This window comes from Pongo abelii, chromosome 11, assembly GCF_028885655.2.
Source record: "Pongo abelii isolate AG06213 chromosome 11, NHGRI_mPonAbe1-v2.0_pri, whole genome shotgun sequence".
Classification (NCBI taxonomy): Eukaryota; Metazoa; Chordata; class Mammalia; order Primates; family Hominidae; genus Pongo; species Pongo abelii.
The window spans coordinates 126,292,353-126,436,531 of record NC_071996.2 but is presented as its reverse complement, the minus strand read 5'-3'; the positions used below and the strand labels follow the sequence as shown (position 1 = coordinate 126,436,531).

General features: G+C 40.3%; 1 protein-coding gene across 6 annotated transcripts; it reads right to left on the bottom strand.

Moving 5' to 3' along the window:
• Positions 1 to 39,327: 39,327 nt before the first annotated feature.
• ACSL3 (acyl-CoA synthetase long chain family member 3) lies at positions 39,328 to 119,602 on the bottom strand. Of its 6 annotated transcripts, XM_009238161.4 has the most exons (18): positions 119,339 to 119,478; positions 90,516 to 90,574; positions 86,114 to 86,150; positions 80,126 to 80,232; positions 71,746 to 72,163; positions 64,462 to 64,639; positions 62,816 to 62,925; positions 61,816 to 61,954; positions 59,585 to 59,735; positions 58,182 to 58,305; positions 57,864 to 57,935; positions 56,410 to 56,549; positions 53,796 to 53,968; positions 52,031 to 52,105; positions 50,115 to 50,306; positions 47,974 to 48,088; positions 46,569 to 46,726; positions 40,180 to 40,906 (listed from the first exon to the last, which is right to left on the bottom strand). In XM_009238161.4, the coding sequence occupies exons 5-18, from the start codon at positions 72,121 to 72,123 to the stop codon at positions 40,749 to 40,751; spliced, it is 2,163 nt and encodes a 720-aa protein (XP_009236436.2). In that variant the 5' UTR covers positions 72,124 to 72,163; positions 80,126 to 80,232; positions 86,114 to 86,150; positions 90,516 to 90,574; positions 119,339 to 119,478; the 3' UTR covers positions 40,180 to 40,748.
• Positions 119,603 to 144,179: the final 24,577 nt, after the last annotated feature.

Here is a 144,179-nt window from a genome sequence, read left to right as displayed (position 1 = left end):
GCTACCTCAGAGATGGAGGAAGGAAGGACAGAGCTGTTGGCCCTGACATTTTCTTGCTTGGGACAAGTAGGAACTAGATTTGGACAACGATGATTCTGTCACTCCCTCAGGTGCACTGGGCATTTGCAGGCTTGAGTGATTTTTATAAATGTAATTAAATCTCACCCTACTTCTATTTTGACTACTAGCTAACATTTTTTGACCATTTACTATTGTCATAAACCACTTTAAATTTATAATAAGTACTGTCTCATAGAATTCTTTTAATGATCCCATGAGTAGCTTCCATTACTACCCTCATTTTGCAGAGGAGGAAACTGAGGCACAGAGCCATTAATTATCTTGCTGAAGATTACACTCTAGTAATCCACAATTCCCTCTAGGCACATTGACTCCAGAGCTCCAGCTCTCATCCTCCACACCAATCCCAATTGCTCTTGCAGGATACAAAGGTGGGTCACATGGTCACAAGCAGAACCTCTATGCATATCTGCATTCAGATGATCAAGCTGTAGAATGGCTAGCCGAAAAACACAATGCTGAAAGTTCAGGGTTGCAGAAAGTCAGAGGCATACATCAGCTTCAAAGAGAAGGCTGTCAATGGAGATGGGAAGTGGAGAAGGAGGGGGTAGCCTTCTCTCTGCCACACAGAAATGGCTCCAAGGCTATGATGTAAGGTGGCCCCAGCTCTGTGAAAAGGCACTTTCACCTTTAAAGCACTTTGCTGAGAGGGAAAATCAATGCTGATGTCCGCCTTGAATAAAGCACTCAGGTCTACTGGGGAGTCCAAAAATAAAAGCATGACATAAGTATTTCTCTACCTGTAGCTACTGCTCACCCTTAAGAGCAGGCGCAAGGTGGAGCTGTTAAGGGAGCAGGTAGAGGGAGAGGCAGGTGGGGGACCGTGGTTGAAACACTAGAAAAGGGCAGCTGGGAAGACTCACAAATGGGAGTGGGGGAAGGGGCAGGCTTCCAGAGGAAGTGGTTTTGGTTGAGGCTGGCTGAGAGCAACAACGAGGCTGGGAACACCGAGGACGCCGTGGGAAGGTGAGTGACCCAGAACTCATCACGTGTGCTTCTCGAAATCAGAAGACATCTACTGACAGTGACATCTTTTAAATTGGAGCCCTGATAGCATAAACAAGGCTTCAAAAGTCTTTAAAAAGTCTTTATTTTGGTCATAATACAACCTGATCCCTTTGCAGGCCATCTTGTCCTGGCTTCAAGACTTTTTCTTCCTCCTAGACTTCAAAGCGCAGATATCAGGTTTCCAAGCCGGCAAGTCTACCTTCAATATTAGAAGGAAATGCAAGAGCAAAAAGAGATGAATGACACAATCCAGTAGGTTGCAAATGGAACTGTTTGTGTGAGGCACTAGAGTTGCATCAGCTCTGCCAGGTCATGTGTGAAAAGCAAAGTGATTACACCCAGAGCAAGAGGCTGAAGTGCCCTCCACTGGCCAAACAGATTCCCCAGTAGCCTCAGTGTCACCGCAGAAATGGCTTAAAAGGACAAGAGTTTTTGGAAGTTGCTCCATCTTAAATCCTGGGGTTCAAAGATGTCTATGATGCAACCAATGGAAGAAACTAGCTGATAGTGTTGCTTCCTTTAATCCAAGCTTTTAATTTTATTTAATATGGGAAATTCTCTTTAATCTTACAACAAAGAGATTTACTTTAAGTCTTTAATATCTGAACCACAGAAGCAGAAACAGAAACATGCTATACTCAAGAAATTATCACAGATTTATCCTTTGTCTTAATGTTGTTTCATTTTTGAACCTCATTCTCCAACTTTTTCCAGGCAATTTTTATTGGTAATCTGGTTAGCAAAAGACTAAAGTGACCTAGTTCTGCAGATGAAGCTGAAAGCAGATTCTATTTCTCCAGCGGGGTTTACCTCGCTCTGTGAACACAAGCTTAGCAGACATGAGTGAAAAACGGACAGGGGCTCTCCGGTGCCTCAAGACAGCTTTAGGCACACATGGAAGAAGGGGAGGGTCTTTGGGCAAGAGAAAAAATGGGCACCTCACTCACCCTTCTAGGCAGAGTCCAGCACAATCTTTGGAGGGCTAGAGGTGTGTTGGAGGTTGTCACAGAAGCCTTTGAACATTGCAGAAGCCACTTGAGGTATTCCCCAAGGATAGCAACATCTCACAGGGACCAGCTTCACTGTTCAGGAAGTAACAGCAGTGGCTTCCTACAGGGACACACGCATGTGCAGTGTCTGGAGAGTGGCTCTGCTGGGCCAGGCTGCCCCACGGAGACAGCCAGCAGGATGTTCTTTTTATTTATTTTTTCCAGCTTTATTGAGGTATAACTGACTGACAAAACTCTATCAGTTTAAGATGTACAATATTAGGATTTGATATACGTATGTATTGTGAAAAAATGATGACCACAATCAACTTTGTTCATACATCCATCACCTCACCTACTTACCAGTGTGTGTGTGTGTGTGTGTTTGTGTGTGGTGTTGAGAAGGAATGAAATCAATAGCTCAAAGAGATAGCTGCACTCCGTTATTCATTGGAGCACTGTTCACAATAACCAAAGTATAACCACCGTAAGTGTCCATTGACATGAACAGATAAAGAAATTGTGAAACACATGTATATGTGTGTGTGTTTGTGTGTGTGTATATATATAATTGTATATTATTTAGCCATAAAGAAGCAAATCTTGCCATTTGCGACAATTTGGATGAACCTGGAAGACATGATGCTAAATAAGTCAGACAGAGAAAGACAAATACGGTATGATCTCGCTTCTGTGTGGAATCTAAAAAAGTCAAACTCGTAGAAAGAGAGTGGAAGAGTGGCCGCCAGAGGCTGGGGATGGGGGAAACGGGGAGAGGTTAGTCAAAAGCTGCTCCTTCTAAAGAGTGAACTGAATGCAGACAAGGTGGCTAAGCAGTTACTGGTTAACCTGTCTGGGCACAAATAACTCTACAAACTTCTCAAATCAAATCACTAAAAAGCAATCACATTATTTTATTACTAACTTGTGCACTATGACAAAATGATATCATCTTGTTTTCAATTTAAGGCCTATAAAATCTTTAGTGATTTGTGGGAGAATTTGGTACACAAGGGAGAAAGCCTAATTAGAAAGACCCAGACATACAAGGAGGGTAGAAGATGGTTCCCAGGAGCCGTTATCTATTCAAAACCTTAGGGTTAAAAATTTAGACCTTCTTGATGGCATGAGACCTGCCTTCCTGTGCAATTTTTCCATTAACTGCTTTGAGACCTTTGTCTAGTCACTTACTCTCCCAGGAGCCCCATCTCCTTGTTTGTTCAACATTCAACGAGCATATTTTGAGCCCTAAACACTTTCTGGGTACAATAAACCGAGATGGTTTCTAACCTTTCTAAGTATAAAAGAACATATCTTAATACCAGAAAATTTCCAAAACGCTTCTACATGAATGTCATCATACTTTTCATTTTGCTTCATTTTTAAAAAAGCTATCTAAAAGGCAGAAAACAATGGAGTCAATGATACAGCTAGTACTTTTATATTTATTAATCAGAAGAGCATCTATGCAGACCACAAAAGTGGCAATAAATACATTTGCAAGATGTAGTATTCATGTAGTCTCAATGCCTGGTGCACTGACATATCCACTCGCTCCTCACAGAAATTTAAAGGTCCCAGGAGCACAAGGTCCCATCTTTGCTCAAAATAGAAAGTACTAGTCTAGGTGTCCAGGTGTTCAACACCAGGGCACTGGACACTGAGATGTGGACATTATCATCTCCCAGGTAAACAACTTCCCCTAACTCTAAAGTACCATTGGTCTCAAAGGGTCATATGGCTGGAAACAGTTCTGGCTTTACTTTAACCACCAAAGACTCATTGCCTGAGACAGTCTCAAAATTCTCAAACTCCCTTGGAATTCTCAAACCGTTATAGTCAGCAGATTTGGTGTTATTTATATTTTTATCTGTAATTTTCCTCTTCCCCCACTGCCTCATGCTCATGAGACAATGCTATCAGTAGGGAGTATCTGAAATCACTTCAAATAAGAAGAATAAGCTACTGACACGTGTGTGAATCTCATAGACATAATGTTCAATGAAACAAATTAAAGACAGAAGAGTACACACAGTATGATTCCATTTATATGAAGTCCAAAAGTAAAAGTAACCTATGATGGTGGAGGTCAGAATCGAGGCTTCGTTGTGGGGTACTGGCTGAAATGGTCATGCAGGAGCATTTCTGGAAGCTGAAAATTCTCTAACCTTGGTTTAACTGGCAGCTACGTAGGTGTACATATAAGTAAAAATTCATCGCGTATATATTTAAGAAGTGTGCACTTTAAGGCAAGTAAGTCATACTTCAATTTTTACATACAAGGGGAAAAGCAATGGGAATTAAACCAGGCAAATGGTTAAAAGGAACAGGTGGGTTCAGAAATAGAAGCAAGGAATCTGGAAGCAAATCCTGGATGACTTCAGCATGTAAGGATGAGTGGGGGTTTTGAGGTGCCCAGCAAAGGAGACTGGGAAAAAGAACTCAGAGAAGGGGGAGGAAATGGTATAGGGAGGGACAAGGAGACAGGAGTAGTTCTCAATGACTTGCACATGTGAAAATAAAATCTAGGCTGTGGGGACTCCAAATTATTTTGAGTTTTAAAGAAACATGACTATAGTGCCTGAGTCATGTGAGAGGCATCTGTAACCTGGGCAGGTATAACTGTTGTTTCTCTCATTATAGATTAGACGTCTTCCTTACTTGCATTGTTTTTTAAAATGTTGTAAATGACTAAAGGGAGGCAGGGAAGACCCCTTCCCTCTTTACAGTTGATGTTCATTATAGATTAACTTCCCTCTTACCTTTCTCACGCAAAGACTTGATGGTTATCACACTTTCTAAAGACGGAATGTTGAATACATTCTTTTAAATTGGAAAGAAAATGAAAACAAGCCCTATGGAAAAGAAAACAAACTATAATGAATTAAATTGTTGTAAATCACCAACAAACCCTGTATAGAAAATGTTATAATCCTATCAAGTTTCTTTGTTTTCTGCCAACATAAGCAGGAAGGTAACTTTTAATTTTGGAGGACTGGACCCATTTTTCTGGAGTTTGTGTCTTCTAAATGGTTATTCCCAGCTTTTCACTTGAATAAACTCTTGAAAACTGGATTCTGATCCTTTTGATTATTTCATGTTGACATAGATAAAGAAGGATGGAGACAGGGTGATAGAGGGGAAAGACCTTCCGGTCTCATTAGTGAAAATAACACACATGAAAAAGCCATATCTTTTCACAAGTTTCAGAAGTATCTGGGTAACTTTAACACTTGCTGGAGAAGCATCACATCTCCATTCAAGGAAACTTGAGTATCATGTCCAGGTACCACTGTCAGAATCCAGAGCAATCTGGGGACCCTCTGGAAGGATGTTCCGAGCCCTTCAGAAATACCCACCCAATGGCCTGCTTCTGCCTGGAGAGGGAACGTTCACCATCTTTAGCTGGACAACAGAGTGACCTTCAGGGGCACCAAGCCAAATGCAGAGAAGAAAGGAACGGAATGAAGCAGAGGCAATACTGGGCAACACCTGCCGTTAAGTGGAACAACCTGGGCTGTTAAACACACATTCACTTGTAGGGAAAAATTAGAATCAGGTTGGTTTAGGCTTAATAGTGTATTTATACTGTGCTGGAGAAGAGTTTTGAAAGCAGGGGGCTTCTGCAATGCATCTGACATGGCTTGTATGAAAATACCATTTTCTTCTCTTAATTTCTATAGCACTTTGGTGAAGATATTTTTTAAGAAATCTGTTACATTTTTTCTTGTACTGTGCTTATTTTATAGACTTTTATTTTCCTCTACGTTAGACTGTAAACACTCTGAAGACAGAAAGCAGGTCTTTTGGCCAGGCACGGTGGCTCACACCTGTAATCCCAGCACTTTGGGAGGCCAAGGTAGGTGGATCACCTGAGGTCAGGAGTTTAAGACCAGCCTGGACAACACGGCAAAACCCTGTCTCTACAAAAAATACAAAAATTAGCTGGGCATTGTGGCACATGTCTGTGGTCCCAGCTATTCAGGTGGCTAAGGTTGGAGGATCGTGTGAGCCCAGGAGGTCCAGGCTGCAGTCAGCCATGTTTACACCACTGCACTCCAGCCTAAGTGACAGAGCAAGACCTTGTCTCAAAAAAAAAAAATGTTCTTTTCATCTTGTGTGCCCCCAGCTCCCCCATGGCTACTCACAGTTGGAGGAATGTAGCAGGTGTGCCCAGCGCCTGGGCCCTGGTGCCTGAGCCACTCCTCTGCTGTGAAGAGGGACCCTGGAGGGTGAGGTTCACCCTGCAGGCAGCCAGCTGTACCCAAATGCATTGTCTTAGAGCCAGAGGCATTGCTGTTTCTCTGAAAAAGGTAAAAATAAAGTGTTTAAAATTCAAGAAGAATTTCAGAGAAATAGGGACTAGGTAAAGACAGCCCTGTGGCAGTAAATAGCAGACAGTGAAGGATGAAGACAAAGTTTCAGAAGGAGGAAGACAAGGTCACCTTGCCCTCTGGTCTCATTAGTGGAAATAACACCTACGGGAAAGTAACATCTTTGAAGACATTTGAAAGTTTCCTGGGTGATCGTGAAATTGCAGGTGGAAGTATGAGGTTTTCAAAATACACAGAGCATGCCCTCTGAGAGAAACTCAATTGGCAATTAGGACATTGCAGGATCATAGAGCTTTTCATCCCTTCTTTAGCTATGAGTCACAAGCTGCCAATTAAGAAATCAGTGACCTGTCAGGAGCTTGATATTACCTAATGGGCTAAAGCCCTCGATGGTGATGACTAATAACATCGGTGCGTTCAGAATTTAATCTTTAACTTGATTTCCTGGGGTGATTAGATGATGAAAAATAAGACGGGTTATTTTATTCTTCAATAGATCCTTTATGTGGGGATCTGGGTGATGCAGTAAAGCAGAAGGAATAAAGAATTGTATCCTCTTGCGTTCTTCCTCCTCCCCCTCCCCAGCAACAGACATGTTAAGGTCAGCAGTCTTGAAGTACAGACAGATGTTCTTGGTAAGATGTGCAGGAATCCACAGTGATCAGAATACATGTGGACCCCATTGTTTTTACTGTGCAACAAATGTGTCAAAAGCTCATACAGGACAGCAAAGCAAAGACGTTTTTAAGAACATGAACTCAGAGTCAAGCAGAACTTGTCTGACTCCTAGATCTGCCCCTTGCCAGTCTCAAGCGAGCTTCTTAACCCCTCTGAGCCTCCACTTTACTCACCTGTAAAACGGTGATAATGACAGTACCCACCTCATATGATTGTTGAGGAAATTAAATGAGATATTGCATGCAAAGGCTTCATGTAGTGCCTGCTTCCTGATGAAGTGCTAACAGACATCAGCTAATATTATCAGTATTTTTACTAGCAGCCTGTGAAAATGTCTTATAACTTAGCCATCTGTCTTTACAAAGTGTAAACCACGTCTCATTACTTCATCCAAGGAGAGAAGAGATTCCTGTTGATAGAGGAAGATACCAAATGAGCTGGTCATATATACAGATTTCAACCTACGTGCTTAGAAGACAGCTCTGTGACCGAGGCTACTGAGGACCTGTCAGGGGGCCATTAAGATTTAAAAAGGACCTCTTTTAAATATCACATGTCGTTGTAGGTTTATGGTTCCAAAGCAAGCCACGATCTTTGAAGAGGGGTCCTCCACTTGTCTTGTTCTTTCCATTGCTAGCATAGAAGGATCTCTTGGATTGGTGCTGGTTTGTTGCCAGAGTATCAGTGGCCATTCTTTGGGAAACTCTTGGCTTTTCCCATCCCTGGTGAATAGGGTTATCCAGCCCTACTTACCAGGGATATTTTGAAGAGGACACTAGGAGAAGTGGGCATTTCTTCAAGAGAGGTCAAAAGAGGGAAGGCATGATGTCACTATCACTTCATATGAATGGCAAACACATATCAGTGTGTATAAACTACTGGCACAAGCAGAGTCTCACTTACTGGCTCTGACCCACACACCAGGGTCATTGGCCAGAGCATCACAGACCAAAGCACAAATAGTGCTGGATGATAGGGTTCACTGCCAAGACGAAAAGGAGGGATGAAAACAGGAAAGGAGAAGTTTGCCACATGCTCAACTCAAGTCTCCTTACAATAAAAAGTCAAAAATGTATTTTCTGAACTACATATCTGCTCAGATCTTACCATCTTCATTTAGCCACCAAATTGTTGACTTAAAAAAAATGGGGGGGCAGGTACAGTGGCTCTCATCTGTAATCCCAGCACTTTGGGAGGCCAAGGCAGGCAGATCACAAGATCAGGAGTTTGAGACCAGCCTGGCCAACATGGTGAAACCCTGTCTCTACTAAAAATACAAAAATTAGCTGGGTGTGTTGGCACATGCATGTAATCCCAGCTACTTGGAAGGCTGAGGCAGGAGAATCACTTGAACCCAGGAGGTGGAGATTGGAGTGAGCCAAGATCGCACCATTGCATTCCAGCCTGGGCAACAGAGTGAGACTCCATCTCAAAAAAAAAAAAAAAAAAGGGAAGTCAGGTTCACAAAGTTACAGAATCTCTTTCTTGGCTAAGACCTGAAGCTCCTTCATTTCTGTTAAAATTAGGCAAATAATTCCCAAATGGCAATGTGGAGTCCAGGACTAGTATGCAGCACCTGGGAAACTTCTACAAATTACAGATGCCTTGAGCTTACCCCACGTGGACAGATCCAGAATTTTTAGGGGAGAGTTCCATCCTTTTGAGCATCCCTGATGATTATGATGAGAGGTCAGTCTTGGGAACCCCTGAAACAGGCCATTTTCATGCCCAGATGTACAGATTCTGCATCTGAATGTCATGTTCATTAATTAACGCATTTCCTTATAACTTGCCATTAGGAAGTTTGCCCAACAAGAAGATAACATAACGCTGATAGACAGTCCCTCCTATTTACCCAGGAGTTTCCCTTCTCCTCTGCTGCAAAAGTCTTTCCCTTCTTCCAAAGTCCTGACACTTTCCACTTAAACTGACCTTGAGTCATATCTTAACCTCCCCCCTCTCAAAGTGAAACCCAATTCACCCCTTCTCACCCTGAATACTTTTTCTGTTGAGATTCTTATATATGCAACATGAGTGCGTCCCCTGGACATATTGGCTAAAGGTCCAGAAAAAGAATTGCTCCAATAAGTGCTCAGTAAAACTCCTAATGAGACCATGGAGTAGATGCTTAAAATAAATTTTTAAAAAACCAAAGTTGTATTTCAGTTCTCTGTGTGTGTGTGTGTGTGTGTGTGCGTGTGTGTGTGTACGTGACTGTGTGTGTTGAAAGGAAGGGAGAGATTTTTAATCAAATTTAAACAAAGCAATAATTTATATTCCAATGATGGAAAGAAACAATTTGGTCTCATATATGGAACCTGAGGGAAAGACAAGCTTCTCATTTATAATTTGGAAAGATGCCAGGGGTAGGAGGTGGGAGAGCTGAGGAGGGCGGGGGTGCAGGTTTTTTTTCTTTTTTTAATAACATTTTTTAAATAGTGTGACATGTATGGTCATGCCTAAATCTCCCTAAATTATATTTTAGAAAAAAAAAATTCATTTAACCTCCTTTCTTTTGTTGGGAAGACAGAGGTCATGGAAACCATGCCTGTGCCTAAAGCAAGAGATGGTAAAAATGATATCGCTATTTCCGTGGCTTCAAAAAGTGATGCTGGTTCTCTGTGCAGGGACATTGTCAAGCATCAGGAACTTTTCCCAGGCTAAGCTGCCTTCCGCACTCAACCCCAGCTACTCTCTGTCAATACGCTACCCAACCTTCAAAGTTCAACTCAAACGTGTCAGCCTCTCCAGTAGCTTCCTCTGACCTGGGTGAGGAGAGAGCTTCCTGTGCTAGAATTTAGTTCTTCACTCTTTGAGTTAGAACAGTGTTCTCAATCAGAGAAGATTTTGTCCTTCGGGGATTTGTGGCAGTCAGTGTCTGGAGACATTTTTGGTTGACACAGTAGGGAGGGAGGTGCTACTGGTATCCAGTGGGAAGAAGACAAAGATGCTAAACATCCTATAATGCACAGGGCAGCCTTTGACAACAAAGGATTATCCAGCCCCAAACATTGGCCGTGCTGACATGTAGACCTCTCCCTCCTCCTTGACCTTTTACCTACTTGGCTTCCAGGACACCACATTCTTCGGGCTTGAGTTTTCTCTGACCTCACTGGTCCACCCTCTTCAGTTACCTCTGCTGGCTCCTCCACACCTCCCCAAACTCTAAACATTGGAGCACACTAGTGCTGGGCTTTATCTCTTGTCTACCCATTGTCACTCCAGTCTATGCCTTTGAATATCATCTTCAGACCTGCTACTCCCAGATTTATATCTGACTGGACCTGCCCCTGAATTCTAGGTTCATAGCTCTGAACATCTCCATTTGGACATCTGAAAGGCATCCCGCACTCAGCATACCCCAAACTGAGCTCCAGATCTTTCCCCTAAAAACCTGCTCTTCCAAATTATCTCAGTTAATTGCCATTCCATCTGCCCAACTGCTCAGGGAAATAACCTCAAAGTCATCCCTGACCCCTCTCTGCCTCTCAAATTTTCATTCAATCTACCACCAACTCTATTAGCTCCAAAGATATCTTAAATCTGACCACTTCTCTTCACTTCCACTCTCATTCCCTTTGGCCCTGGTCACCACCATCTCTCACCCAGACATGGCAGCTGTCTCCTAACTGGTCTTTCGGCTCCTGCCTGTAGGACCTTCTCAGTGCAAGAGCCGGAGTGATCCTTACAAAATGCAAGGCAGATCATGCCACGCCTCTATTCAGAACGCTCAATGGCTTCCAGCGATTTCCAAAGTAAAGTCGAAAGTCCTTATACTATGTTGCAAGGTCTCATGTGATCACTCAGCTTCGAAATCTCCGGCTTTTCCCCCATTAGAATCTCTCTGACTTATGTCCTGCCCTGCCCCTTCACCTGCCCCAGCAGCCACATCAGCCTCCTGGGTCCTGCCTGCCTCCTCCAGGCACCTCCCAACCCCAGGACCATTGCCTTTGCCGTGCCCACTGCCTAGAATGGTCTTTCCCTAAAACCCCCGTGGCTCACACCATCAATCCTTCAGGTCTTATTGAAATGTCACCGGCTCCGAGAGGTCTCCGATGCCACGCTCTTTAAAAGTGAAACCCTGCACCTCCAGTGGTCGGCTGTAATATCTTTCCCGTAGTGCTGACCACCATCTGGCACACTCTTTATTTTTCTGGTGTGAGTTTTTGTCAGATTCAAGCTCTCTGAAGACCGGGACTCTTCCGTATGACTGTCTCCACAGCACGCAGACGAGTGCCATCCACGGTAAATGCCCAGTGTGATGCACAGCTGAACCCCCCGCAGACTTCAAGATTCCCCGGGATCAGGAGGTGCCGTATCACCCACAGCAGCTTGCCCAGGTCTCCTTCCACACCTTCCTATATGACCTCCATCTCTCTTCCAGCCTAAGCCCTGCACAAGGAGCTTTTGTACACATTTGTCATTTCATTTTGTTTACTGGAACCCAATCGATTTTTAATTGAATTTACAATCAGAATCCCGAAAATGTCAAAGGTATCTTCACCGCGGTGAAAGCTTCATGCTGCTATCCAAACCTCAATTTACCAGCAGCCTGGCAGAGGCTGCAAATCACTCTTCAGAGGTGGTGCCCTTGGAGGACAGACTGTGAGCAGGGTTTCTGCACCATCTTGTGGACAGCTTGGGAATGACACCTACTGAAACACGTCTTTTATGTCCCAGCGTGTGTGTGTGTGCGTGTGTGTGTACGCGAGAAAGAAACGTTTACTGATGTCTCCTCCCCACACCAAAATGAATACCTCCTCTACTCACCAGTCCTCAATGCTAAAGGCTTCTTGGTTGTGTTTTAAGCTGGTAATTCCCTTTTTTCAGTTAAAAAAAAAAAATTCCTCCTCCTGGCCCAGTAAGGAGAGAACTGAAGGCTCCATGCGGTTTGGCTTCTCCCAGAGTGTCTTTCCCTTAGCAGCAGCATCTAGTTCACTCTCTGAATCAGGAAACTGTGCAGGTAAGATGAGTCTTCAGTATCTAAAGGGGCTGTCCTAGGAGACATGATTTCAGCAGCACCATGTGAGGCCGGCACACCACCCCCTAGTCCAGTGGGCCCTCTGTAATATGCCTTTTATTCCACTGTCAGAACTCAGGTTTTAGATGTAAACACTCCTGGGAGAGGAGCACTAATGTCCAGTCATACCGGCCCAAATATCCAGTCATACCGACCCAAATGACCAACAGCCAACCTACAGGCAGGAGGTGGAGAATGACGGCAGACAAAGGCCGCTAGTCACCTAGTGGGGAAGGCAGGTCTGGGACAAGAAAGGCCACCTGACCCTCCAAATTCCAATGCACATACCTTACAATTTCCCTCCTACTCGGCCTACCCATGCGTAGTGTGAATTCACTGATTCCATCCTGTGTGTTTGGGATTGAAGAGGGGAAAAAGGCCAGATCCATCTTCATTGTGAAAATTCTACACTCCAAGAGTTTGTACAGCAATTCCACTACCTCAAGACCCTCGAACTATATTAACTACAGCCACCCAAGCTTGCCTGGGGAAAGACGGTGGACAAAGAGCCATAATTTGTAAACAGCGCATGATTTGTTTGAAAGAAGCATGCACTTCTGAGGTGTGAGAAAGTTCTAGAATCATTTTAGCCAGAATCAGGGAAATTGTTTGCTTTCATAATATGTTAAGAAAATGGAAGAAAGAGTGTGGACTCATAAGTAAATTTAAACTTTAGACCAGTATAGAGGAATTAGCATCAGAAAGGGAAGGGAAGAGAATAAAGATTTATTGAAAGCCCATTTATGGAACACACTATCCAGCCACATTACAAACCTAAATTTAATAACCCTCATTAGAGGCCAGGTATGTGATCCTGAGCTAGTAGTTTAACTTCTCTGAACCTCATTTTCCTGATCTGTAGAATGGTGTGCTGATGCTGTGAAAAACAGTTGGGTGTTTCCTCAAAAAGTTAAACATAAAACTACCATATGATCCAGTAATTTCACTTCTGAATATATACTTGAGTGAAAGCACAAACTCCAACAGATATTAGTACACTAATGTTCATAACAGCATATTCACAATAACCCAGAGGTAGAAATAACCCAAATACCAATGGACAGATGAATGAATATACAAAATGTGGTATAAACATACAATGTTTTGTTTTGTTTTGTTTTTGAGACAGGGTCTTGCTCTGTCACCCAGGTGGGACTGCAATGGTACAATCATGGCTCACTGCAGCATCAACTTCCTGGGCTCAAGTGATCCTCCTGCCTCAGCCTCCCGAATAACTGGGACCACAGGAACACACCACTATGCCTGGCTAATTTTCAAAACTTTTTTGTAGAGATGGGATCTCTCTATGTTGACAGACTGATCTCAAACTCTTGGGCTCAAGTGATCCTCCTGCCTTGGCCTCCCAAAGTACTGGGAATATAGGTATGAGCCACAGCACCCAGAAAATATATTATTTTTAGGCCTTAAAGAGGAATGAAATTCTGATGTAAGCTACAACATGGATAAACCTTGAAAATGTGTATGCTAAATGAAATAAGCCAAACACAAAAGGACAAATATTGCATTATTCCACTGAGGTACCTAGAATAGGCAAATTAATAGAGATGAGAAGTAGAATAGAGGCTACTAGGAGCTATGGGGAGGGAGGAATGATGAGTTAGTGTTTAACAGGTGTGGAGTTTCAGTTTGGGGTGATGCTCTTGCATCCGTTCTTGAAATGGATAGTGGCAATGATTGCATAACATTGAGAATGTGTTTACTGCCACTAAACTGTACACTCAAAAAAAGGTTCAAATGGTAAACTTTATGTTATATATATTTACCACAGTGATAGAATAGATGATAAATAGATGATAGCTAGATAGATAGATAGATAGATGATAGATAGATAGAAAACGGTACTGGGTTACTATTCAAAGTCATGTCTTTCTTAGCCCTAAATATATATATATATATATAAAAATTTAAATATTTATTACAATTTATATTTGTAAAAGGAATATATATATATCCCTTCTACTATATTGTCTAATTCTATGTTTATTGCATTGTGTATTTTGCTAAATTTTACTCTGTGCAAAACATGTGTTGAATAGGTGTGAATTAATTAATTATATAGTTTTATTGACTACAGCAGTACAAAAGGAAAAGACGTTACGATAAATTTTCTGAATACACAATACAAACTAAAAGGACTCTTCCAGTCCTCCTAAGCTGGTTCCATCCTGAACCAGGTATCTCTCCCAAGAGGCCCCAGCAGGGCAGGCTCTTCCTCTACAGTTCGATGAGAAAAGTCTCCATGATGTACTCTTCTCGTATTAACAATATGAAGAATGGCTTTTTTTCCCTCTAGTTTTAATTGAGATGGAACATTCCAAGGCCAAGAAAATGTCATGCATTCACTGGTGAGTAAGCTGGACATGACGGGAATGACAGTTACAGGACACAGCTATTTGCCAAAAACATGACCTATGGGACTTAAGAACCATGTCACGCTGCTCTGCTTGATGGTTTCTATTTGGATGACCTGAAATCAGAAACTTGGTTTTCTTTTGAAGAGAAAAATGGCCAGAGTATACTGGGATATGCACGGGGGTGAGGGCACGTGCAAATGTGCACATCCACGTGTTCACAGCCATGGGGAAGGGAGGAAAAATCACCCCTTAACTCAAAGAACTCTGGAAATTACAAGAGGAAACAACCTACTTTCCCTATTGAACAGCAACAAAATGAGAAGCAAGCAATAAGGGATAATAAAATGCCCAAGTTATGTTTTTACATGCAAGGGAAGTGAGTCAAGAGGACTATAACTTTGAAGACAAGTTATGGAATATGAATCTCTCCACATAGGGTACTTACTGTATTTTCTCATTTCTTTCAAATCCTGTAGAAGTGCATAGTCAAGACTGAAAATATAAAAGGCCATAAAAATGGAGATACAAATGGCTCTCCAGATGTTTGAGTTGGTTCTAAGAGAAATCACATTTGTGAGAGCAGACAAAAATGTGAAACAAAAAAAAAATGGTAGAGCTTAAATGTTAAAGCAAACTCAATTGATAGACATTAATTGAGCACCTACCAAGTAAAAGATATTGGGCTAGCCTCCACAAAACAAAAAATAAAGCATTATTTCCTCCCCATTCTAGATTATAATCTAGTTGTGCCTTTTTGAAAAGCCAGTCCCATCAACAGAAAACTATCTTGATTTGAATGGCTCATTAAATAGGACAGAACAGGGGAATTCCAGCTCTAAATGGAAGGCTGTTTAACTCCACCTTCAGCTGGGTTCTCTTTAAAATGACAGCAAGACAATTTAAAAGGATTTAATGCACAACAATAAAGAAAGTAAAAGGAGGGCTGTCACTGAATAAAAATTCAACAAATGACTAGAAGATGGATGAAAACAGATGAAGTAGATCAGAGGAACCGTGGCCTAGAGTCTTCATGGGAAGCGATACGCCCATCTACCCTGCCAGACTCTGACAGGTTTCAGCACTCAGAAACAGAAAGAATAATGAAGGCAGTGAAATGGAGGTGTGGACATGGGCTGCCCTGTCCCACTGCACACTCTCAGCACACTAGAAAGCAGACATCTCCCTGGCCTACCCCACCTTACTCCCCAGTCTAAGCACCAAAGTGTCCTCCTTGAAACAAATCAATAGCCCCACTGGAAACATCTCTGCATTCTGGCATTTAGGATGCCCTCAATCTCCCAGACGCAAAACCATCTACCTGACAGATCCCGTTGACATGCGTGATTTTTCATTGCCTCGCACTTCAACTTAAATGAACAAGGATGAAGACTGTGCAGTTATTTCAGAATAGAGACAAGTTTTTTAAATGACTCCAATCAAAACAAAGTTAAGTTAGGCTATAGAACTCAAAATAAAATCCTCTTATTAGAAATTAGACCCATGAAACAAAAATAAGATGCTATATCAAGAGGAAAAATCAGATACCAAAAAAAGAGCTATTGGAAATGTTTTAATGACTGCAAAAATAGGAAAATTCATTACAAGGGTTGGAGAATAAAATCCAGATGACTTCCCAAAAAACAGATCTCAAAATAAGAGATAAAAAAGATAATAGAAAAAAAATAAGAGACCTAGAAGACCAATCTGTGGATCCAGTATCTGACTAATAGAACTAATACAAAAAAAGAGAAACCAGAAGAGAGAGAGAGAGAGAGAAAGAAATTATCAAAGACATAACAGAAGACAGTAAGAATTGAGAGGATCACTGAGGATTCAGGTAGTCAGAAAAGTCGGCACAGAGGAGGGAAGTTTTCAGCCCAGTCTTGAAGGATGTGCAGGATTCTGACCAGTGGGAAGAAAGAGAGGTCTCAAGGTACAAAGCCCAGCAAGCAAAGAATTCAGACCAGAAAGAGCATGATTTATGCCTACAGAAGCTGCATAGATTCAGATTCAACCACCATTTCCCTAGCATTGGCATCTTTAGACATTGTTCTAAGCCCCTTTAATGCTGCACCCAGTGGAATCCTCACAACCATCTCACAGCTCTCATGTATAGCTCAGGACACTCAGTCTAGGAGACAGAGGCAATGCATTCATGTCACACGGTGGTTGATTCTAGAGTAGAATTCACACCTATGATGACCCCAGGCTCTAAGTCCCTCACTCATAAATCTCACCAGGGATGAGAGTTCTCACAATTAAAAAGAGGACTCTATGACTAGAAAGGTAAGTTGAGGTTAGATTTTCAGGGGCCTAAAATATTAAGTAAAGGAGTTCTTTTTTTTCATATGACACAATCTTGTTTTGTTATTCAGACTGGAGTACAGTGGCAAGATTGTGGCTCACTGCAGCCTCAACCTCTGAGGCTCAGGCAATCCTTCCACCTTAGCCTCCCATGTAGCTGGGACTGCAGGCATGTGCCACCATGCCTGACTAATTTTTTTTTTTTTTTGTAGAAACAGGGGTCTCACTATGTTGCCAAGGGTGGTCTTGAACTCCTGGCCTTGAGGGATCCTCCTGCCTCAGCCTCCCAAAGTGCTGAGATTACATACGTGAGCCACCACACCTGGCCAGGATTTCTAACTGTGTCATTAAAGCAATGAAAAGCCATAGGAGATTTCTGAAAAGAAAATGACACAGTGAAGGTGGTGTTTGAAGAGGATAAAGCTGACAGCAGTTGGAGCAGTCAGGAGGGAAAGAGACTTCTGAAGCTGTGACTATGGCTCCTACACAAAGGAGCTGGACCTGCCCATGGGAGCTGGCAGTGGAATGAAAGAATGAGAATTCAAGCACACTTCAGCAGTGTGCGGGGAATGCACATGAAGTCCTTGGCCTTGACCTTTAACTGTAATTCACACCCTAGCAGGGTAAGGGGATGTTGTCCGTGCTCCTCCCCTCGGGTCCCTTTTTACCATTTTTGTGTTTCCCACCTTGTTCCCTGTGCTCTTGTTTCCTGTGCTTTCGCCAGCACCTGTTGATCTTCTTCAGCAGCCAGGGCTCCTGGGGCAGGTTTGGCCCAGGTGCAGGGAGTGGAAATGGAGAAGCTCTGAGCTGACCACCCGCTCAGGCCCTTGGCCTACAATGGATGGGGACAGGGATGTAACAGCCCACTCCTGGGCCTTGGCTAGAGCATCTCTTCCCCTCCACGGCCCCCTTCAGGATTCAGTGGGAGCTTCCTTTTGTGGACATGGGAGAACCACTCCCACACTTGGCCTCCTGCTGCTCTGCTGCTCCTACCATGCCCTCCTGGGAACCTGGGAGTGCATCCTCCACCTGTCACCCACACGCCCTCATCTTAAGGTCTGCTTCTGATGACCCCAGACTGAGACAGATAGGGGGAAAGTAAGAGCAAGCTTGGAACAGGGGAAGGAGAAGGAATGGGAGGAGATTAGCCCTCAGAGGCTGCTATAGTTTGGCTGTGTCCCCACCCAAATCTCATCCTGAATTGTAGCTCCCATAATTCCCTCATGTTGTGGGAAGGACCTGGTGGGAGATAATTGAATCATGGGGGTGGTTTCCCCCATACTGTTTTTATGGTAGTGAATAAATCCCACGAGATCTGATGGTGTTATAAGGGGTTTCCCCTTTCACTTGGCTCTCATTCTCTCTTACCTGCTGCCATGTAAGACGTGCCTTTCGCCTTCCATTGTGATTGTGAGGCCTCCCCAGCCATGTGGAACTGTGAGTCCATGAAACCTCTTTTTCTTTATAAATTACCCAGTCCCGAGTATGTGGTTTTTTTGTTTTTTGTTTTGTTTTGTTTTTTGACAGAGTTTCGCTCTTGTTGCCCAGGCTGGAGTGCAACAGCACAATCTTGGCTCACCACAACCTCCGCCTCCCAGGTTCAAGTGATTCTCCTGCCTCAGCCTCCCGAGTAGCTGGGATTACAGGCATGTGCCACCACGCCCGGCTAATTTTGTATTTTTAGTAGAGATGGGGTTTCTCCATGTTGGTCAGGCTGGTCTCGAACTCCCGGCCTCAGGTGATCTGCCCATCTTGACCTCCCAAACTGCTGGCATTACAGGTGTGAGCCACCACGCCCAGCACAGGTATGTCTTTATCAGCAGCATGAAAACAGACTGACTCAGAGGCCCATGTGTGATTCAATGAGGAGCCTTACTCCTTAGCGACCATGGTGCTCGGGCACAGGGGCCCCACAGAATGTGCGTCTGGCCTTGTGAAGCAGCTCCAAGACAAGACTCAAGCTGCTCCCAGAGTCTGGAAAGGTTCCTCTGGTCTGCAAGAGATCTTGAGGATGACCCAGGGGCTCCTTTAGGGGTTAGCATTATTGCTCCACAGCCTATCCTGCAGAAATTTCCTGTCCTGGAGTTTAGAGAACTGCAAAAAGGAAGCCTCAGCGTTCAGAAGGCAGCCAGACCTTTGCTCTCAGTGCAGCTAAGTTTATCTCCTTATTCCTTAAAACCCACTGGGGGAATTACAAAGAAGCATCCTCTTTGTAAAATGTTCTTGTTTCATAGTTTAGGGGAAGGGAGGAGACACTCACTTTATATTCTAATTAAATACACTCACTTTATATTCTAATCCCTCTGAGGCACATGCAGGGATTAGACAGGAAGCCAGTGGTGGTGTCCTGTCACAAAACCAAGCTATGAGCTTCTGACCCTAAGAAATACACATCATTTTACCCTAGAGTAATTTAGTTCTGTGGCAGAACTTGGGGTTCCTTGCTCCATGAGAAACAACATTCTCATCCCTGGTGAGTTCACTTTCCAATAAGCCTCCTGAGCTCATCCACTGTTGAGAAGTTACCTACCACCAGTGAAATTTTATTCAGTTGCTGATATGGTCTTTGGATAGGCTGTGCCATTTCTTTGTTGATATCTATGTCATATTTTAACTGAAAAAATTTTAACGCCCAGAGAGAACTTTCCAGACCTACAGTTTAGTGAAGACAGGGGATGAAAAAAAGCCCACTGTGGCCCAACGTCCTGGAGCAAAAAGAGGAAATAGAAATCCATCTGTATTAGTCCGTTTTCATGCTGCTGATAAAGACATACATGCGACCCGGAAGAAACAGAGGTTTAATTGGACTTGCAGTTCCACTTGGCTGGGGAGGGCTCAAAATTCATGACAGGAGGTGAAAGGCACTTCTTACATGGTAAGAGAAAATGAAGAAGCAGCAAAAGTGGAACCCCCTGGTAAATCCACCAGATCTTGTGAAACTTATTCACTATCATGAGAATAGCACTGGAAAGACTGGCCCCCATGATTCAATTACCTCCCCCTGGGTCCTTCCTGCAACATGTGGAAATTCTAGGAGATACAATTCAAGTTGAGATTTGAGTGGGAACACAGCCAAACCATGTCATTCCACCCATGGCCCCTCCAAATCTCATGTTTTCACATTTCAAAACCAATCATGCCTTCTCAGCAGTCCCCCAAAGTCTTAACTCATTTCAGCATTAACCCAAAAGTCCACAGTCCAAAGTCTCACCTGAGACAAGGCAAGTCCCTTCCACCTATGAGCCTGTAAAATCAAAAGTAAGCTAGTTATATCCTGGATACAATGGGGGCACAGGTATTGGGTAAATACAGCCATTCCAAATGAGAGAAATTGGCCAAAACAAGGGGGTTACAGGGCACATGCAAGTCTGAAATTCAGCGGGGCAGTCAAATTTTAAAGCTCCAAAATGATCTCCTTTGACTCCAGGTCTCACATCCAGGTCACGCTGATACAAGAGGTGGGTTCCCATGGTCTTGGGCAGCTCCGCCCCTGTGGCTTTGCAGGGTATAGCCTGCCTCCCAGCTGCTTTCACAAGCTAGCGTTGAGTGTCTGCAGCTTTTCCAGGTGGATGGTGCAAGCTGTCGGTGGATCTATGATTCTGGGGTCTGGAGAATGGTGGCCCTCTTCTCACAGCTCCACTAAGCAGTGCCCCAGTAGGGACTCTGTGCAGCCTATCCAAGGACCACACCAGCAGCAAGGCAGGTGAGGGTCAGACTATATGGAAACTTGGGCACCAAGAAAAAGGAGACTGAATTTATCATAACAGCCATGAAATGCCATTGAAAAGCTTGTAAAAGAATATAATATAATTAGCATATGGTCAAGTAATTCCATTGCTAGGTATATATCTGAGAGAAATGAAAACACATCTACACTCAAAAACTCTTATATGTAAGGCCAGGCACAGTGGCTCATGCCTGTAATCCCAGCACTTTGGAAGGCTGAGGTGGGCAGATCCTTGATATCAGGAGTTTGAGACCAGTCTGGCCAACATGGTAAAACCCCGTCTCTACTAAAAATACAAAAACTAGCCAGGCGTGGTGGCACATACCTGTAATCTCAGCTACTCAAGAGGCTGAGGCACAAGAATTGCTTGAACCCCAGAGGCAGAGGTTGCAGTGAGCTGAGATAGTGCCACTGCACTCTAGCCTGGGCAACAGAGCAAGACTCCATCTCAAAAAAATAATAAAAACTCTTATATGTGAACCTCTCAGAAGCAGAAGCATTATTCAGAACAGCTGAAAAGGAGAAAGAGCCCAAATGTCCATCAAGTGATTAATGGATAAACAAAATGTGATATATCCATGCAATAAAATATTATTCAGCCAAAAAAAATGAAGTACTAATACGTGTTACAACATAGATGAACTTTGAAAACATAGTAAGTGAAAGAATCTAGTCACAAAAGACTATGTATTATATGATTATATTTATGTGAAATGTCCAGAATAGGCAAATCCATAGAGACAGAAAGTAGATTCATGGTTGCCCAGGAATGGGGTGTGGGGGAACAGGAGGTAACTGCTAATGAGTACAGGGTTTCTTTTTGGGATGATGGAAATAGTCTTAAAATTAGATTGTGGTGATCTTTGCACAACTCTGTGAATATATTAAAAAGCATGAATTTTATGCTTTAAATGGATTGTGTGTGGTATGTGAATTATATCTCGGCAAGTTATTTTTTAAGATGTAATTAAGTTTATGTTTTGGAAAGATCAGCCTGGCAGTCATGTGGGAAAAAATTAGAGGAGTGTAGAAATGAATGCAGAAAGGCCAGTGAAGAGGCTATTTTTACCATCAACGTGGTTGTCAATGACAGAAGGGACTACAGTGGTAGTGGAGGTGGTGGTAGAGAAAAGTGACTCACTCAAGAGAGACTCAGAAGGCACAAGACACAGGAGTTGGTGCTTGGTTGGCTACGTGCACGAGGGTGAGGGGGAAGTCAAGCATGACTCCCAGGTTCTAGCCAGATGGAGAAGTGCTATACTCTCACCGCATTACAGCAGAGTGCAAGAGGACCAGCTTGCTTCTGTGGACAGTGTTATTATGAATTTAGCTTGGAGGTACTTTTGAGACATTCAAGCAGAGATGTTTAGCAAATAGAGAAAGTGCTGCAACAGACATGTGTGGGTAACCTTCATGTAGCAATGAAGCTCTGAGATTGGGTGAGACCACCTGGGAAAAGAGGACTGAGCCTAAAGAACTCCCTCTGTTTCAATGGCTGGATAGAAGAGGACAAGCTGAACAAAGGCCACGAAATGTAGGAGAAAGCCAGGGAGGTCACCAGGGAAGACCTGGGCTTCAAGAACCATGGGTCTGTGGCATTGAATGGTGCTGTGAAGTCAAGGAAGACAGAACTAAACTGTGTGCACTGGATTTAGTGACATCGTCTTTGGGCAGCTCTCTGAAAGAGCTGCTTCCTGGAGTGATGGGCCCAGAAGCCAGACTGTGTTGGGCTGGAGAGTGAATAAGAGGGGAGAAGATGGAGATTAGGTGTCTCGGGTTAGGTTTTTCAGATGCAGACTGGGACAAACATTCAAGTGCAAGTGATTGATTAAAATGCCCCAAGAAAATGCCAGTCAGGGGAGGGAAAGGAGAACCAAGAAGAGAAGAGAAGGAAGCCAACCAAGGTGCAATCTCAGGAAACACCAGCAGAGTGTGGCTTCAGACGGATCCCGAATCCCACTGGGGAGCTCTGGCGTGTCAGTTGTTCCAGCCTGAGGTGAGGGAGTGTGGCTTTCAAGCATTGTCCCTGAGTCACCCTGAGTAAATTCTAGGAACTTCTGGAATGTACTGGAATTACCTAGAATATATTCCAAGGCCTTCTGGATCTGTGGAGGGTGGAGGTGAGAGCTGAGTGGTTCTCATAGCCCAAAGGCAGTCCTCATGAAGCCATACTGCTGGGTGTTAGAAGCAAAAGCACGCTGAAGTGGGGCAGGCACTCACACAAAGCAGGGATTCAAAGGTCTGGGTGGACAGCCAACATTGTCTGATACATCAGATAAGAAAACATTATTTTGAAAAGTTTGACTTTGAAGAATAGGAGAAAGACAAAATCATAGCTGGAAGGGACAAGGGACAGTTTTGATTTAATGGGAACAACTCACAAATGTTTAAAATCAACATGAAGAGTCAAGTTGAAAGAGAGAGGTAAGCTATTCAAGAAATGAAAGGATAATTGATCATAAAAGAGTTGAGAAAGAAGAAAGAGAACAGGTGCAAAGCACAGATGAAGTTGTTGGCCTTCCATTGACAACTTACAAAGGCCACTCAAATACAGAGCTCATTCAAACCTCACAAAATCATGGGAGATTTTTTTAATGTGCCTGCTACATGCAGCATTTTTTTACATGAACTAGTTCATTTAATCCTGATAACTCAGTGAAGTAAAATACTATCACTTTATAGATGAAGAAACCAAAACTCCGTTAGAATTTTGATTGGCTGCATGTGACTGGAAACTCCAAGAAATAGTAACATAAACAAGTTAAAAATTTGTTTTTTATCTCATGTAAAAATGTCCAGTGGCAGGCAGTCTTGGCTTGGTATCGGGCTCCTTGATAATTAAGGACACAGGCTCTTTCTGTCTTGCTAATGCAGCCATCCTGATGCATGGCTTCCATTCTCAAAGTCACCTTGTGGCCCAAAATGGCCTCTAGAGGTCCAGCCATTACGTCCCAATTCCAGGTAGTAGCAAAGTGGTGAAGGAGAAGGATCTAAAGTACCATATAATGATTCCACTTATTTCTCTTTTACCAAAATTTAGTCTCATTATCACACCCAGGTAAAGTTACATCTAGATTGCAGTTCTTTAGCTGAACCCACTGCTGACTGAGTAAGTTTGGGGTTCTGTTGCCAAGAAGGAGTGAGAAAGTGGGGTAGGAAATCAGCCCTCTGAAACATTGAGTAATTTGTTGAAAGCTATCTGTACTATCTCCACTACTCTTCAACATGTACTATAATCTTAGACAGTACAGCTAGATAAGACAAACTAAGCAGAATCATACAAATTTGAAAAAAAGTAAAACTATAGCTATTTGCAGATGACATGCAAGAATACCTGGAGAATCTTAGAGAATCGGTGATAAAACTAGCTCAAAAGATTCAAATAAGATAGCAGGATAATAAAGCTAATGTACAGAAATCAATAGTCTTCATATGCATAAGCCATAACCAATTAGAAAGTTTTATGATAAAACCTCATTCACAATAGCAACAAAGAAGGTATAGCAATAAACTTAAGAAATGTGCAAAGTCTACATAAGAAAAAATTTTAAAACAATTCTAAAAGAAAAGTTGACTTGAACGAATGAGACATACTATATTTTTATTTTTTATTTGTTATAAATTTGAAAAATCTTTGTGGGTAGATAGCCATTGTAAATATTTATGGGATACTTGAGACGTTTTGATACAGGCATGCAATGTGAAATAAGCACATCATGGAGAATGGGGTATCCATCTGTCCCCTCAAACATTTATCCTTTGAGTTACAAACAATCCAATTACATTCTTTATTTTCAAAATACAATTATTATTGACTATAGTCGCCCTATTGTGCTATCAAATAGTAGGTCTTATTCATTCTTTCTTTGTTTTTGGTACCTATTAACCACCTTCACCTCCCCCACAATCCCCACTCCCCTTCCCAGCCTCTCATAAACATCCTTCTATTCTCTATGCCCATGAGTTCAATTGATTTTATTTTTGGATCCTACAAATAAGTGAGAACACACCTTGTTTTTAAATAGGAAGAATCAATATCATAATGATATCAGGTATCCTTATTTTATAAATGTAATATCCATTCCAGCAAGTATTTTTATGTAGCTAGAGATATTAATACTGAAATTTATATAGAAAAGCAAACATGCAAGAATGACCATTAAACACTGGAAAAGAAAACATTGAAAATGAAATTCTACAAGGAAGGACTATCCCTACCAGACATTGCAACATACTGTAAAGGTTCCATAATTAAAACAGTGTGGTACTGGTGCATGAATGGATAAACTAATGAAGTGGAATAGAAAGTCCAGAAATAGACCCAAATACATATGGAAATTCAGCATATAACAAAGCAGCATCTCAAATCACTAGGGCAAAATTGACCTTTTAATAAACAGTACTTGCATATCTAATTAGCCATTTAGATTAAGAGAAAATTAAATTTACACTTTAGACCACATACTGAAATAAATTCAAAATGGATTAGGAATCTAAATCTATTAATAGGTCTCCACCCCCAGGCTACACCCATTCTCAGGCCTTCTGACTCTGAATACATCATTGGCTTTCCTGGTTCTCCAGGCTGTAGGTGACACAGTGTAGGATCTCTCAGCCTCCATAAGTGTGAGCCAGTTCCCATAATCAATCATGTATAATCTTCTATTGGTTCTGTTTCTCTGGAGAACCCTGGCTGGTACCATGACTTCCAGGAGGTGAGTAGTAATGAGGGTTAAAGGGTGGGGGTGGGAGCAGGGTGAGGAGTTTAGGGGAAGGATAATTTCCCGAGTGTATACCTTTTGGTATAATTATGTTATAGCATATATATAGAATCACGTTAATGTTTCACATATCCAAATAAAAAGGATGGGTAGATAGACAGAGAGATAGATAATTAAATGAGAAGGAGTAGGAAAATACCCAAAATTGAAAGTAAGCAGAAATAAATTAATTTATTTTCAAGTAAATAATATAAATACACTGAAGGGGGTTGAACACTTACTGTAGTAACTTTTGAATTCAGAATTTTGACCATATACCCTCAAGCTAAAGTCAAAAATGAACTGTAAACAAACACTGAATTCTAGTTCATATCTTCACTTTCCACAGTGGTATGGTTAGCAATTCTGAAATGAATTTCTGGCCAGGCACGGTGGCTCACACCTGTAATCCTAGCACTTTGAGAAGCCCAGGTGGGAGGATCACTTGAGGTCAGGAGTTTGAGACCAGCCTGGACAACATGGTGAAACCCTGTCTCTACTAAAAATACAAAAATTAGCCAGACATGGTAGTGCATGCCTGTAATCCCAGATACTTGGGAGGCTGAGGCAGGAGAATCACTTGAACCTGGGAGGCGGAGGTTGCAATGAGCCGAGATGGCGCCACTGCACTCCAGCCTGGTGACAGAGCAAGACTCCATCTCAAAAAAAAAAAAAAAAAAATGAAATGACTTTCTGTGTGTTCTAAGATTGAGGATTTAAGTGACTCTATTCTGAATAAGGGGAGCCAGGTTTATAACTGTTGAAGAGTGTTACAGACATGGAAAGAAAGAAGGCTAGAATGAACCTTGTGTTGCTGGGTTAGTATTGGAATTACCAGTATGAACTCAAGGTTTTAGGATGGATGGATGGATGGATGGACAGACAGAACAAAGCAAAGAAGAAAGGAAGACAGATACAGATAGTAATATAGGGTGTGTACGTGTCTGTGTGTGTGTGAATACGTATGTGTATTTATTAATGCTGTCCTCTGAGACAGCCTAGAAAGAGTGACCCCCTCCCCAGTAGGAAAGAGTACATCTAGCACCTAAATCTTAATTGAGTCCTGGCCCCCAAGGGGAGGTGGATTTATTTATTTACTTATTTTTTTCTTGCCCTAAAGGACATTAACAGGACAACTAGAAAAATTTGAATAAAATCTATAAATTAGAAAAGAGTACTATGTCATTGTTAACTAACCGATTTAGGTAATTTTGGCCATATAAGATAATGTCATTGTTTTTAGGATATACACTCTAAAATATTTAGGAGTAAAGGAGTATCATGTCTACAACTTACTCTCAAATGGTTCTGAAAAAAATTTGAGAGAATGATAAAGCAAGTATGGTCAAATGTTAACATTTGAAGAATTTGGATGAAGGACATATTGGAATTCTTATACCACTTTTGCAACTTTCCTGTAAGTCTGAAATTATTTTAAAATATAAAATTATTTTAAAGAAGCCAACAAAAAATGTTAGCTCAGGAATTCTAAAGGTGGCACAGAATTGTGGCTGGTTATTAGAGTTCAAACTGTATTAAACACCAGTCCAGGGAGACTGGCGTCCCTTACAGAAAAGGAACTTACAACACAGTAATTACAGTTTCGGGGGGAAGTTGCCAGACTAACACCCCTTTTGCCATTAAACTTTGCTACTTTTCTATTCAAAAAACATAGAATGAAATTCATTCAAGAAAATGTGGGAAATGCTGAAAGCTGTAAACCAGAAGATGATAAGCTAGTTTTCATTATATCTGTGTACACACTTATATGTGCCTTTTCATAAAATTAGGATAGGATCAGATCATGCTTTATACACTTTTATATGCTCCTGGTTTTGGAATATTATAATCATTGCTCTTGCTATTAAAATTTTTTAAAGGTGGAGAGGGTTGAATCAGTCATATTCCCCAGTGAATGACACGTTTGTGTGTGTTATATTTGTACTTAGCAACAGTACTTCTTACCTTCATTCCCTTCATCCCATTCTCCTCATTTGTATGCGCTCCTGTAATGCACATAGCTTTGTGCAATGCATGCATCTTACACAGCTCATGCTGTCCTTAATGTTTTACTCAGCATGCTTGTAAGTTCCCTTTAGTCCACGACTTCTAACTGCTACAGATACTCAAATATTTTTAAACAGGTGAATTTTCACGACTGCATAAAACATCATAGGACTGTACCATCATTTTCATCTCTTTCCCTGCTGTTGGCAAATAGATTGTTGCTGCTTTCTTCTTTGTTCCTTGCTCCTCCCAAGTCAGGAGTAAGACGAGTTTGTGTGTATGTCTGCTGTGTGGCCATGCCAAGTCTCCTTAACATCTCTGAGCCTCAATTTTCCGCAAACCTAGGGTTGAACACGGACTTGTAACACTGATATGCAAAAGACCCAAACAGAAGGAGGAGGGATTACTGTGGACAAAGCACTTGGCGACAGCAGTCTATGTTCTACAGGGCTCAGTTCCAGAAGCCCAGTTCCTGGAGTAAGGATCTCAGTTCACACTACAATGCATAAGAGGCAGATCTGCTTTGACATCTTTTGCAAATTAAAAAAAAAAAAAAAAGTGGGCAGAAAGGAGGGATCTAGGGAGCTTAGCATGTTGACCCTGGACTCATCTCCTGGGGTAGCATGGGAGGGTGCACTTACACCTCCCTAGCAATTTGATAACAGCTGGACCAACCAGCAAGCCACTCCAGAGACACTGGAAAGATGACAGTGCAGCCTCTTGACCCAGGAGAATCCCTGGAAGCAGCACCACTGCGACGGCCGTTTCCCCAGTGCAGAGGTAGGCATGGGCATGGACATGGAGGTGAGGAGGTGTCTGGGCAAACATGGGCCCAGAGAAGGCTGCCAGAGGTAGCTAAGGACATGCCAGAGGTAGCTAAGGGCATGGCAGTATGCTTTTGCTCCCCCAGAACCTCCCCATCAAGGTGAAAGGGACCCAAAGAAAGGCTGGATAGAAACCCTGTTGGGACTGCGGTGGGTGTCATGCTCCCACAGATGCCCCACAGCAGGAGGCTCGGGGGGAAGTCACCAGGTGACAGGCTGCAGGTGTCTGAGTTCACCTGAAGGAGCCAGCATTGAACATCACGAGGGGCTGAGAGAACCAACATCCATTAAAGAAAATGTGGTACTTATACACCATGGAATACTATGCAGCCATAAAAAGGAATGCGATCACGTCCTTTGCAAGGTCATGTATGAAGCTGAAAGCCATCATCCTTTGGAACAGAAAACCAAACACCACATATTCTCAATCATAAGTGGGAGGTGAACAATGAGAACACAGGGACACAGGGAGGGGAACAACACACACCAGAGCCTGTCAGTGTGGCGAGGAGAGGGGGAACATCAGAAAAAGTAGCTAATGCATTGGGAGCTTCATACCTAGGTGACGGATAGGTGCAGCAAACCACCATAGCACGCGTTTACCTATGTAACAAACCTGCACGTCCTGCACATGTATCCCAGAACTTAAATTTTTTTTTTTAAAGAACCAACATCCAGGCTATTAGCAATGATGTCCCACACCAGCTGGAAATGATACCACAGGGAGAGGGAAAAAGGAAAAGCCAGAGGGTCTACAGTGCGAATCCTGCCCCTTCCCTGTGAAGTTATTTAAAAGTCCAGGGCCAGGGGCCAGGAGGGAGCAAATAAAGCCCCCAGAATAACCATAAATGGGCATGAGGCATTGCTTTGAGGTGAGGAACTTGTTCTAAAACTGGGCTATAGTGATGATTGTCCAATTCTATAATTTACCAAAAATCATTGAATTATACACTTTTAAAATGATTGAATTTTATGGTATGTAAATTATACCTCCATAAAGCTATTTTTTTTTTTTTTTTTTTTTTTTTTGAGATGGAGTCTTGCTCTGTCACCCAAGCTGGAGTGCAGTGGCGCGATCTCGGCTCACTGCAAGCTCCGCCTCCCGGGTTCACGCCATTCTACTGCTTCAGCCTCCTGAGTAGCTGGGACTACAGGCGCCTGCCACCATGCCCGGCTAATTTTTTGTATTTTTAGTAGAGACGGGGTTTCACCATGTTAGCCAGGATGGTCTCGATCTCCTGACCTCGTGACCCACTCACCTCAGCCTCCCAAAGTGCTGGGATTACAGGCATGAGCCACCGCGCCTGGCCAAAGCTATTTTAAAAAAGAAAAAATCCTTAGATGGAAAATTTAATCATAAAATGTGGCCTCAATTTTAATATGCAACCCAAACTAGAAATAGCCAGAATGACTGAAGTCTCAAGGACAGAATAATTATGTTGCCTACTCTAAGCCAAAGTTAACAAAACTCCATTCTAAGGATACAGCAGTCTTTATGTTTGCACATATCTAGTGTGTCCATTTATACTTGGTGCTACAAAAGGTACCTGGCACAGTGCCAGGCAGGTGGCAAGCCAGCAGCCAAATGTTGTTTTATTAACTGCTCAGGGCAGATGGTCAGTGCCTTGCTTGGAACTGGAGACCAGGTGGGCAGAATACAGTAAAGCATCATGGGTCAGCAAGGCGCTGGGGTGGGGTTGAGGGGTTTGGAGTCAACAAGCCAAGACCCACAGGATGGCTCAGGAAGGTCTGGCAGCATTAGTCAAAAGGCTGGAGTCTGGGGGACCAGACCACATCAAACTAGTGTGCAGTGAGCTTCAGACAGACAAGGTTCCAACCTAGCTGTCACTTACTCTTTTAACTGTTGTAAGCCCCATCTTCCTCATCTGTAAGACAGCATGAATAAGGACACCTGTTTTTGTGTCACTGTCATGCGGATTTATGGAGGTAACGTATCAAATATTTGGCAAATTCTGAGTTAACTGTTGTGTCTTGTTGTTCTGCTGTTTTGTTTTGTGTTTTGTTTTTTGTTTTTTGTTTTTGGAAACAGGGGTCTCACTCTGTTGCCTAGGCTGGAGTGCAGTGGCACGATCACGGCTCACTGCAGCCTCAACCTCCTGGGCTCAAGCAATCCTCCCACCCCAGCATCCCTAGTGGACCACAGGTGTGCACCATCACATCTGGCTTTTTTTTGTAGAGATGGGGTCTCCCTACGTTGCCCAGGCTGGTCTTGAACTCCTAGGCTGAAGAGATCCTCCTGCATAGCGTCCCGAAGTACTGAGATGACAGGTATGAGCCACCGTGCCCAGCCTGTATAATGTTCCGGAACTCACAAGCATGAGGATTGCTAATGTCTTGCAAGCATAGCTTCTCAACAGGTTTTTCCAATAAAAGTGATCATCTTTCTGTATCCTTAAAAGCAAAGAAAAAGCAGGAAGGACTTGGAGGGGGGAAAAACAGGAGATCCCAATTATAAAATTCAAAAAGCAATTCTTGTTACCAGTACTACAATCAAAAAACTGTCCTTTTTTCACATATCTGTAATCATATCTAATTGTCGGCCTTGACATCACAGACACACAGGTGACTGCTGATCATGGGCGTCTTGCTATGGTGAGTCTGCATTCTTCATCCTCTCTACCTGTGAAAACAGTATTGCCGGGTTTGGGGTGGGGAAAAAATAAGGAAATTTTGTTTTCTGCTGCACCAGATTCCCATCACTGTGTATGAGCAGGGCTCTGTGTCCGTGCCACTTTGGGGAGATGGAAGCTACAGAGCTGGTGAACATCAGCTGCATGGTGGACAGCCCATAGGCTGGTGATTCAAAGAAGAGGAATGGGCGGCAGACGGTCACAGACAGCAACATCTATCACCCACGCAGCCCTGCTGCTTCCTGTAAATGCCGCAGAGGAGAGAAGATGAGATATACAAACGCAAATCTGCCTTCGGATTTTACATCAAATTCCTGCCCATTTTTATTTTACTCATTATTAGCATATTCCCGGAAGGTAGAACAAAACAATTTCTCAAATGACTCAAAAGGCACATGAAATTATTGTTTATTAGCAGGGAGGGAAGGGAGGAAGGAAGGAGGTGGAAGAAAAAGGAGACACATGACCAAAAAAAACCTAACACAGGGCCGGGCGCGGTGGCTCACGCCTGTAATCCAAGCACTTTAGGAGGTGGAGGCGGGAAGATCACTTGAGGCCAGGAGTTTGAAACTAGCCTGGGCAGCATAGTGAGACCCTTTCTCTACAAATAATTAAATTAATTAATTAGTTAATTAATAAATAAGCCAGATGTGGCAGTGTGCTCCTGTAGTCGCAGCTACTTGGGACACTGAGGCAGGAGGATTGCTTGAGCCATGATCACACCACTGCATTCCAGCCTGGGTGACAAAGCAAGACCCTATTTCAAAAAGAAAAAAAAGGGAGAAAAGAAAACTAATACAGCGTCTACAAAGGCTCAGAGGGACGGGACCTGCCTGGGTCACACTACACACCATGTTTCCCCTTCTTTCCTGCATTTTAGCTAAATCGATGATTAAAGGCTAATTGATGAAAAGGCTAAAGTGGCCTAAAACTGGATTACTGGATTATGGTGATGATTTCCCAACTCTATGGTTTACTAAAAATCATTGAATTATACACTTGAAATGAGTGCATTTTATGGTATGTAAATTGTACTTCAATAATGCTATTTTTAAAAGGAAAAAAAATCCTTAGATGGAAAACTTCAGCATGAAATGTGGCCTTCATTTTAATATGCAAACCAAACTAGAAATAGCCAGAATGCCTGAAGTCTCAAGAACAGGAAGATGATATTGCCCTCCCAGGGACAGGATCTGCCTGTGTCACGATACACCATCTTTAGCTAAAATGCACCCACATTTTAGCTAATTGATGATAAAAGGCTAGTTAATGAAAATGATAGTATACCCAACATTCACTCAGAATCTCTTAGAAGAAAACCATATGACACTAGACTTGGAGGATACAAAGAATCACTAAAACACCCATTCCTCAGGAAATTAAATTTATCTGAGAAGTCAGGAGATATATATGTACGTACACACACACGTACACTCAAAACCAAATAACAATTGGATAGTTTACAAAACTGCTAAGGTTTGATCTACCTAGCCATTCCTCTGTTAGAAAGCTGTCCTGTAGATGAACTTCCCCTTAAGCACAAAAATGTGAGTAAAGGCTTTGTGTTGTCACACTGATTCTAATGGTAAAAACTGGAATACCCTAAGTGCCTAACAATGAGAGAATGGTTTACATTATGATACATCCATTCTGTGGAATATTGCCTCACCGTTAACAAGGTTATTTATGAATCAAGTCCATTATATGCGTACTGACATAGGAAGATGTCCAACGTATGCTCACAATAAAAAAGGCAAGTTATAGAATCTAAACCAGGATCTAACTGCGGTCTGTATTAGTGTGCTAGGGCTGCCGTAACAAAATCACAGACTGGGTGGTTTAAGCAACAGAAATTTACTTTCTCACAATTCTGTTGGCTAGAAGGGCAAGATCAAGGTGTCAACAGGGCTGGTATCTTTTGAGACCTCTCTTTTTGGGTTGGCATCCCACACTCTTCACTCTGTGGAGATCTGTGTCCTAATCTCCTTGTGCAAGGACTCTAGTCATATTGGATTAGGGGCCACACTAATGACCTCATATTAACTTAATCACCTTATTCAAGGCCCTATCTCCAAATTTACTGACATTCTGAGGTACTAGAGATGAGGACTTCAACACATACATTTAGGAGGAGAGACAAAATTTAATTCATTATATGTTTTCTAAAAATCCTGTATGTATAGGGAGGATTTCCATTTTTAGTCTATATCTCCAAATTACTAGAAATTTTATAATGAGCATAAATTCACGTTATGCTAAATAAGCAAATCTTTCAAAAACTAATATGGTATTTTTACATCTGTTTGTCTAACATTCCAAATAAGTTTAAAAAAAATCACAGTAGCAGGGAGCCTCAAGCCTGGTCTGTAAAGGACATCTGGTGCAATCATCCACAGGTCTCAGCACTGGCCCTGACGAGGGATCACAGGTCAACACTGACACCAGACCCAGAGCTAGAATCAGCCAATAAAACAACTGAAAGGCAAAGAAGAACTGGGCAATTTTCAGGGAAAAGATAGAAGAAAAGCACTTTTCAAAATTTCCCTTTTCTTATAGGAGCTGTTTTTAAAAATTAGCAAATCATCTCCTCTTTTTAAAATGGATGATCTACAGAAAAATATACAATATGATATTGTATTAGTCCATTTTCACGCTGCTGATAAAGACATACCTGAGACTGGGTAATTTACGAAGAAAAATAAGTTTCATGGACTCTCAGTTCCACATGGCTAGGGAGGCCTCACAATCATGGTGGAAGGCAAAAGGCACGTCTTATATGGTGGCAAGCAAGAGAGAATGAGATCCAAGTGAAAGGGGAAACCTCTTATAAAATCATCAGATCTCGTGAGACTTATTCACTATCACGATAACAGTATGGGGGAACTGCCCCCATGATTCAATGATCTCCCACCATGTCCCTCCCGCAACATGTGGGAATTGCAGGAGATACAATTCAAGATGAGATTTGGGTGGGGACACAACCAAACTATATCAGATATTGATACTAATAAAGTTTTGTATTTAACAGGAGGAGGAGAAAGGGCATAGCAAATCTATTGGACACACAAGAAGAAAATCTTCTTGAAAAGAGCTATTTAGGGGCCAAGGTCCTACATAATTCAGTTACAGAAAAATTAAAATTGAGTCATGAAGCAGTAAATAAGAGAAAAAAGTCAGATTAAGAACATGAAAATAAAGATATGCAGAACATGGGCAGAATTACCAGAAAAAAAATGTACATACAGAAGACAGGCACAGATACCCATATATAATGTTATAAAGATGGAACAAACAGAACAAGATTGATAAACAAGTGTATAGTTGAAGGGAACTTTCAAAAAATATATAAATATAAATGGGATTAGAAAATAGAAGGGTTTCTAATTTCTTCTTCACTAGAACCCTTAAGATAGCTTCAAATATTTTTTCTTAACAATTGATAATTTTCCTAAGATAAAAAATTTTAAAGCTTATGGTCCATATTTTAAGCTAGGCTTCTTTACACAAGCTTGACTTTTTATTGTAGGAGTAAGTAAAGCCAATGTAAAGAACTTTGAAAGTATGAAGAAAAAAATGTCAATTACAATTTTTGGCCAATGTTCACAGATTTCCTTCTAGACTTTATGAAATATACACACAACACACACACACACACACATTATGACATAAAGTGCCTATTAAATTTTGATTCCTACTTTCTGCCCTCCATAAAATTCATAGTATGAAATTCTCACAATATAAAAAGCTGTATAAACATTTTTTGTGCCTCTATGATCAAGTGGATAGTGTATAATATTTAACTGATATCTTACTTTAGTGCACTTAAATTGTTTCCAATTGATGGATTACTATAAACAATTTCACAATGAAGGTCTTCCTGGAAGAAATCTCAACTCGCATCTCTTGAGTATTTTCTAAGGACAGATTCCTAGATGTGCAATTAGTGGGCAAACCATAGGAACCTTTTTCAGCCTCTGGTGCATCTCACTTTCCTACATGAGGTGAGCTGCTGATCTGTTAACAACAGATTTGGATGGCTACCAAACGGCCATCTTTTCTTACACTGTGGAAACGTTTAAAAGAATTCTAAGGCCAGGCATGGTGGCTTACGCCTGTAATCCCAGCACTTTGGGAGGCCAAGGCGGGTGGATCACCTGAGGTCCGGAGTTCGAGACCAGCCTAGCTAACATGGTGAAACCCCGCCTCTACTAAAAATATAACATTAGCTGGGCGTGGTGGCGGGTGCCTGTAATACCAGCTACTCAGGAGGCTGAGGCAGGAGAATCACTTGAACCCGGGAGGTGGAGGTTGTAGTGAGTTGAGATCACACCACTGCACTCCAGCCTGGGCCACAGAGTGAGACACTGTCTCAAAAAGGAAAAAAAAAAAAAAAAAAAGAGAGAAAAGATTCTCAGAGTTCGGCCCCAGTGCTCTCAAGACATCCAAAACATTCAAACCAAGAGAGGACTGGAGTCAGGATGGCATTAGCGCTAAGGCTGAGCAGAGAGGTATCATACAGGGCAGGCAGAGCATCTAGCAGAATAAGGGACTGTGCCCTGGCCACTCATGGAAGTCCTCAGACGGGGTGAGTGACCCACAGCAGGGTTGGGAGCTTCAAGGGCAGCACATTGCTGGGTTGTTAGAGCTGCATGTTTTATATGTGAGCACCTTCCCACACAACACCATTCCTTTCCCGCCAGGCCTGAAGCCCCATCCTTCCAGGCCCCCATTAAAGGCATTCGGACTTTTAAGTCTTCAACATCCTCCTCTTCCCAGATTCCAGACGAGGGCCTTCTGAGCGATAACAGAGCCCAGAATATGGCCATAAGGTTGACAAAGTGGCAGGGCTAGGCAGGGTGTTGGAGCTATAGGCTTTTATACATAAACATTTTGAAAGTTGGGGCATCAAATTATTTGGACAACATATTTACAGGTTTTTCATTTCTATTTTGAGGAAAAGTGTGGAATTTTGTCTTTATCACAGAACAAATCTTGCAAAGCTATGTTCTTCTGACAGCTATGATCTTTATTCTTGGGAGTCAGGGGTGGGGAAGGCATCTATACAGCCCTCCTAATGAACCCTTATCCTGTGCCACTCTCTTATACCTTTTGTATTCTTAATATGATTATGGTCATGAAGAAAAATCAAAGTGAATGATTTACTTCTACATGTTTCATGATAAAATACAAACTCTTTATAAAGAAATATTGATAGATATAAGCCACATAAAACAAACATTCTGGAGTCCTCTGAAATAAATTATTAAGAGGTTCTGAAACCAGAAAGTTTGAGAACTACTGCCTTGATCAACATGAGAAAAATCATACAGGTGAGAAATCCTGTGAACATAAAGTATCTAAAATCTCTAAAGACTGCTCCTCCCTTATTCAACATGTGAGAGTTCATATAAGTTAAAAAACCAAAAACCTATGAATATAAAGAAAGAGGGGAAATCTTAAGCAAAAAGTGTCGTTTAGCAACCAGTAAAGAATTAATACTGGAGAAACTCCACCAATGTGGTAAATGTAGAGTATTTTTCCCTTGTAGCTTGCCTTGATTAAACACGAAAGAACTCACACTGGGAAGAAACCTACAAAGGCAGACGGTGTGGGAAAACCTGTAGCTATAGCTCTTCGCTCTCTCAACATGAGAGGGTACATTCCAGAGAGAAAAACTGTAACTGCACTAACATGGAAAAACTTTCAGCATCAAAACATTCATATGGGAGACAAACCTTGTTTCTATAAAAGTAATCCATGCAGAAAAGTCACTTTTTTATAGAATAACAAAAAACCCACACAGAACCACCTTTCTTCACAAACAAATGAGAATGAATCTAAGAAAAAAATCACCAAATGCAGGAAGTTGCTTTTGAATGAATCCCACCAAAAGCAACATAATTCAAAATCACTAAATAAAGACACTAATGGGGAAGGGTTTGCTGAAAAGCATTTTGAAAAATCCAAACCTGAAATAGGCATGTAACATTAGAGGATACGTATGCACTGTTATAATAATTTCGTTAACATTTTAATTCACTCAAAACCAGTTACCGAACACCTCCTCTGGGGGCCATGCATGCACCATGTTAAGGCATCTGGTTTACAGAGGCGATTCTGAAATGGACAGGACCTTGCAGACTATATGCTTGCATGTGGACCAACTAATTAGGAAGAAATCAGAGGCAGATTTTATCAGATTGAAGATAATGTTATTACATACAATCAGGCTATAGATCTGCATATAACCTGTTTTATGTTATGCCATAAAAACCATTCCATGACACTATAGACCAGCTTCATCCTAAAATCATTTGCATATTTGGTGTGGTAGAAATATTGTTACCAATGTTTAAAAGAATAACCTGAGCAAAGTTAATGAAGAGAAATTAGGCACAACTGTCTAAGTTAACGCAAAACACACAGAAAGATGCCGCCAAATGTTTATGTAAAGAAACTTTTAACTGGTTTTGTTACAGGATTACACACAGAGACAAAAGTATGCTATGATAAAGTTACATACACCCACAAATATTGACTGGCAAAGATGGGATGGGTGAGGGAGGTTAGTTTCTGAAATACAGCATGATACAACTCTTCCTCCCACAATTATTGGATGAAATGTTGGCACAAAGTTTAGATATTTCTGCCACACTGTAGATTCCACCCCATTAATTTTGATGCCAAATTTTAATTTACCATCTCTATTCAAGATTTTATGCTGTATGAATATTTTGGAATTTAAAATGCTGACAGTATATCTTCTGGGCAGTCAGAACCAAAAAGGAGGAATGGAAAGGAGGAATTCGGGAAGGGTTAGGGAAAAGTTAGAATATAAAAAGGCTAGGAAATAGATTATTAACAGAATTTATAGAATAAAAAGTTCTCCTTTGGTTAGGTTGTTAGGCCAGGATGGAAAATTCCCCAAACTCCTTCTTCAACAAGTATTTCGGGAATGTCAATTAAAGTTTCACTTTTATAGGAAGAGCTTTTCTTAAAAAACCAAACCAAAAAAAAGCCAATATATTAAGAGCTTTAATATCAGAAACTTCAACTTTTATATATCTTTATTCTTCAAACTTTAGGTCAAATTACAAATAAATAGTCCATACCATGTAGCTCTTTATGATATACATGTCTTCAGGCAGAAAACAGCAACAACCAAGAATACATCAGAAATGAACTCACAGTAAATAACCAATTTTAAGTAGAGAAAGGATATATGACATTTCAGTGTGGTCCAATATGTACACTGTTTAAAAGTGGATCCCCCTGTAAAACATCACAGATGTACATTATTCTTATGGGAAAAAAGGAGCCCACACATCAGAGATTTTTAAAAATTTTTTCAAAGTTGTATCACAGGGACTAGTTGTTTAAAAATGGCAAAATCTTGAGTATTTTAGCAGCAAACAAGTAAGTTATTCCAGGTTAATCTATTTTTAAACGTTGCTGAAAAAGTCGCAAGCTTTAGAGAACATTATAAATATCAAATCCACTACTGAAAAGCAAAGTAGTATTTAGAAAGTAGATACTACTTTCAGGTTTGTTCTGTGTCAGCAAAAACCTTTTCATGAAGTTTCTGCTAAGAAGGATGTCAGTGGAGGAGCAGTGGGAAAAAAATGGAGGTGGCCACCAGTCTTGCTCTAAGTTGCTAAACTTAACTGGAACATTCTTCATACAGCTTAGCTTATTCCCAGTAAACAATAGTTCTTAAGAACCATTCTTTTAGATCTATATCTTATTGTCAGATATTTGTATTAGATTTAGCAATTTGAAATTCCTTAAAGTTTTCCTCCCCAAATATCTCCTGGTTAAGCCAGTATTTCTTATATGAGTCATAATTGGGTGGTTTTTTCATTGAACAATGTTTTCCTCTTGAAAGGGTAATTTTAGAGGATATTATTTTTTAAGTCACTAAAGATAGTTTTGCTTACAAAGAAATTTGTTTAAAAGGGGATTCTACTTAATTTCATGTTCTACTGTGGCATTTGACACCTGGCATCTGACATTTTAGGACTGAAAGGAATTATAAACTTCATATGAGAAAACAAACGAAACTAGATAGAGTTTAAGCCTGCCTCATTAGATGGTTCAATCAGTGATCAGCTACATATTCATCTGACACTATTTCAAGTCACAATTATCAGTATCTCTCCTTTGAAGCATTAACACTTTTTTCCTAGATACAATCTCCTTTTTTTAATCATCTGAAAGCAAACAATTATTCTAAAAACAAGGCAACAGAAACAAATTCTCTCCACCCACCGAGATTTAATTTTTAGATCACAGCATCCTCATATAGAAGTTCCATTTAATATTTTTACTTCTTCTTGGCAGTTACCCCAAACATTAATATTTAATTATGAAAAGAGAAAAGCATTCAAAACATAATACAAATACACAAGAATACAAAAGTTGAAAACAAAACAAAACACTGTATTGCAATGTCTCCACATACGATGTTTGTGATGCAGCCAAACACACTACACAGTCCTGGCTGCTCCTAACACTCCCCTTACTTTACACAGACCTAGGTTCATCTTTTTTTTTTGCTTTTTTTTTCCCCCCTTTTGATGCCTACAGTAACTGAGAATCAACAAAGTAACTAGTCTCACATGAAAAATGTGGTGCCTATGATTTAAGTCCTGATTTGAGCACATCTTAATTGGTGCACTATTGCTTTTGATAATCCAGAAATAACAACAGACAAGCAGTAATAAATGAAGAGACTATGTATCACACAAGCAATGTTTCTGAATCACAAATAACTTCAACACTGACATCAAAACCTATAAATTAAATCTTAACTCACGTGGTTATAAAGTTAAATTCTCATGTGTCTTAGTGAGAATGCTATCATCAAATGCATTCTAAATTATTTCATTTTTTAGTGTAGAAAGGTTACGGGAGAAGGATAAGGTGCTTTTTAAATAAGCTACCACTGACTCACACACATCCATACACGCATCAGTGCAAACTATGAAAAATACTAATTTTAAAATGAAATAATGATTATCTAGACTAAAAGGAGACTTTGGGATAGAATAATTTTCCATGACTAATTTGTTTACAAATATAGATAACTCAATGTACATACAGTCAATGAAATATTCAAAGAATAACTTTATATACTCTTGTTTTTTAAATTCTACTCTCTTTCAGAATTGCTTCCATTTAAGTTTGGATATTTTCCTAGTTTCAACAGATGAATAGAAGACGTCATTGAACATTTTGACAGTAAGCTACTAGAGACCAATTATCAACTGGTGCTACGCATGCTGTGTTATCTCCCTTACTATTAAACTATAACCCTCTCTTGCTATTTTGTTTCATGCATCACCAACCAAACTTCATTTTTTCTAATAAAAAATAAATATATAAAGAAGACACTGACAGGCATATATTCACAAGATCTCAATTTCTTAAAACATAAGTACGGGTATATTTATTTCTCTCAAATGCATACAAGACAATAATTACACAGCAACAAATCTTTTGTTCAACAATGATTTGATTCATAAGCATTTGAAATGTACATAATTTCATATCAATACCCTTATATTTTTAAATACAGTAAGTAAAAAAGCCCCCAAATAACCAATTCTTATATTTCCTATTTATCCCTCTATACATCCAAACTTTTAAAAAGTTACAAACTGAACATTATACAGAACATATAAATCATGTTTAAAAACTTGAGGTTTTAAAATCACTGCTTCCCCAATATGATTCAGAAAAATTCTCATACTGACAAGTACAGTCATAGGTGGTAAAGTAAGTTGGTGGCGGGGAAAATGAAAGAAGAGACAGACACAAGTTTGCTGTCTTAATGTTTTACTAATCCTGTCAGTTAAAAATGGTGACGTCATCAGAAGTAATAGTTTAATATGAGGAATGGAGTTCGCCTTGCAGCTTGAGACATGCATTTCAAGTATTTTCCTATTTGATCTGAGCTCACTGTAGCAAACTGATGCCAGAAGAGAATAATTATTTTCTTCCATACATTCGCTCAATGTCCGCCTGGTAATGTGTTTTAAGCTCTTTGCGTTTCAGCTTGAAGGCATCTGTCACCAGACCAGTTTCAGGGGTCCACGGTTCAGGACTCAAACGAATTTTTACTGGAATTTCAAACTTTTCCAGACTTGCTAAGATGGTTTAAAAAGAAAGAAAGAAAAGGTATTTAAGTTCTTAGCAAATGGTGTAACTTCCCCACTTTTTGAGTATCCATCAAAATGCACAACCAACAAGTGAACCATGAATATCACTTCTAAAGAATCTATTCCTCAAAATACAAACATAAGTAAAACAATAAACTATTTAACAAGTCCCCATCAAGAGGAAAATGAGTTAAATAAAATATGATATAGGAACAAAATAGAATATAATTCTGTCATTGAAAATGAGTTAGAGCCAGGCATGATGGCTCATGCCTGTAATCCCAGTAACTCTGAAAGCTCAGGCAGGAGGATCGCTTGAGGCCAGGAATTCAAGGCCAGCCTCGGTAACATAGCGAGATCTTGTCTCTAAAATAAGTAACTTAAAAATTTTTTTAATAGAAATAAAAAATATGAGCTGGGTACAGTGGCATACGCTTGTAGTACCAGTTACTCAGGAGGCTGAGGTGGGAGGATGACTTGAGCCCAGGAGATCTGAAGATGCAGTGAGCTATGATCATGCTACTGCATTCCAGCCTGGGCAACAGAGCGAAACCCCATCTCATTTAAAAAAAAAAATTAGATTTAGACAGGTATCTAATAGGGTATCCAATATAGTCATGCATCTCTTAATGACAGGGATACATTCTGAGAAATGCATCACATTTGGCAGTTTTGCCATCATGGGAACATCACAGTGTATCTTACACAAATGTCGATGGTATAGCCTACTATATACATCTAGGCTGCATTATCTAGCCTATGGCTCCTAGGCTACACACCCGCACAGCACGTTATCGTACTGAATACCATAGGTAATTGTAACACAATGGTCAAGTATTTGTGTATTTAAGCGTATCTAAACATAGAAAAGGCAGTAAAAATATATTATAATCTTATGTGACCACTGTCATATATGCAGTCTGTCACTGACTGAAACTTCATTATATGCTGCATAAACGCCTATTGTTAGGTTTAAAAAAAAAAAAAAAGACAAGTTCCAGCACAGGCTGCATAAACTTATATGCACCTAAATGTGAGGAGAAGGATACATACCAAGCTATAAACTCCACACCTCTAGAGCCTGGTATCCAGGAGAAAGGAAATAGGGAAATTCACCTTTTCCTTTATACCTATTTGTTTTCCTTGAATTTATTATGCAGAGCACATTTACTTCAGAAATTAAAAAATAATAAAGTTTAAGACAAATTATGTCATTGAACCAGGATATTCCCCACAAGCTATGTGGATACAGAATTACAAAAGAGTACAGACAGACACCCAAAAAAACCCAAGAAAACAATGCATGAACAAAATGTAAGTATAAATGAAAGAAATTTTTTAAAAATGAAGAACCAAATAGAAATTCTGGAACTAAATACAATAAATGGATTGAAAAATTCACTAGAGGATCGACAATGACTTGACCAGGTAGAAAAAAGAATCTATGAACTCAAAGACAGGACTTCTGAAATTACTGAGAGGAAAAATGTAAAAATGAAGAGAACCTAAGGAATGAATGGGACACCATCAAGTGGAAAAATGCTCATTATAGGAGTTCAGAAAAAGAAGAGAGAAAGGAGCAGAAAACCTATTTGAAGAAATCATGGTCAAAACCTTCCTGTATCTGAGAAGAGAAATGGGAGTATAAATTCAAGCAGCTCAAAACACTCCAATAGGAAGAGAACTACACCAAAACACACTCGTAATCAAGCTGTCAAAAGTCACAAAAAATCTTGAAAGCAGCAAGAGAAAAATGACTCATCACATACAAGGAAGCTCTCATTGAACTATCATTTATCAGCAGAAAGCTGGCAGGTTAGAAAATAGTAGTACTCAAAATACTGAAAGAAAAAAAAATTGTCAACCAAGAATACTGTAACCTAAACCTGTCCGTTGAAAATAAGGGAAAAATTAAGACTCCTTGATAAACGACAGTAGAGGGGGTTTATCACCACTAGACCTGTCCTACAAAAAAATAATGATAGTAGAACTTCAAGTTAAAGCAAAATGAAAACAAACAGTAACACAAAACCATAAGAAACTACAATACTCCTTGGTAAAGGTAAATACATAGGCAAATATAGAATTCTGAAAGTAATTTGATATAGGTGCATAAGTCACATTTAAATCTGTATAGAATTTAAAAAAACAAAGACATAAAAAGTAATTATGAATCTATATTAATGACTACACAATAAAAAGGTCTTTTTTGAGGGAGGAGCAGAGTTACAAAGGAGTCAAGTTTTTGTATGAGATGGAAGATTAAGCTGTTATCAAACTAAAATAGACTGTTATAATTTTAAGATGTTTTATGTAACTGCATTGACAACCACAAAGAAAATGTCTATAGAACATACACAAAGATAAAAGACAAGGGAATCAAAGAATGTAATTATACACACAAAAAATCAACAAAACGAAGGCAGCAAGAGAGGAAAAGCTACAAGATACACAGAAAATAGTTAACAAAATGGAAATAGGTATGAAAAGTCTTTCATATCAATAATTACCTGAAATGTAAATGCTGATTAAATGCCCAATTAAAAGATACAGATTGACCAACTGAATATAAAACAAGACTCAAGTATATGCCATCCACAAGAAACACACATTAGATCTAAGGGCATGCATAACCTAAAGTGAAGGATGGAAATAGATATTCCATGAAAATAAGAACCTAAAGGGGATGGCCATACTTAAATAAAACAGACTTTTTATTTAAGTGACAAAAATTTTTATTAAGTGACAAAAATTGTCACAATAGACAAAGAAGGACATTAATTACAATATAATGATAAAAGAGTCAATTCTCCAGGATGATATAACAATTACAAATATACACGTAACTTGAGAGTTTCTAAATATATGAAGCAAACACTGACATAACTAGGGGAGGAAATAGAAAGCAATACAATAATAGTAGGAGACTTCAATACTCCACTTTCATTTATGAATAGAACAATCAGAAGATCAATAAGAAAATAGTTATATGTAGAAAACTCTAAAGACACATACACAACCTTTGTAACTAATAAAGATTCCAGCAAAGTTGCAGGATAAAAAAAATCAACATGAAAAATCAATTGCATGTCTATACACTAACAATAACTGTTCTGAAAAAGAAATTAAGAAAACAATACCATTTAATGTAGCATCAAAAAGGAGGAAATACTTAGGAATAAACATAACCAAGGAGGTGAAAGACTTGTACCCTGAAAGCTACGAAATCTAGCTAAAAGAAATTTTAAAAGACACAAATAAATGCAATGTCCTGATAAGGTTTGGTTCTGGGTCCCCACCCAAATCTCATCTCAAATTATATTCCCCATAATCCTGACATGTCGAGGGCGGAACCTGGTGGGAGGTGACTGGATCATGGGTGCGGTTTCCCCATGTTGTTCTCGTGATGGTGAGTGAGATCTCACAAGATCTGATGGTTTTAGGGGCTCTTCCCCCTTCGCTTTCTCTCTCTCTCTTCATTTGCTCTCTCGCCTGCCGCCATGTAAGATGTGTCTTTGCTTCTCTCTCTCCCCTTCTGCCATAATTGTACAGTAAGTTTTCTGAGGCCTCCCCGAGCCATGCAGAACTGTGAGTCAATTAAACCTCTTTCCTTTATAAATTACCCAGTCTCACGTATGTCTTTACAGCAGTGTGAGAACAGACTTATACATGTTCAGAATTCAGAATTTGTAAGAAACTTGTACAACTCAACTACGGGGGTGGGGGGCAGAATCCTGATTTTAAAATGGGCAAAGGACTTGAATCGACAATTTTCTGCAGAAGATATGTAAATGGCCAACCAGTATATATAAGATGCCCAATGTAACTAATAAAAAGAGAAATGCAAATCAAAACCACAATGAGATATCACTTTACATCTGTTAGAATGGATATTAGAAAAAAATATACAAATGTTGGTGAGGATGTGGAGAAATGGAAACCCTTAATACCGTTGGTGGGAATGTAAATCAATAGTCATTAAGGAACACAGTATGGAGTTTCCTGAAAAAATTAAATATAGTATTAATAATTGCCATAGGATCTAACAATCTTATTTCTGGGTATATATCCAAAATAATTCAAAGCAGAATCTCAAAGCCATATTTGCACATCTATGTTCATCACAGCATTATTCACAATACCCAAGAGGTAGAAGCAACCCAAATGTCCAAACATAGACGAATGGATAAAGAAAATGTGCAATATACATACAATGGAGTATTATGCACCCTAAAAAGGAAAAATCCTATCACATGGTACAATATGAATAAACCCTGAAGACACACTACACTAAATAAGACAGTCACAAAAGAATAAATACTGTATGAGTCCACATGTATTAAGTACCTCAAGTAATCAAAATTTTAGAAACATAAAGTAAAAAGGTGGAGGGAAGGGGGAGAGAGGTAAGGGGAATTAGTAATGGGTACAGTGTCTCAGTGTTGCAAGATGAAATAGTTCTAAAGATCAGTTGTGCAATAATGTAAATACACTTAACACTACTGAACTGTACACTTAAAATGTTAAGATAGTAAATTGAATGTTATGAGATTTTTACTACAATAAAAGAAAGAAATATGCAAAATTAAAGACATAAAGTGCCTTGGGAGTAAAAAAAGATGTATTAACTCTAACTTGTAAAAGTAAACATAGAAATAATATACAAGGTTTCAGCCTTCAAAGATTAAAAATATTTCAGGAGTGGTTTCCAAAGGAATATACACTATGAGCAAAATCAATAAGGCATGTACCACAGGACTGACTTAAAAGACTGCGTGGAATCTGACATGACTGAAATGTGAAGAGACTAAAAAGTAAATGCTGGAGCCTGGCATGGTGACACATGCTTGTAGTCCCAGGTACTCAGGAAGCTAAGTTGGGAGGATCGCTGCAGCCTAGGAGTTCAAGACTGGCCTGGCCAACATAGTGAGACCTCATCTCAACAACAAAACAAAACAAAACAAAATTTTTTTTTAATTAGCTAGGCATAGTGGCATGCACTGGTAGTCCCGGCTACTTGGGAGGCTGAAGGGAAGAATCGCTTGAGCCTGGGAGTTCAAGGCTGCAGTAAGCTATGATTGTGCCACTGCATTCTGGTTCGGGCAACAGAAGAGACCCTGCCTCTTAAAAAAATAAATAAAATAAAAAATAAAAAATAATTCATGCTTGTTTTATGCTTGACACAACAACTCAAAAGACACAGATGTTTTTATTAGACCAACAATATTAAACTAGTCTTGGGCACTCCTCACCCCACCAAAAATGGTTATGAAACTATTAGTACAACCAACTACCAGTACTCTAACATTGTATTTAGTTTCAAAAGGAGTTTTGGCCTGATCACTATGGGCTAGTGTGGCCAGAAAACTGAGCAAGGCCTTGAAGAACAGCTGACATTAAGAGAAAGGGTCAACCCAGAAAGCAAAGGTTGCAGAGACAAGAACATTCAAGATACATGTACATCAGTTTGGTGGGAGTGGTTAATTTGTGTAGCAGAGTTTGAATGGGGGACTGATAAGTTTACTCTTCCATATAGTAATGGTAGAAATGGTTTCTGAGCAGAAAGTGATGAACCCTAAACCTTAAAACAGGCTGAATGCATGTACTCTTCCCATCTCAGTTCTTAGTATCAGTTTAACCGAATACTCACCTGAAATAGCAGCTTCGGAAAGCACTTTAAGTACCTCATTTTCCATTTCACAACTGTTACACAGCTCCTCCCAAGTCCCTTTAAGTCCTTTCTTTCGAGCTAGTTCAGTTAGTTCCTTTTGATTTGGCACAACAAATCCAATGACATAAGAATGGTAACTGAAATATAGAAAGGATAACAGATAAGGAACAAAATGGTAAACTGTGTTAACTGCAGTTATTACAGTGACAAGTAGTAAATAACTCCTGTTTTTTTTAAATGCATGTGCCATACTTGGCACTGGCATACCCATTTCATGCAACTGCCAGTTTTACTGTTTGATTCATAATATTTTCCAATGCTTTGGCAGAGTTCATTGCTAAATAAACTTCAATCTGACATTTCATGACGAATTTCAACTATGAAAAACTGTTATGAATACTGCCATGTAAACATTTTAAAAGAAAGTTACGAATATTAGAAAATTCACCTTTAAACCCTGATTATCAGTATTTCATAGCACGTGTTTTAAAAAACTAAAATTTAACATAAATTAAAAACTATCTAAAAAATTCAGCAACAAATCAAAATGATGTGAATATATTTTTTTCTTCTTTTGTTATCATGAGAATTTGTATTGATAGAGGAACTCTGACTATAGCCAATGAAGGTAGATACTTTTTTGAAGGCCATAAAACAGTAACATCAGGAAGAAGATACTTCTGGTTACTATCACATAAATAAATTCAGAACTGTATCATCACTAAAGAAAATACTAAATGGCTAAAGACCAGAATCATTTATAAATAAATGCAATTCATTTCTAACTTGGGCTGTACCCCCAACGCCTGTTTCTAAATTAGTTTTTCTGATAACAGATTTTATTTTCCCATAATAATTCATGTCAACTGTCGTAGACAGGTTCCCAGCTGCCTTTTCATCATCATGAGGTGGGGAGGCTGTGCGTTTAGGCTGCAGCTTAACACAGCTTACATAGGAGCCCCAAGACCTGCCTGGAGTGCCGAGCAGGCTCAAGTGTAGAGCGGGGGTAAGTAAGCAGCACACTCCTCACTGCCACTTCTTTACTCCCCATTCCTCTGGAGTAGTTCTGTGAAGCTTCCCCTGCTGAGGGACAGGTAGGTAGGGGTACCAAGGCAGCAGGAAGGAAGGTTTTATTTTCTTCACCTCCCTACATGGGACACTGCAGTGAGATGTAAAGCAGAAAACAGGGACAGAGAGAAAGATCAGGGGAAGCCTTACAAGGAAAAGAGTCAGCTAATGGCTGTAATGAGAAGGAGGCCATTCCCACAAGTAACAGATAGGAAGAGCTCTCGGAACATTTTTACAAAGAAGGTCCATACAGGTAGGAAATGTCTATGGACATCAAATGTTTTAAGTAAAAGTAGTATGAGTTCCACGTTCTTACCTGTTTGCATACGCACAAATGTTATCTACTAGTGGAAGATTCTTCAAAGCTGCCTCTACTTTCCCAAGAGAAACATACTCTCCTGCCTGTAGTTTTACAAGGTCCTTTTTACGATCTGCAAAACAAAGAAAAGTGGAGAGGGGAAAACAATGAGTAATAATATTAATAACATTTCATACATATATAAATATGGGCCATTCTCTAAGTAATTTGCTATCAAATTATTTAAAACTTTGCAAAATTAAGCATTAATGGTTATGCTGAAATTAAAAGCACATATTAAAATTAGGCCCTAATTTTTGTACTGCTAAATACATGCTTTTAACAGAAAAACAGGCCAAGTGCAGTGGCTCATGCCTGTAATCCCAGCACTTTGGGAGGCTGAGGCGGGCAGATCACTTGAGATCAGGAGTTCGAGACCAGCCTGGCCAACATGGTAAAACCCCGTCTCTACTAAAAATACAAAAACTAGCTGGGCGTGGTGGCGCACACCTGTAAGGATCCCAGCTACTCAGGAAGCTGAGGCAGCAGAATTGCGTGAACCCAGGAGGCGGAACCCAGGAAGTTGCAGTGAGCTGAGACCACGCCACTGCACTCCAGCCTGGGCAACAGAGCAAGACTACATCTCAAAAAAAAGAAAGAAAGAAAAACAATTAACTTCTACTTAATGGACTCCATTAGCAGGGCTTCAAGTATGTTCTTCTGAACAGGTTTATTCCTGGTATCCATTAGTACCAGGCAGGTGAAGAAGATATTCAATGCCATCTGCAAGTTCACAACCTATCTGGAGACATGCATAATGCAAAAACGTATTACTTCAATACATTGGTACTACAATGGTAGTGCTAAGTGTTAAGACTCCAACCTGCGGATTCGGAAAAAATTCTTGCAAGTGAGGCCTGAGCTGAGAGTTGGTTGGTTGGTTGGTTTTGAGATTTTGAGTCTCACTCTGTTGCCCATACTGGAGTGCACTGGCACAATCACGGCCTCCTGGGCTCCTGTGATACTCCCACCTCAGCCTCCCAAGTAGCTGGGATTACAGGCCTGAGTCACTATGCTCAGCTGCTTCAGCCGAGTCCTAAGGGAAGAGTGAGAGGTCAGGTGGAACAACACTGGCAAAAGCCAGAAGAACATCAGCTCTAATTTCAGCTGCATCAAGGAGGAGGAGGAAAACAACTGACGATGAAGGTGAAGAGGCGAACAATGTTAACAGGGGCACCCTGAACTGAGCTTCTAGGAGACATTAAATGGCTGTGGCCAGTAAGATCCATGTTTAGTAATTACATGGTGGCAGTGAGAGGGGTGTTTAAGGGGTAAGCACGGCAACAGAGAAATTATTGGGAGAGGGTGGCAGAAGGTACAGGCCTGACCAATGATCAGGTAAGAGAAACAGAGAAGAGTATGATTTTGAGACACAGCTCATAAAATAAACTAGTGGGATATAAAATAGGCATGGGAAGCTGACTGAAGAGAACAGTCTTGAGTCTCCTCCCAGGTTTCTAGTTAGCAAGACTGGGACAGAAATGCCATTAACTTTTTTTTTTTTAAGACGGAGTCTTGCTCTGTTGCCCAGGTTGGAGTGCCGTGTCGCGATCTCCGCTCACTGCAAGCTCCGCCTCCCGGGTTCATGCCATTCTCTTGCCTCAGCCTCCCAAGTAGCTGGGATTACAGGCACTCGACAAAGACACCACGCACGGCTAACTGAAAGGCCATTAACTTTTTTAAAAAAGAACCTAAAAGGAGAAGCAGAATAAGGTATTTTTCAACCCATATGAGTCATAGTATTTGAGCTGCCTGGCTTTCCTTTGTTCTCCTGGGCAAGGCAAGGGTGCAGTTCAGACTGTGAGAGCTCCATCCACTAATCTCTAGATGTCAGAAACACAGGCAGGAAAGAATGACTAAAAGTTATCTAAGAGTGATTTAAAATACCACTGCTGCTGAACCATCTTTGAGAACTCATAACATGTCAGGCCTCACAAATTCCACAGTCCGTAATATTTTATATTCCAGGAGTGATGCAACAACCCAAACTAAGATTACATAAAGATTTATATTATTAAACGCCTTCTCTAAATATATTGTACTTCTTGTGTAAACTATTTCAGAAACATTCATTTTCAAAAAAATATTAGATGACTTACCAATAATCTTTAAGCATCCATCGGGTTCAAACTCTCCAATATCCCCAGTACAGAGCCACCTCTGTCCATTTTCATCTTCAAAGAAATCAGCTTTTGTTTTTGCTTCATTTTTGTAGTATCCCATTGTCACAATTTGGCCCCCAATAAGAATTTCACCCCTGGGGTGTGGTTTATCAGTATTAAAGTATCCACCTAATAAAATAATAATTAATTATTTTGAGTTGAGTTAAACACAACACATGAAAATCCGAAACTATTAGTTTCTAAACAGTCATCTTATTTTAATCCAATCAGAACTTCCCAAAGGAAAAAAGGCAGACACTATGAATGAACAAAGTTTATCAATTTAACAGTAGGCACAAAATCTCAGTTGCTAAACCATAAGCATTTATGTTTTCAAACTTCTATTCCAAGAAAAAAATTAAACTCTAAAATCCAACATCTTCCATTTGTTGTATAAAATTATAAACACAAGAGACAAATTATTTGAAAGATTCTGCAACATCTTAAATATCATATTGATAAACTGATAAAAGTATTAAGTCATGCAATTAATAGAACAAATCCCTATACAAGAATGAGTTACTGCTGGGCCAGTGGCTCATGTCAGTAATCACAACACTTTGGGAGGCCAAGGAGGGTGGATTGCCTGAGGTCAGGAGTTTGAGGCCAGCCTGGCCAACATGGTGAAACCCCACCTCTACTAAAAATACAAAAATTAGCCAGGTGTGGTGGCACACGCCCGAAATCCCAGCTATTAGGGAAATCCCAGCTGAGGCAGGAGAATCGCTCGAACCCAGGAGGTGGAGGATGCAGTGAGCTGAAACCATTGACACTGCACTCCAGCCTGGGCAACAAGAGCAAAACTCCATGTCAAAAAAAAAAAAAAAAAAAAAAGTGAGTTACTACACATTAAGATTTATTCTTACAGATAATTTCAAAATGACTCCAAGCCTAAATTTATTAAATATTCTCACTAATTCTGCTAAAGAGAGCTAAAAGACATCCAAGCTTTAGAATCTTTTTCTTTCTTTCTTTCTTTCTTTATTTTGGAGACAAGAGTCTCGCTCTGTCGCCCAGGCTAGAGTACAGTGGCGCAATCTCGGCTCACTGCAACCTCCACCTCCCGGGTTCAAGTGATTCTCCTGCCTCAGCCTCCCAAGTAGCTGGAATTACAGGCACGCACCACCACGCCTGGCTAATTTTTGTGTTTTTAGTAGAGATAGGGTTTCACCATGTTGGTCAGGCTGGTCTCGAACTCCTGACCCCGTGATCCGCCCGTCTTGACCTCCCAAAGTGCTGGGATTACAGGAGTGAGCCACCACGCCCAGCCAGAATCTTTATCTTTACTTGATGTAGAGGAAAGGTGCATCCCAATAAAACACAGATAATTTGTATATTTTAACAGGATCAAATAAATTTTTAAGTGACCATTATTTTAAATGGCATGAGGATAAACAGACTTTTATGGAATTACAGTGAAAATTTCCTTCTAATAATACAAGGTTGAAGCCCTCAAAAAAAAAAAGAAAGAAAAAAATCATTTAAAAATACACAATTTCATAAAATAAATTTTATAATTTTACTTCTGCAAAATAAAGTTATGATCACTCCTAATTTATTGACATTATTCACTTACTAGTACATTTCTCAAGTTTTTGCCATAATTCTTACTTGCATCTACATAATAAGTAAATAGAAACAATTACAGTTCTTCAGAAACATCTTTGAAACAAGAAAAATAAACACATTCATATAGTTCGAGATAAAACACGTCTATTACAAAGGACAAAAATGAGCACTTATGGGTGTTTACATTCTAAAGGAAGAAAGTGAAGCACTAATTTTAAAGTGATTCTAATTTTAAAGTTTAATATTTTAAAAATTAATGCTCTGTGGTTAAAATAATTTATTACCTTCCTCCCAGTTTTTTAATTTGATTTCACAGCAAACTAATGGTGCTCCCACTCTGCCAGTATTGTAGTCCCACACTAGGAATTAAATGAAAAAAAGGGTATTTGAGAACAGTAGCTAATACATTGCTTCATTTTTCTAAATTACTAAAAATGATTATCTATCCCAAGGCTGAGATAACCCCAGAGAATCCTTAAAAGCAGAAGTCACATATTGGTGAAGCACAGGCCCTGAGGCCTGCAGAGTCATATTTTTTGGCCTAAATTGAGGGTTCTTCATTTATTTTTTGTTTTAATTTTTTTTTAAAAATTCGTTATTGCCATTCTTAAAAATCAGGAAATTTTAGATGTAAGTGTGGAATCGCCAGCAACAATGGGCCCACATTTCAGGTACAGCAGAACTGACGGCCTCTGTTAGAGAGGGCATGCCTGCTCCTGTTCCCTCAGAATCAATCCTTACCCAACACACTGTCTTACATTAGGGCCCACTTGACTCATTTAAATAGGTAGCTGCCTGGTTCTTGAGTTTGAAACCCCTGTCTTAAAGGATGATGAAAACAATGGTTTACATCTATTCTACTTTCTTATTAGGCCTCACCGATGTGCAGTACAAAACACCTCTCTAATCTTTTCCCATGTAATGTATCACCACTTCAAAGTGAGACCTCTGCAGGCTTCCATCAGCTTATGCTATCACACCCTATTCAAAATTAATACAGCAATAGCTCAAGAGCCAGACTAAAGAATAAGACTGGTGGCTTTCAAGGATGTGAGGAAAGAACCCTCCACTATTATGAATTACTATTGCATTATGTTTCCTCTTCAAAGACCAAATATCAGAAATGAAAGGCTGATATTTAACATTTTAAAGACTTTTATTTACAACATAAACTGTTACTGATTAATCATTCAATTTGAATCTTAAAAATAGAAGAAATTAAGGATCCTCAGAAGAAAGAAATCCCCTATGCATGTATTTAAGATTGCTTATTTCCTACAAAACATGACTTAGAACTAGCTTCCAAAAATATATGAAACACAGAGAACGTAACTGAAAAACAGAAAAATGAAGTAACACATGAAAATGGTATAAAGAGGCACTCAAAATAAATAGGGAAAAATCAGTTATGAGGTTTTGTATCTATCCATATATAGCAAATACAAAGTAGGAGAAGCATAGCTGTATCCTGTACCAGAAAGCAAAATAACTTTCTCCCATAAAAGGGACGCATGAGGCCCTATGCGATTCATCTCAGAACTGCTGATTAGTTGGTAGATCTCCTCCTCAAACACAACCACATGATAAACTCTGGTAATAATATTCCCTAGACCTGAACCTAGTTCCTTCTCTAACACTTACAGAAATCCTCATAAACATTTCTGAACCTGAGCCTTAATATACTTACCTACACAAATAAACAAAAGCACCTTAATTTTTCTACATAAAAAGAAATTTAATCACTGATGTGAGAAAATAAATGTACACAAAACAGTCAGTGTTACTAAAGTTTCTTTTCCAAAATGCTAAGTGGTTTTTAATATTACCTATCAGAGTTTGATATAAAAACTTCTCCAGATAAATTATTGACTCTAGATGCATCTAATACATTCTAAAAATTGATATCAATGATCATAGTACTTGGAATCTACCATTATTCTGCCTCACAAACACCTTACTACTCTTCTCCTATATATTTGCAGAAAATATCCCATACCCCAAAAAAACGCCTGGCATCACACTCCAGCCTCTGACCATGGAGAACACTACCTTCGGAAATTGTTCCAGCCCCAGCAGATTCAGTGAGTCCGTATCCCTGACCAACAGGACAGCAGAAACAGATGTTCATGAATCGCTGCGTGGTTGCAGAAAGTGGAGCGCCACCACACAACAGGAGACGAATATTTCCCCCTAACAAGCTTCGAACTTTCCGGAAAACAAAGCTAAAGAAAAAAATCAGAGAACCACAGGATTTTAAAACTGAATGGGATTTTCCACATCACTTAAACTAATCCCCCAGTTTTAATATGAGAGATTTTGAGATTAACTTACTTATCCAAGGTCACACAGCCAATTTGGAGATTCTCTTGAGCCCCAAATCTTAATTTTTTGAAGTTCAACCAGGTAAAGAATTTATGATTTCCTCTTAAGAGCTTTTCAAGTAATATTCGAATTTTAATTGTCAGGTTTAGTTTTGTATAGTGACAGGAAAACCCTTGCTTATGGCCACTTTTATGTCATTATTTACATAAAATATTTATCATATATTATATTAATACTGAACAATCCTATCATCTTTATGAAATATATTAAAATCAAATTAATTTTTGCTTTAATGTACTTTATTAGAAATCTGTATAATTTGTATACAACAATCTGTTTTTAAAGTTTCACTAATTCAAGCTTTGAAGTGTTTGTTAAAAATAATCTAGTGAATTATCTGTGAAGCATTTAAAAAAGGAAACAAGTTAAACATCTAATTGATGTTTCTGAAAATACACTAATACAAAGATTGCATACTGCCTTGATCAAAAAGGAGAGGTAGTACTTAAAAAAAAACAGCCTTTGCAAAAGGTGAAGACTACACGGCGACCATTTTTTAAAAATGGTATTAACAGACTTTTCAAATCAGCTTTTACAGTTACCCCTTGGCATCCAGTCCTCTGGATACCAAAACCCTCAGACGCCTAAGTCCCTTATATAAAATGGCATAGTATTTGCATAAAGCCTACACACATCCTCCAAAATACTTTAAATTATCTCTAGATTACTTATAATACCTAATACAATATAAATTCATTGTAAATAGTTGTTATACTGTATTCTTTTTCACTGTTATATTGTTTTATTTTATTGTTTTTTTCCCCAGAATATTTTCGATCCACGGTTGGTTGAATCTAAGATGTGGAACCTGTCGATACAGAGGGCCGACTTTACAACTCGCTGAAGAAATAACTAACATAAGGCAGGAAAAAAACTTACAAAGTTCTAAATTATGTGAAGCATCTGAAAACTATATTAATATTACCATAAAAAATACTTTGAATGTCATACTTCCATTTTTCTAACTTCTAAGCTATTTTATGATCAAATCATAAATCTATGTACTCTATTAACACCACACAAATACCGGTTGGAACAAAACTGATCATTTAAAGCTTTAAACACAAAACATTTAATTATATTCATACTGAAATAAATATAAAAGTAAAAGAGAAACTATTTCTCAAAATAATTAAAACTACCTAAGTGTTCACAGAAAATATAAACTCACAAATAGCAAAATCTTAAGTGAAAACACACTTTTCATAACATTGCAGGTTTTTTAAACTGCTCATACTGTTTTTGTTTGCTTGTTTTTTAAAGAGACAGAGTCTCACTTTCACCCAGGGTGGTGTGCAGTGGTGCAGTCATTGCTCCCAGGCCCAAATGATCCTCCCACTGGGGGCCCAAAACAATCCTGCCACTTCAGTCCCTGAAGTAGATGGGATTACAGATATATGACACACCATGCCCAGCTAAGCAGAGAAGGAATCTTGCTATGTTGCCCAGGCTGGTCTTGAACTCCTGGCCTCAAGCAATCCTCCCATGTCAAGATGGTTTTTTTTTTGTTTTTTTTTTTTTTTTTTTTTTTTTTGAGACAAGAGTCTCGCACTCTGTCGCCCAGGCTGGAGTGCAGTGGCGCGATCTCGGCTCACTGCAACCTCTGCCTCCTGAGTGAGTTCAAGCGATTCTCCTGCCTCAGCCTCCCTAACAGCTGAGACTACAGGCACATGCCACCACTCCAGCTAATTTTTGTAATTTTAGTAGAGATGTGGTTTTGTCACGTTGGCCAGGCTGGTCTCGAATTCTTGACCTCAGGTGATCTGCCTGCCTTGGCCTCCCAAAGCACTGGGATTACAGGAGTGAGCCACCGTGTTCAGCCAGAATGGATTTTTGTGGGGTTTTTTTTTTGAGACGGATTCTCGCTCTGTCGCCCAGGCAGACAGATCGTGCAGTGGCGCAATCTCGGCTCACTGCAAGCTCCGCCTCCTGGGTTTGCGCCATTCTCCTGCCTCAGCCTCCTGAGTAGCTGGGATTACAGGCGCCCACCACCAAGCCCCGCTAATTTCTTTTTGTATTTTTAGTAGAGACGGGGTTTCACTGTGTTAGCCAGGATGGTCTCGATCTCCTGACCTCGTGATCCACCCGCCTTGGCCTCCCAAAGTGCTGGGATTACAGGCATGAGCCATCGCGCCCAGCCTGGGATGGATTTTTTTAAAGAGTTCTCTTGACTTTATGAAATATATTTCTTTCTTATAACTATCTCAATTAATTGGACTATTAATGTGAACTAAATGATTAAATTATCAAGAGGAGAAAGAAGGAGGTAGTCTTTACTTACCTGTTGCACAGTGGAGTATTACGTCCTTTTGAAATCTGTTCCATTTTGTAATTATAGGCCAGAATAAACAGATTACGTTGAAAACTACTCATTTCACTGACTTTATTCATGACATTTTTGTAGATCCGATCCATGATTTCCTAAATGTATAAAAATGAGTTTAACATAGTTAATAATGATAACAGCTGCCTTACATATTCACTTAGCATCAGATTAATATTTCTAGCAATATTAAGGCATTTTAATAGAAGTATTCCTCAACTGTGGATGTGATTCAGCAAGAAGGAAAAAAACCTTTTGTGAATTTTTCAAAAAGATGTATCCTGTCAAGATCAAACTTTTAAAACCGAACCACAATTAGTTTAAAAATGAAGTTTCCACAAAAGTAATTTTTAAAAGCAGAAATATATCTAGACACTCATATAAATTGTAAGATATTCTTTATATTGCTTTGCTTATCTTACTAATTCTGAACTAAAACCTACTCACAAAATAAATGAACAACCATCTGAAATGGTTTTTCAAAATATCCTAACTTTATCTTATAAAAATATACAGTACCACATTCTTTGCTCACAAAAAGACCATGCAACGTTTGGGGGTTTTTGTTTGGCTATTTGTCTTTCGATATTGCACCAGGAAGTTTTCCTTGTCTGTGCTGCATTTTGCTTGCTAGGTCCATTACTGTGAAGTATATTTTAATGACTTAAAATAATGTTTCCTCCATAACTTTAAATTATACGTCATTTTTAAGTGAACTAAGAATTTAAGTAGGATACTAAAGAAACTATAATTATAGAAAGAAACTATGAAACTACTGATTATTTATATTTGACTTTGAAGTAACTATGTAATTATTCTTGACGTAAGCATTTAGGTACCCGACAATAATTCCCATCACTTCCAAACAAATTCAGCCTATGTTATAAGGAGCCAGAAAATCACTGCTGCCCCATTTCCCTTGTCTTATTCCCAGGCCCCTGTATTATGTAAGGATGAACAGCCCCTCTTAAGTCATTCAAAGCTGCACCAGCTTCTCTGTCACTTTGTTTGGTGTTTAGGCCAGACTTTCCCTGAGGACTCAGGAGGTAACTATACAAGCTTGCTTAAAAGGAGGTGATCTCACACTTTCCCTCCTAGCTCTCAATAGGCTTCAAGTGTCAATGAATTCACAAACAGATATCATGAAAATAATTTTTATTTTAACAAGAAGGTATTTAGGCAAAGGAGTTGATAATTACACATAGAAGCTGAAATTGAGTGCTTCGTAAATAAGAAAGCAAGCTAAAACAAGACTGAAGAAATCCCATGGCGCCTAAGGCAATATTCATAATCAATAAGGAATAAATCCTACATAAACTACCTTGTCAACAATATATTTTTCACTAGCACTAATGCTTTGTAGCAGGTGATACTTCTTTAATACTCAATATTAAATAAGGGTCACTTCTTACCGGAACTGCTGCCATCAGTGTTGGTTTCAACATGGATGTATCCCCTTTGCTTCCTTTTTTAATTTTTGAAGACTACAAAATAAGAAAAAGTGATCCATATAAAGTGATCCTTATTTTCAAAATTCAATGGTATTCTTAGATCAAAAAGCCTATTATAAATTATTTTAATGTACTTATAGTCTAAGAAGCACTTAAAAGGCTAAAGCTCATTTTAAAATGAACCATCGCTCTCATAATATACTGTCATACTGACTGAAAAAAATGCATTAAAATTCACTATGATTTTTTAGTATTTCAAGTCGCACACATTGAACTTACCTGATCTGCTAAAGTCTGTGGTGAAGAGTAACCAATGCGGCATCCGTGAGAAAGACAGACAAGCTCAGCACTTAATTCTAGAACATGGGCCAGAGGCAAATATCCAATGTAGACATCTTCCTCTCTAAAAGAAAAGGGAGGCGTCAGAAACAAAAGTCAGGTGCTATCTATGCCAAAAGTGCCCTATAATGGGAGCAAGCTTGAAGGCACATGGAAGGGCCCCAGGGCATCAATTTGCTGGTCAAGTGTGTGTGTGTTTGTGAGAGAGAGAGAGAGATGAAAACAGAGGACAGACAGATGCTGGGGATGTGAGGGAAAAAGAATTACAGCTCAACCTAAAAGCAAGGAGGTGGACACTCGCAGGAAGGAGTGCTGTTTCCCGTCCTACTTAAAAGCACTCAGGAATTATAAGCGTTGCTGAAGCAAAGTACTGAGGCAGAAGAAACAGTGGCTTAAACAAATAATAATATAGGGTTCTTTTGAAGAACAGAAGAAATCATCCAAGGAGGAAATGGTCTTTACATCTAGTGGGTTGCCAACCAGAAGAGTTAAAGTAGAATCCACAACTATCTGCCAGAAATTTTACAGATAAGACTCTTGTTGTGGGAATTGGATTATGTAATAAATTAGATCTTAATATACAGAAAATGTGTAAGTATTTGTATATACTTCAAGTGCTGCCCCCATAACCAAAATATAGAAGGTAACTGAGGCAAACCTGTAAGAAAACTGTTGCACTTAATTTTTTCTGAAATGTATGCATACATAAGAGACATTCCTCCATCCCCAAGTTCAATACCATAGCAATTACGTGAGAGTGTGTGTGCGTGTATGTTTGTAATTTCTGTGCATAAAAGCATCAAAAATATCCAACCACTGTACCCTGTCGGTCATCAGAATACCAATTGCATCTCTGGCAATGTTTCCTTGACAGTCCCTCAAACTTCCATCTGGTTTCCTCCATCAGTCTCTTTCCCACTCCACTCTACCTTCTGCTGCTACCACTGGAGTTTGTATTAACAAGAAAAATCAGAGACCGAATACTGAAGCTCAACAAATACTTAGTGGATAAATTAAGTTACCTGTTCACCTGAATTGTATTTAGATATAAAAAAAAACTACAGCAGCAAATACAAGCTGATTAAAACAACTTAAAGAATTTACAACTATAAAAATTTAAGTTCTGTACTTTTTAAAACATATCTATATGATATATTTTCAACCTCACAACTATAACTATTTTGCCATTAATTTTAATGTCCTTTTTTATTTTTTAAGGAAATGCCTACTACAAACAGACTCTGAAGGACTAATTTAGCCATATATTAATAAAATGACACAAATGCTAACATTATAACAGACATAAATACTTAACTACTCAATGTTACTTTACTATGACATACCCCAGTTCTGGAATCCTTTCTGCCATCCCAGTTATACCAGCAATAATGTTACTATGTGAGATCATGACTCCCTTTGGAAGTCCTGTGGATCCACTTGTGTACATGATTACTGCAATATCTGAGGGCAATGGTTTGCTATGAGGTTGGTTTTCTGCATTGAAGAGAAAAAACAAACACATACACTTTTATGAGACTCAGCTGTATCAACAATTTCTTTTCATTATCAATTCAATCAAATAAATAACTCAATCGATTGAGTTAAATTAACTCAATTCAACAAATATTAGTTATACTGAGATCAACAAAATAGATCAAGTCCCTGCACGTATGGGAGATATATTCTATTGGGATATACAAACAGATTAACCTACGAAGAAAACTGAAGCAAGACAAGGTGAGAAGATGACAATAGATGCTATTTGGATGGAAAAGTCTGGAGAGTGTCTCTGTAGAGTTTTGTTTAGCAAAGGCCTGAATAAAGTGAGGAAGGGAGCCATGAAAACCCTGGAACTGGGAGAAGAGTGTTCTAATTAGAAGGAAATAAGCAAATGCAAAGACCCAAAGGTAGGAATGTGCTCAGCATATCTAAAGACCAGCAAGGAGTGTGGCTGGAACAGAGTGACCAAGAGGAAGAGTGGCAAGAAACAATGGTCAAGTGGCTATCAGGGACCACACATAGGACCTCAAAGGCCATGGGAAGAACTCTGGATTACGTTCTGGATGTAAAGCAATGTTGTTTTGAACAGGAGTATGTTATTATCTGTGAAAAAAAGATCACTTTGGCTGCTGTGTGGCTACCTTTAGAAGGGGAAAAAAGGTATCAGGGAGACAAGATTATCCCAGTAATTCAACTAAGAAATAAAGGTAGCTTTGGACTACAGTATCTAAGTGTTTGCTAAAAACCATTCACTGCTTCAGAGTGGTGACTAACTTGGTTACACTCAGAGTCCTGCATTAAAAGACAACGTGAACCATTTGAAATCAGAAGAGTACGAGCCTAAGGACAACAGCTGACAAGCTATAGAGGTGGCACAGCAGAAGAACAAAGAGAGATAGCTCATGGCTGGCATTGCTGATATGTCTGAACCACTCCCAGAACTACTCTACATGTGGACTTCTAAATGAGTGTGAAAAAATTATTTAAACGTACTCCCAATAGAATATCCTTCCTCTCCTGTCAGTCAAGATACATTTCTTAAATAATGTTTACACTTGGACGTCTTTACTTCCAAATCAGCCCTTCACTCCTTCAATCCACAGCACCCTTCTCCAACACCACCACTTCTTGGAAATTACAATCCTTGTGTCATCTGACCTCTGCATGCAGCCCCTGATCCTGCTGATGACTCACCAAGATCTCCTTTCCCTTGGCTTCCAGGAACCACATACTACTAGATATTTTCTTCTTTCCTCTCTGACTAGTCCTTAGTAGCCTTTGAAGCTACCATTCCCTGTTGGTGATCTCACCCCCTACTCCCACAGCTATAATTAAAACCTAACTGCTTCTAGCTTCCAAATCTCTAAGTCCAAACATAACTCGAGTACTAGACTTTTACACACACTGTCCACAATATATCTGCATCTAAATATCCCACTACCACTCAAATTCCAGGTGCCTAAAATTTGAGCTGAGTGAATGCTTATATCTAATTAATTACTAGGTTTCCAACTACAGAGGAAATACAGTCCCAGCATCCCAGCAGCTTTTGCAGTATCTCTAAACACTAGTATACTAGCTAACATTTTCTGACGCTTTTTTGAGAGTAGGAACTTGTAGAGTCACCATGCCTAGGTGTGCTAGTTGGAGGGTAAGGTTTTCACCTCAGGAAAGGGAAGAACTGGAACAGGGAGTAAAAGGAGGCCTCCAGGTTTAGCCACTCTGTTAACGCTTACAGGTAATCATATAGGACAAGATTAATGGCATTATTTGTAAACTAACTTTAAACCACCCAAAATTATCACCATAAAAAGGAAATGAAAAAAAAACTGAATGTCAAATATTTTAAATTTCAAACAAATACTACTTTTAAAACATTAATAATTAATGTTTATATTTTTCCTTAAAACTTTAACGACTAGATGAAAGTATACCTAGAGGGACCTGTTTTCCTAACTGATGTTAGAAAACTGATGTGTCATGTAAGCTAACCTCAGAATCAAAACTTTGGCACAATTCTGGAGAACATGGTCACCAGCAAGCACAGGTAAGGAATTAGAAAAGTGTAACATACCCATGCTGGCCTTGGCTCCCAGGGCCTCCACTGCAGCCATCGTATGCACAATGATGCCCTTGGGGAACTCGGACCAGGTTGGTGGCTTTCCATCAACAGTGATGATGTGCCGCAGGCGTGGGACCAAAGAAACTATATCCTAGAAATACACCAACATTCATCATGTTCATTATTTTTCAAGCAGTTTAGCAAATAAGAAAAGTAGTTTACCATATTCAGTGAATTGTTAAGTAAGTTCTTGCCTCAAAAAAAGAAAGAAGAAAGGGTACACTGGCATAATATCACTTTTTACAGATGGGTAAGTATTGGTCTGAATTTAAATTATTATTTTATAGCATTAGATTCACTGTGTGTACCCTTGGCCTTTGGTAAAACCCTGATCAAGAAGGGTACTGCCTTACAAAATGGGCATGTAAACACAAGTTGCCTAAACTGTAGAGAAACCAGAAGCCCCTCATATTTTCAAGAGACTACATAAAAATATATGGGGGAAGGAGGAGAAAATTCACATGTAAACTTGTTCAAAAAGAAAAGAATAGCCCAGATATTTCTGGGAGTTGTCTAGAGACCAAAGAAACCTCTTTTTACTGTAATTTCATTAAAAGTCTCCCTTTTTAACTTTCAAACAATTCTGAAAACTTGTAATTACTTAATGCTTCAGAAGTAAAATAAAAATTACTAGTTTAAAATATAACCCTTCAAAATTACAAATTTACTAAAAGTAAACTAGAAAACAGATGAGCACAATAAGAGAAAAAGTAGTCGTAATTTCTTCAATTTAGACACAGGCATCTTAATTTATGACTCTGGATTACTTATACATGAATATATACAAAATTGACTTTTTATTTTCTAAAGGAAAAAATAAAGTATGATATTCATAAAAGTCCACAAAGATTAAGGACTTAAAAGTCATAAAAGAACTAAGTATTAATAATAGGGCTCATGACACTGAAAATTCTAAAGTATCAGACAGTTAGAAAGTAACTAGAGTCCTCACCTTCAACTTTGTTTGTAAGAGTTCTTTACTAGTAATGATGTTGGTCACCTCTGTTTCATTTAATGCATGAACAATGGCTGGACCTCCTAGAGTAGCATATAATGTAACAACTAAAAGGAAAAGCAGCAGCCAGTCAAATATTCAAACATTTAACTACAAATGCAAAGTCTCTGAATGTGGAGATGAATCATAATAAAGCATTAGGAGCCCTAAACTGTTAATAGTCTGTAAGTGTTACGTTTTTTAAAGTTATCTTACCATACTAATCAACATTACCCCTACTCATCCTCCCCTAAATGCCCCAAGATTTCCAATTTTTAAAGATGAAGATATTTAAATTTTTATTTTGCTTCACTTACAGATGTTACTCTGGGACTACCACATTGTGAAGGAATTATAACTGATTTCTAAGACTTCAAATTCTTAATTGTTGACCATTTGGTTTTACAACGTGAAAAAGAACATATACAAATAGGATGACACACTGAATGTCAGATTTACGGTGTAAGTCAAGAAAAGAGCACAAACAAGTGGCAGTACTGTTTATTCTCAAGCAAAAATATCTAAAGACAAACATTCTCAGAAATGCTGAAATTACATAACATGAATAATGTAGATTTTTATTTACTTCCTGCCTAACTCAAAAAAGATATACAAAATGACTTTGAAAATAATTCTTTTAAAGCTCCTCAAAAGAAACAATGTAAATCCAAACCTGTGAAAACAAAAATGGAATGTTTGTTTAAAAGAAAAGGTGTAGGAGGCCTAGCACGGTGGCTCACGTTTATATTCCCAGCACTTTGGGAGGCCGAGGTGGGCGGATCACTAAGGTCAGAAGATCAAGACCATCCTGGCCAACATGGTGGAACCCCATCTCTACTAAAAATACAAAAAATTAGCCGGGCATGGCGGCATGCACCTGTAGTCCCAGCTACTCGAGAGGCTAAGGCAGGAGAATTGCTTGAACCCAGGAGGCAGAGGCTGCAGTAACCTGAGATTGTGCCACTGCACTCCAGCCTGGTGATGGAGTGAGACTCCATCTCAAAAAAAAGAAAAAGAAAAAGTGGAGGAATTTACAGCAAGAAATCTGGTGAAAGTGTATTTTGTTTCATCTGAAGGATGAGACTAAACATCCACAAATTACTGTCACATTTTGGCACCAAGACCTCTGAACTTACGCTTCCAGAACTATCTCACAGACTGAGCCACCACAATTACCACTCAAATAATTACAATATGAAAACTCTATTGTTTAACCTGCACCTTGAAGTTCACCAGGTTTCAGTATGGAAGTGTTTCGGAGGTCAACTCTTGTTACTGATAGAGGTGACAGAACAAAATGACAGTAACTTCTAAAGAGGATTCCTGAGAAATGGTATTGGAACAATGGCCCCTAAGAGTAGGTCTAGTTCTCAAGACCTGAAAGTCTCCCATTAAGAGGTTCAAGCCTCACTGCAACATGGTACAATTTGTCATATAATTGATTTATTTTCCAAAATAAACCAAAAATTCCAAGTCACAACAGAGTTCTCCACTAACTGGACACTGGGTGAAAATTAACATCAGAATTTTAACCTCTTCAGAGTAAAGTATTTCAATAAATATCTGTAAGTTCATTCTTCCAGAAGATAAGAAAGTCTACATACGCTGAAAATTATACATAAAACACGCCTGTGCAGCTATCATCCACTCGGCCCTGGTCTCACAGAAGATGGCGATGTTGGTCTTTGGTTTCTGACCCAACATCTGTAAGCCATTTCCAAAATTAAAGGCTCGAACAAAGACATCTTCATAGGAGAGCCAATTATACTGTCCAAGAATAACCTGATAAAACAAAAAGAAAAATACTTTTTAATGTAATCAAAATAATAATTTACAGAAAGAAACCAGAATATCGCCCAAATGTTATGATGAACCAGAAAGTTACGTTTGCATAGAATTGTTTTTTTAATAAAAAGCTAGAAACTGAGTTTGAGTGAAAATATCTATTTTAAAAATTAGCTATTTTGTGACATCTTCTATAACAACTCAAATCTTATATTGTAACTGGGGGATTTTTTGGCTTTATTTTTGGTTTTCAAAAATATTGAAGAGTTTGATAGGCTCGTAAAGGTCAACTGCCTGGCCAAATGGTCATATACTAATAATCTACTTATAAATTTCATCTATTTAAATGATTTAGGTGTTAACTTAATATTTAGCCTAGTACCAAGTACGACAGATGCCAAAATTTTAATTTCTCTCTATTGAGGAATTCCTAAATGTCAGTATCAGACGGTATAATATAATTCACAGAAACTTTCTCTATCCAAGCTAACAGAAATCTTTATGACTGCTGAACTTGAATTGCCGTATCAAACTCTGGAAAAGCAAAAGCAAAGTAAACAAGTTTCTGTTTACACAACCAGGTGGACTAGTTATATTATTCAAAGTCCCTCTGTTCAAGCCTTAAATGCTTACTGGCACCACCAGGCTTTCAATATTTTATCTGTTTATCATAAGTGCTGGTAATACCAAATATGCATTAGTAAAAACTCCCTTTTAAAGTTTTTTAACATATTGTCTTTAGAAATTTTCCTCAACTTAGACAAAACCATAAATCCCTAATTACATACAGATTGTATAAAAAGCTCCTCTCTCTGCAAAAATATAAGTAATTAATTCCCAAACATGGCTGTGTCAGTAATATACATCTCAAACACCTTAAAATCATCTGACCATGTTCATTTTATAAATGTAAACATTTAAGAAATTTCTAGAAGAGGTTGGATAAAGATAAAAATGGAAAAGGATAAATGCTGCCATCTAGTGTCCCATGCAATTACACATTTAAGAAATAAATTTTTATTTTGATGGATAAAGCAACTGCATTTAAGATGGTACTTATTTACTTTACTGGTCCCAAACTCTCACCTTGCTCTTTACCCCCATGAAATGCTCAGCACAGGGAGCTCCAATGACTTCAAAAGGAGCTCTGTGGGGGTGAGAAGACAGATGACAACTTGGCCAAAACGTGCAGGAACTGGATTATAATTATTAAGAATTTTACACTCTAAAGGTTAAGAATGCACTACCTTCCAGATTCTAATATGTAAGTGACAGGATTTATAAATTTCAAAGACTACGTGTGTTCTGAAAACGTGTTTGATATATAATCTAAATATGTAAACTCATGCAATGATGCCACCATGTGGCAAAGGGATCAAATGAGCATAAGATTTCCACATATGTAAAAAATAAAATATAAAACAAAATCTGAATCTCATGATTTTAATTCTTTAAACCACTGAATCATCTAGTAATTACGTTTTTCATAGATATTTCATTTAGAGGACACTACCCACTCTATATTTTATCTGATTTGTGCTGGAAAAGTTTCTAATCCTAACTTTGTCCCTATGGCTAGCCCAAGACAAGATTAAACTATTTATTCCTTGCCAATATCATTGAATACTGCTGCAGAACAGCCAATCTTATTAAATCCAGGACCTCAACACCCTGAAGCAATCCTATTATACATCCCTGGTCCATTCGTTTTCTCACCCTCTGAAATACCTCTGAAACCTTCTCTCTATTCAAATAGCCTCCTCTGGGCAGGTGCACTGGCTCATGCCTGTAATCTCAACACTTTGGGAGGCTGAGACAGGCGACTCATTTGAGGCCAGGAATTCAAGACCAGCCTGGGCAACACAGCAAGACCCCATGTCTAAAAAAGTGTAAAAATTAGCCAGATGTGCAGTACATGCCTGTTGTCCCAGCTACCTAGGAGGCTGAGGCAAAAGGATCACCTGACCCCAGGAACTCAAGGCTGCAGAGAGCTATGATCATACCACTGCACTCCAGCCTGGGCAAGAGTGAGACCCTGTCTCAAAATACACACACACACACAACCTTCCACCCTTCCTTCTCTACTTACAGGTGGTAATCTTGTCTCCTACTGAAAACCTCTTTAAGCACTAGGACTTGCTTTACTTTCACTGTTTAGAAATATTTCAAAATTACACACGTTCCTGTCTTCTTCAGTGAAGTACACCTGGCTTCATTTAACCATTCTCTGTGCAACTGAAGATCATTATGAAAAAATTATTCTGAGGGGAGCCACAGAGTAAAAATATTCAAGAGATCTGGATGGTTGTAATAATCATGATAATGATAATGAGGATAACTAACCTTTATTAGTGTTTACTACATGCTAAGGACATGGCAAGTGTTAACTTATTAAACTCTTACCATACCTGTAAAAAACTGTTACTATTATTATCCCTATTTTACACAAGAGAATACGGGACGTAGAGTAAATATAACTTGTTCAAAATCATGTAACTAATAAGTGATGGGACTAGAATATGAACCCAGGCAAACTCATTCCAGAGATTAAGCATAAAATCACAATGCTTCAACTGCACTGTAGAAAGAAGTCAGGGTCTTATTAAGCAGGTGAGTAAGGTGGCCTGATTAACAATTGTGAAAAATCATTTTTATGCTGTGTGTGAGTGAATCACAGTTGGGGGCAAGGGTGGAAGCAAGGAGGCCTGCTAAAAAAAAGGCGGGGGGAGGCTGTAAGAGATGTAAATCAGACACCCCTGATTTTTTGGCTTCAACAATTTGGTATGCAGCAGTGCCTTTAATAAATAGGATGAAAGGAGAGGGACAGTTTGGAAGGGGAAACTAAGAGAAGAGTAATATAATAACCAACCCACAAATCCCAGCCAAGAGACTGACCATAATTTGTTACATATAGCATGATGCAAATGTCCTAACAAATCAGAAAATAAGTATTATACACATACACAAACAGGGTAAAAAAATGTGACTAAGAAATAACACAAAAGACGGCATTAAGAAAGAGGAAAAGAAAGCTAAGTCAACTTACAAGGACATAAATGAGTGTTTCTATTATCTTTTTGGATCAATTTAGAAGGAATGTCATAGTGAAGTCTTCACTAAGCACCATTATTACATAATCCCTCATTCTCTTCTTATTTTTGTAAAATACCTAAGAAAAAATTAAGTGTTTCTGATAGCTCACAAAGTATATGAGCCAGCTTGTACTCTTTTTTGTTTCTATTTTTAGTCTTTGCAGCTTTGTTCTATTTCAGGTATACATGTATTTTAAAGTTGTCCTGAAATCATTTCACTGTTCAAGACGTTAGTGCAATGCATTTACTGCTGGGAACACTGGAATCAGGTGATGCTGACACAGGTTCCAGCTCTTAACTCTGCTACAGTTTTATAAAACCATATGAAACTTAAAAGGATCCTGAAAAGGCCTGCCAAGCAACCAAGTGCCTTTTGTTTTTCTGTCCCCCCAGGAAGAATCTGGTCGTAGTGAAGCTGGTGGCTACTCTATCTTGGACACAATGAGAGCAGGGTCATTGCCACTGCCTTTTTTCGTCCACTCATCCTCCCCTCAGGACCTCAAAATAGACTGTTGGGATAAGATGGAAACAAAGCTTCAAAGTTCATTAATTTGAAATAAGGCTTGTGCATCTTTCCTTCAACCATATCAGATACAACATTCTGGGGTTAATCCCCAAAAGTCTTCCTCAAAAAATATTTTAAATATTGCTACAGCATTCGTTTTCTTTTCCAGTTGAAGATTATCTTCAAATATGAAAACTATTTAATGAAGACACACTTCACTGAGCTTGATCAGCTAGCAGGCACTAATGGCAGAAAGTACACAGCTTAACCCACCAGTTGTGAAAGTTCCCCTTTTCAACATCCTAGGCAGATGCTGCCACTGACACAATGCAATGGGTGTAACAAGAAACCGAGAGAGGGGAAAACAAGAAAGGCCTAGCATGTTTAACATGCAGCTGAGATACCCACTCTGCAGTCTGCAGATCACTGCCACAGCTGCAACACAGAACGAACAGAAACTAAAGCCTCAGCTAACCAGCGACACTGCACACTTTCTTCTTGAGTATGGCCAAGAGAAAGTACTTGTTTCGTTTATTATATGCAAAATCTAAAAATTAATTCTACTTTCCCAATGAACCTAAAGAAAACTATAACATGTTCCCAAGTCACAGTCTAGACACAGCCTTCTGAACAAAGTTTGATGAACCACAAATGCCAATTTCATAGCAAATGCTAGTAGGCAGATCTTCTGACATATAGAAATGCAAAACCTCCTGTACTAACTAAATAAAACTTCACGGTAATGAACTATAGACAGGAAAAGTTGCTAAAAAACAGTCTGTCTCACCTCCTAACTTTTATGAGTTCAAATACTTCATGCTTTGTTGAATAATCATTGAATACAAAGGCACTATGGTTAAGACAAGCAGGAAAGAGCCACATACACTTACACACGCACATTTAGGAAACAACTATCATAGCTCTAGGATTTTATTTTGTCCAGTTATACTGATACATGAATTAGGAAGAAATTTCATATTCCCCACATAAGCTTTTCTTCTTTTTACACAACTGAGAACTAGTTTGCTGCTGTACATACTGAATGACGACTGAAAGACAATACTAGCCACATTAAAATGAATAAAATATGTGTGGGATACTGGAGAAAAACTAAGCTTCCTGAAAAATAAGACTTCTGTATATATGCTTAGACTAAAAGAGAATCCAACCTTTGAATTCAAATAGCATATCAAAGACAAAAAAATAAATCTATAAGCAGATAGAAAAGTAGAAAACTTTTGCACATAAAAATGTACTGTTTTCAGTACCTTCTCATAACTACCCGATTTCTCAAACACAGACTGAAGAATAGAGTGCCATAAAAAGCTGTGCTGGTCGGGCGCAGTGGCTCATGCCTGTAATCCCAGCACTTTGGGAGGCCGAGGTGGGTGGATCACCTGAGGCTGGGAGTTCGAGACCAGCCTGACCAACATGGAGAAACCCTGTCTCTACTAAAAATGCAAAATTAGCCGGACGTGGTGGCGCATGCCTGTAATCCCAACTACTCGGGAGGCTGAGCCAGGAGAATCACTTGAACCCAGGAGGCGGAGGTTGCGGTGAGCTGAGATGGCACTATTGCACTCCAGCTGGGCAACAAGAGTGAAACTCTATCTCAAAAAAAAAAAAAAAAAAAAAGGCAGTGCTAAATATGTAAATATGACAAAAGCAAACTTCATTATGATAAAATGTTTTGGAAATTACAATCCATAGGCTAGAAAAGAAAAATCGAACATGCTTAACTCATGATTTCAATTTCTAGAAATGTGCTATTAACTTCAGCGAGATCTTAAATAGAAAAAAATTCAGTTTTTTCTAAGTCTGCAAAAGAAACAGGGAATATGCCTTAAAAATAAGGTGACCACATAACTATCCAAACTAGGGCACTTTTGAGACCGTAAGGGGGTACTATTAATGTCACAGCAACAAGTATAAATCAGGATGGTTTCAGATAAAACAAGATATACAACTACTCTATTTAAAGGTGAGGAAATTTACAGATTCTGTTGTCGAGTTAAAATGTTTTTAGTTTCTAGGAATTACTTGCTTGGCATCTCCTTCATGTTTTGAGGAAAATGATGTATGAAATTTGTTTAAGTGGCAAAATTAATGGGCCATATAGAGGAGGTTAAGCAACATCCCTCTAGCCCTCCAGTAAAAGAGGAGCTCTGAGTTTTTCATTCCATAGTTGCAGTTATTTGGACTCTCTTTCAAGAGCTGACGGTTTCTTTGTAACTGACAGGAAAAAAAGGCAGTTGGGGATCAAGGTAGCTGGAAATGGTTAAAAGATATTAAACCTATTACCTAACCAAATTATCAACCAACTACACATCACTTCACTGTACCCCCTCTAAAAAATACTTTATCTCCAATTTTTAACTTACTAGAGTTTCAAGAACTGCTCATAAGGAAGTCACATATCCAAGTTCATAAGCAGCATTCTCATGCCATTTCTGTACTACCAGTGAAGCACACTATGCCATGATCTAATTTTCCTCATTGAATTTTCTACTATAATTTTCCACATTGAATTCTCAAGATAATAGTAATGTAATAATAAAAGCTAGAGCATTTACATTAAGTGCCACAAATTTTTCTAAGCACATTGCAGATATATACACACACACTCAATCCTCACAAGCATGAAAGCTGTGATCAGTGAAGAATGGAGGGTATGAGTTCTGGAGCCAGAAGGCCTGGATTCCAGTCCCAGCTTCCCTAGCTGTAGTGTCCTTGGGGTAGGTTACCTCAACTATCTGTGCCTCAGTGCTGTCATCTGTAAAGTGAAAATAATAACAACTAACTGTGAGTCTTAAGATGATATATGTAAAGCTCTTAGAACAGCTTGGCTCTTGAGTGTCAGTAATGATCATTATCTTCATATTACAGAAAAAGAAACTAAGGCAAATTAGTTAAACTACTTTTCCAGGGTCAGAAAGCCAGTAAGTGGCAAAGCCAAGATTCAGACCTATAGTCTGGGTCTAGAGTCCAGGCTCTTAATCGCTGTTACACTGCCTCTAAGAACATCTTGCCCGTTGTTTCAAATCAACAATGGCAGGTTTCTCCATATTTCTGAAAAGAAATGTTTTAAGAACCATGCAATTGCCACAGCCAAAGTACAAAGACATGAAGCACTCACTGCAACCCACATCTAAGCCACATTTAACACAGCAGGTCCCACCCCAAAACCTGGAGCCATTTTTAGCACTCAGCTGCTCTAGAGACAGGGAGTATGGTTTCATACCCAAAACTGCCCTAGACATTCCAAATCCTGGTAGACACTGGGGAAGAGCTCCACACCACCGGGTCGCGATGTCCTTCTGAAAACTCAGAACATATCAGTGCTGGTAAGTACAGGAAGAAATTAGAAGGTAGTCTAGCCCCCTTCCTACACTGTTTCTCCTTCAACAGCAAATTCTAATGGAGGCAGGCTGTGCTTGCCCTTTACTTCATTTCTAATAGGATATTTTATTCAGAAGGAATTCAAAGGCAATGAAAGATCATCTTACCTTTTTAAAAATTTTTCCATTTGGTTGTACTTCATCTTCCTCATTTAAAACTTCACGTGTTCCCAAGAGTCTTTTGTTCTTAAATTTGTTTTTTGCATATGTAAAAACTTTATCTAAAGTATCACATCCAGGGTATAATACTGAAGCCAAACCATCCAAACTATTAACAGATCTGTATGCAGAATCAGGTTTTGAATTTACAGGCTTTGCTTTAATTCGGTTTGATTTTTCTTGTCTTGACTCAGAGAAAAAATAAAATGGAATGTATGTTAAAATAGTATAAAGTGATATTAGAAAATGTATAAAATATAAAAGAATAGGGTTGATGGTATGTTTTAGCTTCATGGTAGATGGTTTTGAAGACACGTGGTTATTCATAAGTACTCAAAAAGTAGAATTAACAGACTTCAGCGAGAATCTAGAAGGAAGAAAAAGAAAGGCGTTAGTTCAAAATCATTTTAAAATAATTTAAAGAAAAGTTACATCAGCAAATGAAGATTTTTTTTTTCTATCAGGCAGCAGCTACCATACTGGTCCCCTATAATGTCTTGATATTTCTAAGAGACTCATTTGTACAATATCTATTAACAACGGAATTACAAGAAAAGTTTCCACATCATACTGTAAACAGGCGGCGTTCCAACCAAAACCTTAAGTATCCACAAACATTTCCCAGTAGTAAAAAGGGAGCAAGTCAGAAAGAGGGTTGGGGGAAGACCAAAAATTTACCCATTTCCTGTGCTTTAGCATCTCACTGCATTAAGGATGGCGAGTACTTTACAAATATGACACATCCATCCTCTCTCACAGCCCCAGCAGCCACTGCCAAATAATCACCGCATTCCTTCCCTGTGAGCCCCATTCTCACTCTAGTCAGCAACGAGCAACTGGAGTTTGCAAACACAAAAAATTCATTTTCCACAATGGCTCTACAGATAGTTTTCAAGTTAGGTTAAACTGTGACCCAAGAAAGCAGTATACTTTGGTCATTCTGTACTTTGCATTCATCAGATTTATTGAAAATCCACTATGTTAGATATTGTTCTAAGCACTGCGAAAGTAACAGTAAACAAAACGGCCTAAGTTCCTGCTCTCATGCAACCTACACATTCACTGGGAGAGGTAGACAAGCAAACATGTATGTATGTATGCATGCATGCATGTGTACGTGCCAGGTGGTGATAAATGTTATGAGGAAAATAAAACCAGGTAAGGAAAATAGAAAGTGACTGGGGCAACGTTGGAGAGGTGCTAGAGCTAAGTGATATCTGAACAGAGACTCATAAGGAAGAAAGAGTGTACCATGTGCCTATTTGGGTAAGAAAGAGCACTCCGGGCAGAGGGGAACAGCCATTGTGTGGCAGGTGGGTAATAATACCTTTTTTTTTTTTTTAAAGACAGGATCTCACCCAGGATAGAGTACAGTACAAGATTATAGCTCACTGCAGCCTCAAACTCTTGGACTCAAGCGATTCTCTCTCCTCAGCCTCCCAAACAGTTGGGACTACAGGCATGTGTGACCACACTGAGCTAATTTTTCAAAATTTTTTTTTGTAGAGACAGGGTCTCATGATGCTGCCCCAGCCGGTCTCAAACTCCTGGCTTCAAGCAATTCTCCCACCTGAGCCTCCCAAAGTGCTGGGATTACAGGAGTTAGCCACCACATCTGGCCATCATTCTTGAAGAAACAAAACTGAAGTGAACTACTAACTAGTTACCCTACCCAGCTCCAAATCCAGGACTACGATTTCTTCCCAAGTGACGCAAGCAGCCAGCATTTTTCACCTCCTACCCCTAGCTCTGTGTTGCAGAAATTCTATTCCAGACAAGTGTAGATAGATGAGCGAACTGAAGAATCCTTTCTCTTTCATCCAGTCCCCAGTCTTAGGGCAGAAGCTCTACCCCAGGTGCATCAGGCCAAGGACACCAAGCACAGATCATCTTTGCCTCACCTCTTGTAAGGCAGAGGTTCCATGCAGGCCAAGAAGCTCCAAACAGAGAAGACTGATGGGTACATTGATGGCCTAGTAGACCACTCACAGAACAGATGTAACTATAAGAAAATCAAGCTGCTGTCCCCAGCCCCAACTCCAGAACAATGGCACAAAGGTTCTGCACAGGCTGGAGAAGCAGGCTGTAAGAACACAGAGCCCCTTAGCAATTTCTAAGACTGACTATATTCAGAACAAAGAATGGAAAAGTTCATGCCCAATGGCACTGTCAAAAACAACACAGACATTGGTGGTAAGCAATTAAGATGAGGCTGCCCAGTACTTTGGGAGGCCAAGGAGGACAGAACACAAAATCAGGAGATCGAGACCATCCTGGCCAACACGGTGAAACCCCGTCTCTACTAAAAATACAAAAATTAGCCGGGCGTGATGGTACACGCCTGTAGTCCCAGCTACTCGGGAGGCTGAGGCAGGAGAATCGCTTGAACCCGGGAGGCGGAGATTGCAGTGAGCAGAGATTGTGCCACTGCACTCCAGCCCAGCAACAGAGCAAGAGTCCATCTAAAAAAAAAAAAATGAGGCTGGTAGTTCTGTGACAGCAGCAAGTGAAAGACTAACCAACTACTATAGAAGTTTCACAGAGAACCAGGGAAAGAGATACCTAAGAATCCTCCTTCTTGACATGACAAGCCTCAAAGACTGCCATCAAACACAACCCCTTCACAAAGGGTATCTTAATTTAACCGGATCACAAGCGGGGAAATTTATGGCCCAGAGCTTTGTCCAAAACAATAAAGCAATCAGTTAGCAATTAGTGAAGAATAGTTGCTGGGTGGTGATACCAATGAAAGCAGAAGCTTAACAAGGAGATCTGAGAGTTAAAGAAAGCCCTGCTGAAAATCGGCTATCATCTCTCAAGACGGGCAGTCCAGGGTAACTATGTGCGTGCCCAAGTGTGCCCTCTTGAGGAGAAACATCAGAGGGTACACTGTGCAGAATAAACAAACCTCAGTGTAATAGCTCAGCCAAGTCAGTTAACAAATAAGAAAACAACACAACAAGCAGCAGCCCTGGAAGAGGGGAGGGAAAATCAGTATTCCGAGTTGCTACAAAATACTATCTAAAATGCCCAGTTTTCAACACAAAATCATGAGGCATGCAAATAAACAGGAAAGTATGACACACAGAAGGGAAAAGCAGGCAGCAGAAATTGTTCTTGAAGGCCCAGATGTCAGACTTAGTAGAAAAGACATCAAAGCAGCTATTATAAATACGTTCAAAGAACTAAAAGACTGAATTCTAGCACTCCGGGAAAAAAAAAAAAAAAAGAACTAAAGGAAATCATGCTTAAAATACTAAAAATCCAAATCGATTTTACAAGTTAAGGAACACCTCCAAATTTGCTCATGCACAGCTGGTGAGAAGTCAGGACTCCCAACTCAGCCCCAGGCTCTGTTCGCCATTCCAGGCTATTTTATTTGACAATGTATTATGTAGTAATCCAAAGACCGATCAAGGGAATTTGGTTTTTGCCATAAAGGTCATGGGGAGACATTAAAGCTTTCTGTACAGGAAAATGGCAAAATGAAAACAAACGGTCTTGCTACACCTAGAACATCAGAGTTGCAAAGAATAAACATACCCTAATAACCCAGAAGAAAGATGTTATCCAACTAACTTCTCTCTCTAAAATTTAATTTTGCATATTTGTTTTTGAATCAAAAATAATATCATGGCCAGACATGGTGGCTCATGCCTGTAATCCCAGCACTTTGGGAGGCCAAGGCAGGCGGATCGCTTGAGCCCAGCAGTTCAAGACCAGCCTGGGCAACATAGTAAAACCTCATCTCTACAAAAAAGAGAAAAATTAGCAGGGTGTGGTGGTGCACACTTGTAGTCCCTGCTACTCGGGAGACTGAGATGGGAGGATCACCTCAGCCTAAGGAGATCGAGGCTGCCATGAGCTGTGATCCTGCCACTGCACTCCAGCTTGGGCAACAAAGCAAGACCCTGTCTCAAAAAATACATACAAAAAAATTAGCCAGATGCAGTGGCTCATCGTGAGGCTGAGGCAGGCCTGTTTGAGCCCTTACCACCCCTGAACAATCCTTTTCAAAATCTCAGCTGGGACCTAACAAGATGGCAGAAGCTGAAGACCATGTCACAGCTACCTCCCTTAACTGCTGCTGGCAGCAAAGGACTTACTCTAGAGGTCTCCCCAAAACAGGCACTTCAGACCCCCCTTATTCCACTGTAGTTTCCCTGGGACACAGGATCCTGCTGGCAACATCAAGAAAAATCTGACATCCTACTAAAGGCTGTGGGACATGTTCCTATTATGAATACAAAGAAGCAGGCAGTAGAGTGAACTCAAACCATTCAAAGACTCCTTGACTTCATCAAAAAAGTTCCTTAAACTTGCAACCTCAGTTGTTTATTTATGTGAGTCAGGCTTTGCTTTTTCCCTGGACCAGGAATTTGGAACCTTCTATGAGTGTTTCAGCAGTGATGGTAAACTAGTTCTACATTACTGCAAATCTCAGGCATGGGAATGAACCACAGAAAAAAACAACTTGCTACTTAAAATGAATTTTCACAGAGGAAATAGCTCTGAAAAGTTTTGATGCTTTGTAGCAAGAGACTTAACAGATACGACCTATTCAGTATGTGTCCACTATGACCTATGTTTATGCCTAAGAAGACATCCACAGCATGAATGGACTCACAAAAACATGATTTGTATTAATATACAAATCATCATAAAAGACTGACTTCAGAGCATATCCACCATTCCTATACATTACTATTCTCATTGCCGCAGATCTGCCTCCAAGGTTGAAATGGAGACTAAGACTGTATAAACTTCTTTACCAGTTCTCAAAATGACCATAATTGTTTTTTTTTGTTGTTTTTTTTTTTGAGATGGAGTTTCGCTCTTGTTGCCCAGGCTGGAGTGCAATGGCGTGATCTTGGCTCACCGCAAGCTCCGCCTCCCAGGTTCAAGCAATTCTCCTGCCTCAGACTCCTGAGTAGCTGGGATTACAGGCATGCACCACCATGCCTGGCTAATTTTGTATTTTTAGTAGAGACGGGGTTTCTCCATGTTGAGGCTGGTCTCGAACTCCTGACCTCAGGTGATCCGCCCTCCTCGGCCTCCCAAAGTGCTGGGATTACAAGCATGAGCCACCACGCCCAGCCGACCATAATTGTTTTAATGGTAAGTTTATTAAAGGGCTTTTTTTTTTAACCTATTCAGGGAACTTCAGTTTGTTTGGGATATGGGATGTTTACATTTATACCCACTGTGTTACCTTCTTGTAAAACAGTCATATTGACCTGCTCACTGAATACCTTAAATAGTCCAGTAGAGGGCAGCCCTGCTGGCAAAAAGGGTTTTACATCTTTACCACACAGTAATAGGGGAAAAGACTGTTTTTGTTAATTTTTAGCTAATATCTAGCCAGGAAAGCAAGCATGTTGGGCAAATTGGAAGACTATTTCAGAGAATATACAGTTTAAATTTATTCCATTGGGATACAGAAAAAAAATTTATAAATTCTGGACAAATGACTCATATAACTCTTTTCAATCCTATCATTTAATATTTCTTGAGTTCCAATCATATAACTATGGTGTTACTCTGTCATTTATTTATATAGTATCAAAAGAACTCAATAATCCCAGCAACATCTTTTGAGTGTTTCACAATGCACTTTGCAACTTGAAAGCAATCAATAGTTGAAAAACAAGCCAGCATGTGGCTCACAACTGTAATCCCAGGACTGTGGGAGGCCAGGACAAATGGATCACTTGAGCTCAGAAGTTTGAGACCAGCCTGGGAAACATGACGAAGCCCTGTCTCTACAAAAACTACAAAAGTTAGCCAGGTATGGTGGCACACACTTGTAGTACCAGCTACTCAAGAGGCGGTATGAAGTGGGAGGATGACTTGAGACCAGGAGACGAAAAGTGCGGTAAGTCGAGATCATGCCACTGCACTCCGGCCTGGGCCACGAAGCCAGACCTCATCTCAAAAAGAAAAAAAGAAAATCAACCTTCGATTTTACGTGTATTTCATGCCATGACTAATACAGTACCATTTTTACTGATGCTACTAGGCTGTAATTTCCTAAAGTGTGATTTAACTTTTTTTCTTCCTTCTATTTGTAGTACCATATTGATAGAGGCTGGAGGCAGACAAATACCTAGGCAGATAGGGTAGGGTCCCCGGTGAAACCTCACCTTCAAGCCTAAAGCAACCTGAAGGCTGAAAGACTGGACTGCTGGTCCAGGTTGAAACCCGTGACCCAGAGGGAGAAAGTCTGCCCCAGTTTGCCCACCGTTTCCTGACTGATTCTTTCTGAATAATGCCCTAGGGTGGAGCCGCCAGGAATTTGTGCCTTATGCAGAGGAGTCTGCACTCTTCAGCTCCTGTGTGGTGGTCCTGGTATTCAATTTGTGAGGTAGAAACCTGCCTGCAGGACCCCTCTCTTTACTAGCTCTCCTTTTGCTTAATAAATTCCGCCCTCCTCATCCTTCAATGTGTCCACATGCCTAATTTTTTTCTGGTCATGAAACAAGAACCTGGATTTAGCTGAACTAAGGAGCAAGAATCCTGCATCAATATCTTTTTAAAAGCATCACAATAAATTGAATGGCATGTACAAACAAAATCTAAGGTATGTACGAGAATTCCAAGTATTTATTTTCAAAGGTAATGGTGTGAATGGTATGATTTTATTGAAGGATTTGAATTATATTTTAATCCCTTAAAGCCCAGAATGCAATTTATGGCTACAGGGATCTGCCATACATTAGCATTAGGTGACGCTAAGTAACAACTAACTTTATAGTGATGAAATCACCGTCTAGTTCTCATTTTCTACCCAAACCTGTGAATTTTTGAGTCCCCTTACACCAATGTCCTTATGTAATTAATATAGCTAATAGCACTAGAATAATACTGACAAGCTGAATTACGTAACATTATCTTACAAGATTATAAAAATTTGCAATTATGTTGAAAGCTGGAAAGTGTATCAAGTTAAATAAGTTGGATATGAAGAAAGACTTGTTATCTAATTTTGTCCACTTAGTTTACTTAAGTGAATATATTTACACGCATGTATTTAACAAGTAGCAAAAATATGTTAAATTTGGGTATTGTGTTTACCACTGAGGTTTCAGATGATAGAATATTTGGTACCTCAACAATATTTGAGTTCAATTTTTTTTTTTTTTTTTTTTTTTTTTTGAGACCGAGTCTCACTCTGTCACCCAGGCTGGAGTGCAGTGGCGCGATCTCGGCTCACTACAACCTTCGCCTCCGGGTTCAAGTGATTCTCCTGCCTCAACCTCCCGAGTAGCTGAGACTACAGGCGTGCTCCATCACGCCCAGCTAATTTTTGTATTTTTAGTAAAGATGGGGTTTCACCATGTTGGCCAGGATGGTCTCGATCTCTTGGCCTTGTGATCCGCCCACCTCGGCCTTCCAAAGTGCTGGGATTACAGGTGTGAGCCACTATGCCCGGCCTTTTCTTTTGGACCTAAATAACTAGCTCATTAAATTTAAGGTTAGCTTAAAAAAGATCTCAGCTGTATAAAAGCTGGCTGTTAGACAGAAATAAGTAAGCTGATTTTAAAATTCACATGGATATTAAAAGCACTCAGAACAGCCAAACAATCTTGAAAAAGAAGAACAAACTTGGATGACTTATATGTCTTAATTTCAAAATTTACTACAAAGGAAAAGTAATTAAGACGGTATGGTACTGGCAAAAGGACAGACAAATAGATCAATGGAGTCAATTCAAGAATCCAGAAATAAATCCTTATATTATGGACAACTGAATTTCAACGGGGTGGTGAGAAAATTTAATGGGGAAAGAAGTTTTTTCAACAAATAGTACCGAAATAACTAACAAGCAAAAGAATGAAGTTGTAACCTTTCCTTACACCATACAAAAAGTTAACTCAAATGGATCATACAACCTAAAGGTAAGTATTAATCATCAAGTATTAATGATGCTTCAGGAAGAGTACAGTAAAAGGTAGAGACTAGTTCTGGCATTTTCTGAGAAACCTTCTTGGATCAAATGGCAATTTTTTGTGATCTTAAAAGGCTGAGGACAAGTGAAGATGGTGTAGGGGAGTGGGAGTAGGGATGGAGCTTTAGAAGTGATGGCACCACACAGATTGACCAAGCACCAAAAAGTTTGTCTTTTGTTCAAGAAACAAAAAACAAACCAGAAGAGCAGGGCCAGGAGGAGACGAAGTTGAACTGTTGTGCCCTTTGAAAAGAACTTAGTTTGCATTCTAATGTACACAAATGCAGGTTTAGAAAATAACTATATGTAGAAGACAATGTGAAGGCAGCAGAAACTAGAGGCAAAGAAATTAGATAAAAATCAGTGAAAGTAATTCTTTACCTTCCTCGATCAAGAGGCTAAGGTGGTGTGACACAGGACCAGCAGCTTCTGAGGGTGGCAAATGTTACAGCTGTTCCCCTAGTCCTTCCCAACAACGAATTCTGTATCTGAATACAATACAGAATTAAATCATGAATTAGAGCTGTAACAATACAAGGAGAGAAAATGATCTTGGTGCCTTCCACCAAGACAGAAATACAAGAAGTAAAATAGGTGGTCAGTGGTTGGATAGTTGGTAGAAAGAAAATAAATACAGTCTTGAAAATACGGGTTTAACATTCCTGTAAGTCATCCAAATATACATAAACTGTGAAACTTAAGAGAGGCCAGAGCTAGAGGCACACATTTTGGAGCCATAAAGAGAAGGATGAGAATGCCCAAACAGAACGCATAGGAAATCTACAAGATCAAGCTCAAGGACAGAAAACTTTGAAAAGAAACCAATCCACGGGGCCGAGAAGGAGAAAGTACCACTGAGGAAACCAATAAAGGAGAAACTGGAGAGGACAGTGTTGCAAAAGCCAAGGGAGGGGAGAGCTACAGAGCAAGTATTCAAGGGCATCAAATGCAGCCTAGTGATACCAGCCACATTCAATTAAGCCATTTAATTTTTCTAAAATGTTCTAGATAAATTAAGTAAAGTAACAAATTTGGACAACTGCATCTTATTTGCTAGGTGGCTCTAAAAAATCTTTAGAACTAGTCATAGATACTTTATGTTGCTATACCTTAGAATGAGTATTATTGTCAGAGGCGTTTGAACCAGAGCGACTCCATCTTTGGTGAGGGCTAGGAAAATGAGGCTGGGACTTGCTGGGCTGCATTCCCAGAAAATTAGGCATTCCGAGCCTCTGGGTGTTTCCAGTTAAGGAAACAAATTAATAATGTTTAAAAAACAGATCCAGACTTGGGAGTGTCCAGATATCCCGATTTCTGGAGAACAAAGGCATTCCTAATTTTGCTTTAAAGATAACATTGATTTTTGCAAAATATAGTAATTAAGAAAATTATTCCTTTATGACAAACCCTGTAGCAGAGCACATCTTCCCATGTATACCAGCATTGTACCCAGGGTGGGCGCGTTCCTCCTCTTACTTTCAGGAGTATCCTACTCTGTCTACGGAGTAGCTGTTCTTTCGCCACTTTATGTTCTTAATAAACTTGCCTCTACTTTGCACTATGGACTCGCCCTGAATTCTTTCTTGCGCAAGATCCGAGAACCTTCCCTTCAGGTCTAGATCAGGACCGCTGTCCTGTAACATTACCTTTCTCTTTTTATATATTTATTTTTTTATTCTTTTTTGAGACAGAGTCTTGCTCCGTTGCCTGGCTGGAGAGCAGTGGCGATCTCAGCTCACTGCAAGCTCCGCCTCCCAGGTTCAAGTGATTCTCCTGCCTCAGCCTCCTGAGTAGCTGGGATGACACAGTCGCCCGCCACCACGCCCAGCTAATTTTTGTATTTTTTAATAGAGATGGGATTTCACTGTGTTAGACAGAACATTATCTTTCAAAAGTAAAAGTAAACTTGAACAGCTAAATCTGTCAATCTTTCTTTCATAGCTTCTAGGTTTCCAATCTAGTTTTAAAAGGCCTCAGCTATCCAAAGGTTAAACTATTGGTCTCCTGTATTTTTTCCAGTGTTTACACCTAATTTTTACATTTAGATCTTTAATTCAACAGAGTTTATTTTTCTGTATTGTATGACGGTGAAAGCTAAATTCTTTCCTCTCAGATAAACTGCCTAAAGCATTTTTAAATAAACCACTCTTTTCTCAAATAGACAAAATGTCTTCTTCATTAATAATTTCTCATTCACACTTGGATGTGTTTCTAAACACCATTCTGTTCCTGCCATGTATTTGCCTACTACTTTGCTAATACCCCTTTATACCAAATATAAATTTACAGCAATGTTTCTTTTTTTGTTTTGTTTTCGTTTGTTTGTTTTTTGTTTGTTTTTGTTTTTTGAGACAGAATCTCACTCTTTTGCCCAGGCTGGAGTGCAGTGGTGCAGTCTCGGCTCACTGCAAGCTCCGCCTCCCGGGTTCACGCCATTCTCCTGTCTCAGCCTCCCGAATAGCTGGGACTACAGGCGCCTGCCACTGCGCCCGGCTAATTTTGTTTTTGTATTTTTAGTAGAGACAGGGTTTCACTGTGTTAGCCAGGATGGTCTCGATCTCCTACCTCGTGATCCGCCCACCTCGGCCTCCCAAAGTGCAATGTTTCTTAAATGTGGCCCATGGACCAATCATACCAGAATTACCTTGGAGGTCATTTAAAATGAAGATTCCTCAGATATGCCTCCCTATGTTCCTTACTGCCCCAATACCTAAAAATTGAAAACTCCTGTGGCAGATTCATTTTTAAATTGCAACCATGCAGGTTTTTGTAGACTAATACTTGAGAGCTACTGCTTTAAATATCTGGTAAGACCTTCACTACCCACGTTTTTCAAAATTCTCATTGATTCTTATAGATTTATTCTCCTATAAAACCCAGAGGATTTAACATTTCTGTATGACAAAACACAACCTTAAAAGAATCAAAAGGAAAACAAGTGTCCAGGAAAAAATGGTGACAAAATATACAAAGAGCGCCTATAAATTAAAAGTCAAGCAACACAAGGAAAATGGGCAGAGAGTATGAATAGGGAAGCCAAAAAAGAGGAAATAAAAGAGGAAGCCTGGGAGTTAAATACTGGATTTGATCATGTGAAGGTCTCCACTGACCTTAAACTTGAAAAGAGCTTAAGTGTTAAGGACCAAAGCTCAACTGAAGAGGGTTCAAGAAAGGGCAGAAAGACAGTAAGTAGAAAGAGCTCTAAAGAACAAAGTAATGGTAACAGGCCAGGACAAAAGAGGTTCTTTTGTTTTAAACATAAATAGTAGAGCTTGTCTGCAGACTGATGGCTATGAACCAGCAGAGGAAAGTATTATGCAGAAGAGAGCCACACCCTGGAAGAGGAGAGAGGGTGGGAGAAACAGGGACACAGATGTGCGGGAATAGGAGCTTGTAGAAGATTTTCTTCTGGGTGCTTCTATTTTCTCAGAGTAATAAGAAGCAAAATCATTGGATGGGAGGGAGACAGAAAGGAAGGTATTAGAAAATTGAGGAGAAAGTATAAACTAGTCATCTAGGAGAGTGGGAGAATGAATGGTCATGGAAAAGGAATAGCAAAGGCAGGCTGGAGTATGAAATAATAAGACCACAGTGTTAGAAGGATATTGAAATCACTAAGAATCACGACAGAGTAGTGTCAGGGTCACAGGAAGACATATTTACAGATTTGGGGATGAGTAGTTAACTGCAACTAGTAGTAATACAGTCTGAAGATAAAACTTGGACACACACACACATACACACACCTGGGAGACACGGCAGTACTGTTTCAGTGGCAAAAAAACAAAAATAGAAAATGATCTAAAGATTCATTAATCAAAGAATGCCTGAAAAACATATATACCCATTGAACAGACTATTATGCAGCCATTAAAAGTAAGCTACATGTACATGCATTGACCTAGAAGAACTTCTATGATACCTTGCCAACTGAGAAGAATGTACACACGGGCATGCCTGGCTTCATGCCTGACTATAGAAAAAGATATAGGCAAGTCAAGGTTTTTAAGAAATTATCCCTAAATATTTAAATGCAGGTCTAAGTCCATTAATCTTTCACCATGAAGAATTTAACAACTCCAAACTTCACTAAATTCTCACAACTGCTAATTAAAATAACAAGATGAATTAAGTTTAACAGCATTAAAAGAAAATGACCTATTACTACTTATACAATAAAGATAAGCAAATAAAATCTTGAAATATAAAATTGTGTGATAAATAGCTAGGTTCAAACACTTGAAATGTGTTTTTAAAATGTTCTATGCAAATGGTCAGATGCATTACATCAAAGAGTTATTTACATCTTATGTTTTAATTAGCAATTGTTTTAAATCATAATGATCAAGCACAAGGAAGATCTCTTCTTTGTACGACCTCTATTATTTGAGAGGAAGAACACAGGTGACTTGGAAAGAGTGGAGGAAAAGGAGACCAGACAGGATTTTGTGTCATTCAGATCTCGTGTTATGAAACAAATGTAAGTAAAGTAATGGAGCTTAACCATCAGCCAGGAAATCACTTTCAGATGATATACTTCCAAAACGTATGAAGTGGATGTTAAAATAAAATTTTATGTTAAAAATTGCTATTAAAGAATATTATTAATATCATAGTCAAATGCCCTGTAACAACTCCCAATTTTTCAAAACAAAAATTGCTACAAATGGTCATATGAAAGCCTCCTGCCAGGAGCGGTAGCTCATGACTGTAGTCCCAGCTACAAAGGAGGCTGAGGTGGGAGGATCTCTCCAGCCCAGAGGTTGAGGTTGTGGTGTGCTGTGATCACACCAAAGCACTCCAGCCTGAGCAACAGAGCAAGACTTTGTGAAAAGACAAAGTCAGAAAGAAAGAAACCCTGTGAGAAAAAAACAACCCTGTGAGGTGAGAAGAGGCAGAGGAGGGATGGGGAGAGGAGGGAAGAAGGAGAGGGAAAGGAGGTGGAAATGGGGGGAAGGGAGAGGAGAGAAAAGAATAGAAGAGAGAAGGAAGAAAAAGAGAAAAGAGAGAAGGAAGAAAAGCTTCCATCAGAGATGACGTGTTTTCCTAAGAGAAAAACAGGAAAAAAGTTGGTTGCCACAGGGATCACTTTCAGACTAATGTATCAAATGGTTCTACCTGCTTAGATCTGGGGTTTCAAGAATCTCTTAGGCACAAGAGAGATACAACATGGTACCTCAACCCAAAATTGGCAGACCTGTGAAATTAACCTCCACAAAACTCACGGACTGAACAAAGAAAACAGGAGTCACTCTCAGAATCTAAGACATGTACAATGTCTACAGGAGGCAAGAAGTCAACAATGGTATTATATTCACACCCTACTAATAGAGCAAGCAGACATTTTATGCCCCTCACATCCACCACCATCATGAAAAGGAACCTGAAAACTCAACTTGCAGAGCAGGCAGAGAGCCCCAACATTTAGAAATGCTCCCACAAAGTCAAAGGCAGCAGAGGATGAGGACGGGGGGAACAGAGGACAGAAAAGGAGAAAATACTGCAGACGGTGCATTTTGATATGCCACAATTTACTTCTCAGTTAGTCCTGCCCACCACTCAATCTGATTTCATCCTCTGTATTTTTCTTTCAGCCTACTACACTCAGGCACCAATACCATACAACTGTTCATATCTGCAAATAACAATAATAATAATGTGGCTTAGCATTTTATCTCTAATGAAGTATAAATGAGTGGCTTGCACAATGCTGGATACCAAGGAATCCGTATTTGCTAGTATGAAATGTGGCTGGAATTTTTCACCAAGCTTGCAATAAATGGGAAACAATTCTGAGTGCAGGCAAACAAGCACAGTGAAGGGAACTTCTTATATTATCTCATTTAATTCTCACAAAACCCAATTTCAAATAGATTGTACCCAAAGGCACTTACAGCTAGCAGGTAAGGTAGGATATTAACCTACATGTCTCTCCAAGGCATGTCCAAACTTTTTAATGCCCCCACACTCTCTTAATAAACTCTATGGTTAATACCTTATTGTTGGGGAGGAAAAAGTACCCTTTAATACACTACTTTTGAGACTCTCCTTTCCACAAAAGTTAGGTGACAGTCATACACACTCTACAGAGACTGTAAGAGTCCCAGATGAATGACGCAAATCATGTGTTATGAAATAGGAAACCAGGGTCAAGAAGGGCAGAAAGAACTATTTCCTACCCAGAATTAATCTCTCAGAGTTATAATGGAAAGTGCAACCACAGACTATTATTTACTATCAGGAAAGAGTTTCTTTTTAGAGGGGCACCCTGGTTCTCACAAACATGTTTGCTTCTCAGGCATCCAAAGCTAAACACATAATAAAAATACATACCTAGTTCAAGAGAATGGTTTTAAAACATTTACTTACTATATATCCTGCTGCCTCCCTCCCCAAAAAAGCAGACCTAAAAGTAAGAAAGTTGTTTTAAATTCTTACAAATACTAACAACACACAGACTAACTTATTATGTGTAATACAGTGGTTCTTATGTATTTAGTAAAGACAAAGGATTTTTCCTCTCCAAATCCTCAAATACTAACACAATCTTTCAACAACTTCAAAGATTTCAACTATGACCACATAGTTGCAATGTATGACATCGCAATGACTACAGGGCTGAAATCGAGATCATTAATCCATGCAAGAACTTCCTTAATACAAAAATAAAATTGTCAAAAAGATTCTGGACAGGAAATCAATTAAAAACATTATTAGAAGGTTTAGTCATATTACTATCTGGATTAGATAAAGTTCCACTTTACAACTAGGAAGTTTTATGAGGAAATAATAATTTGGTATTTTATTTTTAAGAAAACTATTAAGCCTATATTTATTTTAACCTCAGAAAATGAAATGTTGGCATTAAAGATATACATTGGAAAGGAGGGAGGGAGGAACATTTATTATAGCAAGTCTTTCCCATTAATATATCTAAATGAAAAAGCAGTTTAACAAAGCCAATTTTTTTAAGTTTCAGTTATCCAGTGTAATTTTAAAACTGTTTCAGTCCTATTAGTATGACAGCGGAAATAACAGTAGGACTCTTGAGTACTCTCCTTGAACTATAAATACAGTCCCCTCAATTTCCCCAAAACTGATCAAGACCCATTATTTCTTTAAAAAACAGCTTTTATCCCTCTTCTAGATAAAAATCAATAGGAAACAGAAATCAGGCAAGGTAATATATATCTTTTTCAGTTAGATACACAACACGGATTTTAAATACATATACACACATGCATATGTGCATAAACACATACACTGGACTAGACTGAGCTCTGCTGCCAATTACTAAGAGATCTTGAGCAGGTCACTAAATATTAATTTGCTCACCATTAATATTGATGCAGTTCAACTAGATCGATTTTAAGACTATATTCTACTGATGCCTAGAGTTCCCAAAATTAAGACAATACTGAATAGGATTCTTTACTCTTTTAGTACTACTCCTTATTTATTCCAATCATTTCCTACAAAATGATTAATGAGAAAGCCAGCTATATAAGTATTTCAGGAGAACATGAACTATTAGATTACTTAATGACATCAACCTGGCTAATGAATATTTGAGGATCTTCATAATTCCAACTCAATCCAGCTACGTACCACATTTGGCATTACATGAACCTGTACTAAGGAGAATGAACAGACAGCCTAATTTTTAAGTGAAGGTTGTGTTAGCTGAAGTAACAAATTCACTTTTAAATACACCTCTTTTCAGCCAGGTACAATGGCTCACGCCTGTAATCCCAACACTTTGGGAGGCTGAAGTGGGCAGATCACTTGAGGCCAGGAGTTCAAGGTCAGCCTGGCCAACATGGAGAAACCCCGTCTCTACTAAAAAATATAAAAATTAGCCAGGTGTGGTGGTACGCACCTGTAATCCCAGCTACTTGGGAGGCTGAGGCACGAGAATCACCAGAGTCTGGGAGGCAGAGGTTGCAGTGAGCCAAGATCACGCCACTGCACCTCAGCCTGGGCCATAAACCAAGACTCTGTCTCAAAAACAAACAAACAAATAAACAAACAAATCTACCTACCTCTCTTTCCCCCAGGGTGAAATAAAAAATAAAATTAAAGAAAATTCAAAGGCCAGAGGAAAAATATAACAGTTCCAAACATATAAAAAAAGTTAGCAAAAGTAAATATAATGAACGAAGTATGCATATTTGAGAGAAGACAGCTCTTCTGGTTATGTTTAACCTTTGAGAATGTAAAAGAATTAAAGTTTCTGAAGATTTTCAAGATGATTTTAAAATGCTTATTCTATTTATAAGAGCTACAATAGCTTAAAATAATTTTGCAAGCTAACTCTACCCAGAATATATTTTCTTTAATTTCAACAATTTATATATCATTCAGTAAGATTACTTAGATGTTTCCTTTTCTCTTCCTCCATTCCCCTTCCCACCCCTAAAAGTCCAGTTTCTTATCTGTAGTTTGCATGGACCAGCTAAAAAAACAAAGTTAAGAAAAGGCAAATAACATATAATTAGAACTTATAAGTACGTTGTGGAAATATAAAGAATAAATAACCTGCATCACAATTAACATATTGCCTTCATTTGTACTATGTAAAGGTTAAGTAGCTAAAAATGAGGTTTAAACATCCAATTATACTTCCTTTAGTCAATAGTCTTGTGTTGTATTCAAATATTACTCGCTTTTTTATCTTTAAATTCTTTACAACATATTTTCTTCTTCCTACAAATTCCCAATTATTTTACCACTAAGAAAAGCTATTCCTGAACAACACATTTCAAAATCAAAGCTAGTAAGATCACCAGTTGTCTTCCCTCTCACCTCCATTCTCTGCTGTGTCGTTCCCTGGCCTCTGCAGCTTTTCTGCAAGTGCTCAAAAACCAGATTACACTTAAAAAACAGAAGACACAGAAAAAAGGAATCCACCTTAAGTAGCTATGAGAAATATCTGGCCCAGCTCTTAAAAAACATTTTCCTCTGAAACCAAGGGAGGAGCAAACTTGCTGCTGTCTCCGTCTCCTTCCATACTTCTCATCTAGGTCACTTTCACATACAAATCCAAATTTGCTTAGCTACATCTCTTAAGAAGTTTAAAATGCTTCAATCCGACAATCGCACAAAGGACATGTACAAATGTGAATTAACTTCCATTTTTACATTATCTCTTAAATCATGGGACTTCTGAATATAAGCAATTCCCAAACATGAAAAGGCTGAGTTCTAAGTTTCGGGATTCAAGACACTGGGTTTCCCAAGTAGTTCATGACATTCCCTTTACTTCATCGCACAGTGAACCTATATAACATGATTACGAGTCTTATTTCTCTTTTTAGGCAAAATTATGACAAAGTTATCTTTGTCACTGTACCATAGTACTTCTTCCCTGTGCACCGCCCTCCCACATCAGTTTCTGACGGCCTTTTCCCTCCTCAAATATCCTAAGTACCCTACTGAGCACACGTAAATGCACTGAAGCTCCAAAACCACTTCTTCACCTACCCAAACCTAGCTGATCCTCAACAGTAATTACAGTCATTTCTACAAATGTCTTCCTATATAAAATCTATCATTTAATATGCCATAATTATCTTTGCAATTTCAATTTTATTGTAAATCTACTAAACTCTCTTGATGCATTCTTAGCTAAGAATTCAAAGTTTGGAGTTCCCATAATCCATTAACTACTAAAAGAAATTTGTAGAAGGTACTGTGTTACAATGGGTTTACTTAGTTACTTCTAAAGCACTCTTAATTTGATCACGTATATCCCTCAAAGAGACGTAGGCACAGACATGTCTAAAACAAAGTGAGGCGTACTATTAAAGTGGACAACGTATATTCCTTTTTCCATCACACCTACTTCATTAAAAGATGGCAATCTTGGATATGCAAACAAAACGTCTGGAAAGATACACTCTGAAAATAAGGGATAATCCCTAGCAAAAGAACCAGGGTAACATAGGAGTTTCCTGTTTACTTAGATGCTCCTACATTGCTTACAGTTTTTAATAATAAACATATTACTTGTGTGATTTCCTTTTAAAATCAGTTAAAAATGTTAAGATTAATAAATTCAACTGATGTGAAAAAAGACTTCGAAATGAGATTCTGAAAAGGAGGATGTCAACTATCATGATTCTAATGGATAAAATGCTTACTGCCTTTATGTCATCAAAGCACTTTACCAACATAGACTATTCCCTATAGCAGTCCTACTCAATTTTATTCTCATTTCACAGAATGCTAAAAACCTTCGTCCTTAAATTTTTGCCCTAAAATTTCATAAACTCTAATTCACTTCAGATGACACAGAATAAAATTATGCTATAGTTCTTATGCCCTATGACAACTGTAATAACCATGCACAACCTTCTATGGGTTGACAAAAAGCCCTTGAAACTACAATCTCTACTAAAATGTCCAGTTAGAAATTTACAGTAACATTCATACAAATTTTAAATGACCATCACATATTAAAATGGTCTAATTCATGCTAAACTATCCAAAATAAAGAGGCCACTGAGTTCAAATCCCTTGCAGATACTTAGTGAAATTCAAGTTAAGGAAAGGAAGGTAGACAATATTGCTCAATGACATGGTTTAACGTCCCAATTGATTTATACGGAATTAAAGTAAGTATAAAACTATCTTCTATAAACTTTCATAATTCTATAATCATAAAATGAGAATTACAATTTTTTTGGTCAGTTTAGCCATAATTGGTTTTAATTTAATATTTATTTTATAACAAAAGAAATCTATTGTAATAAAAAATTAAATATTTTACCAGTTGACAATGGTAGGAGGTACTAGGTGCTTTGAAGATATGTGCCCTTGTGTCAAAACCTGTCAAAACAAACATAAAAAAGACAAGCATTACTACTCATAGTCTAGTTAATCAGAGCCGAATGCCAACTTTTTCCTGGAAGTATTTTACTTCTAAACCTCACATGAAAAGTTTCTGGTGAGTTGTACTGGAAACGCCAATCTATCACACTAGCAAACAAAATTTTTATCATGTAACCTTTCTTCAAAAACATATAGTACACACACTACACACCAGTAAGAATGCCCAAAACCCAAAACACTAACACCACCCAATGCTTGCAAGGATGTGGAGCAACTCTCATTCATTGCTGGCGGGAATGCAAAATGGTACAGCCACTATGGAAGTTTGACAGTGTCATATAAAACTAAACATACTCCAAATATATGATCCAGCAACCACAGTGCTTGGTATTTACCCAAAAGAGTTGAAAACATGTCTACAAAAACACCTGTACATGAATGTCCATAGCAGTTTCATTCATAATTGCCAAAAGCTAGAAGCAATCAACATATCCTTCAACGAAGTAATGGATAATATAAACTGTGGTACATCCAGACAATGGAAAATGAGTCAGTATTGAAAAGAAATGAGCCATCAAGCCATGACAAGACATGAAGGAAACTTAAATGCATATTACAAAGTGAAAGAAGACAGTCTGAAAATGCTATGTACTGTATGATTCCAACTATATGACATTCTGGAAAACGCAAAGCTATGGAGATGGTAAAAGGATCCATGGTTGCCAGAGGTTAGGGCACAGAGGGGGATGAATAGGCAGAGCACAAAAGGACTTTTAGGGCAGTAAAGCTATTCTGTATGTATTATAAGAGTAGATACACGTCATCATGTATTTGTTAAAACCTACGGAAGGTACAATACTAAGAGTGAACCCTAATGTAAACTATGGACTTTGGTTGATAATGATGTGTCAGTGTAGGTTCATCAGTTATAACCAATGTAGCACTCTGGGGAGGTAGGGGGATGTTGATAAAGAGGGAGGCTATGCCTGTGTAGGGGAAGGGGTATATGAGAAATCTCTGCACCTTCCTCTCAATTTTGCTGTACACCTAAAACTGCTCTAAAAAATAAACTCTATTATAAAAAATAAGGTATTTCCAAAACTCAAAAAGTATACTATAAAGGCTGAGTTCATTTACTCATGATAATGATAAAGAATAAGTATTAAGATGTATACGTGGTGATATTAACACATTGTTTTTTAAAAATTTTCAAATTTTTCCTATGATTTTCTCTATCACCTGTGAAGCAAATAGGTTAGCAGTCATTATATAGTTATTTTTAAGAATATATTAACAAGTAGAGCTAAACGCTAAGTTTTTTTGAATCACTTAATTCAACATACCACTGCTTCATTAACTTTTAATTCATTATTAATTTTTGTAAAAACGGACAGACCTTGCAGCTATAAAAAAGAATGAGTTCATGTCCTTCGCAGGGACATGGATGAAGCTGGAAGCCACCATTCTCAGCCAACTAACACAGGAACAGAAAAGAAACACCACAAGTTCTCTCACTCGTAAGTGGCAGTTGAAGAATGAGAACACATGGATATAGGGAGGGGAACGTCATACACTTGGGCCTGTAGGTGGGTGGGGTAAGGGGAGGGAAAACTTTAGGACAAATACCTAATGCATGCGGGGCTTAAAACTTAGATGATGGGTTGAAAGGTGCAGCAAACCAACATGCCACGTGTATACCTATGTATACATGTAAACCTGCATGTTCTGCACATGTATCCCAGAACTTAAAGTAAAATAATAAATAATTTTTTTTTTTTTTAAAGTCAGGCATTGGTGGCTCACGCCTGTAATCTCAGCACTTTGGGAGGCTGACACGGGTGGATCACCTGAGGTCAGGAGTTCAAGACCAGCCTGACCAACAAGATGAAACCCCATCTCCACTAAAATTACAAAAATTAGCCAGGTGTGGGGGCATGCACATATAGTCCCAGCTACTCTGGAGGCTGAGGCAAGAGAATCACTTGAACCCAGGAGGCAGAGGTTGCACTGAGCTGAGATCATGCCACTGCACTCCAGCCTGGGTGACAGAGCAAGACTCTGTCTCAAAAAAAGACAGACCTTAAACTCAGATACTACTGGGTTCAAAATCCCTGCTGTTTCTTATTAGCTATGACTCCAGACAAGGTCATGCATCTATTCATCCAGGGGGAAATAACTTAGAAATCTTCTTGTTATTAATAATTTCTTGTGCCAGTTTCCTCACATGTAAAAGCGAACAGTGCTATATATAAATAATTCATATCCATATTTGTAGAATTTCTATAAATAAAAAAGAGCAACAGGAGAAAGCAGGCTATGTATATTAACAGAAAATTCCACATTGTTTATTACTTATTAAAAATGGTTAACCTCATTAATTATCAAGGAAATACAAATTAAAACAGTATCATTTCCTACATTAAAATTTTTTTAATGAAAAAAATTCACAAGCGTTGGCAAGGATATGGCAAACAAGACAGATCTTAGCACTCTTAGGGAAGTACAGCCAGTTAAGAGAGCAATTTGGCAGCATCTAGCAAAACCTGAAAATGTAGACTCCTATGACCCAGCAATCCCTTTTGAGAAATATGCCCTAGGGAAACTTGTGTGCCATGCTTACTTTACCCTGCTTTATTAAATGGCCCAAGGTGACAGGTCCTACTAGGTATGTAATTGGCCCTCAATAAATGTTAAAACACTCTCTCTCTCCCCTCTCCCCTCTTCGGTCTCCCTCTCCCCTCTCCCTCTCCCTCTCCACTCCTCGGTCTCCCTCTCCTACTTTTTTCGGTCTCCCTCTGTTGCCGAAGCTGGACTGTGCTGCCGTGATCTCAGCTCGCTGCAACCTCCCTGCCTCGGGCTCCTGTGAGTGCCTGGGATTGAAGGCGCGCGCCGCCACGCCTGACTGGTTTTTGTACTTTTGGTGGAGACGGGGTTTCGCCGTGTTGACCCGGCTGGTCTCCAGCTCCTGGCCTCGAGTGATCTGCCCGCCTCGGCCTCCCGAGGTGCTGGGATTGCAGATGGAGTCTCCCTCACTCAATGCTCAATGTTGCCCAGGCTGGAGTGCAGTGGCGTGATCCCGGCTCGCTACAACCTCCACTTCCCAGCCGCCTGCCTTGGCCTCCCAAAGTGCTAAGATTACAGCCTCTGCCCAGCCGCCACCCCGTCTAGGAAGTGAGGAGCGTCTCTGCCCGGCCACCCATCGTCTGGGATGTGAGAAGCGCCTCTGCCTGGCCGCCCCGTCTGGGAGGTGACGAACGCCTCTGCCCGGCTGCCACCCCATCTGGGAGGAAGTGAGGAGCGCCTCTGCCCGGCCACCCCGTCTGGGAGGTGAGGAGCGCCTCTGCCCGGCCGCCCCATCCGGGAGGGAAGCGAGGAGCACCTCTGCCCGGCCATCCAACGTCTGGGAAGTGAGGAGCGCCTCCGCCCGGCCGCCCCATCCGGGAGGGAAGCGAGGAGCACCTCTGCCCGGCCACCCCGTCTGGGAGGTGAGGAGCGCCTCTGCCTGGCCGCCACCCCGTCTGGGAGGAATTGAGGAGCGCCTTTGCCTGGCCGCCCAATCTGGGAAGTGAGGAGCACCTCTACCTGGCCGCCCCGTCTGGGAAGCGAGGAGCGCCCCTGCCCGGCTGCCCCATCTGGGAGGTGAGGAGCGCCTCTGCCCGGCCGCCACCCCGTCTGGGAGGAAGTGAGGAGCGCCTCTGCCTGGCTGCCCCCTCTGGGAAGTGAGGAGCGCCTCTGCCTGGCTGCCCCTCCTGGGAAGTGAGGAGCGCCTCTGCCTGGCCGCCCCGTCTGGGAGGTGAGGAGCACCTCTGCCCGGCCGCCCCATCCGGGAGGGAAGCGAGGAGCACCTCTGCCTGGCCGCCCCGTCTGGGAGGTGAGGTGCGCCTCTGCCCGGCCACCACCCCGTCTGGGAGAAAGTGAGGAGCGCCTCTGCCTGGCTGCCCCGTCTGGGAAGTGAGGAGCACCTCTTCCCGGCTGCCCCTTCTGGGAAGTGAGGAGCGCCTCTGCCCAGCCGCCCCGTCTGGGAAGTGAGGAGCGCCTCTGCCCGGGCGCCGTGTCTGGGAGGTGAGGAGCGTCTCTGCCCGGCCGCCCCGTCTGGGAAGTGAGGAGCGCCTCTGCCCGGCCGCCCCGTCTGGGAAGTGAGGAGCGCCTCTGCCCGGCCGCCCCGTCTGGGAAGTGAGGAGCGCCTCTGCCCGGCCGCCCCGTCTGGGAAGTGAGGAGCGCCTCTGCCCGGCCGCCCCGTCTGGGAAGTGAGGAGCGCCTCCGCCCGGCCGCCCCATCTGGGAGGAGAAATTCTTCTGCCTTGAGATGCTGTTGATCTATGGCCTTGCCCCCAGCCCCCTGCTCTCTGAAACATGTGCTGTGTCAACTCAGGGTTAAATGGATTAAGGGCGGTGCAAGATGTGCTTTGTTAAACAGATGCTTGAAGGCAGCATGCTCTTTAAGAGTCATCACCACTCCCTAATCTCAAGTACCTAGGGACACAAACACTTCGGAAGGCCGCAGGGACCTCTGCCTAGGAAAACCAGAGACCTTTGTTCATGTGTTTATCTGCTGACCTTCTCTCCACTATTATCCTATGACCCTGCCACATCCCCCTCTCTGAGAAACACCCAAGAATGATCAATAAATACTTAATTGAAAAAAAAAAAGAAAATACATTAATGTATAAATGCATTTGAAATATTTAAAGGAGTTTAATTTACCAAGTTTGTAAATAATATAAAGCATTACAATCAAAAAAAAAATCTCTTCAACAAATATTTATCAAAAAAAAAAAAATCTCTTCAACAAATATTTATTAAATGCCTTACTCAGCTCCAGACCTGACACTTTGCATTCTAAGAATGACACTACAGTACTGAAAAAAAAAAAATTCCTAGTCAGTGGTAGAGCCTGACAAATCACTTTAACATGGCAAAAACTATGAGAAGTGCATCAGCTGCATTAGGAAAACAGGCAATTGCAGCCTTCTGTCTAGGGTGGAGAAGACAAGGTCAAGGAAATCACTATCAACTGAGTTGATGCATGTATTTTTGTTCAAGCAGACAATAACTGCAGGCAGTAATAACAATTATTTGTAAACACGAGGGAACTATACAAGAAAAGAGAAATTTCAGAAGACTCTAAGTAGTTGTAGTAAGCTGAAAAAAGGACCTCAAGGGTATCAGGCCCTAATCCCTAGGATCTACAAATGTTACCTTATTTGGAAAAAGACCCTAGATTACCCAGTGGTCCCTAAATGCCCTCACAAATGTCCTTATAAAGAGAGAGGCAGAAGGAGATTGGACACACATGAAGGAGATGGTGACGTGAAGATGGACAGAGAGATTTGAAGATGCTGGCCTGAAAGATTGGACTGATAATGGGGAATGCCAGTAGCCACTATAAGCTGAAAGAGGCAAGGAACAGGTTCTTCCCTGTTCCTTCAAAGCTCTGCTGATACAGGGGCCTTCAAAGCTCTGCTGATACTTTGATTTCAACCCAGTAACACTGATTTGAACTTCTGGTCTCTATTAACATTAATAGAATAAATTTCTGTTGTTTTAAGCCTCCCAATCTGTGGTGATTTGTTGCAGTGTCCCTAGAAGACAAATGCCTCACTGCCGCTGTGAATGTTTGCTGCCCTAAGTAGTTGAAACATTATCCAGATCCCTTAAAAGTCTTCTAACTTTTATTAGCAGGGGGATGACATACTTGGATCTGTTTCATAATATTATACCTGGTGCCAATGTTGAGAATTTATTTGTGGACAAAGAAACTAGAAACAGGAAAACCATTTAAAAATTCAAAATCCAGACAGAAGATAAAGTTCTTAATCACCAGATATTTGTGAAAAACCATCACTATCAAAGAAAGAGACAAACAGCAGACAAAAGGCGCCTCAGTGGAAACAGACAATGTAGGAAATGTGGGAAATTTTAAAATATGTCTATGTAATATTCTCAAAGGCATAAGAGAGGCTATTGCCATCTATGAAACAAGAATGCGATGCTATATATTAACAAAAGGAATAAAAATAAGAAAAAGCTCTTTGAAATTAATAGCAGCTGAAATTAAGGAGTCAATAACAAGTGTCAGAAAATGAGGTGGAGACTCTTTTCCAGATAAAGAACAGCAAAAGCAAGGGGTAGAATATAGAAAATTTAATTCTCATTTTAAAAAATAAGGAGTTACATTAATCCAAGAGATTCAAGTTCCATTACAAGGAGTCCTAGAAATAAAAAGAAAAAAAGAAAAAAGAGGCAAAAATTCCTGAAGCATTTTGCAAGCAGAAATTCCTAAAGCACTCTGCAATATAATATCCCAGAGCTGATAAATACTAGTCTTCGGTTTGAAAGGACTGGGCAGATCAATGAGGGAAAAAATAACTGACTTCTAGACAGAGCCACGTAAATTCTCAAAGCGCAGAGTATAAGAATATCCTCAAATCTTCCTAAAAAAACAAAAGGCTGGCCGGGCGTGGTGGCTCACACCTGCAATCCCAGCACTTCGGGAGGCCGAGGCGGGCAGATGACCTGAGGTCGGGAGTTCGAGACCAGCCTGACCAATAAGGAGAAACCCATCTCTACTAAAAATACAAAATTAGCCGGGCATAGTGGCGCATGCCTGTAATCCCAGCTACTAGAGAGGCTGACTGACGCAGTAGAATCGCTTGAACCCAGGAGGGGGAGGTTGCAGTGAGCCAAGATCCTGCCACTGTACTCCAGCCTGGCAACAAGAGCAAAACTTCGTCTCAAAAAAAAAAACAAACAGCAAACCACCTACAAATAAGGTGATTCTATAACTGACCAACAAACAAGGATACCTATCAGAATAAAAGGAGGTACTATTAAAAAGTGTGATTTGGGCCGGATGCGGTGGCTCACGCCTGTAATCCCAGCACTTTGGAAGGCCAAGGCAGGCAGATCACAAGGTCAGGAGATCGAGCCCATCCTGGCTAACACAGTGAAACCCCATTGCTACTAAAAATACCAAAAATTAGCCGGGCATGGTGGCACCTGCCTGTAATCCCAGCTACTCAGGAGGCTAAGGCAGGGGAATCACTTGAAGCCAGGAGGCGGAGCTTGCAGTAAGCCAAGATCATGCCACTGCACTCCAGCCAGCCTGGACGACAGAGCGAGACTCTGTCTTAAAAAAAAAAAAAAAAACCATGATCTGGAGGTATTCCACACAAATCAGGATATATGGTCACCCTTCCTGTAAGGCAGGAATTCTCAACCCCCGGGCCACAGACCTGACAGCAGGTAGGCAACAGCAGGTGAGCAAGTATTACCTCCTGAGCTCTGCCTCCTGTCAGAACAGCAGCTGCATCAGATTCTCACAGGAGCAGGAATTGCACATGCAAGGGTTCATCCCAAAACTATCCTCCACCCCACTGCCTCCTCGACCCCCGTCCATGGAAAAACTGTGTTCCACGAAACTGGGTCCCTGGTGCCAAAAAGCTTGGAGACAGCTGTTATAAAGGAGTAAGAATCATAATGGCATCAGATGTCTCAGAAACACAGGAAGGTAGGCAACTATGAACAAGGCCTTAAAAGTTTTAAGGGAAAGTTTTAACCTAGAATTCTACTCTCAGCTAATTTCCCAATCAATTGCAAGTAGAATAAAGAAATTTTCAGACTTGCAAGGACTTAGAAAATTTACATTCCACAAATACATTTTGCCAAGAAATTAAAAAGTCCTCAATCATGTGCATATATTCCTTTAAGCTTTAAAACAATTTTGTTAAGCCAGAATGATCTGAAGTTTTGTTACCTAGTTTACAAGAGCTAATATAATGCTGATTCCAAAACCTGACATACCACATAGGACAATCTCTTTAAAGAATATGAGGGAAAAAATCCTAAAATGTCAGCACATCTAATCCAGTTGAGTTAAAAGAATGATACACCATAACCAAGCATGGTTTGTTTACTCTGAGTGCAAAGATGCTTCACCATGAGAATTCTTTATTATTACCATTCTCTATATTTAACAGGCTAACTAGAGGGGAAAGGTGTGAGCATCACCATATATTTTCTTAAGTATTTAAGAAAAGTGAGGCCGGGCGCAATGGCTCACACCTATAATCCCAGCACTTTGGGCAGGTGGACCACCTGAGGTCAGGAGTTCATGACCAGCCTAGCCAACATGGTGAAACCCCATCTCTACTAAAAATACAAAATTAGCTAGGGGTGGTGGCGCATGCCTGTAATCCCAGCTACTTAGGAGGGTGAGGCAGGAGAATCGCTTGAACCCGGGAAGTGGAGGCTGCAGTAAACCAAGGTCGCACCATTGCACTCCAGCCTGGGCGACAAGAGTGAAACTCCATCTCAGGGGTGGGGCGGGGAGTGAATATCAATTATTAAGTTTTAAAGGAACATCTTATTCAGAAACAAAATTGCTTAAACTTAAAAACAGTATATTTATCAGAAATCAACATTAAACATCATACTGAAAAGCAACTTCCATCCAAGTAAGGGACAACAAGGCCAACTATGATCATAATTATTATACATCAAGAAGGCTCTAACTCTATGCTGTCCAATGCGGTAACCACAAGCGCCACTGCACACCTGAAACGTGGCTAGTCCAAACTGAGATGTGATCTAAGTGTAAAATACACATGGGATTCCAAAGACCTAGTAGTAAAAAAAGAACATAAAATAGTTAATTAATAAATTTTATATTGAACATATACACTGAAATAAGATTTTGGATATATTACATTAAATAAAATGTATTGAAATCAATTGCCTACTACAAATGTAAAACTACATATATGGCTTACATTTACGGCTCTCAATGCATGTCTTCTGAACAGCACTGCACTTCAGCCAATGCAATGAAAAAATAAATGAACAGTTATGAATACTGAAAAAGACAGAGTCGTTATTGTGTGCAGATAAGTGCCTGTCTGACAAGAAAATCTGAAGAAATCATTTGAAAAATATCCAACCAGAGGGAGAATTCACAAAAATACTTCGATACCAAGTAAATAATAAAAATCGACAGGTTTTTTTTTTGGTTTGTTTTTTGTTTTTGAGACAGAGTCTCGCTCTGTCACCCAGGCTGGAGTGCAGTGGCGTGAACTCTGCTCACTGCAAGCTCCGCCTCCCGGGTTCACGCCATTCTCTTGTCTCAGTCTCCTGAGTAGCTGGGACTCCAGGCACCCACCACCACGCCCGGCTAATTTTTTTTTTTTATTTTTAGTAGAGACAGGGTTTCACCGTGTTAGCCAGGATGGTCTTCATCTCCTGACCTCGTGATCCGCCCACCTGGGCCTCCCAAAGTGCTGGGATTACAGGCATGAGCCACCGCGCCCGGCCAAAAATTGACAGTTTTTTAAATATACTATTAATCACCAGTTAGAAATTGAAATGGAAATACAGTCACAATAGCAAACACAAGTTTAAAATACGTCATGTAATATAACATTCATATTTACATATGGGTGTCTGTGTGTGTAAAATGCCGACAGACACACACAAAAAAACCCTGAATATATGAAAAGACAGACTTGTTCCTGAGTAGAAAGGATAAATGTTAATTCTGCCAAAATTAACCCATAAACCAAATGCAATCCCAATTAAAATCCCACTAGGATTTTTCTTACGTGTTTGTTTTGTATGCTTATGTGATATATTAATTCTAACATTTATCTAGAAGAAAAAACTTTGAGAAACGGCATATTTAATACATATTTGCCCTATTCCATATCAAAATACGAATTGTTTTAATACAGAATTTTAAAACCAGAAATAATCATGGGACTTTTGTATATGGCAATAGTGACATTGCAGATCAGCAGGTAAAAACTTATTCAGTAAGTTGCACGGCATCAAAGAAAAATTTTAACTGAGGTAGTAGCTAAATTAAGTCCTGGAAAGATGAGAAGCATCTTTGTTATATATAATTACTAATTATTATTTATTAACTAATTATCGTTAATAATTATTAATTATTAATTAATAATCATTATTGATAAATTATTTATTAATTAATCGTTGGTTATTATTGATTAATTATTTATTAATTATTATACATCAAGAGAGGTATTACTAGGCTGAAGCAAACAACCAGCCTAGTAATACCTCTCTTCCACAGCTCCCATATTCCATAAATAGAAAAAAAAAGGTTTATTATTGGTCTTTGTTCTGATTCTGAAACAGTCTCCAGTGATGTCAACCCACAGTCCACATTGCCTGGCCTACGACTGTTGGGAAGGGAAGCACTGGCTCTGTTTCACATATGTGATACTGTTCTGTCCCCATCTCCAACACCGCAGACTACGGCAAATGTGAGCATCCACAGGTATCCAGCAGACCTGTGACCAGTGAAGCCTGTATCAAAAACATGAATGTGTTGGTCCAATCATACTCTTCTGTCCAAAACTTGGAATGGGGTATGGAATTGGAGAGACAGAAGCAGCTAAGAGGACTGTCAAAATAAACTCATCTATCAAGATTCAGGATGAGTATAATTACCCACAGACAAAGCTGAATAAATCCCTCCAGGCTCTTAGTCCTCCTTCGCTCCTGCCTAACAGGGAGGCATGAGTGAGCACAGAGTGAGTAATCACAAGTAGCCTGAGATCGCTGGAACACAGGAAATATATGGGGGGAGTTAGCAATGAAAATGTTGTAGATAGGATGAGATCGGTTTTCAAGTAAAGCATTTAACTAAATTTGTTTTTTATTTTATTTTATTTTTTTGAGACAGTCTCGCTCTGTCCCCCAGGCTGGAGTATAGTGGCACCATCTAGGCTCACTGCAATCTCCACCTCCTGGGTTCCAGCGATTCTCCTGCCTCAGCCTCCCGTGTAGCTGAGATTACAAGCACCCGCCACCACGCCCGGCTAATTTTGGTATTTTTTGTAGAGACAGGGTTTCACCATGTTGACCAGGATGGTCTTGAACTCCTGACCTCAGGTGATCCACCTGCCTTGGCCTCCCAAAGTGCTGAAATTACAGGTGTGAGTCACCGTTCCCAGTCCTAAATGTGTGGTTTTTTTTTTTAATAATGATTACTTGGGTCAACACAGAAAATAAACCGAAAGGGATTCCAGGTATGTGGTTATTACCACAGCCCAAGTAATGAAGTGCAGAATTTAAGGCAGTAGACGCAGAAGAATCAGGACCAACTGTAGAGGCTTCTCTGAGGTAAAATTAGTAGGACCTGTCAGGTAGGATGTATAGAGTAAGGGCTCTGAAAATTAAAGTCTACATTTCCAGAATGAAAGAATGGTGGCATGTAATGAGGAATACAAGAACAGACACAAATATGAGCGCATGAATATAGGGCTGGATGTTAAGTTTGTGGGAAAGACCAGAAGAGAGATTCAGTATATTGTTAGAAATACAGGGCTGGGGCTCCAAACAGCTGAAGATGCAGAGGTCACAGTCACCATTGACTCTATTCATAGAACACAGAATTCCTCAGAAACAGTATATTCAATTGTAGGATAAAGGATTAAGGGCAGATGCCAGAAGAACCAACAAGAAAGGTAAAGGAACAGGAAACACTGCCCTAGAAGCCAAAGACAAACACTTGTTGTCAGGAGTGTCAACAAGGCTGCAGAGAAGGCAACAAGCAGCAATGACATTAAAGTACAGCAAGCAGTGGGCCTGGCCTGAAACAATCCATCACTTTCCTGCCTTCATAATCACATAATTTTTTTAAATTACATTAGCATATATTACTCAACCAGTTAGTACATATTTATCAACAGAAAAGCCATTCTTCAGGAATTCCTGAGCTTCCATTAATAAGTATATATTGGGCATTCTGATGTGAGATTTTTGGCCTTCCAAAAATTTTCTGGTAATATATTCAAATCTTTCAACTCAATTTAATAAATGCTTACTCAGTATCTCATGTCCATTACTGTGCTAGGTGGCAGGGATGCAGAGACTGATTCATTCATTCAACAAATGTGAGTGTCTCCTATACACTGGGCACTGGGTGTGCAGCAGTGAATAAAGCACAGTATCTTTCTTTCTAGTGGAAGAATAAATTAAACTTACTCTCCCTGAAGGAGCTCAAAAGAAACACATTATGTTCTTGACTTATCTAAGAAAGACAGCAAATATAATTATTTCTTAAAGCTATTTGAAATTAATAACAAGAAACAAAAACTGTAATCACCTATAGTTAACATGCCTGTACTCTGGCATCATATAATACAAATAAATTTTATTAACTTAAATACACATACATAGAGTCAGCTCCCAATTATCTATGGGTAAATTATCCATGCATCAAGGGCAATTCCCAAATAGTGACTCACGATTCTGGGTAGTGTCCCATCCAAATTTCTAGCATGTAATCTTCTAACACATGATGTAGTATATAACATATAGGCATATGCCAGTTTTACACTATGTCCACCATTCTCCCCAGAAACATCAATGCAAAGAACAGAAACTGTTACATGCCTACAAAATCATTTCTGAACTAGGTATTTATAAAGGTATAAGTGTATATGTAGCCGTCACTGTAGTTAGTATCTAATAAAAACAACAAATACCAATATAGATGTTTCTCACCAAAAAAGTAAATCTACGAATGTGCTATGCTTTTCATTCTCAATACCGAAGTTCAGATTTACATAAACAGACCCTGAGTATTCAACTGATCCTGCCCTCACGGAACTTTCCATCTGGGCTATCATCTGCTCCACCTCTTCATTACAAGGAAAATCACAAAACTAACTTTTAAAAAACACCCTCTAAACAATCTAAGTACAAAACCATCTCTCAAGTATAAAACTCCAAAACTACTCTTACCATAACCAGTCCTATTCCACCAACTCTTTCACTTCAATCCTTTGACCTCATCCACAACTCCAATCCCCTTGATCTCCCCCTGCCTGATCTCTATTGTTAATTGACTTATCCTGTAACACACCCTTTCCGTTCCCCAAGCATTCCCCATGTGTGTTCTTGTCCCATGCCTTTATGCTTGGTATGTCCCCTGGGTCCCATCTCCAATCCCCTAACTCAGAAAAACTATGCTCTATCCAGAAGTAAAAGAATATAGATTTTGACTGAACTCTCCATCTATTTTTACCTCCATCATTTATCTCCCCTCTTCCATCAAGGCTGGGTTAGATGTCCTTCCTATGAGCTTCCAAAACACTTCAGGCATACCATTAACGTAACTTATTACAACTGTATTTTAACTTTGCTTTTCTGTCTCCCCACAATAGGCTGTGAGCTTCTTGAAGCAAGGACTTTTTTTTTCTCTGCTTTCCTAGAATCTAGCAGAGTATGTGATACATAGCGGGTATGAATAAATGTATACTTTTATAAATACTATTTTATATGCTATAATTTAAATAGGCATAAAGAATAAAGCCATAAAGTAGGGCCAGGTATGGTGGCTCATGCCTGTAATCCCAACAGTTTGCGTGGCTAAGGCAGGAGGAATGCCTGAGTCCAGGCGTTCAAGACCAGCCTGGACAAAACAGATCTAGTGTCTACAAAAAAAAATGTATTTAATTGGCTGGCCATGATGGCACACGCCTGTAGTCCCAGCTACTTGGGAGGCTGAGGTGGAAGGATCACTTGAGCTGGGGAAGTTGAGGCTGCAGTGAGCCATGACTGTGCCATGGCACTTCAGCCTAGGACTGAGATTCTGTCTCAAAAAAACAAAAAACAAAACAAAACAAAAAACAAACAAAAAAAACCCATAAGGCAATAACTAGCTCTTGCTCAAACATCTGTTGAGAAAAGCTATCCCACATGAGGGTAGGGAAGGGGTACCAGAATCAAAGCTGCTCCTATGATTTACAAATCACACACTATTGCTCCTTCCCCTGCTTATTAATCCCAATACTTTTATACTGGTGAAACAGTCCAAACTCTAGCTCAAATGTCACCTCTTTTATGAAGTCTTCCAATATCCACTTGCAGCCCTCTAAGAACCCAAAACACTTTGAACATACATCTACATTAGCACTTTTAACTATGGATTGTATGTTTACTGTTTTACTTTCTATCTACTTCAACGAGGTAAACACTCTAATGATGCATCTTTGAAATATGAACCCCAAGAAACCTACAAAGTATTACCTAGTATATGTTCAGTAAATTTTGGCTGATTTTATGAATAAAATTTTAAAACAGGGAAAAACGAAAAGAAACATCATCAAAAAAAACCCAGCAATAAGCTAAGGAATTATGTCTGTGCTTATGACACTGAACTGGACAACCCAAAAGGGGAGGGGAGGAGGGGTAGAAACTCTGGTCAATATCAGCTCATTCAACAACCAGTCAAGAGGCAATCACTAAGGCCAAGTAGGTTCATAGATGTGATCATTTCTGCGCTATAATGTAATGCAATTAAAGAGGAAAGAAGCCTCACCAATAAGTCATCTTCCATAGGCACTTCTTTCTAAAATTGCCATATGAAAGTTAATACCAATAAGGTCAAATTTACAGAAATTATTCCTATTCTTTTCCAGGAACCAAAAGGAATACAGAACGGGACATAAATCAATCAGTGAAAAGCCAAACCAATCAATTTTTGTATTTCATTGAATAAAAATCAAGATTTCAACTGGCACTATACAGATCAACTCATTATTATCCTGATCTGAATCATGACGAATAGATATGAGGTTCCTCCCTCCAACCCACCACTCCAAAGGTTTTTATTAAAAAACAAAAATCCCATTCCTTCCGCCCCCAACCTTCTTGATTTTATCAGTGATTAAGATCAGTGATAAAGTTTTATCAGTGATAAAAACTTTGAGAGACACTGTATTATATGAGCTAATCCTCAGAGAGCTGGAAGGAGAAATTTTTAAAGTAACAATAACAATAGGTACATTTACTGAGCATTTAATACGTGCCAGGCACTGCTCTGATCACTTTGTATATATTTTATTTAACATTAGCAGGTTATACATAACGCAAAAAAAGTAAATCAAAAGCTAAATTTTTACAATTATTCCTAACTTCACCTCTCCATTCAAATCTTCACATAAATGAAAATTTTTAATTCTTCAATTCATTTTTTACTTTTATATCTTTTTTTTTTTTTTTTTTTTTGGTAGAGACAGGTTATCACTATGTTGCCCAGGCTGTCTCAAAACTCCTGGCCTCAAGCAATCCTCCCATCTCTGCCTCCTGAGTACTGGGATTACAGTAGTGAGCCAATGTAATTTAAAAACTGTAAATCTATAAAATTTCTATTCTTTCTCCAAATCCTTCAGCAGGATATATCCAATAAGCAAAATTATTGCTTTTTATTTAAATCAGGTCTAGATTAAGACTGGTTTAACTAAAATAAATATTCGGGTTGTTAATTTTTTTTTCAGACAGGGTCTCTTGCTCTGTCGCAGGTTGGAGTGCAGTGGCTTGATCACAGTTTTCACTGCAGCCTTGAACTCCCAGGCTCAAATAATCCTCCCAAGCAGTTGGAACCACAGCATCCAACTCAGTTAATATTTTTTATTATTTTTATAGAGACCAAGTCTCCCTATACTGCCCAGGCTGGTCTCAAACTCCTGGGTGCAAGTGATCCTTCCTCCTCAGCCTCCCGAAGTCCTGGGATTATAGACGTTAGCCACTGCGCCCAGCCAAGAAATTTTTTTTAGTTATACAAAATATTACTCATATGAAACAACATCTTTCTTCTGGTTTTCAATATATAAATGCAAGTACAAGGCCGGGCGCAGTGGCTCACGCCTGTAATCCCAGCACCTTGTGGCTCATGCCTGTAATCCCAGCACCTTGGGAGACCGAGGCAGATGGATCACCTGAGGTCAGGAGTTCAAGACCAGTCTGGCCAACATAGTGAAACCTGGTCTCTACTAAAAATACAAAAAAATGAGTGGGGTGTGGTGGTGTGCACCTGTAATCCCAGCTACTCGGGAGACTGAGGCATGAGAATCACTTGAATCTGGGAGATGGAGGTTGCAGTGAGCCAAGATCACGCCACTGCACTCCAGCCTGGGTGACAGAGTGAGACTCCATCTCAAAAAAAAAATAAAAATAAAAAAATAAATCCAAGTACAGGTGCAATGGAAAGACACACTCAAACTAAAGGGCACAGATATAAGTACAACCTCTCTGGGAAGCAACTGTAATTTTTATTAAGAGCCTTTCAATTTTTCATACCTTTTGACCAAACAATTCCACTTCTGTGAATATTTAATGAAGAAAAACAAATTTACTTGAGAATTTCCATTTGCTATTTATAATAATGGGTAATGAAAATATGCAAATCTAATAATTGGGAAATGGTAAAGTACATTATGTACATATAGTAGATTATTATACAACCACTAAAAGTATTTTCAAAAACATTCAATAACATGGGAGTTGCTCATGATATATGAGAAGAAGTAGGTTAAATATTTACACACAATGTATTTCCACTTTTGTTAACATACACACAAATAGGTATCACGACTGAATTAAATATTTACACACAATATATTTCCACTTTTGTTAACATACACACAAATAGGTATCAGGACTGAAAGCACCTCAGCACTGGCTATATCTAGAATGCAGAATTTATGCTTTTACGTATTTTCCAAACTTTCTCATCAAACACACATTCTTAGAAGAAAAACTTAAAGCAAATATATAAATTCATTATAATTTCTACAAATTTATACAGCAACAGTATTGACATGCCTGAAACACTAGGTCAATTTATGATCTTTTAAACAAGAAATTGAATAGTAAACTTAGAGAAGACACTAAAAATATTTCTGTTCAAAACATACAACTCTATGGAATTATGAAATAATATCCAATCTAGCTGAAAAGTTTCCCATTGGCCTTAATAGGTGAACAATACCAAAATCGACATAATATATGATCAGGTATATTGTTATATATATTTATAGACATTTTAATACTGCTGAAGATAATTTTGGTAAATTGTAACATTGCTAATCATAAAATTCAAATCATAAAAAGTTAACTGTTTCCAAATTTTGTAATAATAAAATTTAAACTTTTTGTAGCAACTGAGGACCAAAGAAATATGCTGACTTGATACAGATATTGCTAACTAGTTGGCACAGTCAAGCCTCCAAGTTCCCTGATCTTCCCAGTCTACTCTCAATGGATGGCTTGTAAGAGACGGCTTTATTTTTATTCCTGTCTCATGCATGCTGTGGCCCATTTATTTTCGCATCCAGCTTCATCTCAGAGGACCTCTGCACAAACTCCTGCCCTTCTTGTGGATTTTCCCCAAAGCCAAGTCACCATCCCACCCCACCCCACACTGCTTCAAGCCTCTGCCTAGAAAGCGGCCCAGTCACCCCACCACCACACCGCCCCACTGCCCCACCACCATCCCCCTTCTCCTAGATCAGCTGGATGCCACTTCCTCAGAGAAGCCTCTCGAGACAGCCTACTCCAGTTCCCCACCCTTGGCACCCCACAACTTTGCCTTCACAGGACCTACTGCAGCTGTAATTAAATAATTACTCTGGGACTGCTTAATGCTTCCTACTCTATGCACCAGGGAAGGCCCATATTTGTCTTATTCATCATTCTATCCTTGGCGTCCACTAGCAAAGTACCCGGTGGGAGCATCCATCACACGGATAGATAAACGGATGGATGACAGATGTTCAGAATAATAATTTATTTAAATTTTCCTAAGATACTTTTACTTTCTTTCTATAAAAAATATGTAATTGTCGGCCAGGCGCACCTGTAATCCCAGCAGTTTAGAAGGCCGAGGCAGGAGGATCACCTGAGGTCAGGAGTTCAAGACCAGCCTGGCCAACATGGTAAAACCCTGTCTCTACTAAAAATACAAAAAAATTGGCCAGGCGTGGTGGTGGGCGCCTGTAATCCCAGCTACTCGAGAGGCTGAGGCAGGAGAATCACTTGAACCCAAGAGACGGAGGTTGCAGTGAGCCAAGATCGTGCCACTGCACTCTAGCCTGAGCAACAAGAGTGAAACTCCATCTCAAAAAAAAACAAAAAATTAATTGTCTTAGTACTATTACCTATTTTATAACCTTAGGCACACCTGTATTCTAAATCGTGAACTTTTCCCTGTTGAGCATTTGCCCTACTTAAGTTTTTCCCTAGAATTATACATCTTTTTTATGGTGACTACTATGTTCACCAAAAACAAGGGAGTCGGGGGTGGGGGGGAATGCCACAAGAGCAGTAATGCCACAGATAAAGCAGAGAAGCAAAAATAATAATAATAATAACATTCACATCTGTGGTCCCAAAGGAACAAGACTCCTATCATTAGAAAACTAATTCAAGCCTTAAAAATTAACAGAATGAGAATAGGCTGTTAGTAACCCCACAACCCCTCACCCACTAGACCTGCTCTCCCACTCCATCTTGGCCACCAACTCCCTTGTGGCTTCTCTTGCCCCCTGAAAGCCTAGTCCCAAGAACCAATGTTTCCGTGACAACCACGTCCTTCCTGGAGGACTCCCGAGCACTTGCTATCCCTAGAGCTCTAAAACACAACAGCTCTCTGCAGATTCACTGCATTTTCTTCACTCCTACTCACAAGGCTGCCAGCTGGAGAGTTACACAGCCAGGACCAATGCCACATGTTTGTGAGACCCAGCCTTAGCTGAGGCCTCCCTAGACAATGCCTACTGGGCCCCTAGTGATAAGCACTTTACGCATCTTTCACTGACTTCTCACCTCGTTCTATAAACATCTAAGTCCAGAACTTTGTTCACTCTCCGCCACTCCCTGATCTCACCATCGCCTACCCAGATGACCCCTCATCTGGCTTTCTCTGAGTAGATCCCAGCTATCCCACTTCGCATTTTTAAAAATAAATTTTTTTAACTGAATTCTCCTTTCCACATCTTCCACTGTCACTCTGCTTTTCACCTTTCCCAACTCAAATGGAAAGCTGAATCTTCCCATTTCTAGAACCTACTCAAAACTTAAAAGCATTTGGTAATATTCCCTTCCCTTTGTCCTGCAAAGATCCAGTCAGTTGCCAAGTCCTGATGGTTCTGCTTCCTCTGTCATCCCCTGCCTCCTGCCCTTTCTCACGCATTACTTTATCAGTTCAGGTCCTTACTCCTGTCACCTGGCAGAATTCAACTGTTATCTTTAACTATTCCTCTGTCTCTAGTCCCCTCTCCCCCTCCTCCATCAATGCATCCTTCATCCATGTTGCCAGTGTGACATTGCCACTCCCTTATAGCCCGTATTTCACATCAATCCTCTCTTCAAGAATCTCAATTCCCTCCTCATTGTCCAAAAGGGGGGAAAAAAAAAGAAGGAATAAAAAATTCCAAATTCATCTGCCAAGTACTTAAGACTCTCCACAACTTGAAGTCAGCTTACTTTTCAACTCTCACCTTCCAACTCTCTACTTCACACACTACAAACAAATCAATTCCATCCACCTCTTTGTCTCCCTTACCTGTCTTCTCTGCCTTTGCTCATTTTGCCCTGTTAGCTCTACCTGGAATGTCCTTTATTCTTCTGCAAACATTCAAAGTCTAGTTATCTCTTAGCATCTAAATTGATTAGGCATTCTCTGATACCCAGACCTCCACTGGCCCTAACCCCAGCCTGAACTTCTCTATCCATCCGCTGACCCCTTAGGGCACTCTCTTATGGCACTCATTTTCTTTTGTAATTATTTGTTAACCAATTGTACATCTCAATATAGAATGCAGAGAAACAGCTCTGCCTCATCTTTCCCTCCATCTATTTACTGCCCACTGCCTCTGAGATGGTTTCCATGAGAATCTTGCTTATTGAGATGTCAAAAGAGGAAGAGACTCATGCAAATACCCCATTGAATTCCAGGTAGTAAACACATCAGTGAATACATGGGGAAATGCACAAAGCTAACTGATAAAGTCAAAGACACCTAAGAAATAAATATGGCACAGGTAACAAAAATCCTGAGTCAAGTAAAGGAGGGGGGAAAGGAGGTAAAAAGAACAGTGATGAAGCAGATCCCTCTCCGTCCCCCAAAAGCAAGAAAGGATTACAGACCAAAAAAAAAAATCAGAAGTCCAGTCAGACTAAATGGCACAGACAATGCCACACCACCAGTCTCAACGGCAGGGTTACAAACAACTCGGGCCAGACCTTCAAAGCTCCTCCTGCAACAACTCAGAGCCACTCAATTCTCTTCATTTGCTAGCTGCTAGTTCTCCCTTCCTATTCCTAAAAGGTTTAATTCATTCAACAACTACTTTCAGAGTTTAATCAATAAATAAAGAGGTTATGCTAGGTCTTAATTGTTTTTGTCCTCCAAGTCTGTGTTCCTTTCTTCCCCATGGGATGTGATTTATCCTCACAGCTTCCTGAGTCCTCCCAAGCAGTTGATGGCTCAGTTTTAATTTGCCAATCTTCCAAACTCCACTGCCCCCTGGACATCCTATGTGAATACCTTCCTCACAAATCTTTCTTCAAATCTAACATTAGTCTCATTTTGCTCAGCTGACCATTCCCTGGCTACTTTGGCAAAACATGACCTCTCTGTCCTTTATACTGCTCATTTAACACTTACAACATCTCCTCTGTAACTTCATATGGCCTAAAACCTCTTGTCCTTACAGAATTAACATTTCCTAGTCCCCTTTAAATCATGTGTATCTTTATTAATATAATGGGCTCACTCACACACTGGTTCAGAATGTCTTGTTACCATTTACCAAAAAACTACTTGTGAAGGGCAGAGAAGGGACAAAGAGGAAGAAAGAATATACATAGGGAAAACAGCAAAAAAAGGAAGTTACGAGAGAAGACAGGGGAGCCAGAGAGATGAAGGAAGCAACTAACATAAGTCATGATAACCTTGTGAGGTAAGAATTGAAATCTTTATGTTACACAGAAATTGAAATGGAAGGCTGAGAAAGGTTAAGTCACTCGCTCAAATTTACCTATCAAGCTTTACATACACGGATGGCAATGGTTCCTTCTCCACTGAACAACACAAGGTTGATGATATAGGATAATATACTTAGAAACACCATCTGAATCATTATCAGGGTCATATTACAAAAGGTATTTAAAACTAACAAGAGTAGACCCTTGGTAATTATCTGAGAATTTCACCATGTCAACTCACTGTCAATGTGCTTTATACGTATTTCAAAAAAATTGAAACACGATAAATCCTAATTTTTTTTTTTTAGACAGAGTCTCCCTCTGTTGCCCAGGATGGAGTGCAATGGCATGATCTTGCCTCACTGCAACCTCCACTTCCCAGGTTCAAGCAATTCTCCTGCCTCAGCCTCCCGAGTAGCTGGTATTACAGGCACCCGTTACCACACCCAGCTAATCTGTATTTTTAGTAGAGATGGGATTTCGCCACATTGGCCAGGCTGGACTCAAACTCCTGACCTCAGGTGATCCGCCCTCCTCGGCCTCCCAAAGTGCTGGGATTAAAGGCATAAACCACCGCGCCCAACCAAATCCTAAATTATTGATATTAAAATATAACAAAATCTAGTTAATGTCCCACAACTTACGGTTTGCTACAGTTTACAGTATCTATTCTCAATCTCCACTAACAAACAGTTATAAAACATCACACATTTCCTTGAGGCATAGATGTCTATGTTAAAATGCTGCTTCAAAAAAGAAGGTAACCCCACAAACTAAATAGGCTTAGAAAATACTGCATACTCTAACAAGAAATAAAACTAATAAAAATAGCTAATATGTATTGAGTAATGACTATGCCAGACACTCACCTCATCTGAATCTCACAACAATCTACAGGTAGATTTCTATTATCTCCATTTTACAGATGAAGAAATTGAGACACAGAAATTAAATACGCTGCCCAAAGACACACAGCTAAAAAGTAGAGCCCGGATTCCAATCCAAGCAATCTTAACTCTGAGCTCCTGTTCCTACCCACCAAACTGCAATGAAAAAAGTGCACTACATTTAGAGGAAAATATTTAAAGGAAACAAACACTAAAATACAGAATTAGCTAAATCAAATGTACATTAACACAGAAACGTTTCCCAAGAGAAAGGGTACACGTGAATTATCCCTACAGTCATGCACGGAATTACAAGTAAAATAATATATATCTGTAAAATATGTACAAGATATTTCTATATTTTAAGGTATTTTTATTAAAAAAAAAAAGCAAAGAAAGTTAACTAAAACAAAGATTACTAAAAAGAGCCTTAGAGGAAAAGTGCCCATTATAGTTTTGTACTGTAAGTATAATGGACAAAGAATGGTACCTTAGCTCAAATAATGAAACTATTAGAGGAAGGCCGAGACAAAAATGTGAAGAACAGAGAAAAAGGAGCACAGGTTAACTACAGTGCCAAAAATTAAAACAAAGACTTGTATTCAATAATACTTAACGGTAATAATGTTTGTAATAACAAAAAAAATGGAAACAGCCTAAAAGTCTACCAACAGAGCAAAGGGGAAATAAATATGGTATAGACCTAAAATGTACTAACTTGTCACAGTAAAAATAAATGACCTAAATCTACATGAACCCACACTGATGAATTGAGTTGAAACTCAATTCATGAAACCACACTGATAAGTGATTTTGAGTGGGGGTAAAATAAACAGTATGCTGAACAAGAATATATGCAGTACCATCTATATAAAGTTTAAGAATACACAAAACAATCCTATAACACTGTCTAAGGAAACACACATGTGTAATAAAGCTATACAGAAATACATAGGAATAATAAACACCCAATTCAGAGCAGTGGTTAGCTGTAAGATTTGGGGGAAAGGAGTGGGTTTCTTTAAGTGGATTAAATTTTATGAAATATTTTTCAAACATACAGAAAGTGTGCCTATATTTTAGTTAAAAGACAGGAAAAGAAAATGGAATTAGCAGACTATGGGATCCCAAATTCCTTTATATTTCAATCTAAAAAGTCAATAACAATTCCTGTGAAGGAAGGTTAAAGGGGAAAGCATCCTGAGGAATTATGCTCAAGTCCAAAAAGAAAATTCTAGGCTGGGCATGGTGGTTCACATCTGCAATCCCAGTACTTTGGGAGGCTGAGATGGGCAGATCACGAGGTCAGGAGTTAGAGACCAGCCTGGCCAACATGGTGAAACCCCATCTCTACTAAAAATACAAAAATTAGCCGAGTGTGGTGGCGGGCACCTGTAATTCCAGCTACTCGGGAGGCTGCGGCAGGAGAATTGCTTGAACCTGGGAGGCGGAGGTTGCAGTGAGCAGAGATCACACCACTGCACTCCAGCATAGGTGACAGAGCAAGACTCTGTCTCAAAAAAAAAAAGAAAGAAAAAAAAGAAAATTCTAGTTAAATTCTCTCAATTTCCTTATGATTTCCCCGGGGGGGGGGGTGCGGGGACAGTTTTATTTGGGGCAGCAACTTTGTGTAATTAAAACAGACAATAAAACTGCCCCTAAATGTCATCACAGCTCCTTTCCCTATACAATCATGCCTTCAAAGGTTAATATGAACTTCCAACTGTCACTCCAGAGGGGAGATGCAGCGCCCAGGTTAAGAACATGGACTCTGGAACCAAAGTGCCTGGGACGAAATCCAGCACACATTTAGCACACAATCACGCAAGTCACTTAAATTGCTCTGTGCTTCAGTTTCCTCAGCTGTAAAAATTAGAATGATAAAAGAACCTATTTTGCAGTCCCGCGCAGTGGCTCACGCCTGTACTCCCAGCACTTTGGGAGGGCGAGGCGGGTGGATCACGAGGTCAGAGATCGAGACCATCCTGGCTAACATGGTGAAACCCCATCTCTACTAAAAATACAAAAAATTAGCCGGGCATGGTGGCGGGCACCTGTAGTCCCAGCTACTCAGGAGGCTGAGGCAGGAGAATGGCGTGAACCCGGGAAGCAGAGCTTACAGTGAGCCGAGATCGTGCCACTGCACTCCAGCCTGGGGGACAGAGCGAGACTCTGCCTCAAAAAAAAAAGTACCTATTTTGCAAGGCTGAGATAAAAATTAGAACAGCATTTGGCCACAGTATACTATAAAGGTGTCGGCTATTATTCTTATTCCAAAGACCATTCATTTAGAAAAACAAAAACTAGGCTTTGCATCCAAATAATATAATTAAGTTCAGTTACTTTCTGCATCAAATAGGAGACAGAAAAGTTGACCATGACAGGACAGGGGAAAATGTGCAGCTTTTCACAGCTTGAGCAATCAATGTTAGGATAGTAAGATAAGCAATTTTTAATTTTTCTAACAATATTCTTTGGTAGTGTTATAACATCTCCAATGCATACACATCTGTGTATACACACACACACACACACACACACACGGGATCCAAAATCAAGGTAAAACATTCCATTTCCTGGCTCCCTGTTGACCTGGGAAAACTCCAGTTCATCTTGGAAAACCTAGTTCAGCCATCATCTCCACTGAGAAGTCTCCCCTTTTCCTTCCCTACTCTGTGCCTGCTGTGCACTTTTTCTCTATTTCCTAGCGGATTCCACTGCTGCACTGATTATACCATCCTGTAATATATTTGCTCATATACCTTCTTCTGTTGCACCATGCTGTAATTTGTTCATACACCTCTTTCCTGTGGTGAACTGTGAGCTCCTTAAGAGTAGGAACTCGCTCAATCATTTCCAAATTCCGAGTACCTTGCAAAACAGACACTAAGTAAATACATGAATGAATGAATCCTTAATAACAAATACCTTCACAAACAAGCAGAAAGCTGTATTTGGAGGCCACTTATCCAAAAGGTTGGTTATTTAAGTATCTTCAATTCTAAACAAAAATTAGCAAATCAGTTGAAACTACTGAATCATCCAATTCTTTATCCTTCAAAATGGGAAACATCAAAAATATGTAAGTAAACATATTCCAATAATAACAGAAGCTAAACTTTAAAAGAATTAAGGCACCTATGATGTCAGGAAAACAGAAACCGTCTGAAAGCTTTTTTCTAATGAAACCAAAAATAAACATGTAAGGAAGGCATCACAGAATTTAACATTCACAATGTCTCCTTTTTCAGAAAATAAATAAATTGCAATCAAAAGTCGGATTAAAATATATACTGTATTGAGGGATGAAATTAAGACTAAGCCACATTTTAAATCAATCACACAATCCTCTTGCGACAAAGTTTTCTAAAAGACTGTCATGAGTCAACTAAAATTGGGCTAATTTTTAGAAATTTAACAGTTCTTGACAATTTTTTGGCATTTGCTTAGGACTCCATAAGTTACAGGCCTGTATTCTGTTACTGTGGAAGGTGTCCCCTCCTCCCAGCAAAGACACAGGCCTCAGTTGTACTTTGGGTCCCATCCCAACCCCATCCTTTTAGGAACTCTGCACAAACCCTTTTCTAGTCTATATTCAACCACTCCCTCTCCACTGAGCCTTCCCATCAGCATTTAAATATGCTGAAATCAAACCTATTGGAAACAGTTTCTGTCTCCGTTTTCCTCACCTCCCACTGCTCCCCATCCCACCCCTACCTGCAGATCAGCATCTCTTTCAAAGGTCACCAGTGACCTCCATGTTGCTAAATCCAACGATGGTTCTCAATTCTTCTCTCATAGGAGCATTCCACAGTACTGACTCATCGCCCTGCAGGAACATCTGTTTCTGGCTGTCCTCTGACCTTCCTGGCCACTCTAGTCTCCTTGGCAAGCTCAACCTCCTCTGCCCAGCTCCATCCCAGGCCTCCTTCTCTTCTTATTCTATAGCCTCCCCACAGGCAATCTCACCCATACCCATGGTTTGAGCTCCTGCCTCTACATGGAGGGCTTCAAAACAGTAAATGGCCACCCCAATTCTGAGCAAAAAACCAGTACCTCAATAAAGGCCTCAAAGGCAGCTCCAACTGAACACTTCCAAAACTAAAGTCATGCTCTTCCCATATCCAGAACCTAGTTCTCTACCAGTAAGCCCCAGCTCAGTGAATAGCACACATACCTCTTTAGTTGCATAGGTCTGAAACCTAGTAATCACTTAACACCTCTTTCTCCCACTCCATTTACTATTTATCACCATATCCTGACAATTTTATATCTCCATTTTCTCAGTATTTCTGTTTATCATATATGGCTCTTAAAAGGGTCAAATGAGCCAACATATGCTAGCACTTTGAAAAAAAAAAAACTTAAATTTGGGTATTAGTATACATTAACTGAAATCTCTTTGAAAGCAGGAACTTTGGCAAGTTCATTTTTATTTATTCCACATGGTACCCCTAGAACAGTGTTTTGCATGCAGATGGCCATTAAGTAAATATATTGCAATGTATTATTTGTATTGGCTTCATACATGTTCAACTGAGACATTTATGTATTTTTAACAATCTATATTTCCCAATCCAGCCATCAAAAAAATGATCTCCTAAGATGATCAGACTTTTAAGTTAAATGACCCTGTGAAGAGTATGCTACAATGGATACTTTTGATTAATTATGATGCTCCTTATTTTAAAAGCCTATCACCCTTGGCCTAGCTTTCCTTAAAAAAACCTAAATCCCATATTCAAGCCCACATCTCACATAAAAGAGTCTTACTCCCCCTTACAGTTCATCTTGAGTGGGAGAAAGTATTAGAGGACTATTTAAGCTTTAAGTACCCTGAAGGCAGACAGAATGACAACTTGTAAAGTTGCCTATCTCATTTTCGTATCTTGCAATGAGAGGTGGGATGACATTCTTAGTATGAAAGACACTGTGAAATGAAAAGAATTATTGTTGCTGACAACTTCCCAAACTCTTGCATTATGTACATAATTGCAGGCTCAGATTTCAAGACTGTCCTCTAGCAAAATCTCACCACGTCAATTCAAAAAACAGCTCCCTAGACTAGATTTCCATCTACATCACATTCTTGCTCATAATCCACATTCACACAATACTTTTCCTTCATCGTAGCTATCAAACTTGCAACCACCTATCCGTTTGTATGACCATTTGCTTCTTGTCTATTTTTCCCTCTATTCACTGCTGTATTCCCAGCACCTAATAAGGTGCCTGACATATCACAAAAATTAAATGGCTCTAGGTGATGCAATTAATCAAATGAGGAATGAAACAGTCACTTAACTGGAACCAAACAGCAGGGAAACACATAAGCAAATGAAACAGACCTCGAGGCTTTAAAGATCTGACCCTCACCCCAAACCAGACAGAGGATGATTTTCCCCTCATAATTTGTGCGTCCTTCATTTCTCCCATTCTTCCTTTCTTCCTTCAAGGAGAACATTTTAGACTCTCAGAATATTTAAGCTTTAAGTCACTGAGTCTAAAGCCTTACAAATTCAGTAACTGAGATCCAAAGATACGAGGTGACTTGTCACCTTGACCCTTAGGTCCAATGGACCACTCTGCCCCACACCCAATGTCATCCTACAAAACCAATACTTTTTATACAAAAGAGAAACCAGGAAAAGTCTAGAGAGAAAACGCATGCGACAATTACAAGAGAAGGCTTACTCATCCCCAAGTGTGAGGAACTGCCCAGAAAAATGCCAGACAACAAAATCAAGTCTGCGCAAAAGATTCCCATGTCACACCACCTCTCCCCTATAATACCTTTCTAATACACTTTCAGGAGCAACTCAGCAGCACCCTTAACTCTCAGAACTAATTTGGGGAAACAAAATAGGTGGATGATCATGAAAGAAGGTATCATCAAACTACAACTCTCCTGGCCACCCAGACTAAAATCCACTGTGGAAACTATTCAGCCAGCCACCAAGGAGAGGCAGCAAAATATAGTGCTTAGATTTAAGAGCTCTGGATTTACACAGGCCTGTCTGAATCCCAGCTTCTTACTAGCTGAGATCTGAGGCAAGTTAATTCGTCCAATCTGCAGTTTCTCCCGCTGTAAAATGGGAATAACCCCCACCCCAGAGGACTGTTAACAGTGTGAAGACACTGTACATAAAGCTCTCCGAACAGTGCGTGGCATGTAATAAAAGCTCAATAAATGCCAGCTATTTGTCATTCTTTTCAGCTATAATTTCATTCACAAAGCCTATTGCCTTTCTAGCTTCCATATAATTTTAAAGACATTTCTCCAGCCTTTTCATTTTTGAGGGGTCTTTTATACAACAGCTTAGAGCACACTTTCTAGTATCAGACTTCCTGCGCAAACCATTTGAAAACCTGTGCCTCGGGCTCCTCATCTGTGAAACGAGCCTGATAACACCTACCCCACAGGATTGCTGGTAGTAAGCAGTCCCCGAGTTACCCAACCTATCACCAGTGTATGACTAAAACGCACTTGGGGAAAAGCAAACCTGCAACTCTCAACCCCAAACATCAGTCTTAATCCCAGTCCCACCACCACGATAGTGTCCAGAACCAATCACCAAGGTCGACCCACCTCACGAACCCAGTTTCTTCTCACCCCACGCAGCAACAGCCCCTCCCGCCCCGCCAAACAAGGGTTTTCCGAAATCGCAGGGCTGAGTCTCCTCCCACGGACACCGCACTGCTGCCGCGGCAGAGCCCCCTTAATTCAAGGGGCTGGCCTCCCCACCCCTCCCCACAGCGCCGGGAGGCACGCAGTGCATCCTCCCTGCCTGGTCAGCGCCGCCCCACGCCGTTCGCGCTGCAGCTCCCGGCTCGCGTGGGCTCAGGGCCGAGGCCCCACGTCAGCCGCTTCCCGGACCCCAGCGGGCCGCCTCCTACCCTGAGCGCCGCTGCTCCTGGTGCCGCGGGCCGCCCGCGCGCACACCCAGCCGCCCGGTGCGGCGCCGACGTCAGGGTCCCGGGCCCCGAGGCTGGGGCACCCCTCCGGCCCAGCCGAACCGCACGCGGAGGCCGCGCCGCCAACCGGCTCCCGCCGCTCCCACAACCCGCGCCGCACTCACCGCTACGTCGGAATCCCGGTTCCTCCGGCCTCGGGCCCGCGCAGGCCTGGCTGAGCCCCAGAGCGTTCACGCCCCGCGCCGCCGCCCGGGGATCCTGGCGAAGCTGTCGGGGCCGCACTGCGAGGGGATGAACGTCTGCGACCCCGTCCAACGCCTCCTCGTCCCGGCCCCGGCCGCGTCGACAACTGCAGTGTCGCAGCCCGGCGCCGCCACAGCAGCGTCTGTTGAGCGGAACCGCCTGGGACGCTCACCCCCGGCCCGCACTCGTTGCATATGCAGAGAGGCTGCCGCCCATTGGCCCGCGAGCGGTGGCGCGTGCGGGGCTGGGCCTATCGAATTGGGGCCGGGGAGCGCGGCGCCAGCGGCCCGGGGCGGGGCGAGGTTACTACGGGTCATTCCGCGGAGTCGCCGCGGACCGGACCTGGCTGCAGTCTGCGCGGGGCGGGGGCGGGGGCGGGGGCGGGAACGGGGTCGACCGGGAGGGACAGACCGCGGGTGGGGGAGGGGAGCGGGGATCTGCGGCAGCGACGTGGGAGGAGAGGCTAGCCTAATAGGGTCTGCAGGAGCTCCGTCCCTCCAGGAAAAAACAGCCCCCCCCCCACCAAAAAAAAAAAATTACAGACGCACAATTATTGCTGTAATGTATAAATTTCAATATAAATTATGAAATAGTATGCATATTCTTTTTCGTTTTTAACTGGATTAGTTATCCTGTTCTTGCAGAAATTGCTGTCAAATCCTGCCAAATAAAATGGCTTTTGGAACTGCCTGGGGCAAGAAGAGCCTCAAAAACTCAAAGCTTATCCATTATCATTTCTCTTGTTTTGGCCTCACTTGACCTAGCATATAACCCGTCTTCCTCTAAATGCACTCACCATGCAAATTTGCTATTTCTTTTCAAAAAATAAAGTTTACTCCAAGTTATTGTTTTTGAACGTTCTTAGGAATCCACAGTGGTTCTGTAGTTTAAGGAGTTTGCCATTGTTTCTCGTTTTAGACACTAAACAATGAAAAGAAAGCATCCAGTGCAGGTAGTACAACTACATGTACTATAAGAGAGAGGATTTTCACTAACCCAGTAGTAGTAGGATTGGCTCTTTTTTTAACCCAACATATTGTTTAGTTTGCCTGTGAACTTTTCCTTAAGTAGGTGAAAGGTTGCCTTCCTGAGCCAGCCTCAGGCTAAAGCAGGGCTCATTTCCCAAGAGAATCAAAATCAGGAAGCCGCCAGAACTTGAACTAGGTGGAGCGATGATGCACCAAGCAAAGAGAGCTCACTCACCGTGGGCCCAGGGCCAATTGAGAACCTAAAGGGATGGATACCTGACTCAGGCAAACTGTTCTCCCACTTCAAAATATGGCAGTTCAGTTGCTCATTAATCTGTTGAAATCTTACCAAAGGATACATCCTGAAGACAAATGGAATGCAGAATTTCTTATCTGAAAAGACATTCGCAGCTCTGCAGAGAGAAGCAGGCTTTAGAAGTAGTACTTCTAGAACCACGAAATCCTCTGGAAAATACTGGTTTTCTTCCGAGAGAAGAAAACTAATATTGCACCTTTTTATCTATCCGTAAGCCTAAAACAGACTAGAAGAATTCCAACAATATCTTTCTTCATTATCTCTATATTATGGAATATATATTATGGATATGGACTTACATTTAAAAGAAAATAGTTCTGGGAATTAAAATTCTAAATTCTCATCTGGTTTGCTGTTTAACGCTTAAGCTAAGTAGAAATATATAGAGATACTTCAGAGATATTGTGGGTTTGGTTCCAGACCACTGACACTTAAAGGGAATATCAAAATTAAGTGAGTCACATGAATTGTTTGGTTTCCCAGTAAATATAAAAGTTATGTTCACCGGGCGTGGTGGCTCACGCCTGTAATCCCAGCACTTTAGGAAGCCAAGGCAGGCGGATCACCTGAGGTCAGGAGTTCGAGACCAGCCTGACCAATATGATCAAACCCTGTCTCTACTGAAAATACAAAAATTAGCCGGGCGTGGTGACATGCGCCTGTAATCCCAACTACTCGGGAGGCTGAGACAGGAGAGCTCCTGAACCTGGGAGGCGAAGGTTGCAGTGAGCCGAGATCGTGCCATTGCACTCCAGCCTGGGCAACAAGAGTGAACTCCATCTCAAAAAAAAAAAAAAGTTATGTTCATACTATAAAGCGTGCAATAGCATTATATTTAACAAAACAATATACATATCTTAATTTAAAAGTACTTTATTGCAAAAAAAAAATGCTGGCCATCACCTGAGTCTTCAGCAAGTTGTAATCTTTTTTGCTGGAGGAGGGTCTCACCTCAGGGTTGATGGCTGCTAACTGATCAAGGTGATGGTTGCTGAAGGTGGGGATGGCTGTAACAATTCCTTAAAATAGACAACAATGAAGTTTGCACCATAGGTTGACTCTTCCTTTCACAATTTCTCTGTAGCATGCAATGCTGCTTCCTAGCATTTTACCCACTGTTAAACTTCTTTCAGAATTGGAGTCAATTATCTCAAATCACCGAGCGCGATGGCTCACGCCTGTAATCCCAGCACTTTGGGAGGCTGAGGCAGGCAGATCACGAGGTCAGGAGTTCGAGACCAGCCTGGCCAACATAGTGAAACCCCGTCTCTACCAAAACTACAAAAATTAGCTGGGCATGGTGGCGCACACCTGGAGTCCCAGCTACTCAGGAGGCTGAGGCAGAATCACTTGAACCTGGGAGGCAGAGGTTGTAGTGAGCTGAGATCGCGCCACTGCACTCCAGCCTGGGCAACAAAGCAAGACTCCATCTCAAAAAAATAAAAAATAAAAAAAAATCCCCTCAAACCTTGCCACTGCTTTATCCATTAAGTTTATGTAATATTCTAAATCATTTCTTGTCATTTTAACAATGTTCACAGCATCTACACCAGGAAGAGATTCCATCTCGAAAGACCACTTTGTTTATCCATATGAAGCAACTCTTCATCCATTCAAGTTTTATCATGAGACACAGCAATTCAGACATATCTTCAGTCTCCACTTCTAATTCTAGTTCTCTTGCTATTTCTAACATATCTGCAGGTATTTCCTCCACTGAAGTCTCAAACCCTTCAAAGTAAACCATGAGGGTTGGAATCAGCTTCTTCCAAACTCCTGTTATGTCAGTATTTTAACCTCCTCCCATGAATTGTGAATGTCCTTAGTGGGATCTAGAATGGCGAATCCTTTCCATAAAGTTTTCAATTTACTTTGCCCAGGTCTATCAGAGGAATCACTATGGCAGCCATGGCCCCATGAAATTTCTTAAATGACTTGAAAATCAAAACTACTCCTTGATCCATGGGCTGCAGAATGAATGTTGTGTTAGCAGGCATGAAAATAACATTAATCTCCTTGTACAGCTTCATCAGACTTCTTGGGTGACCAGATGCATTGTCAATAGTAATAATATTTTGAAAGTAATCATGTCTTCTGAAAAATACTCCCAAAAATGTGCTGAAACTGTTCAATAAACCATGCTGAAAACAGACGAGCTGTCATCTAGGCTTTGTTATTTCATTTATAGAGCACAAGCAGAGTAAATTTAGCGTAATTCTTAAGGGCCCTAGGATTTTCAGAATGGTAAATAAGCGTTGGCTTCAACTTAAAATCACCAGCTGTAATAGCCCCTTACAAGAAAGTCAGCCTGTCCTTTGAAGCTTTGAAGCCATGTATTGACTTCTCAGCTCTACCTATAAAAGTCTTAGATGGCATCTTCTTGCAATATAAGATTGTTTTGTCTACCTTGAACATCCGTTGTTCAGCGTAGCCACCTTCGTCAACAATCCTAGCTAGATCTTCCAGGTAACATGCTGCAGCTGCTGCATCCGCACTTGCTGCTTCATCTTGCACTTCTTTTATGTTATAGAGGTGGCTTCTTTTCTTAAACCTCATGAACCAAACTCTGCTAGCATCAAACTTTTCTTCTGCAACTTCATCTCTCTCAGCCTTCACAGAATCCAAGAGAGCTACGCCTTGCTCTGGAATAAACTTCAGTTTAAGAGAATGTTGTAGCTGGTTTGATCTTATATCCAGACCACTAAAAGTGTCTCCATATCATCATTAAGGCTAATTAGGTTTCTTATGCATTCACTAGAGTAGCACTTTTAATTTTCCTCAAGAACTTTTCCTTTGCATTCACACCTTGGCTAACGACTTGGTACAAGAAGCCTAGCTTTCAGACTGTCTGGGCTTTTGAACATGCTTTCCTCACTAGGCATAATCATTTCTAGCTTTTGATTTAAAGTGAGAGACGTGTGACTCTTCGTTTCACTTGAACACCTAGAGGCCATTGTAGGGTTATTAACTGGCCTAATTTCAATATCCCTGTGTCTCAGGGGATAGGGAGGCCCAAGGAGAGGGAGAGGCTGGGGACTGGGGTTGGGGCGTGATCTCGGCTCACTGCAATCTCTGCTTCCGGGCTCAAGCGATTTTCCTGCCTCAGCCTCTGAATAGCTGAGATTACAGGTGCACGCCACCACACCCAGGTAATTTTTGTATTTTTAGTAGAAACAGGATTTCATCATGTTGGTCAGGCTGGTCTCGAACTCCTGACCTCGTGATCCACCTGCCTCAGTCTCCCAAAGTGCTGGGATTACAGGTGTGAGCCACTGTGCCCGGCCACATCTTTTTCTTCATGAATTACCCAATCTTGGGTATATCTTTATTAGCAGTGTGAGAACAGACTAATACACCTCCAATTTGTAAAAAACACAATAAAGCAAAATGCAATAAAACCAGGTATGCCTGTAGTATTTCTACTTTCTACATTTTTTTATTTTTTTAATTAAAAAAATCATGTGTACAATTGATTTTCTCTTGAAAAGTTTTCAATATATTTTTATTGACAGCTTTTGAGCATTACAGAATTTGGCTATATTTTCCTACTTTTTACAAAAATTAAATTCAGAAACTATTATGTCCAAATGAATGAAAACATCTATAGGAGTACAGCAGTTCTTTTATAGTTTTGTTATTTGTCCAAATGACAGGGACATTGAGAAGAGATGTCTTCATAATTCTCGTGAATACCTAATGATGTGTTTCATGTGAAGGGTGGCAGAAATAGTCTGTGACTATATAATAAAATACTATGAGCACTTTCCATAATCATTATAGTACAATACCAAGACCAGCTGATGTTTAAAATTTTAACAGAAATCTTTTAGTTCTTTCACTTCTGGCGAATTTTAGGGGGAGAAGGCAGGAGTTAAGGTGGCATATGATACTGCATGTTTGAGTTCAGATGACTCTGGCTTTGAGAAGCAGAACATTCAACAAAAAACAGTTTTTAAAATGACATTTATTGTCTGGGTGCAGTGGTTCATGCTTGTAATCCCAACACTCTGGGAAGCTGAGGTGGGAGGTTTGCTTGAGGCCAGGAGTTCAAGACCAGCCTGGGCAATGCAGAGAAGCCCCATCTTTAAAAAAAATAGGCCAGGCATAGTGGCTCCCACCTGTAATCCCAGCACTTTAGGAGGCCGAGGCGGGCGGATCACAAGGTCAAGAGATGGAGACTATCCTGGCCAACATGGTGAAACCCTGTCTCTACTAAAAATACAAAAGTTAGCTGGGCGTGGTGGTGCACGCCTATAGTCCAGCTACTTGGGAGGCTGAGGCAGGAGAATTGCTTGAACCTAGGAGGCAGAGGTTGCAGTGAGCCGAGATCATGCCATTGCACTCCAGCCTGGTGACAGAGTGAGACTCCATCTCAAAATAAATAAATAAATAAATAAATAAATATTTTAAAATACAAAAATTAGTCAGGCATGGTGGCTCATGCCTGTAGTACCAATCACTTAGGAGGCTGAGGCAGGAGGGTTGCTTGAGCCCAGGAGTTCGATGCTACAGTGAGCTATGATCGTGCCAGTGCACTCCAGCCTGGGCGATAGAGCAAGACCCTGTCTCAAAAAAAAAAAAAAGACATTTATTATGTCATATTAAAAGAACTAAAGAGGCAGGGCAAGCCCAAGGTGAGTTCAGGACTCTGCATATCATTGAGGACCTGGGTTTTCCCTATCATTCACTGTGTCATTCTCAGCATATTGGTTTCATCCTTAGATTGTCCACTCATAGTCACAGATGGCAACCACAGTTTCAAGTATCACATGAACACACAACAGCATCTGGCCAAAGAATAAGGGCATGTTCCCTAAATGTCACTTTTTATTAAGGAGGAAATCCTTTCTTAGAAGGCTCACAACAGACCCCTCCACAAATCTCATTGACAGGAACTGCGTCATACATCCATATCTTATCTGTAAAGGAGGCTGGGAAAGTGTTAGAGAGGCATTTTGGGCTTCTGGAATGGAAATGAGGCACTATCAGCACAAAGGAAGGCATGGGAAGGGATAAATGTGGGAAAGCCTAACTAGCAACATCTGCCATGAATATCACCTGAAATTACCCATTTTGGACTAAAAGTGGCTTCAACAATAAAACCATCTGTTATTTCACTTAACAAAATGTCCAGAGGAAACAGTTCCATGGCTGCTTTTTGTTTTTGTTTTTGTTTTTGGGGGGGTTGTTTGTTTGTTTGTTTGTTTTGAGACAGGGTTTATTCCCATCTCCCAGGCTGGAATGCAGTGGCACAGTCTTGCCTCAGTGCAACCTTTGCCTCCCGGGCTCAAGCAATTCTCCTGCCTTAGCCTTCCAAGTAGCTGGGACTGCAGGCATTCACCACCATGCCCAGCTGCTTTTTGTATTTTTTGTAGAAATCAGGTTTTGCCATGTTGGCCAGGCTGGTCTTGAACTCCTGACCTCAGGTGATCAGCTCACTTCAGCCTCCCAAAGTGCTGGGATTACAGGTGTGAGCCACCGTGCCCAGCCCCAGGGCTGCTTTAAAGGCTCAATGGTGTCATCAAAGACCCAGCTCCTCCTGTCTCTTTGCTCACTCTACCATTCTCAGTCTCTATGTTGTGTCTCTCTTCATGGTGATAAGATAGCTGCCACTGCTCCAAATGTTATCTTACACAACACATCTAAAGCAAGAAGAGAAAAGCAGTTTCTCCTTACACATCAGTATGGGTTTATTGAACAGCTACATCTTTCAAAGATGCACTCAACTCATTTCCCCTAAACTAATCACTGGCAAATGAAATTACCCTGATAAATCTATCTCAATCACAGATCATCTACTAGGGTTTGGGGAGGGTATTCTAGCTACTGGGGACACAGTAACATTTGACCTTTGGTTCAAAGTACTATATATGCCAAGGCCCCACTCCAATAGAATATCATCCTCAAGCTGGCTCCTTTGCTGGGTTTTTAATGGGACTCTAAGGGTTCCATTGGGTGGCACTTCTCAGTGATGAGGCACTTGGTAGGACCCATAGGTCCCACTGTCACATGCTCATTGCTGCTCCTCTGCCATAAAGTGGGCCCTCACTCCCAGAATGATGCTATGCAGGATTTTATGATGGCACATCAGACATTTTGTGAGCCCTCGGATTGTGGTACTGGCAAGGATCAGTGGGCAGGAAAAGCAAACTCACACCAAGGTTACAGATCTATCCCCAGAAAGGACAAATCACTGGCTTAGGCACTGGTAGAGGCACTGAGGTGTCACAGGTATCATCAGCACATCCTAGACATGGGAACGCTAAGGGGATGTGTGCAGGGCACCCAAAGCCTCTGCTACAAGTGGGCAATCAACAGTGGCTGCTAGGCTGGGCGCGGTGGCTCATGCTGGTAATGCCAGCACTTTGGGAGGCCAAGGCAGTTGTAACATTTGAGATCAGGAGTTTGAGACCAGCCTGTCCAACATGGTGAAACCCTGTCTCTACTAAAAATACAAAAATTAGCCCGGCTTGGGGGCACATGCCTGTAATCCCAGCTACTTGGGAGGCTGAAGCAGGAGAATTGCTTGAACCCAGGAGGCGGAGGTTGCGGTGAGCCAAGATCAAGCCATTGCACTCCAGCCTGCACAACAGAGCAAGACTCCATCTCAAAAATAATAAAAAATAAAAATGAAAAACAGTGGCTGCCATTTCCCCTTATGTTAAAAAACTGGAATATATGTATATTATATATATATACACACACATATATATATATGTGTATATATATTTTTTTGAGATGAAATTTTGCTCTTGTTGCCCAGGCTGGAGTGCAATGGCGCGATCTTGGCTCACCGCAACCTCCGCCTCCTGGGTTCAAGCAATTCTCCTGCCTCAGCCTCCCGAGTAGCTGGGATTACAGGCATGCGCCACCAGGCCCAGCTAATTTTGTATTTTTAGTAGAGACGGGGTTTCTCTATGTTGGTCAGGCTGGTCTCGAACTCCAGACCTCAGGTGATCTGCCTGCCTCGGCCTCCCAAAGTGCTGGGATTACAGGTGTGAGCCACCGCACCCAGCCAGGAATATATTTCAAGGAATTTTCCAGTGACTGAATTTCAAAGAAAGAATCAGGAGAAGAATTCTAAGAGTTTCTGTGGCCAAACATCACTCTGTCTTTCTAGGAAGTCCTTCTTTTCAACACAGGCTCTCAGCTTCAGGAGTGAGGCTCATGGTTGATCATGGGGCGAGACATCACAATGGGATGTCTCCTACATCCCCTCCAGGATTTATAAAGATCTCTAGGGACTGAGATTCTTCTGCCACCTTCAATCACACCAGATTTTGTCAACACTATCAATAAGCAATTTCTTCAACCTAAGGTCATTTGATTCTGTTCTACTTTAATGATTAAAAACTGACTAGCCTTCTTTAATAACTCTTCACATTCATGAAATACTTTGTCTTCTTTTTATTTTCCAAGCTAGACAAAACTTTTTTTTCTAACTTTTATTTTAGATTCATGTTCAGGTTTGTTACAAGGGTATATTGTGTAATGCTGAGGTTTGGGGTATAATTGCACATGTCACCCAGGTAATAAGCACAGTATCCAACAGGTAGTTTTTCAACCCTTGTCCTCTCCCTCACACCTCCTGTAATCCTCAGTGTCTGTTGTTCTCTTCTTTATGTCCATTTTTAATTCTTTGAGAAATCTCCAAACTGCTTTCCACAGTGGCTGAACTAATTTACTTTCCCACCAACAGCGTGAAAGCTTTCCCTTTTCTCTGCAGCTCTGCCAGCATCTGTTATTTTTTGACTTTTTAATAGTCATTCTGACTGCTGTGAGATGGTATTTCATTGTGGTTTTGATTTGCATTTCTCTAATGATTGGTGATGATGAACATTTTTTCATATGCTTGTTGGCCGCTTGTGTGCCTTTTCTTGAGAAGTGTCTGTTCACAGACTTTGCCCACTTTTTAATGGGATTATTTGTCTTTTGCTTGTAATTTTTTTTAAGTTCCTTACAGACTCTGAATATTAGACCTTTGTTGGATGCATAGTTTGCAAGTACTCCCATTCTGTAGGTTGTCTGTTTACTCTGTTGATAGTTTCTTTTACTGTGCAGATGCTTTTTGGTTTAATTAGATCCCACTTGTTAATTTTTGTTTTTGTTGCAATTGATTAGAGGACTTAGCCATAAATCATTTGTCAAGACTGATGTCCAAAATGGTATTTCCTAGATTTTCTTCTAGGATTTTTATAGTTTGAGGTCTTACATTTAAGTTGTTAATTTATCTTGATTAATTTTTGCCTATGGTGATAAGTAGGGGTCCAGTTTCATTTTTCTGCATATAGATGGCTAGTTATCCCGGCACCATTTAGTGACTAGGGAGTCCTTTCCCCATTGCTTATTTTTGCCAACTTTGTCAAAGATCAGATGATTATAGATGTGTGGCTTTATGTTTGGGTTCTCTATTCTGTTCCATAGGTCTGTGTGTCTTTTTTGTATCAGTATCATGATGGTTTCCTTACTGTAGCCTTGTAGTGTAGTTTGAAGTTGGGTAAAGTGATGCTTTCAGCCTTGTTGGTTTTGTTGGTTTTGTTTAGGATTCTTTTAGTTATTTGGGCTCTTTTTTGGTTCCACATGAATTTTAGACTAGTTTTTTATAGTTCTGTGAAAAATGACATTGGTAGTTTGATAGTAATAGCACTGAATCTGTAGATTGCTTTGGGCAGTATGGCCATTTTAACAATATTGATTCTTCCAACCCATGAGCACAGAGTGTTTTTCCATTTGTTTGTAGACAAATCTTTTTTTAGAAAAAAAGTCTTTCCGAAATGACCTATTTTCTATCCCTTTGATTATTTTTAGTGCACTTTTCCCCTTTTCATCATTTGGAGAATAAAATAGCATATCCAGATTTTAACCAAGGACCTGACAATTGTAAAATATATTAAAAGGGCCTATTCCCAGCCCTTATACATCAGAATTTCATTAAAATATCCTAAAAATGCATTTGCTTTTTAAAGTAACAACACATACTTTCTTATTCCTGTTTCATTTTGATTGATAATAATTCCCAGTTAAGGAAATGGACATTTATGAGCTACACACTCTTATGTGTGTAGAAGTCTCTTTGAATCTTTTGTTGGACTTGTTTGTTTGCCGTTCTATGTATGAGACTCTGCATATAAAATCTTTTATATTATACGTACTAAAGCTTCCCTGCAATTTATCCGTTTATTTGGGCCTTTCTATTTTATAAGTATGTATGTAAAGAACCCTGAATTCAGGCAGTTTCTGAAATAATATTTTCTCTCCAAAATAGCTGTTTCTCTATTATTTCTTAAGATCTTTTATAATATAGACTTTATATATTTGATTAAAAAGAGAAAACCAAGATCATTAGAATTAAGTTTGGTTGTATGTAACCAAGAATGCAAAATAATAGTAGCTAAAACACATAAGGATTTTTATTTTACATAAGAGGAATCTGGAACTTGGTAATTTAGGGCCAGTATGGAAACTCCATGAAATCATCAGGCACCCAACCCAAGATGCTTCTCTCTTTTTGTTCTTCCAGTCTCCGTATGTGACTTACTAGCGTCTGATGTCTATATCCAAAGTCATAAAATGGCTGCTGGAGCTTTAGCCATCACATCTGTGTTCCAGGCATCAGAAAGAAAGAAGAGGACAATGCAAAAGGGATGCAATTCCTAGTAATTCCTTTAAAGAGTTTTTCTTTTTTCAACGCAACACCCCGTCTTACATCACATTGATCAGAATATCACCACATACTAAGGAAGCTGGAACATACAATCTCTTAGAAGCACACAATGGCATCTGAAATAAAATCAGGGTTCTGTTACTAACCATGAAGGGGAGAAGAGTTACTGGGTAAGCAACCAGCAGTCTCTGCCCTCTTGATAAAGGTAGGGTAGCTGAAGAAAGGCATAATATGTTGGGCGCTGAAAATACTACTTCCCAGAACCTGAAGATAGTTCAAGTTCTTCTTTAGGGCCAGTGAAAGTCCTCTTCTTTGTTTCTCCCTTTGATTTAGAAGTTTGTGACAATACAGAGCAGTTGTTGTTTTTTTTTACATTTTTCTAATAAAGAGCCTTTATATAATTGTGAAATACATAAATAGTTCCTGAGTGTTCTCCAAAATCATTCATATTAATTTCTTTTGAAGTTCCTTAGTGAACTTACTTCTCTTTTCTCTAGAACTGCTGTGGCTTCTCTATATCAATGAAAATATTTGGAAGTCAAGCCTGGATTCAATGTTCTAATTAATTGAACATCAATTCAACAAAATGTAAGTGCCACCAGACAACAAGAATGCTAGACACTGCAGATATAGCACTTACGGAAACTGAAGAGATTCTGACCCCTAAGGATTTTATATTCTAAGATAAAATCATTATGATAAATAAATAAAAATAGTAAATATTATTATTATTTTTTGAGACAGAGTCTCGCACTGTCGCCGAGGCTGGAGTGCAGTGGCGTGATCTCGGCTCACTGCAAGCTCTGCCTCCCGGGTTCACGCCATTCTCCTGCCTCAGCCTCCTGAGTAGCTGGAACTGCAAGCTCCTGCCACCACGCTCGGCTGATTTTTGTATTTTTAGTAGAGATGAGGTTTCACCATGTTAGCCAGGATGGTCTCGATCTCCTGACCTCGTGATCCACCCACCTCGGCCTCCCAAAGTGCTGGGATTACAGGCGTGAGCCACCGCGCCTGGCAAACAATATTATTTCGAAAGACAATTACGGAATCAAAGTGCTCTTCAGACATTTAAACAGGATGACTCGGAAAAAAGGAATAGAGACAATTTTGGGTGGGGAGGTCACTGAGGACAAATCGGAGAGGTGACATTTAAGCTCCAGTGAGGAAGTGGCTGATATTTATAGTGCGAACAAGATTCCTCCAGCTTTCGAGAGCCTCTCCCAGATATTAGGAACATATTCTTGTATCCTGTGGACTGGGCCTGACATTTTTAGGGATCCTGTCCTATTTGCAGAATCCATAAATGTAACAAGGAATACAGTCTTATCATCTACAGATCCATTAGGCATTGAACTCAAATATCAAGTGGTCTGTGAGGCTCCCATGCAAAACTACTCGTCCCATTCTCTGTGTTTTGTTTATGCTATCGGTTAGGTATCGTGTTCTCAGTTATTAGCTATGTTATCAGTTATCTATTGTTTGGGTAACATGTTATCAGTTAGGTCTCCTTAGATTACAAGGAACAGAAAATGTAAATTAGACTTGCTTAAGCGAATGGAGTTTATTGGCTTACAAAATTAAACAGCCCTGCAGTATATCTGCCTTCAGGGAAAACTTGAGACTGGGCTCAAAAATATCAGAAAGAGAGACCGGGCATGGTGGCTCACGCCTGTAATCCCAGCACTTTGGGAGACCAAGGTGGGTGGATCACTTGAGGTCAGGAGTTTGAGACCAGCCGTAGCTAACATGGTGAAACCCCGTTTCTAATAAGAATACAAAAAATTAGCCGGGCGTCGTGGTCCATGCCTGTAATTCCAGCTACTCGGGAGGCTGAGGCAGGAGAATCACTTGAACCCAGGAGGCAGAGGTTGCAGTGAGCCAAGATCATGCCATTGTACTCCAGCTTGGGCAACAAGGGCAAAACTCTGTCTCAAAAAAAAAAAAATAATAATCAGAAAGAACAGTTTTGTCTGTCTGTTCCACAGGTCGGTTTCCTTGGTGTTGGTGTTGGTGTTTGCTCCAGCCTGAAGTTCCCATGGCAGCAAGATGGTTAGAAGCCCCTTCAGACTCCTATCTCACTGGAAATTCAGGGTCTCTTCCCAGAAATCTTATTTCTCTTGAGAGATTATGTGTCCCTCCTCACTCAATCTTTTTTTTTTTTTCCTCTGAGATGGAGTCTCACTATGTCACCAGGCTGGAGGGCAGTTGCATGATCTCAGCTCACTGCAACCTCCCCTTCCCAGGTTCAAGCGATTCCCCTGCCTCAGTCTCCTAAGTAGCTGGGACTACAGGCACGCACCACCATGCCCAGCTAGTTTTTTTTATTTTAGTAGAGATGGGGTTTCACCATGTTGGCCAAGATGGTCTCTATCTCCTGACCTCGTGATCCACCTGCCTTGGCCTCCCAAAGTGCTGGGATTACAGGCATAAACCACCACACCCGGCCCTCACTCAATCTTTCTGTCTGTCCCAGCCTAACTCACTTGCTCCACCACTGGATTCTAGGGAGGGTGGAATTCAGCCATCCACACTCCAAAACAGAGAGGGAATGTGGCTGGGGAGGCAGGTGTGAATTCACCACAGGAAAAATACAGTTATCAGTAGAAAGGTGAAGTGGAACAAAATATCAGATGGCACCACCCTGAGCTTAGTACTTCTTGTGCTATATTACTGTGCGTTGTGTTTATTTCCTTCTGTAACACAATGATAAGCTGTTTGAGAACAAGGAGCACATCACTTTCATTTCTTTATCCCTAAGATCCATCCAATGTGGTGATGGGTACAATGTCTCTCCCAATACACAGTTGTTGAATTCAACTATGAAAACTGTGCATACAAGCACACGTTCAGAGGGGTACATACACCAATGTTGGCTAAACATTTAAATATCTCACAAGACATCAAACTGTTTCTTAAAAGTTTAACTGAAAAACTATCCTCATACTACATATACTTCAGTGATTTCTTCTGTGATGTTTTCAGTTTGTTATTCTTTCTACAACGAGTTTATTCCTATATGTTTTTTCTTATTAATATTTCAGAGGGATAGTTTTTTGTTTGTTTGTTTGTTTGTTTTGATACAGGGTCTCACTCTATCACCCAAGCTAGAGTACAGTGGCACCATCTCGGCTCACTGCAACCACTGCCTCCCAGGTTCAAGCAATTCTCCTTGTGCCTCAGCCTCCCAAGTAGCTGGGATTACAGGCATGTACCACCACGGGCAGCTAATTTTTGCATTTTTAGTAGAGATGGGGTTTTGCCATGTTGGCCACGCTGGTCTCAAACTCCTGGCCTCAAGTGATCCGCCTGCCTCAACCTCCCAAAGTGGTGGGATTACAGGTGTGAGCCACCATGCCTAGCCCATAATCACATATTTCAATCCATGTTTAATCTTCACAAATCTCCTAGTTCCTTGGTAGTCAAAGTGTGCTGCATGGAACAGCAGCATTAGCATCATCTGGAAGCATATTAAAACTGCAGAATCTCAGGCCCCACCCGGGCCTATGTGACCTAGATCTGCATTTTCACAAGATTTTCGGGTTGATTTATAGACACAAGAAAGTTTGAGAATCACTAGCCAACTGCTGTAGACCTGCACCATTCACTGGAGACGGAATAGGAGATAAGTATGTAATTTAAAATGTTCTGATAGCACATTAAAAAGTAAAAAGGGTTGGGCATGATGCTGCAATCTGAGCACTTTGGGAGGCCAAAGTGGGTGGATTGCTTGAGCCCAGGAGTTCAAGACCAGCCTGGGCAACATAGGGAAACCCCCGCCTCTTAAAAAAAAAAAGAAAAAGAAAGAAAGAAAAGAAAACAAGTGATATTAATTTTAGTAATATATTTTGTGCAACTCAAGATGTCCAAAATATTATCATTTCAACTTGTAATCAATATAAAAACTTATTAGTGAGGTTTTGGGGGGTAGTCCTTTAAATCTCATGGTTTTTTAATATTTACAACACATCTCAATTTGGACCAGCCACTTTTCAAGTGCTCAATCACCACATATGGCTAGGGGCTACTGTATTGAACAGCTCAGTTCTGGACTATAAGATGCATGAAAACAAGAAAGTATGTCTGTTTCACTCACACTGTAACCCAGCACCTAGCACCGTGCCTGATGTGTAACGGGCACTCAATGTGTTTGTTGAATTAGTACATTTGAGGGGAAGGATGTTTAAAATATTTGTCAGCAAAGGTGCTGACAAAACAGATAAGTCATTTTAATTTTTCTCTTTGGCTTTTTCAGATCTTGCCTATCGAAAAGCTTTATTAGCCAGGTGCAGTGGCTCACACCTGTAATCCTAGCACTTTGGGAGGCTGAGGCAGGCAGATCACTTGAGGTCAGGAGCTCGAGACCAGCCTGGCCAACATGGTGAAACCCTGTCTCTACTAAAAATATGAAAATTAGACGGGTTTGGTGGTGTGTGCCTGCAATCCCAGCTACAGGGAGGCTGAGGCAGGAGAATCACTTGAACCCGGGAGGCAGAGGTTGCAATGAGCTGAGATGGCACCACTGCACTCCAGCCTGGGCGACAGAGCGAGACTCCGTCTCAAAAGAAAATAAAAGCTTTTTATCATTTATATTTTTCTTACCATTATAAGGACAGTTTCCAGTCTAGAAATTTTTAATGAAGCAATACCATGCCATCACAACCAATGTTTTAAAAATAAACTCCTGCTCTCCCTCTCCCTCTCCCTCTCCCTCTCCCTCTCCCTCTCCCCCTCCCCCCTTCGGTCTCCCTCTCCCTCTCCCTTCTTCGGTCTCCCCCTCCCCCTCCCCCTCCCCCTCCCCCTCCTCCCCTCCCCCTCCCCCTCCCTCCTTCGGTCTCCCTCTCCTTCTTTTTTCGGTCTCCCTCTCCTTCTTTTTTCGGTCTCCCTCTGGTGCCGAAGCTGGACTGTACTGCGGTGATCTCGGCTCGCTGCAACCTCCCTGCCTCGGGCTCCTGTGATTCTCCTGCCTCTGCCTGCCCAGTGCCTGGGATTGCAGGCGCGCACCGCCACGCCTGACTGGTTTTTGTATTTTTGGTGGAGACGGGGTTTCACCCTGTTGACCGGGCTGGTCTCCAGCTCCTGGCCTCCAGTGATCTGCCTGCCTCGGCCGGCCTCCCGAGGTGCTGGGATTGCAGACGGAGTCTCGCTCACTCAGTGCTCAATGTTGCTCAGGCTGGAGTGCAGCGGCGTGATCTCGGCTCGCTACAACCTCCACCTCCCAGCTGCCTGCCTTGGCCTCCTAAAGTGCTAAGATTACAGCCTCTGCCCCGCCGCCACCCCGTCTAGGAAGTGAGGAGCGTCTCTGCCTGGCCGCCCATAGTCTGGGATGTGAGGAGCCCCTCTGCCCGGCCACCCCGTCTGGGAAGTGAGGAGCGCCTCTACCCGGTCGCTCCGTCTGGGAGGTGAGGAGCGCCTCTGCCGGGCCGCCACCCCGTCTGGGAGTAAGTGAGGAGCGCCTCTGCCCAGTCGCCCCGTCTGGGAAGTGAGGAGCGCCTCTGCCTGGCCGCCCCGTCTGGGAGGAAGTGAGGAGCACCTCTGCTTGGCCTCCCTGTCTGGGAGATGAGGAGCACCTCTGCCCGACCGCCGCGTCTGGGAGGTGAGGAGCGCCTCTGCCCGGCCGCCACCCCGTCCGGGAAGCGAGGAGCGCCTCTGCCCGGCCACCCCGTCTGGGAAGTGAGGAGCGCCTCTGCCCGGCCGCCCTGTCTGGGCCGCCCATCGTCTGGGATGTGAGGAGCGCCTCAGCCCGGCCGCCCCATCTGGAAAGTGAGGAGCTCCTCTGCCGGGCCGCCCTGTCTGGGAGGTGTACCCAACAGCTCCGAAGAGACAGCGACCATCGGGAGTGGGCCATGAGGACGATGGCGGTTTTGTTGAAAAGAAGTGGGGGATGTGTGGGTAAAAAGAAAGGAGAGATCAGATTGTTGCTGTGTCTGTGTAGAAAGAGGTGGGCATAGGAGACTCCAGTTTGTTCTGACTAGCAGAAATTCTTCTGCCTTGAGATGCTGTTGATCTATGGCCTTTTCCCCCAGCCCCGTGCTCTCTGAAACATGTGCTGTGTCAACTCAGGGTTAAATGGATTAAGGGCGGTGCAAGATGTGCTTTGTTAAACAGATGCTTGAAGGCAGTATGCTCTTTAAGAGTCATCACCACTCCCTAATCTCAAGTACCTAGGGACACAAACACTTCAGAAGGCCGCAGGGACCTCTGCCTAGGAAAACCAGAGACCTTTGTTCACGTGTTTATCTGCTGACCTTCTCTCCACTATTATCCTATGACCCTGCCACATCCCCCTCTCCGAGAAACACCCAAGAATGATCAATAAATACTTAATTTAAAAAAAAAAAAGAAAACTAAAAAAAAAATAAACTCCTTGTAAAGGTTATTAGTATGCATCTTGCTAGTAATTTATTCTTGTTTTTATTGAATCTCTAATGATCTTGGGGAATATTTCTAGAACCTACACACAAATATGAAAACATTTTATATGTTGTATATTTTATCTGTTTTATATGTTTTCTATGTAATCTTTAAACCACAACAATCTTGTATTCATTATGTCATCACACTTTGCTTAAGAGCATATTTCTCAAACTTGCATAAATTGTGGAAGTATCAAAGGATTAACTAAAAGTCGAACGAGAGTACCTATTTACCTCACCTAGGTACAAAACAGCTTTACTTAAAATTTGGGAAACCCTGTGACTTTACTGCTTTGTTACTTAAAATGTGTTTCATGGACCAGGAGCAGCAGTAGCCATACTTAGGTGTTGCTAGAAAAGCAGTCTTAAGCCCAGAACTACGGAGCTATGCCCAGATCTACTGAATCAGAATCTGCATTTTCACAAGAGTTTAGCCAAATGACTCATGTGCACATTAAGGTTTGAGAAGCACTGACTCAACATTATTGTCAGTTCCTTTTACCACCAAATGTGGATATATTTGCCGCTTACTTTAGAGCCAGGCACAGAGAAAAGAAAATGACAGGCCCAGAGAACAGATACAGGAGCTCTGATTTCTAGTGCCTTGGCATGCTGAACAGGGACCTCGTGGAGCTTTCTGCACATAGATGGAGGAAAGCCTGGGGGAAGAGCGGTAGGAAGACAGACCTGATGTTTATACCTGTTCTTTACTACTCATCCAAAAAGCAGGAGCTCCTGCCAGCCCCTGAGCATCTGGGCTAAGCCAAAAAAATATATATATATATATATATCTGTATATGGCTGTTTTGCTGTTTTAAAGAACCAAGTTTAGAGGCCGCGGCGGGTAGATCACTTGAGGTCAGGAGTTCGAGACCAGCCTGGCCAACATGGTAAAACCCCGTCTCTACTAAAAATACAAAAATTAGCTGGGCATGGTGGTGCATGCCTATAATCCCAGCTACTAGGGAGGCTGAGGCAGGAGAATGGTTTGAGCTGGGAAGGCAGAGGTTACAGTGAGCTGAGATCACACCACTGCACTCCAGCCTGAGCAACAGAGTGAGACTCTGTCTCACAAAAAAAAAAAAAAAAAAAGAACCAGGTTTATTCCAAAGTGTCACCTAACCTTAAGGACAACCTTCCCTACTCCCATCCTCTCATGGAACTAAACTGAGTGATGACAATGAGTATGCAACAAAGTCACATGCTTCCCAGCCTCATTTTATATCAGTGAGATTAATTCAAGAAAATCAAAGTAATTCATCACACATTCATTTTAACTATAAAATTGCAAATTCTCATCTATCCACTTCTGAATCAGCTACTTTTAGCAAGTACAGAAAGAAAACCACCAAATTAACAATTAGTGAGAATTTTTTGGTTTTGGTGAGATACCTCATCATAGCCCTCCCTATTACCACTATTAAAGCATCTCTAAAAAATAATAATTTCCCTCAATACATTAGGACACATTTATCAGGAGTAATGATGTGATAAACACACTCTCCTAGGGAATAAAGAACGTGATACATAAAATTTCAAAACTCTAATCTATATAATCACAACAAAATTCCAGCTATTCGATCATTTATAAAAGATTGTCTCCAGCATGGACCTCTGGTTGTATTGTCTGCCCAGCAACCCCCTCCAACTTTTTATATTAAAAGCTATGTCTTACCTTTGGAAAATAGCCCCTCCCAATTCTGTATGTTTCTGCTGGAACTGCAGGACATCAAACCTCATCCGCATTAGCCACAGAAGTGGGTACAGAAACCAACTCGCCAATCAAAACGTCCCCTCTCCCCTTACCACAGGTATTGGTTCAAAGGGTGGTCAGATGGTCTAGGGAAGACCAATTAGAGTTCATCCCTGGCATTTTACATCTGTATCCTGAGAGGCTGATTTGGAATATCCAAGCTTCAAGTTTACTGAATTCATCTCTACTCTCTCTCAGAAGCCATCTGGCCAATAAGCAGAGAGTGGAGCCCAGCAAAGAGATGGGTATGTGGATCCCCAAATCTAGTAGTTCTTGAGGTCAACACCTACCCGTATTCTTTCCCGTAACATGATTCAGTATACTCTGTGGAAAGGTGTGCGTGTGCTTGCATTTACTTAAGCTAGTTTGAGGTCATTCATAACTCAAACTTCCTGATATATACAAACAGGAAAATGAGAGAATGTTAAAAGGAAATTCATTGACTCTTAGAAAGGTAGGTTGTTACCATTGTGAAATTGGGGTTAATGTCTTTACTGAACAAACATTTAGCAAGACATTATGTTAGTTCCTGTATGTGTTTTGCAGATATTCTATCATCCTGTCTCTGTAAAGCAGGAATCATATTTCTAGAGCTTCCTTTTCTTCCTGCACTAGGTCATGCAAGCTCAGGTTTCTGAGTGAATACAGCAAAAGAGAAACATAAAGCAGTGTTTTCTTTCAGACAGATCATTTGACTGAATTTCTCTCTCCTTTTCTGCCTTGGCTGACTTGGTGGGTAGTATAAAATTTCCATAGACTATTCTCAAAATCAAAATGCTAAGATGGGAAAACAGGACTCATTTATTGTCTTTTTGCTTTATCTCCTGGAATTAGTAGAAGTACTCATTTATTGAATCAGTGTTATATACATAATTTTGTTTTAATCTGACAACTACCCCAACAGGCATTTCCCTATTTTACAGAAGAAAACACTGAGACCTGTGAGGTACCTTCTTGAGATCTTGAAACTAGTGAGTGGTATAACCTGGATATACACCCAGGCCTGTCTAACTTTCTATAGCCCATCATTTTCTCCCTGGCACTATATTACTTTCCAGAAAAAAAGGCAGTATGGTCAGTCATCCTGGTGATATATATATATATATACATTTTTTTTTTTTCCTGAGGCAAAGTCTTGCGCCCAGCCATCTGGTGGTATATTTTATATCACACCAAAGCCCATATACTCCAGTCTCTTGGAAGTGTATTCAACATTCTGTGAACCTCAGCATAAAACATTTGGCATGTTAGATAGGTAATCATGAGATTGAGCCTAAATTAGGGCCAGGCACGGTGGCTTCTGCCTGTAATCCCAGCACTTCGGGAGGCCGAGGCGAGCAGATCACTTGAGGTCAGGAGCTCGAGACCAGCCTGGCCAACATGGTGAAACCTTGTCTCTACAAAAATACAAAAATTAGCCAGGCGTGGTGGTGCATGCCTATAATCCCAGCTACTCAGAAGGCTGAGGCAGGAGGATTGCTTGAACCTGGGAGGCCGAGGTTGTGGTGAGCCGAGATGGTGCCATTGCACTCCAGCCTGGGTGACAGAGTGAGATTCCGTCTCAAGGAAAAAAAAAAAAAGAGGAGGAAGAGGAAGAAGTTAAGAAGGAAGTGGAGCACAAGAAAGAGGAAATTTCTGCCAGATTAAAAAAAAGAGAACTCAAAACAAGAACAATTCTTCAAAGATTAAGTTTATGAAATTACCACATAGGAAGGAAAAAGGTATTTACCTTGAATTATCTGAAAAAAAGGAACAATAAGCATTGTGGTAAAAAATGAAAGAAAGAAAGAAAAAAAACTCTGAATTTTAATAGCAAGTAAGAATACAAACAATTAGAGCTCCATTACTGCCACTAACACAGCCATCCTCCCAGGCTCAAGATTTGACAAGCAGGTCTGGAAAAATTGGAAAGTCAGTGAGCTTTGCTTTTGACACAGCCCCACTGAGTGCCTCCACCCATACAAATGTTCAACACACCACACGGCCCAGCCCAGCCTTCCCTATTTAGGCTTGGGTACAACCATTCCTAAACCCTTCCCGCCCTTCAAAACTTGCCCATCCTGTATGTCATTACCAAATGGCATACTCACTGTTTTTCACAGCTTAATCTTTTAATCTTATAACACGGACTTGAAAAAGTTTCTAAAATATATTGCTGCATTACATATATAAAATAAAAGTACATATTAGGTTGGTGCAAACCACCATTACTTTTGCACCAACATAATACAAAAAGGACTAGAAAAGTATGCCATATAACAAATACCTAATGCATGCGAGGCTTAAAACCTAGTTGAGGAGTTGATAGGTGCAACAAACCACCGTGGCACATGTATACCTATGTAACAAACCTGCACATTCTGCACATGTATCCCAGAACTTAAAGTAAAATATAAAAGAGAAAGAAAGAAAGGGAGAGAGAGAGAGAGAAAGAAAGAGAGAAAGAGAGAAAGAGAGGAAGAGAGGAAGGAAAGAAGGAAAGAAAGGGAAGAAAGGAAGAGAAAGAAAGAAAGAAAGAAAGAAAGGGAGATTATCTTTTGTTCCATGTATTTCTGTCTTAATTAAGCACATGTTCATATATTACCTATATAGTTATTTTGAATGAGTGAAACAAAATATGAGAAAAATTATATTTAGCTTATCCTCCCCTTCCCAAGAAAGTTTTAAATAGCAGTCTTTTAGAGAGGATTTCTGAACACATAGAGGGGATTTAAAAGAAAGTTCGGTTTCAGGTATCTCTGGGGTTGGATGATGGAGTAAGACAGGAAGTGTTTTTTGTGGCTGGGACATTTTAATTCAACTTTACTCTTGCTGTGTATGTGGGCAGAACCTGCATAATCACAGTCACTGTCACCTGCACAGCCACCATGTCACACAAACCTCTACATTCCTATATGCTCCTACACTGAGTTACAAGGTTTTAAAGGATACTAGCTGGATGCAGAGTGACCTCTGGAAGGGAATGGTCAAGTAAAAGTCAGGGGACTTTCTCCTTTATCTATAATGTTTCAAACAAGAATGTATTCATGTTTTGCTTAGTAATTAAAAATGTAAAACAAAATAAATTCGGAAAACCCTTCTTTTTTTTAATATGGTGAATGGAATGGGGAGTAGGTATGCTCCATGTAAGTGGGCCACAGTTAAAGTAGTTTGAGACTACCACTCCCTTCCTGTACTACATGCCCAGAGAGTCACTGGGTGAGATGATTTGGATGGAAGGAAGCACATCCATGTCACATGATCACAGAACAACTGTATTCACATTTTTTCTATAGATGTGTTGGCTATTCTCATTTCTATATTAATAAACACTCTTTAGATTGCAAGCAACACAGATCCAAATTGAATTTCCTTATTCAAAAAGGGGAATTTGTCCAGGAGCAGTGGCTCATCCCTGTAATCCCAATACTTTAGGAGGCCAAGGTGGGTGGATCACCTGAGATCAGGAGTTCAAGACCAGCCTGGCCAACATGGCAAAACCCTGTCTCTACTAAAAATACAAAAAATTAGCTGCGCATGATGGTGGGCACCTGTAATCCCAGCTACTTGGGAGGCTGAGCAAGGAGAATTGCTTGAACCTGGGAGGCAGAAGTTGCAGTGAGCTGACAGCGCACCATTGCACTCCAGCCTGAGTGACAGAGCAAGACTCTGCTTCAAAAAAAAAAAGGGGGGGGGAGGGGTTTATTTTATCATGTAACTAGAAAATCAAAACAAACAGGCTTGGTGTCATGCAAAGCTGGATTAGATACTCAAAACATTACCAGCAGCAATGAGTTTTCCTGCCTCTCAGGACGTCTTTCTTTTACATAGGCCTCATTCTCAAATCTTCTTCCAGATGTAGGCAAAAATGGCAACTAGTCACCGCAGGCTTATAATTCCACCTTATATTTCCACCAAAAACCCCACTGGAAAAAGAAACTCTCTTTCCAGATCGCTCCAGAGAATGTCCGGGTGTTTAGTGTCGTTGGTCTGGCTTGTGTTATGTGCCTAACACTGAACCAACTGCTGAGGCAATGGGAATGGAATGTTATGATTTGACAGACCTAGGACCTGTACTTATCAAGGGAGTGAAAGCCTGGAATCAGCCCCACATGAACCACAGGGATTGGGTTGATATCTCTAAGGCATACTAAGGTACCATTACTAAAAGAAAGGCGAAGTATCACTGGGAGGCAAAAGCAAGGGATGTCCACCAGCTTCCGGGATGAGTGGTCGCACTGAATAATTCAGGCTCATTGTCATTACTGCCCTTTTGATGTCTCCAATGTCTGTCTAACAAGCTCTGACTTTCAGGTCTCAATCTATTGGTCTTTTCTCTTCAACCCTGGCATCTTAAGGAGCCCTTAGGACATTACTGTTGTTGCTGGGAGGGGTTGTCTATCAACTCCTTGTGATTTGGACTGACATGGAATTATTTTATTTTATTTCGTTTTGTTTTATTTTGAGATGGAGTTTCACTCTTGTTGCCCAGGTTAGAGTACAATGGCACGATCTTGGCTCACCACAACCTCCACCTCCCGGGTTCAAACAATTCTCCTGCCTCAGCCTCTCAAGTAGCTGGGATTACAGGCATGCGCCACCAAGCCTGGCTAATTTTTTGTATTTTTAGTAGAGAGGGGGTTTCTCCATGTTGGCCAGGCTGGTCTCGAGCTCCCGACCTCGGGTGATCCACCCTCCTCAGCCTCCCAAAGTGCTAGGATTACAGGCATGAGCCACCATACCCGGCAGAGATGGAATAATTTTCTAAGCAGGAAGCATTGATTCAACATGTCTTTCATTCCCTCCTATGTATCAGACAAGTGCTTGATGCAGTTCTCATCTATAATAATTAGCCTAGTGAAGGCACCATACAAGAAAATCCATGTAATAAGGAGTAAGTAGAGTTCTGCACAGGCTAATAATTGGGAGGGTTACAAAGAACAAGCTTCCAGATCAGCTCAGTTGTCAGAACATACCTCTAAGAAATGATGTTTGAGCTAAGTCCCTGAGGACACATAAAAGTTGGGCAGAGAGATAGAGGACACAGGAGTGGGTGGACATTCCAAGTAGAGAGAACAATTTGTGTAGATAGGCAATGGCATATTTTTAGAATTACGAGTCGGCCAGGATGACTACAGCTCAAGTTGTGTGTAGGAAAGTGGCCCGAGAACATGTGATGAAGAACATGAATAAACTTGTCAGCCATGTCAAGCCTGGATGTTTGAAATTTATCTTGTGAAATTTACCTTGAGCATTAGTCACTTTTAGGTAGAAGAAAAGTATGACCAAATGTAATTTCATTTGTTTGTTTAAGCATTCCTTAGAGAAAAAAAATTGCAGAAGACTAAGACTGGAGATAGGGAGAAAAACAGTCTCCTGTAGTGGTCTAGGTAAGTTTTGATAAAGAGGAATTAACTAAAGCACAATGAGGGTGGAGAAGAGGGACTGAATTAGCAACATACAGGAGATACTATTGACAGGACAGGAAAAGGAAGTAGTGTGCAGGAAAAGAAAAGAGAAGAGAAAAGGGGGGATTCTAGGAGGGGTTCCCAGGTTTCTGGCTTGGGTGACTGGTTGGTTGGTGTTTTTATTCAAACAGAAACTCAGGTTTCAGAAAAAGGTGATGACTATGGTTGGGTGCATCCAGTTGGAAATTTGTGATGGATAGA

Coding starts and splice junctions, on each gene's coding strand:
- ACSL3 (XM_024243031.3), bottom strand. CDS start 72,123: ATGAATAACCACGTGTCTTCAAAACCATCTACCATGAAGCTAAAACAT. Junction 58,306..59,584: donor GAAAGGATTCCAGAACTGGG/GTATGTCATAGT, acceptor CTTTTCTTTTAG/AGAGGAAGATGTCTACATTG. Junction 50,307..52,030: donor ATTAAAAAACTGGGAGGAAG/GTAATAAATTAT, acceptor TTATTTTATTAG/GTGGATACTTTAATACTGAT.